General features: G+C 42.5%; 6 protein-coding genes and 1 long non-coding RNA gene across 13 annotated transcripts; 2 read left to right on the forward strand and 5 right to left on the reverse strand.

The window, feature by feature from the left end:
* Nucleotides 1–12,122: 12,122 nt before the first annotated feature.
* LOC123849398 (acyl-coenzyme A amino acid N-acyltransferase 2) lies at nt 12,123–17,406 on the reverse strand. Its single transcript, XM_045881993.1, has 3 exons — nt 15,993–17,406; nt 15,551–15,753; nt 12,123–12,716 (listed from the first exon to the last, which is right to left on the reverse strand). The coding sequence occupies exons 1-3, from the start codon at nt 16,453–16,455 to the stop codon at nt 12,123–12,125; spliced, it is 1,260 nt and encodes a 419-aa protein (XP_045737949.1). The 5' UTR covers nt 16,456–17,406.
* Nucleotides 17,407–28,510: 11,104 nt separating this feature from the next.
* On the reverse strand, nt 28,511–36,741 carry LOC123849399 (bile acid-CoA:amino acid N-acyltransferase-like). The gene is given in 3 exon segments (XM_045881994.2): nt 28,511–30,935; nt 33,432–33,634; nt 36,232–36,741. Coding segments are annotated over 3 exon segments (1,266 nt in total). The 5' UTR covers nt 36,698–36,741; the 3' UTR covers nt 28,511–30,338.
* Nucleotides 36,742–42,626: 5,885 nt separating this feature from the next.
* On the reverse strand, nt 42,627–51,053 carry MRPL50 (mitochondrial ribosomal protein L50). The gene is made up of 2 exons (XM_045882793.3): nt 50,857–51,053; nt 42,627–48,184 (listed from the first exon to the last, which is right to left on the reverse strand). Exons 1-2 carry the CDS (start codon nt 50,946–50,948, stop codon nt 47,797–47,799), a joined length of 480 nt encoding a protein of 159 aa, XP_045738749.2. The 5' UTR covers nt 50,949–51,053; the 3' UTR covers nt 42,627–47,796.
* A 59-nt stretch (nt 51,054–51,112) lies between these two features.
* Nucleotides 51,113–63,849, forward strand: ZNF189 (zinc finger protein 189). Of its 4 annotated transcripts, none has more exons than XM_045882794.2 (3): nt 51,113–51,551; nt 52,249–52,375; nt 61,108–63,849. In XM_045882794.2, exons 1-3 carry the CDS (start codon nt 51,519–51,521, stop codon nt 62,826–62,828), a joined length of 1,881 nt encoding a protein of 626 aa, XP_045738750.1. In that variant the 5' UTR covers nt 51,113–51,518; the 3' UTR covers nt 62,829–63,849. The 4 variants fall into 4 exon arrangements, with proteins under 4 accessions (XP_045738750.1, XP_045738751.1, XP_045738752.1 ...); XM_045882795.2 differs by having other exon boundaries at nt 52,291–52,375; XM_045882796.2 differs by having other exon boundaries at nt 52,294–52,375.
* Nucleotides 63,850–73,151: 9,302 nt separating this feature from the next.
* ALDOB (aldolase, fructose-bisphosphate B) lies at nt 73,152–82,660 on the reverse strand. The gene is made up of 8 exons (XM_045882799.1): nt 81,770–82,660; nt 80,738–80,949; nt 79,638–79,692; nt 78,607–78,767; nt 77,626–77,709; nt 76,625–76,799; nt 76,014–76,213; nt 73,152–73,280 (listed from the first exon to the last, which is right to left on the reverse strand). The coding sequence occupies exons 1-8, from the start codon at nt 81,879–81,881 to the stop codon at nt 73,185–73,187; spliced, it is 1,095 nt and encodes a 364-aa protein (XP_045738755.1). The 5' UTR covers nt 81,882–82,660; the 3' UTR covers nt 73,152–73,184.
* LOC123849852 (uncharacterized) lies at nt 76,052–115,291 on the forward strand. Its single transcript, XR_006792181.3, has 7 exons — nt 76,052–76,754; nt 79,072–80,990; nt 81,095–81,260; nt 81,776–81,855; nt 91,299–91,470; nt 100,896–100,980; nt 115,156–115,291. It is a non-coding gene; the product is annotated as an uncharacterized LOC123849852 (long non-coding RNA).
* Nucleotides 112,027–134,598, reverse strand: PGAP4 (post-GPI attachment to proteins GalNAc transferase 4). Of its 4 annotated transcripts, none has more exons than XM_045882800.3 (3): nt 134,384–134,598; nt 126,518–126,713; nt 112,027–118,146 (listed from the first exon to the last, which is right to left on the reverse strand). In XM_045882800.3, the coding sequence occupies exon 3, from the start codon at nt 118,067–118,069 to the stop codon at nt 116,858–116,860; it is 1,212 nt and encodes a 403-aa protein (XP_045738756.1). In that variant the 5' UTR covers nt 118,070–118,146; nt 126,518–126,713; nt 134,384–134,598; the 3' UTR covers nt 112,027–116,857. The 4 variants fall into 4 exon arrangements, with proteins under 4 accessions (XP_045738756.1, XP_045738757.1, XP_064435680.1 ...); XM_045882801.3 differs by lacking the exon at nt 134,384–134,598 and adding an exon at nt 134,016–134,350; XM_064579610.1 differs by lacking the exon at nt 134,384–134,598 and adding an exon at nt 133,697–133,959.
* Between the last annotated feature and the right edge of the window lie 1,160 nt (nt 134,599–135,758).

The following is a 135,758-nucleotide window of genomic DNA, read 5'->3' on the forward strand; positions in this document are numbered from 1 at the left end:
TGCAGGAAGAAATATTCCTTTCAAAAAGAACTTTGTGTCCTTGTCTCTTAACCTGTTTTGTATTCTAAGTTAATCTATTAATGAAGTCACTTACTTACATAAACAAGTGGCAGAGACTCTTGGATTTGAAGGGTGTTGGGGCTATATGGTTCTCTCTTCGATAATGGCTTCTCCCATCTCAGAAACTCAAGGTCTTTCTGGAATCATGTCCTTGGGCTGGCAGATGACACTGCAGACTTCTTTCCAAAAAGCAATCTGTACCAGTCTCCCCTGTCAACTCAACAGTTTTATATATTATATTGTATGGACTTTATATGAAAATGAATATTTTACACTTTGCACAGTATTATTTTACGGAAAGGGTATCTCCAAACTAGAGCATCTCCAACCTAGAGCCCCAGGGCATCTCCAATCTAGAGCCCCAGAGCAACAGCTTGACTTTGTGGCTTTTAATTATTCTAGAATTTTAACTGCATCTCATGTTTCTAGCATGGTAATAACTAACGTGTAACTCCTTTGAGAGAAGGAGCTCCCTTGTCTGTACCTATCAGAATGTTTTCTTGACACCTTCCATGTTGGCTCATCTTAGCTTTTTTTTGTACATATTTTTTTTTCTAAAGAGAAGAAAAAAAAATTATCACAAAATGTATTCTGGCTCATGTCGTTTGTTTTACACTTCATCCACTGGGCAAAGGTATTTGAAGAGTCACAATGAAGTGAACTCAATAAATGTTTATACTTTTTAGTTCCATGCCTGCTGAGATAAGTCCTTCTAGAGGCATGACTGGTAGGTCTTTTCAAGGGGGAGTATGTGAGTGAGTGAGTGAGTGAGTGAGTGTGAGGAGGGGGTGTGTGGGTGTGTGTAGGCAAAATTTAAAAATTCTTGAAATTGTTAGGACACTTGGAAACACAGTCTAGATGCCTAACAAGCTACCTTGGTTTTCAGCCTGCCCATATTGAGTTGTCAATAAAAAGTTAGTCATTTTTAGGAACAAAACTTACCTCTGCTAAATAAAACTTTGCCTGATCTCTCATCTCATTCTGACCTAAAGTTATTTACGTTTCCATGCACACACCTTTGCATACATCTTCTCAGTGCTGTCTGGCTGACGAAGTTGGGTAGGCAGGCAAGGAAGGAAAGAGTACTGAAAGCTCTGTTCATCCCAGAGGCCATGCCACATGTCTTCACGGACATAATCTGGTTGTTCTTGGGAGGCAGCCCAGGGAAGCTGGGACGACCCCAAGGCGGCGATCTTTCAGCAGTGGTATTAGAATCCCGGTCTTCCTGATGCCATCATAGAAGATGCCTTTGAACCAAGGCTGCGTCTTTTCAAAGGTTTTTCAACCTGATCTACTTGCTTGGATGGCTCAGGGGATTGTGTCTGTAAGAAAAGCACATAATGAGAAAGATGCATTCTGCTCATTAGAAGGAATAATTTGCAGGCTTGGAGCTCTCCACTTTGTATAAGCTACCTAAGCATAATGTTCCCCAATTTCTGAGTGATTCATTTTCTAAACAGATTTTAGGATTTTTTTTTTTAGTAACAGCAGTGAGGACTTCGTTTTATTTTCTTGTTCATGGTAAGACATTCTGAAAAATGCTGGCAGGCTTTATTGATTTTACATTACCCGTTTCTCATCACAGTGAGAGGCCATTTAAACGTGTGACTACCAGATGGTATTTCCAAGAACATAAGTCAAGTTGACTTCTGAGTGAGTGTTATCCTTCTACTTTCCTTTCTGGTTTCCATCTGGAAGGACCTCTCAGGTGTTACAAGAGCTCTAGCCACAGACTCTAGTTTCCTAGTCTTGGGCTTGGGGGGTATGTGTACATGACTGAGTCAAGCTCAGAGGACACCACACTGTGACGCTTGGAAATAAGAGGCATCTTTGGGCTAGCATCCCTGGGTCCACTGAGCTAGTCTGATTCCTTCCATTATGCTATGGCAACCTTAGTATTGCCCCTAGTTAGCCCCAAGTCACTTCACAGACCTCAAGTTGATCTTTCAAGTCTGCCCCTTGAGATTTATTTCTTAGGGTTAGGGACCTCTCCACGTGGGCCTTCTACCAAAGACAAAGCCCTCTGTCTAAATAGGATGGGTGGTCACTCTAGCCTCAGAATGAATCCTGTAATGAGCTTTTCCTCTTTTTAAGGAAAGCCCAGAGGAGCCTGTGAAGTCTGACCCCCTGTGAAAGGGAAGAGGGAAAGAACAAAAGAAAGGCTAAGGAAGCCTGTGGACCTGAACAACTTCACAGAGCAAATAACTAGTTTGCCAAACAGATGGATTCCAAACATCCTCCTAATTTGGCTCAAGGAGACAATGACTCATTTGGAAATAAAGAGAATTTGAATGGAGCCTGCAGATAGTTGAATGATAAGTATATTTAGATAAAGGAATGATAAGGATGAGGAAAGGCACTCATGAATGTGCGGCTGCCTCTTCTGGCAAATTCTAAAGATCTCCCTGTCAAGCTGTGATAGAAGGGCTGTATGCTGCTCTTCTGAATCAGAGAATGCAAACAGGCATGATACCACACTCCGAAAGAGAGGGAGTGCATAAAATGGGATGATTTAAAGAGCAGAAGAGCCAGGAGGAGCCTTTTTGTTTCAATATATTGCCTTGCTTTCCTTATTTTATGCAGCTACACTCTCAAGGGTACTAAATATCTTGGAGGCGAACATGTGAAATACCAGATTGCCCTAGTTTGTTTTAAGGAGTAGGGTTGCAGTAAGGCTGTTATGCTACGCCTGCCCTGCCCAATTCAAGATGTGTACCAGATCTAGTGTGTCATTTATTGTCATCCTCTGTACTGACTACCATGAGAACTGTGTAGTGAGCACCAAGCCCCTGGCTTGCATTCTAGTTCTTGATCCAGATGTCCCAGGATCAGTTAACACATTCATGGATATCCCGGGATCAATTGACATATTGATACTCTACTCTCCAGCCCATTGACCCCTGTGGAGCCCAGTTAACTGCACACACAATTCTAAAATTAGAAATTACCTCTGCCTGGGAAAGCAACATTTATACCATTCGAGGCTGGTGCCTCTGTCCTCAGCCGGGCTTGTGCATTTTGGTATCCTGTGTGTGTCAGCATCCATAAAAGGTTACAATATAGAGCCTTCCCATGAAACCAAGTAAACCTTCGCGCAGGGTGAAGAATGAGGTGAATGTGAAGCTCTTTTCCTTAAAGACAGTCTCTTTAAAAAAAGAGATGTGCTTACTTTGCACATAGCCCTACTCTCATGGCCAAGATGATTTTTTTCTATAGTTGACTGAACTAGATTTTTTTTCTATTAGTGCGCTTTCTTCTTTGTCCCAGTTTTTCTCATTCAGGGCAATGCTGGACAACATTCACTGAACCTTTCTTACTGAGGCCAGAACACACCTCTGCTTGGTCTGCTCTTCTTTGCTGTATGTAATCTCAATTAAAATATTTTGGGCCCTGTGTCTCTGGACCAGGAGAAAGTCTATCTTTACTACTGTGTGTTGAGCTAATCAAACTGAAGAATTATAAGGACGCTTACCACATCTGACCTCAATTATAGTGCAAGCTATAATATAACAGGTAAGAAAGGATTGAATTATTTCATCCCTAGCTACAGCAACTTGCATAGCTACTGTTGTCAGGTGTCAAGTCTAGTTGTCAATAATAGCTACATGAGTTTTGAAGGAAGACTGTAAATTCATCTGTATTGTAAAGTCATCTCTACTTGTGTGACTTGAGATAAGTTAACCTCTCCAAGGCTTAGTATACTCATCTACAAGATGGAAATAATTTAGAGACTACCTATGCTGTGATAGTTAATTTTATGTGCCAACTTGACTGAACTACCGGGTGCCCAGACATTTGGTCAAACATTATTCTGGATATGTCTATGAGGGAGTTTTTGGATGACATGAACATTTGAATCAGTAGACTAAGAAGATTGCCCGCCCTAGGGTGGGTGGCCCTCATCAAATCAACTGAAAGCTGAATGGAACCAAAAGGGTAATCTTCCCTCAAGTGAGAGGGAACTCCTCTCACCTGACTTTGTGAACTAAGACATTGGTCTTTGCCTGCCTTTAGATTCATATTGAAACATCAGTTCTTCTTGGATCTCAAGCCTGTTAGCTTTCAGACTAGAACTTACACTATTATTGGCTCTCGTGGTGCTCAAGCCTTTCAGACTCAGGTTAGAATTACACCATCAGCTCTCTTGAGTTTCCAGTTTGCTGATTGCAGATCCTAGGCCTTCTCAGCCTCCATAATTGCATGAGCCAATTCCTCATAATAAATTTCTTTATATGCATTATGTTGGTTCTGTTTCTCTAATACAGATTTTGGTCCTGAGAACATTCTAAAGAAACATAATTTTAAGGATGAGTTTTCTGCTTGGGTTTTGGGGTTTCTGGAATTGGCTCTTTATTCTGATTAGATTCAAAGATGCTAATGACTCTATTTCAAGTAGTAAAGAGAACACTAATAGTCCATGGCATAATCTGGCAATAGGGATATGCAAAATATCACTATGGAATACTCGTAATCAACCCACTAATAAGAAGCAAGGGACTGAGCGGCATTGTATATGATACTTCTGAACACTTTTGGTAAACTAATGAATATAACAAGAGTGGCTAGCTGTTCCTGATGTCACTGGACAAAGTAGGAGGAAAATGTTGAACTTAGGGATTTAAATTCCCAATGTATGTGCCCCATAAATGATCTGAAAGCTTCTATGTGCTCTCTGAAGAAGATCCTCATCTTCTGTAGCCATAGGGCTGAGACTGTTAAAAATCAAACCCAGAATCTTATCTGGTAACTAGCTGAATCACAATGTAAGTCAAACTCCCAGCCTCATAGTTTTCTACGATTAAAGTGAAGGCATTAATGGGGAAAGTATGCCATAAAGATTGTGAGGATTCAATTAAATGACTCATGAAAAGTTTTTAGCATCATTTCTACACAGTAAACATTCAATAAGCATTTTTGTGTCTGTGTTTCTGCAAAATAGGTGGCTTACTTTCAGCCCATTTCCACTCAGGAGGTGACTCTACTTACTACAGGAGGTTTCTTCTTTCCACTATCCCATCACCACAAATGAAATATAATACAATCACTTCTAGCAACAATACATGGTCCTCAGGTAATGCATATTATGTGAGTTTATGAAACTTTAAAAGTCTAAGAAATGTCTCATGAAATTCCAGATGGATATTAATTTTTTTCACTTTTTTATTGTTATGTTAATCACCATACATTACATCATTAGTTTTTGATGTAGGATTCCATGACTCATTGTTTGTGTATAACACCCAGTGCTCCATGCAGAACGTGCCCTCCTTAATACCCATCACCAGGCTAACCCATCCCCCCACCCCTCCCCTCTAAAACACTCAGTTTGTTTCTCAGAGTCCATACTCTCTCATGGTTCTTCTCCCCTTCCAATTTCCCCCCCTTCATTCTTCCCCTCCTGCTATCTTCTTCTTCTTCTTCTTTTTTTTTTAACATATAATGTATTATTTGTTTCAGAGGTACAGGTCTGAGATTCAACAGTCTTACACAATTCACAGTGCTCACCATAGTACATACCCTCCCCAATGTCTATCACCCAGGCACCCCATCCCTCCCACCCCCCACCACTCCAGCAACCCTCAGTTTGTTTCCTGAGATTAAGAATTCCTCATATCAGTGAGGTCATATGACACATGTCTTTCTCTGATTGACTTATTTTGCTCAGCATAATACCCTCCAGTTCCATCCATGTTGTTGCAAATGGCAAGATTTCATTCCTTTTGATGGCTGCATAATATTCCATTGTATATATATACCACATCTTCTTTTTTTTTTTAAGGTTTTTTTTTTTTTAAGATTTTATTTATGTATTTGACAGAGAGAGAACACACAAGCAGGCTGAGTGGGAGAGGGAGAAGCAGGCTTCCCACAGAGCAGGGAGCCCGATGCGGGGCTCGATCCCACGACCCTGGGATCATGACCTGAGCCGGAGGCAGACGCTTAACAACTGAGCCACCCAGGCGCCCCTATATACCACATCTTCTTTATCCATTCATCTTGCCCACCTTTCTTTTAAAGAATTAGGTTGTGCGGGGCGCCTGGGTGGCTCAGTTGGTTAAGCGACTGCCTTCGGCTCAGGTCATGATCCTGGAGTCCCGGGATCGAGTCCCGCATCGGGCTCCCTGCTCGGCAGGGAGTCTGCTTCTCCCTCTGACCCTCCCCCCTCTCATGTGCTCTCTCTCTCATTCTCTCTGTCAAATAAAATAAATAAAATCTTTAAAAAAAAAAAATTAGGTTGTGCAATTTGTCCTTCTACACTGCCTCAGGCCAAATCCAAAAGAGGGTGGGCTGCTGTGATGAGGGAAGTGCCTGTGATCATGATAGTGTTCAGTAGCAAAGAACAGAATTCCCAATGTAAATGGCTTCAACAAATAAGGAAATTTATTTAATCCAATAAAAAGAAATCCAAAGGTTGAGCATCCATGAAAACAACATAATTAGAGCCTCGGTTCCATTTCTCTGCAACTCATTTGGCTCAGACCTTGTGTGTTGGTTTTGTCCTCAGACTGGCCTCAGTGTATCGTCAGCATTAAGATAAAACAACATCCAAAGGGAGAGTCGCCTTTCTTTGCTTTTTTTTTTTTTTTAAGATTTTATTTATTTGACAGAGAGAGACACAGTGAGAGAGGGAACACAAGCAGGGGGAGTGGGAGAGGGAGAAGCAGGCTTCCCGCCAAGCAGGGAGCCTGATGTGGAGCTCGATCCCAGCACCCAGGGATTATGACCTGAGCCGAAGGCAGGCACTTAACGACTGAGCCACCCAGGTGCCCTGCATTTCTTTGCTTTTTTAAGATGAGAAAGACTTCCCACAAATTCCCAGAATGTCTCTTTCAGACAATCTTCGTTTTCTTCAGATGTCTCTGACATCCTATTGACAAGAATTATGTCTCATGTTGGTGTCTACACTACTTACTAGATGAAGGAAAAAAACCACCATGATTGGTCTATACCACTTAGCACTCACCTATGGGGGCTGGACTAAGTCTAGAATCACTGAAGCACAAGGACACATTTGGGTACTATTAGAAGGGAGGAATTTTAGGCTACCAAGAGTACATGCCACAGAGTTTTGAAACCAATATAACTTTCTACCAGAAGCAACAGTAATCTGTGAAGAGCACATAAAAAGGATGAGACAAGAATGTTCAGTCATGGTGTAATAAAGAGTGGCAAGCCTTAGGAATAAAGAAATCCAGAGATTGAGGCACTGCCAGATCCTGTATTGCAAATTATACATATTCAAAGGCACATAAATCTTTGCCTTTGAGGTAGACTGTCTAACCACCCTAGAAAGGGAATATTATAGAGTGAAAGTATTGGGACTCCTAATTACACATAAATAGGAAGATACGTTGTATCCTACGTATTTATTTAAACCAGAGGGACAGCTGCAGTGTGCCAAAGGACACAAGGAAGGAGAGCATAGCTCAGAGAATCAAAATGCCTGGACAGGTCAATTCAAGAGTAATCTTGGTCCACACGTTCAAGAAAACATTTGGAATGCGTGGGGAACCAGAAACGCCCCTCCCCCCACTCACAATTTTCATTTGTTATGAAAACAGTAGAGGGAATAGGAAACACACGTGGGGCAAACTGTGCTGATTGGCAACTCAGTAGCCCTTGCCAATAATGAATTTCATTTTTGTTCACCATCTGCCAAGTGGACATGTTCTTCAGCGATGCTGGGCCCATAACATTAAGTCTCGATTGTCTAAGCTGTTGTGGTGATCTCCCTTCCCTTGCTTGCGATTGCTTTAGGCATACACATGTGACCCAGTTTTGGCCACTGAGACATGGGGAAATCTAAGAGATCTTCTTCATGAGATACCAGGGCTGGTGGTCAACATCTTAGAACAACATCTTAGAACATCTTAGAACAGGGGGGCTAGCCTAAGAGAATATGTTAACCTGTTAAGGATGGCAGAGCAGAAAGATAGAAGGAATTCAGTTCATCATGACATTGCTGAACTGGTGAGTAAACCAAAGCCATCCTTCCTTTGGATTTCTTTATATAAGAGACAATAATTAGCCCATTGTGTAAACCACTTTTAGTCAGATTTTTCTAACCAAATAACAGGGGGAAACTAAATAATGGAGATGGAAGCTGAGATCCTAGAAAGCCTTGATAGAAGACCATAAAGAAGATAGGTTTCATTTTGCTGAAATCAGATCCCTAAAAAGTAATATCCATGTGGTGCTGGGATAAGTGGGTTTTCTTAATCCCAATGGCTTATACTGCTTTTTAAATACAATGACAGTAACCTGCACAGAATGTGGGTGTGTTCATGAAGGCCACAGGTGAAAGCAGGAATAAGAAAGGATGATCTAATGATCTATCTGTAAAATGAGAACAGGATATGTACAACATGGTGACTATAGTTACTAACATTGTACTATATACCTGAAATTTGCTAAGAGAATAGATGCTCTCACCACACAGACACACACACACACAGATTGATAACTATGCGAGGTGATGGATGTGTTAACTAACCTAATCGTGTAATAATTTCATAATATATATGTATATCAAATCATCAAGTTGTACACCTTAAAATTTATACAGTGTTATTTGTCAATCATATCTCAATAAAGCTGAGAGGAAAAATGAGAACAGGCTTTAAGGGAAAATTAAAAATAATGATCAACAAAGTAATACCCAAGAGATGAGCTAAACAGCAAATTGGACACAGCTGAAACACAAATTAGGTGAAAATTCAACTGTGAAGTTCTCCAAGAATACAGGGAGCTGGGGATGGCAGGGAGAGGTACAAAAAAAGTATGAAAGAAATTTAATATTCATGGAGGGTACATTCAGAAACTCCAAAATTCTCTGGAGTGGAGTTCCAGAAGGTGAGAGTAGAAAAAATGTAAAGGTTAAAGTGATCATAAAATTAATAGAAGCAAATATCTAAAACAGGGCACCTGGGTGGCTCAGTTGGTTAAGCTTCTGCCTTCAGCTCAGGTCATGATCCCAGGGTCCTGGGATTGAGTTCCACATAGGGCTCCCTGCTCAGTGGGGAGCCTGCTTCTCCTTCTACCTTTCCTCCCTGCTCATGATCTCTCTCTGTCAAATAAATAAATGAAATCTTTAAAAAAATAAATAAAGCTGAAAATAGCCGTCTTGAGTTTGGAATGGCCCATACAGGACAAAGCAAAATTAATTAACATAGTAATGATAAACCCACCCCTACTCATTTCTTGAAGAATTTTCAGAACACTAAGAACAAAGAGAAAATTGTAAAAAGCTTGCAGATACAGAGTAAAAGAAAAATAAAATAGAATTGGGAAAATCTGAACTAAAGGAGAAAAAAAATCCCACAAAGAAGACTCAGACTTCTCACTGACAACAATGGATGCCAAAATAAAAAGATCAAAGTCTGTTAACATCAAATTCTACAAGTATAAAATTCATTATTGCAAAGTGAACAAAATAGAGACATTTTTAAATTTGCTAAGATTCAGGTGAATAGGAATCTTTTAAGATAATTACTTGAGTTTATCCTTTAGGAAATGGCCAAGTGGAAGATAAAGCCAAGAATTTAAAAGACAGGCTGTAAAAGCAGGAAAGACACATTAAAGCATAGTTATGTTAAATATGTATTTATTGTGAAACCAAACAGTAATCTGAAATTAATGGGGCTGCCATGGAGAAAAAGATTTAGTATATGCTAAAGTTCTTGCCTTTGGGAGAAGAAAGGTAAATATATTGATTGTATCTTTTATTTTTTTAGCTTTTTATATGAAAAATTAAAGCCACACATAAAAAAATATTATAACAAACTTCACTATAGCCATAATCTAGAAGTAATAATTATTCACATTTTGCCATATTCCTGCAGTATTTTAAAACAATTCCCAGATATCTCAACCCTCCACCTTTAAATATATCAGTATGCATCTTTATCTAAAAGTGACTTTTTACATAACCACAATACCATTATAACACCTAACAAGATAATAACAATTTCACAGTATCATTTAGTATCCATTCCATATTCAGATTTTTCTAATTGTCCCCAAAATACCTTTTTACAGTTATTTTGTTCAAACGAAGCCCACAAATAGCATTTGGTTGATATGTCTCTTAAGTCTCTTAATGTTTGATAGTCCCACAGCTCACTCCAACTCAAAAAAAGCGGGGGGGTGGGGAGCAGAATCCCACAAAGAAAAAAAATCCCAAATTTTTTCATGCAACCAGCTTCTGAAAAAAACAGGTCAGTTGCTAATTAACTTATGGTGAGACCAAGTTATAGAATGACCTACAACCTGGATTTGTCTGTCTCTGTATAGTATTGTTTAACTGGTCTCTAGCCACTGTATCAATAAGAAGTTTGATCTAAAAGTTTGACAAGGTGCAAGTTTAATCGCGTCGTTAGAAGTAATCTAAGTAGTGCTAGGCACTCCACATTACATCTCATCAAGAAGCACATTAAGTAAAAATGACTATTTTAAGAGATGCTAAGTTTGATCAGTGGGTTCAGGTGGTAACAATCTCATCCTCCACTGCAAAATTCCTCACGCCTTCCCCTTATGATCAGTAAGTATCTATAGTCTGATACCTTGTGCTTTGGTAAAGTTACTCTTGGATTCAAAGTGTGGGGGAGTAAATCGGAAACTATCTAGAAATTAACAAAATGAGAACACTGCCAGAAAAATAAACCCAAAAATGGAAGAAGGAATGAATTTATTTTAAAACAACAGAAATCAAGGAATCAGGAGGAAAAGACTTGACCAAAAAAACAAACCAAAAACTGTTCTTGGAAAAGATCAATAAAAATAGAAAAATATTTGGTAAGTCAGACTGAGAGGAAAAAAGAGAAAGCATGCAAATACATAATAGGGGATATGTGCAAAATTATAAGTGAAAAAACTGTTCTAGAAAATATGGGTGAAATTCTGAGAAAATAGGAATGACCAGGTTGGCTCCAAAAGAAATTTTAAAACCCATATTAGTCAGTATGAATAAATCATCTAGTAAAATTAGATGCAAAAGCAACATGAGTCCATTAATGAATGTAATTCACCACATTAACAGATTGAAGGAAGAAAGCATTATGAACAACAACAACAAAAAAAAAACACACAAAAGAACCAAAAAAACCCCAAAAAACAAAAAAACAAAAACAAAAACAAAAAAAGCATTATGAAAATAATTATGGCCAATTCTGATACACTGATCGCTGCATACCTGGACTGTTGTAATTGCTTTAACTATATTAACTAACTTCAATAACTAATTTCAATAAATGCTATAAAGGCATGTGATTAAATTCAATCCCATTCCTGATTAAATTATATATATATATTTTTAAATCTTTTTTCTTTTTAAGATTTTATTTATTTATATTATTTGAGAGAGAGAGAATGAGAGAGAGAGAACACCTGAGAGGGGATGGGGTCTGAGGACGAAGCAGACTCCCCGCCGAGCAGGAAGCCCGATGCGGGACTCGATCCAGGGACTCCAGGATCATGACCTGAGCCGAAGGCAGTCGCTTAACCAACTGAGCCACCCAGGCGCCCCCATTCCTGATTAAATTATAAAAAGAAATATATTTTAGGGATAAAAAGAAACATCACTATTCTGAGAAAAAAATAAAGCATCTATCGGAAATCTGTAATGAGCGTTACATTTGTTGGTGGCCTTAGAACTTTTCATATCAAATGTCAGAAACTCAATTTTAAACAGAAGTTACTTGTTTTTCCACAAGTAACTTGGAAGTTCCAGAGAATTCATCTAGATTGGAAATACCTGGGTCCAAGGGATCCCTACCTGGGAAACAAAAGATTATTCAATTTGCGAGGGTATCACAATTTTGAGATAGCAATGTACCCTGGTGCATATAAACTAAGACTCAGTTTACAAAAAATTCAAATCACATACAAATTTGTCAGATATTGAACCTGTGCCCTTGGCCCTTGATTTTTGCCCTATCTCCTTCCAACTGATTCAAGATAACAGTGAATCTAGAGAAGTCAGAAGAACCCCCTCTTCCCATCATCTCCTTGCCTTATTCTCATTTTTTATGTCTCCCCACTCCATCATCACACTGAGCCCTGGCTCAGAGTTTCCTACTGGTTTGAATAAGGTGTTGCCTGAAGAATTTCAGCATCTCTCCCCAGGAGTGCTCCTGGGCTGCAGCGTGGGCAATGCGGTCCCCTCCCCAGAGCAGGGAACAAAAAGAGTTCTTGTTTGGGGAGGCATAACACAGTGGTGTATAGGGCGGCTCTATGAGATGGCCCGCCCCAGGGTACGCCAGCATCCTTCCATTGTTTCTCCCGTGGCTCCAGAGCTGGTGCAGGGCCTGCTCAGCATGCTCCTTGCTATTCAAGCATTCATCATTCTCTCCCACCACGAAGAGGATTGGACCCTGGGCCTTCTCAATAGGAAGCACGCTCTGCTGATTCAGTTCATCCCGGGGATCCCCCCTGTAGTGACGGAGTCGCATAGACCCTGAGATGTCATACTGCATGCGCTCCATAAACGAGGGGATGGGTGTTATAACCAGATCTTTGTACCTGAGCGGAAATTCATAGATGGCATTGGGCCCATTGATGCAGATGGTGGCTACCACCTGCTTCAGGAAGCAGGCCATGGCCAGTCCGATCTCTGCACCTTTGCTCACAGAGATCACTCCGATTCCTGGCATTTGGACCTGCAGCACAAAATAAAGGGAACCCATCAGATGCCACACTCGAAGGAGCTGCCCTGCAGGCCAGCAAGCTAGTGTCATGGAAACGGTCAGACAATATGGGATGGGAGTCCTAGCGCTGGGGTTTACCAGCTTCTGTGACTGAAAGCATTGCCTCCTTGCCTTCTGGAAGCCTTATTGTCTTATGGGAGTGATAATACTCCCTACCCTGCAGGATCGTTAGAAGGATTTAGTGAAACAATAGAAATAAAAACTCTTCATCAAAGGCAGAGTTCCATAAAAGCAAAAAGAGTTTAAATGCACCAGCAACATTCAACATCACCTGTAGAAGCAGGTAAACTTAGGAATCAAATTCTTCTTTCCAGCTAGGAAAAGAGGTTTCCCGGGTTCTTTTGAATACTATGTAGGTGTTATTCATGTTTAAATAGCAGTTTATGGCTGCACAGGTTTTGCACATCCATTAATCCAAGAGCTAATCATGGAAGCATTGGGAGGGTAAAGATAAAAGACTCGGATTTTAGAAACAATTGAATTCCAGCGCCCCGTCTAATAGGAAAAGTAGTAGGTCGTAGGAAGGGGTCCTTAATTCTGTGGAAGGCTGAGGGAGCAGAGGGAAGGAAGAAGTTTGGAAGATGAGTAGGGAAAGGAAGGGCATTTTGGACAGAGAGAAGCAAATACATAGCAGCCTGATATGTTTACTTTGCTTACAGTTGTATGCCCAGCACCTGTCATCAGATCACCTAAAAAAAAAAGTTGTTTTTTTTTTAATTAGAGTTTCTGAGATCCAGTTTTCAAGTTTCTACTTCAATAGGTCTGAGTGGGCCCAAGAAACTCATACTAGCACATATCCCCCAGGAAATCCCGTGTGCTTCTACGTTTGAGAACCATCCATAAGAAGAACGGACTTGGGAGCGAGGGAGGAGACTATCATCACTGGAGAGGGGAAACTACACAATGGCTATACCACAAAGGGGCAGTGATGAGGGAGCAAACTAAAACAGTGGCAGGGAGCGTGAAGAGGGTGTGACGTATTGAGAAAGATTGGGGAACAGACCCTAAAGCACTTTGGGACTGGTTGAGGATGCAGGGAAGGGAGAGAGGGGAAAAACAGATGGGCAAGGATGACAAGGTGAATTTATCAAGAGTTTACTGTATGCTGGGTCCTCAGCTAAGTGCTTTACACATAAATTGTCTCAGCTTGTCCTTCCAATAAGAACCCAGAGATTCAGGAAGTCTACGAGTCTTGCTTAAATTAAGGTTATAAAAGTATCAAGGGGCCGAGGTAGGAATTGACTCTCTTCTGATGATACCAAATCTAAATTGAATTTTGCCAATTGTACTTCCTCCTCAGATAATGTCACAAATAGGGGCATTTGAAATGAAAAAAAAATTTTTTTTTAACTTGAAAATTTTATCTGGGATTTAATTCCTTCCAAACAATCCTTTAAAAGAGAGCCAAATATGCTTAGAAAATTCACACATATATTTGATGCCGATGATAGCATAACACTGAAGATGAAGATACTAATAATACTCTGATAGGAGACAGGGCCTCATGCCTCCTAGAGAAGAGTCAAGGCTCTCCAGAGAGAGAATGATCCAAGTCACAGAGTCAGGATAACCTAATGGTCTGTAGCAAAGACATTGCCACAAGGGCTGTCTAGTTCTGACACGTGACTTAATCTGAGTGTGCCTTCTCATCTGAAAAATGAGGATGTCCACAGTACTCACATCACAAGGTAACTGTGAGTGTTAAATACGAGTGCTTTTAGAGTATTTAGCAGAGAGTCAAACAGAGTCGTTTAATAAATGTTGGCCGGTATGATTGTTTTACCATGACAGGTTGAGCCATAAAACATAGCTGATATTTGAACATTTTCAAACTGGAAAACCAGAATTATATGTTTCAGCTTAACAGAATGTCAACCCAGACACCTGACCATGTGATATTTACTCCTATGTGTCTGTTTTTAGTCACTAACACAAACATCAGTACTTCGAGACCTCTTCAAGAGGTCTAGATTATAATTCATCTAATATTTAATTCCTAGAAAAAAAGCTGGATTAAGAGATGTACTAGTTCAGTCCTTCTCAAACGTGAATGTGCATCCAAATCACCTGGGGATCTTGTTAAAATGCTGACCGGGCTGCAGCCTGAGAGTCTGCATTCAAATAGCTCTCTGGTCATACCAAGGCCTCTGGACAGTGGACCACATTTTCAATGGTACAACAATACTTGACAGAGTACTAAAATGATCCTTCCTTTCTAGATTCCTTTCCCAGCTTGGGGCCTTGGATACTTACTTGGGGCTTAGTTCTGCCCCGAGATCTGATACTAACTGAAGCGCTAATTCAGCTAATCTGATGGTGCAGCCACCTCCATTCTGCTGATAATTCTGCTCTGATCCTGTGGCCCAGCTCTAAAACTGAACTTCTGCATGTTCTCAGTCTCAGGAGCATTACCCCATGCAGAGACAATCATTGAAGTTTAAAACCACGTCAAGCCAGAGAATTCATCATTTGAGATCAGTGGCTGATAAAAATAGAAGAGCCACTGATGAATAAGTCACATGCACTTCAAACGTAAGGAGTCTTGGCTTTTTTTTTTTCCCCGCTGAAAATAACCATAATCTATCCACCATTTATTGTCTTTTGTGCCAGGAAGCTGATCGGCAACCCAACAATACTAGAAGGTCGACATTATCATCCCCATTTTAAGGGTAAACTGTGCTATGCCCAAGTCTAAACAGATTGGTAAAATAGGCAAAACAGCCATTTCTGATTTTTTTTTTTTTGCTATAATGTTGCAAGGTAGAATGAAAAGTATTCTAAATTACCTTGGGATGAGCTAGTAGCAAGTTAGCAGCTTCCTCAAAATATTCCAGGTCGATCTCCTCCAGTAAATTGGGCAGATCTTCGTAGGCAAAGTAGGCCAAGGCCAGCACCGCAAATCCGTGCGCAGCCAAAAGACTGGCCCGAAACTCAATCAGACCCCCTCCGCCCCCAAACAAATCAATGACTCCTGGGAAAGGACCTTCCCCTGAAAGCAACAAAAAGAAAAGAGAATGGGATCAGAAAGAGTGGAAAGAGGGTCAAGTGGCTAAGAGGGTAAGTACAAGGTGAACAAACTGAATTCCACCTTCACACACACACACACACAATGGCATGTTGGTTTTAAACTATTGTGAGAAATACTAGTTCTCCAATAATGTGATGCCATTTGTTTTTGTTTTCATATTCATCAACAACATTTCCTTTATCACCAACAATTAGTCTCACCTGGAGGCAGGAAAAGGGCTCCTCGCACCCGACCTTTTCGGATCTGAATACGCTGTACCCCAGGGGCTGAGAACCAGCGCTGGACCACCTGGCTGGCCATGGGCTCACCTATGATGGAATCTTGGAAACAAACTGAGTCATACAGGTTCAGAGTGACCCAAAAGGGGCTGTTCATCACATCCTTCTTAAGCAGCCTCCTGAAACCCTTCTGGGGCTTCAGAGACCAGAAGAGGCCCATCGGGTGGACCCCCACATAGTCGCCTCCACATGCAGGAGCCTGCATTAGGTCCAGCTCACCAACCTCGTTCGCCTTGTAGAAGGCTTTGGACTGGAACACATTCCCCTTCTCATCCTTCAGAGACGCCGTTAGGGTCACCAACTGCATCGGGGACAGGCCTGTCACTTGGATGTGCACTGACTCATCTACGAGGGCGCTTGCTGGGGTGGCTGTCAGCTGGAACATTGGCAAGTCACAAAGGGACCAAGCGGTATTCCCTGCCCTGGAGGGGGAGAGGAGACTTGGAGCTGGAGACCGAAATCCCAGGAGAAAGATTGAGACAAGGCTTGCGTTAGGTCTGGCCAAGCTCTACTTCTAGAGACCTCACGCAAAATATATAGAACATTCAGAGGAGGGAAAAGAAGACGTGCAAGAGGACTCATTATTCTCATTTTACGTATGAGGAAACGGGTTGAATGACATGCTCAAAACCTCATAAATAATTAACAGTAAAACTGGAAATTCAAGCTAAGGCTGATACCCACAGCCCCCTCTCTTATCCATTATAACACTGTAGTAAACCTTCATTTTATGGTTTGGGGTAAATTGAGCTTTAATTCCTCAGTTGAGATAATACCCGTGTGACCTACTTCACAGGGTGTTTGTTAGGATCTAAGGAGGTAATGCATGGAAAAGCCATTATAGGAAGGATCAGTGCTACTTTTCAAGCCACATACCTACCTGGGTAGAGTTACATAAACAAGAAATATACTATGGTGTTGTGTATTTTTTGTTTTAGCCTCTAAATAAGACCAACTTGCAGCTTTTTTTTGTGTGTTCCCATTATTTATTCCTTTTAAGGGAAAATAAACCTCCATGATCTTGTCTCTGCTTTTATGCCTTTCTGATGGACTGATAAACGTCAAAATGTCGTTTGTGGTAAAGAGACTGTAAAAGACATTGGGTCAGCTATTTCGTACTCTGCTCCATTAATGAGCAAAATTTGGGGTATTTCCTCCTTCTTTACATCCTTTCTCCTTTCCTTTCTTTTCTCTCTCCTCACTTTTCTCCTTTCTTTCATACCTCATACTCAACAAAAAAAAGTTGAACCTATTTACCGACAACAGATGCAGAGTAAAATAAGAATAAAATAGAATTGGGGAAGTATGAACCAAAATCGGGCATTGGTCAAAGAAAACCTAGAGCATGAAAAGTAAAGCTTTTTGCGGGCTGTAAGTTTGGCACCGAATTAGTGACAGCCAAAGGAGAAAAGGTAACTTGGTCAGTTCCATTGTTCTAATTATTATCATAGAAAAAGTTACCAGGTCCTCAAGGGAAAGGAAAAAGAGAGGTCTTTCCAATGTTTAGCTCTATAAGAAATTTCTTATATGAAACTTTGACATAGGTATGTGCCATTTTTTTTGACAAAGTCTTGATACAAATTGTAATGATAGAAAAGCCTCCTAAAGCCCAGGGATGGAGACTCAGCAGCTATGTTGAACCATGTGACTTCAACCTATGGCCACTGTGCATTGGATCAGGGCTGAATACCTGATTCAAGATGTGCCAGGGGTGTTTTCCCCTTGCCTATTTAGAATGGGGACCCAGAGATCACCAGTCACTCTGATTTGTCAGAAATTCCCCATAATGGTCACTCTCACTCTATGTGTACATTTTTGCTATTTCCACCAAAGTGTGTGCCAGAGATTAGATGAGAGTGACATTCCTATAAGAAGCAGTTCTCTCAAGAAAATGATATGGATTTCACAAAAAAGGAACCATGAAACAAATAAACGAGAGAGAGAAAGACCACTTGTCAGGCCAACGGTGTGTGCTTGTGAATGCTATCTCAGGTTTCCCTACCAAAGACAAAGAAGGGACCAGATGATCAGTAACCCCATAGTCATCGACCCTTGCAATATGGGCTAAATAAAGTCAGTGTCTTTCACACCTTGTATCTTGTGATGGGTGTACCTTTGTGAGGATTTTGTAAGGATCCAAGGCAAAGTTTGACAGATTGCCTTCCCAGAAGTTGGCTGTGAATCTAACAGACCTCAGACTTATCAAGCCTCTGTGCCATCATTCCCTTATATTCAAGAAACAAGAAGAGCCAGAATTAAAATACACACATACACAACACACATGTGAAAGAAGACTTGGTACCTATACACCTGGGGTTCTAAGGAACCCTGAGGTTTTGTGAAATGTTACTAGGGGTTTCCACTAGAGTTCTTAATTGAGAAAAAAAGAAACTGTTTTGAACTTCAAATGTCATGTGATTATAGTGCACATAATGATGGATAGTGATTGAGTGGTCCTATTAGTGATTTCTTTACAAGTTTTTCATCCCATGAGGGCAGTGTGAAAAAGGATCATGTTCATTTTCGGTTTTGGATCCAAGAGAGAGGAGGCCCTTAATGGTTAGTGAGCACTCTATTGCACGGGGAGGAGGATGATAGGCTGATGATGTTTGCTTCTCCTTCCTCAATCACGTACTCCAAACTCCCTTTCCACTTTGTGAAATGAGTTAAGGTAGTAAACAAACCCTGCTGCTGTAAAGGAAAATTGGAGGGAAATTTGCATTCCAAAAAATGAACTCTTACACACTGCAACTCCTCTGAGCTCTGACACTTTGCTATTATTTGTAAGCATTGCAAAGTGTGGACCGAGTAAGAAAGGCATTGTAAAGTAGGGGCAGGATCAGAAGAGCATTGTAATAAGGAATTGTTTTTTTCAAGAATTTTTCTCAGGGCACCTAGGTAGTTCAGTCGGTTAAGCGTCTGCCTTCGGCTCAGGTCATGATCCCAGGGTCCTGGGATCCAGCCCCACATCGGGCTGCCGGCTCAGTGCGGAGCCGGCTTCTCCCTCTGCCTGCCCCTTGAAAATAAATAAAATTTTTAAAAATCTTTGAAAAAAAAAAGAATTTTCCTCCCTTTGTTATTTATTATGCCACTCTTTTATATTTTAGTAAGCATTTGCCTTTTATAAACATGTCTGATGGTCCAATAGGCTGATTTTTGAAGATAAATTTAAAGTGGAGGAAGAGGATTAAAGGACCAGATGCATGTCTCATGAGATCCGAAATGGGGAATTACCATCTTCTGAGTCATTTCACAAGAGTCGACATGCCAAAAAGTCTGTCTTTACAATGAAGCTACTAACCGATGGGATTTACACTAGCTGGTAATATAAGTTGTCCTGTCCCATGTGCATTGTCTTTAACAAATAATTTTAAAATGCAGCGACAGCTCCAGGAAAACTGAAAGGGCAATCATATACCACAATCATTTGACAAGTAAAGGGCCTGGTTCTTTTAAATGGCTACTGGAATTCTACTCTCCCCTTGGTTCCCTTTTTTTCTCTAACAGCAAACATTTATTGGGCACTTACTAAACGCTAGCCGCGGGTGATATTAATTCCCATAATAAAGCTTTTCCAATTTCCAAGGTCCTTTCGTGGTCATTATAAGTTAGGAGATCGAACTCAGCAAGTGACTTACCCAAGTTTGCCTGTGTTAACGGTGCAACAAGATTTTTAACCCAGGCCATCTAACCCTTCTTTTAAATCTTATTTATTTTCCCCAAATGACAGTAGAAATGTGAATGTGCATTTTTTTTCCTGGCCTCTCCTACCCTTGTTTCTTTTTTACTACTTTCTTGTCTTTGGTTTCATCTTTTCCTTTCCCTGACTCTGAAGCTTTTAGTGACAGATACAGCCTGATGCACAGTATGGCAGGACTGATGATGGAAATGTAGGATTGAATTTTAGTCCACAAACTCACATGTGCACAAAATGCGGTTTTCCTACTATTCGAGATTCAACATAATTTCTCTTTTGAATCCTTGTTCTTCCAGGTGGCAGAGATGTACTCACAGAATTTAAAAGACCTGCTTTTCCTTGCAGTCCAAGTAAGTCCCAGTGACTTGTATGGTGCCAAAAGACTTGGCCGGAACGCCCTGCTCCTACGTTTTTATGCCTTCTTCCAAACCCATTTTACAATGAATGCCAGGGGGTCCAAATTCAGATACCTGGAGGGGCCGAGCAGGTCATACCAGTTTGCAGATAACGGTGAGAAGGAATGCAATATAAGACTGTAGTGAACTGAAGAAGATCTGCCCAATCTAAAGGCATTCAGATGTGTTCTCCTGAAAACAACACAACACAAAACAGCACATACACACAAAAACAACAAAAACCCCAAGGTGGGTACCAAACAAAACACACCTATTTGTGACTTTTGGAATTCACATCATCCTATTAGGCTTTTTTGTAACCCAAAGGCCAGGAAAGCATTTTTCTGTTTTTCCCTTTGTGTTGTGCCACCGTTTCCTGAGGCACTGAGGGGAACCGATCTCCCTCAGCTAGGACAAGGTAAAATGGAAATACCAAAATACAGTGGTGGGAAGTGGGAGGTAAGGACTCGTACAATATTATTTCCAGTGGTGTATGGCAAGTTAGCCCTGCCCCTAATATCCAAAGCCCTCCAACGTTCTCCTTATTACCTCTCGCCACACTTAATATTTGTGACTTTTTCCTGCTTTCCCTGTATTCTACTTCTATTGTCTTATTCTCGATTGGATCCCAACTAATCCACATACTGTGATAGGAATTAATACCTTTGTTAGTTAATAAGGCTTATTGCCTCTCAGAAGCAGACCCTCACAGATTTTCTAGAATAAGTCGTAAGAAGCCTGAAAGCTTATCCTGTCCAACGCTGTATTGTCATCATCATCAATAAAGAACCTACTGTATACAGGGACACCCAGCTGAAGATGACTCTATCCTCTGGGCTCTCTGCCATGCCACTCGGAGCACTTAATATGTTACTGAAACTTATCCTAGAGCCATTTTTTTTTATTCTTATGTTAATCCCCATACATTACATCATTAGTTTTAGATGTAGTGTTCCATGATTCATTGTTTGTGCATAACACCCAGTGTTCCATGCAGAATGTGCCCTCCTCAATACCCACCACCAGGCTAACCCATCCTCTCACCCCCCTCCCCTCCAGAACCCTGTTTGTTTTTCAGAGTCCATCGTCTCTCATGGTTCGTCTACCCCTCCGATTTCCCCCCCTTCATTCTTCCCCTCCCGCTACCTTCTTCTTCTTCTTCTTCTTTTTTTTTTCTTAACATATATTGCATTATTTGTTTCAGAGGTACAGATCTGAGATTCAGCAGTCTTGCACAATTCACAGTGCTTACCAGAGCACATACCCTCCCCAGTGTCTATCACCCAGTCACCCCATCCCTCCCACCCCACCCCCCACTCCAACAACCCTCAGTTTGTTTCCTGTGATTAAGAATTCCTCATATCAGTGAGATCATATGATACATGTCTTTCTCTGTTTGACTTATTTCGCTCAACATAATACCCTCCAGTTCCATCCACGTCGTTGCAAATGGCAAGATCTCATTCCTTTTGATGGCTGCATAATATTCCATTGTATATATACACCACCTCTTCTTTATCCATTCATCTGTCGATGGACATCTTGGCTCTTTCCACAGTTTGGCTATTGTGGACATTGCTGCTATAAACATCGGGGTGCACGTACCCTTTCAGATCCCTACTTTTGTATCTTTGGGGTAAATACCCAGTAGTGCAATTGCTGGATCATATGGTAGCTCTATTTTCAACTTTTTGAGGAACCTCCATACAGTTTTCCAGAGTGGCTGCACCAGCTTGCATTCCCACCGACAGTGTAGGAGGGTTCCCCTTTCTCCGCATCTCCACCAACATGTCGTTTCCTGACTTGTTAATTTTAGCCATTCTGACTGGTGTGAGGTGGTATCTCATTGAGGTTTTGATTTGGATTTCCCTGATGCTGAGCAATATTGAGCACTTTTTCATGTGTCTGTTGGCCATTTGGATGTCTTCTTATCCTAGAGCCATTTATGCTGTGTTTTTGCTTTCCTGTGAATCTGTAAATTTCTTGAGGGCAGGATCCTGTCTGATTTGTCTTTGTCACATTCACTGCACATGGAGCCCTTCACTTCCTGGTATTCAACTGATTATTCAGAATGCTTATTGATTGGGGCGCCTGGGTGGCTTAGTCGTTAAGCGTCTGCCTTCGGCTCCGGTCATGATCCCAGGGTCCTGGGATCGAGAACCGCATCAGGCTCCCCGCTCGGTGGGAATCCTGCTTCTCCCTCTCCCACTCCCCCTGCTTGTGTTCCCTCTCTCGCTCTTTCTCTCTCTGTCAAAAAATAAATAAAATCTTTAAAAAAAAATGCTTATTGATTGTGCTCCACTTCATTCCCATAAACTCTCATCCATTTACCTAATTCTTCTTCCCTGTTTACAGGCTTTTTCACTTCCCAGTCTAATCTCTGCAATATTGTCAGACAGATCTCAACACAAAAATAATCGAATCTCTCTCCTGCTTTAAACTTCCAATGGCTGAAGGGTGATGGGGGAGGTCTAAATCCTCTGGCCTAGCATTAAGACCCTTTGCAGGGGAATGGTTCCACCACAGCACCCTGGAGGGTTTCCCTGTGTCTACAGGCAAAACTTGCACCACCAGGACCTAAATCTGGATGGGATGCCTTGCAATCGCAAGAACGTGGCAAGACAGGCAATCTTTCGAGGGGGCTTCACAAGATTGTTTTCTCACCTCTCTTATCCTTTTTTTTCTTTTTAAAGATTTTATTTATTTATTTGAGAGAGAGAATGAGAGAGAGAGAGAGAGAGAGCACATGAGAGGGGGGAAGGTCAGAGGGAGAAGCAGACTCCCTGCTGAGCAGGGACCGCCCCCCCCCCCGCCCCCCCCACACAGCCTGCCCGCTGCAGGACTCGATCCTAGGACTCCAGGATCATGACCTGAGCCGAAGGCAGTCGCTTAACCAACTGAGCCACCCAGGTGCCCCTCTTATCCTTTTTTTTTTAAATTGTTATAGAATGGACATATGATATTAGTTTCAGGTGTACAACATTGGACAACTGTACATTACCAAATGATCAGCGTGAAAGGTTTAGTTACCATGTGTCATCATACAAAGTTATTACAATGTTATTGGCTGTATATTCCCTATGCTGTACCTGATGACTTATTTATTTTATACATGGAAGTTTGTAGCTCTTAATTGTCTCTCCCTATCTTACGGGAGGCTGCTATGAGACAGCTTTTCCCCCCACCTCCCTGGTTCCAGAGAGGCATAGAGGACTTCGGGGCACGGCTACAGGCTCTGGGACAGTTTTGCTGCAGTCTGGAGTTGGATCCTCAGCAACGGGGTACCTGCAACTGTGTCGAGGTCACGGGGCCCCTTTTGTTTCAGTGCCATCATTCAGGACTCAGACAGCTGGTGCCTTTGGCTTCTCTTGCCTTCATTATCTATGTAAATAATAAACTGTCTGAATCTAACAGGGGCTACTATTTCTTTACCAGCTGAATCTGTCAGTCTTGGAGTTGGACTTCCCTTTGTGTTTGGTGCCCGTTATAACAATCTGATTCAATCAAAGCTTTTACAAGTCACCCCAACCTACTTACTAGTCCAACCGTCTCATTATAACACTTAGCATATTGTAAGTGATATTGTAAAAATCTGCTTCTTTCTCTCCCTCCCTTTTTGCTCTATCCAGTGTAGTGGCCTCCAGCCACATATAGCTAATTAAATTTCAGTGTATTAAAAACAAACAAAATTTTAATTCCTCAGTCACAGTAACCACATTTTAATTGCTCAATAGCCACACGTAACTAGTGGCTACTACACTGGGCAATTCAGATAGAGACTATTTCCATCAGCCTAGAATACTCCACTGAACAGCACTAGTCCAGATTGTTAATTATTCCTCAAGGGCGAGAATTACCCCTTGCTCAACATTCTATTCCTCAGTTTCTAGAATAGTGCCAGGCACATAATCTGCTTCAAACAGGATAAGCCTCCCAGTGGTTGCAGAGAGAGCCCTCGGCAATGTGGAAGCAACCTCTTGGGCTGAAAGCTGAAAGCCATTTTGTGAAGCAGGTTCCAGACTCCCATGGGGAAGGGTATGGTTACACCCCTGGGAGAACTTGACCTATCTTGGAGAAAAGGCAGCCAGGAACTGGTAGGACGCTAACACAATAGATGGCAGGAAACAAAGAAAGAAAGAGAGCAGAAGGTCACCCACCGGAGTTAAACCTACTAATCAAGAAACAAAAGTCCTTTCCCTTTAGGGGCTTTTCTTCTTCATCACAGGTACTTCCTTCCCTACCACCCCCCTCAACCTTCCAAGCAGTAAGTCTCAGAGACAAATTTCCCAAGTCAAGAAACAATCTCTCCATAAGTTCACACGAGTAAGAGGACCCTGACTTTGCAGCTGAGTGTGCACTTTGCCCCCAAAACAATCTCTAAAGGATCTCTTGTTAGGTGGATGCTTCTAAAACATAGATCCGCGTGGCCGAGCAATCGGCCACCCATGAGGGAGGCGTCGGTCCTCGCAGGTCCCCCAGTGAGCTGCGCTAGCCGCCCAGCTGAGAGGAATGCACACAGCTGAATGAAAGCCACCTTCCCGGGTGCCCTGCCGAATACTGCGCAGCCCTCAGCCAGGCCAGGCCGTGACAGCCCGACTCCCCCGCACTCACCCTGAGTTCAGCTGCCGGGAGCAGTCTGGAGTAGGGCGGCTTGCTGAGCCAACTAGCTTCCCCAGTCTATTCTTCCAACTGAGCCAGCCAGGCACCCGCTAGCCTGCTCTCCCTCACCAAACTGTCAGCTGCTCCTTCCTCTTATGTCCCCAGGGACAGGACTATGGGCCCTGCTGTCACGGGGTCAGGGCAGGGTCTCAGTGCAGCTGGGGCACCTCTCAGTCCAGGTGTTTCACAATGGATCTCGGGTTTCATCACATAGCTCTGGTTTCTAAGCACTTCCCTGACTCCTCTCCACTCCCAGTTCTGGTCTCCTTTCCTGCAAACCCTTCTCCATTGCCTCCTTGGAGTCGGTGCTCTCTTAGGCAACTGCCTTTTTTGATCGTGTTTAACAAGGAAAGTCCCAGATATCTAGCCTCCAAGCAGTGTGGGCTGAAGACTCACCCGAGGGGCCTGTTAAGTCAAGGTTCCTGGGCCCCTGCACCTGGAGATTCCAACTGGAGTAAGGTCCTGGGATTTGTATGTTTAGCAGGGGATTGCTAAGGCATAGCTGGGTCTGTCAACCACTCTTCCAAGGGACAACAGAAGCCCTCCCAATGCAAAAATGCTTCCCTGGGGCCAGAACCTCTGAAGTCTGCCCCACTGTTAATCTCCTCAGCCGATGTCCATTGTCAAAATGTACAAATGATCAAGTTTACAGATTGTAGACTGTGCCTCCAGGTGGTGACTTGCTTGAGGGAGGGCACTGTGACTTTTCATTTTTGCACCTTTTGCAGCCAGTGAGGTGTAGCTGGGAGACCACCGGTCTCTGGAACCAGAGAGACCTAGACTGGAACCCGGACTCCTCAACTATCCGTGGGACTGACCTCAGGCAGATTGCTTAACTTTCCTTGTGCTTCTGACTTCTTAAATGGGAGTGATATGTAAATGTATTGAAGGTGAAATATAAGCCTTGAGGGAAGAGGGCTGATCTTGGAAGTCAAGGGAAGTCATGGGCAGGTTGGAGGTACTAAGGAAAGAGAATGGTGCCTCCGCACACAGCTCTCCCAGTGGATGAGAGGTACCTTGGCAGGATAGCAAGTCTCCCAGTTGAGGGACTAATTCCCAAGATCAGGTCCCAGGGTGGGATCAGTGTCATTTTCATGAAGATTCTTTTTTTTTTTAAGTTTTTTTTTTTAAGATTTTATTTATTTATTTAATTGACAGAGAGAGAGACAGCGAGAGAGGGAACACAAGCAGGGGGAGTGGGAGAGGGAGAAGCAGGCTTCCCGCTGAGCAGAGAGCCCAATGAGGGGCTCGATCCCAGGACCCTGGGATCATGACCTGAGTTGAAGGCAGTCACTTAACCGACTGAGCCCCCTAGGTGCCCCTTCATGAAGATTCTAAGAGCAGTGCAGGAAAGGGTGGGCAAGTCAGGAGGTTCCAGCACCCAGGTAATCAAGGGGGAGCAGGTCAGGCTGGCACAGAGCCAGGTCTTCTCCACTCTGCTGCCCAGAATGGAAAACACTGGGGAACCTAGCAGTCCATGGGCCCCTAAGGGCTACAGCAAACGAGGAGTAGGGACACTGGGCAGTGAAGTGATGACTGTGTAGGGAAGAGACCTTAGCAGTTATCACTAGCAGGTGTGAACCTTGCAGGAAGGACTGAGGTCCTCTAGGGTAGAAGGATATCTACCTGCAGTCTGCCCTCAGACCCACGTCTGCAACATCAACTCTTACCTGGGACCCCAAAGCCTGCTGACCTGCCCTGAAGATTTGAGCCCCTGCAATCACACAAGCCAATTCCTTAAAATCCATCAATCTCTCTCCCTTTCTCTATGCACACCTTCTTTAGGTATATTTACAGGGCCTGAGAATGTAACTGACATAAGACAGATTAAGAGGTGAAAAGCACACAAAAGTATTTAATATAAGTTTTATGTGGCACAGGAGCCCTCATAAGGAATGAGACCCAAAGAAAAGCAAATACTTGCTTTTATATTAGCTTGAACAAAGACAGAGACAATTGTGGAAAAGTAACTGAACTATGTGGGCAGTTTACTTTCCTTCTGGTATAAGGAGGACACCTTCCATCTGGGAGTTTTATCTCCTGCTTTCAGGAGGGAAAAAGGAAGGGTCAGAGGGCCCTTCTTGTATCTGCTGTTTTTTTTTTTAACTGCTGATTTTTGTTAAAGAGGTATATTTTGGGGTGACATATTCTGGTTTCCTTCAAAGGAGAGAGAAGAAGAGCGTGAAAATTAGTGACTATGGAATGAAGACTATTCTACTGGGGTAAAGTTACAGGTGTACTTTCATTGAGCTTCCACATAGCTGCAACAATCAGTGGAAAACTGACTTCTTCTCAATGGTAGACCCAACAGTGTCCCTAGTCATCATTAGAACATAAAAAATTTCTCCATAATCAGAGTAAATATAGAACTTGAAGTGTCTCTAGCCCTCCTAAGCTAAAAACAACCAAAACAATGTGTTAATGTATAGACTCAAATTTATTTCAAATTTCCAGAGAATAGAGTTTAACAGGCCATGGGGGAAAATCTCAACACAGAGTAACAGAGAAAATTCAGGTCTAAGTCCCTGGGTTCTGATTCCAGCCCTGCTATCAATTCATCGTGAAAATTTCTCTGCACCTCTATTACTCAGCTATGAGAAGGCTGACATAAATCAGTACTCCAAAAAATGCTTGTCATTAAGTAGCACCTTCATGAGTTTAGCTATATCTGTGTACTCTGACCTATTTATTTTTTAAGACTTTATTTACTTATTTGACAGAGAGAGACAGTGAGAGAGGGAACACAAGCGGGGGGGAGTGGGAGAGGGAGAGGCAGGCTTCCCGCTGAGCAGGGAGCCTGATGTGGGGCTCGATCCCAGGACCCTGGGATCATGACCTGAGCCAAAGGCAGACATTTAATAACTGAGCCACCCAGGCGCCCCTGACCTATTTCTTATAAGGCAAGGATGATCTTTATTAATGCCTCCCCCACAGCAGTGATGTTCTCGGTAATTGCTTTATTCTTCCTTGGAAGCTTTATTACATTAAGTCTAGGTCCTGGGGCTTGTCCTTCGGAAAAAGGCAACCCCGCCTAGAGAGAAGGTCTGAACCTTGACCAAGGTGGGAATGGATTATGAGAAATTGAAATCCGCAGAAGCTTTTTTCCTGCTTCCTGTTTGGAGTTTTGAAAAGCACAGTGTTAACAGGACATTGTGTTTAGGCAGAAGGAGATAGCACATGCAAGTCTCCCTTTGCACTGCTGATGTGTGAAAGAGTTCAGCAAGCTCCCAGATTCTCAAGGTGATGGGCATGGAAGGCAGCTGAGAGCTGAAGGTCAGCAAGTCTGCCCTGGGATTGTTGTGGCCGTGTGTGAGCTGACCCTTTAACAGAGGAGATGGGGTATATGCATCTACCAGGGACCTGATAGAAGACACAAATCACACTTAGAGAATTTGCAAGGACAATAAAAGCCAGGTGGGCCAAAAGCAGAGGGTGAGAGTGGTTTTGCCAGCTGGCCTGGACCACGCTGAGAGGACACACTATTAGCTAACCACGTGCAGATACTTTATCGGTGCACCCAAGAGGTCAATGCCTGGGGTGCCTGGGTGGCTCAGTCATTAAGCGTCTGCCTTCGGCTCAGGTCATGATCCCAGGGTCCTGGGATCGAGCCCCACATCGGGCTCCCCGCTCGGCGGGAGGCCTACTTCTCCCTCTCCCACTCCCCCTGCTGTGTTCCCTCTCTTGCTGTGTCTCTCTCTGTCAAATAAATAAATAAAATCTTTAAAAAAAAAAAGAGGTCAGTGCCTGGAGATCAGACCAGTTATATTTAGAGAAGCTGGCCAAGAATGGTTATTTGATCTGCATTCCTGCCAACCTCTATAGTAGTAGTGGTGGGGAAAAGAATATATGAAAAAAAAATTCAAAACCTTCTTGGTTCTGAAAATCCACAAAATGTAAACCAAGGGATATATATCAGACCAAACACAAACATCATATCTCATAAACATAGGCATTCTTCCTAAAGTCCAAAACAGGAAACAAAAATAATTTTACCCATTAAACTCACTATAACTATTATATAGCATATGGCGTATATAACTAATGATATGGCATCTAACCTACACAGTTACTATGTAGCATAAAGCATAGGTAGTATTAGCCATTGCAGTTACATGATTATTAGTGTCAAAGGAGTGACGTGGTCTGATTGACTAGGTCTGGAAAATGTGAAAACTTGTCTGAGTGAGAAAGGAGGGAGGCTAGTAGCCTCACTCATCCTGAATGGAATGATTTTACTCTAAACAGAGGGAGCATCAGAAAGCAGATGAAAGGAAAAAGTTTAGGCAGATACCATGAAGTGTCTTCCTATTACTTCTATCACTCTCATTCCTCACTGGCTTCCCCACCACACCTACGAAATCATTCAAAACCCTTTTTTACTGGTTCACCTTCACTTATCTCCCACTCACCTTCCACTTCCATCCACTGCAATTCAGTAGCTCAGGAATATGTGGGCTGTGACGTGCCCCTTAGAGAAAATGCGTCATATCTGACCTTGGACAAGGTAATTTGGATTGTTTACACCCAGGGTCATCAAACTATGCCCTGTGAGCTAAATCCAGCCAACAACCTGTTTTTCTGCTGCCCATAAGCTGAGAATGGCTTTTACATTGGTCAATGCTTAGAAAAAAATTAAAAGAAAATTACTATTCTGTGACATGTAAAAATTATATGAAATGCAAATATCAGTGTCCATAAATAAAGTTTAATTGGAACAAAGCCACGATCGTTCATTATGGCCTATCTATACTGCTTTTGTGCTGGAATGGCAGAACTCAACAACAGTGACAGAGACTTCATGGCCCACAAAGCTGAAAATATTTGCTATGTAGAACTTTACAGAAACAGTCTGCCAGCCCGAAGGCACACAAACCACACCAGCAGGGCTCCTCCCCAAAGTGCAATTCTGTGAATCTCAGATTGTTTTTCTCAAAATGCTGTATGTTTCAACACAAATATTACTTTATTTTCTTTTATTAGCATTTGTTGAATTATCGATTGTAGGCTGACTCAGTCACGTTACCTCCGTATCCATTTCCATATTGCCTTAAAGTAATAAATTCGTTTACCCAGCTCTAGTTTTTCAATGAAAATGAAGTAACCATGAACCATGAGCATATTTTCAAATATGAGAAATCTAAACATATTTCATTTGAGTTTTAAGAAGTCAACAAATATCAGCACCTGATTCTACTCATGTCTGTTTTATAAACCAGGAGATTCTGTCATTCATTTTGGTCGTTTTTTTTTCCCACCAAACAATTGCTATAATAATAAACCAGAATATTTTAGGGCAGGTAGAGCCCTAAACTTAATTTTTAAAAATATAAAACTCTCCATGTATGATATTGATTAAATGGAAACCATTTTCCCTTTCCAGAGTCAAGACATGACCACTGTCACCCTCCTGCTTTCTCTTAGTATAACCTCCCACAGTAAGAAATCAAAGATGTTGTTCATGAAAATCAAGTGAAGGTCTGGTATTGCTTCTCTGTTTCTCAGGAATATCTTTTCTTCTCAGAGTTGACTGGTCACAACTGGAACAAGGTGCTTCCTGAGAAACTTCTGTATCTCCTTCCAAGAATGCTCCTGGGCAGCGACGTGTGGGGTCACCTCTCCACCCCAGTGCATAAATAGGTGGAGATTGGAGATCTTTGAGGCACAGCATCTTGGGGAATAGGGAGGCTCTAACAGGTGGCCCGCCCCAGGGTAAGATAGCAGGGTCCAGCTGTTCTTCCCATATCTTCTCAACTGTTCTGTGGCTTGCTTAGCATATGCTTTGCTGTTGATATTCTTATCATCTTCTCCCACAATGAAAAGGAAATGTCCCTGGGCCTTTTCAATCGGGAGAAGAGAAGTCTCACTAGCTTCACTTCTAGCTTCCTCAAAGCTGTGCTGGAACTCTGCTAACCCTAAGGCGTTGATGGATAGCAATTGTGGAGAGAAGGGCAAGGGCTGACTTATCTGACCACGATATACCTGTGGAATGCTAAATGCGAAGTTGGGCCCATTAATAAGCACGGTGGCTTTGACTTGTTTTAGGTGAGTAGCCATGGAGAGTCCAATCTCTGCGCCTTTGCTTATGGAAACTATCCCAATGCCTGGATCGAGGACCTGAAAATAATGGAAATGAGATGTTGACTCTGTCCACCATATAGCAAAACCCTACCATCTCAAACAACCAAAGAACTTGAATGACCAGTGGGAGCCAAGCAAGGACTAATCCCACCCACATGCCCAGTTCTAGAGTTCTGGAATACATAATGAATGTTCAAAGAAAATACTCCTTCAAGAACATGTCAGGCCTTCCAAATTAAATACTATGGATTCAGCCTGGTGTTAGGTGCTGAGTTTAAAATGCCCTAAAGAAATACCAATGTAGTAGGAAGAATAAGAAAGAGCCACGTAACTCTTGTGAATAATATGAGTCAGGGTACAGTTGATCAGTAAACTCTGTTGTACCAATTCTGGGGTCTCTAGAAGTTCAGAGGAAAGGGTACTCTGTAGGAAAAGACTGAGAAAAAGAATGAGTTTAGTAGAACAGAGCATGGAAATGTGAGCAGAAACCTCTGCTGTGGTTTCCCTGGAAGGTTTCTCCTTTAGAGAAGGTTTCATAAAGGAGGCTTGGCTCTGCTTCCTCTTCCACCGTCAGTCATCAAGCAAGCATTTTTTTTTTAAGATTTTATTTATTTATTTGACAGAGAGAGAGAGAGAGAGCACACAAGCAGGCAGAGAAGCAGGTAGAGGGAGAGGGAGAAGCAGACTCCCCTGCTGAGCAGAGAGCCTGATGCGGGGCTCAATCCCAGGACCCTGGGATCCCAGGACCCTGGCAGACACTTAACCAACTGAGCCACCCAGGCGCCCCAAGCAAGCACTTTTAGATCATCCACACTGTACTAACCACTGGGGGACACAGAGGAAGAAAAGGGGTAAATCATCTCTTATCATCAAGGAACTCACGGCCAGATGGAGAGACAGGAGGGAAAAAACCAGACAATTAGAGTAGCTTACAAATTCTGCAATATAAGAATGCACATAGGCCAGGCTGCCACTCCAGATTAGCAGGGAATAAAGGCAGGATCAGAGAAAGATTCTCAGAGGAAATAGGCTACGATTTGGATCTTTATACCAAGACAATGGGAGCAAACAAGAAGGAAAGGCATTGATTGTATGCTGTATAGTGTAGAATGATAGAGGCCATTCTCATTTTATGGGGCATGTATCCAGTCCCAGGGAATAAATTCTGATGGATCTGAACCTATTCCCCTTTGCTACATATTTTTTCAGCCTCTTTGTAAGGCCAATACATTCTACCTGAGGTCCTATCCTGTATATTAAGAGGGGTGACTGCAATCATCTCCTTTTGAATTAAAAAGACCTTTCAAGCTCTGAAGTTCTATGTCCTAATATAAAAGATATAGAGTCATAGTTTCGGCAATGAGAGGTGAGAACTCAGAATGGATTTGGCCAGGGAAGATAAAGTAAAAGGAAGTATAACATGGATGAACAACAACAAAAAAAGTGACTCAGTTATGTGCAGGCTTTTGGCAGAACACTAACTCTTGTTATAATTTCTGCCACCAAATTTGGGATCAGGGAATTTAGAATGCTTAGAAGACACTTAAAATCAACAGATGGAGAAGTAAGACCTACAAGGAATTGAAATATGGGTGGTCTCTCCTCTCACAGAAGAGAGAGCATGAAGCAGGCTTAGTGCAAGTACTAAGAGCCTAGGAAAGAAAACTCGTTTCCAGGTCTCATTAGGCATTGACTAACTATCTAAGTGACACTGGTAAGAACACTGATGGAAAAGTCATGCAACAAGTACAAGGGCAACCAGGCTAAGAAAGCGAACAGCAGAATCACGTAACCTCCTCATTTCTCATCTAAGCCAAGCAGAAAACTCAACACCGTAACATCACCTATGTGATAGTTCAAAGACAACTCCAACATATGCATCAAAAATAGCTGTTTAAGGGGCTCCTGGGTGGCTCAGTTAGGCATCTGCCTTCAGCTCAGGTCATGATCCCAGGGTTCTGGGATCGAGCCCCACATCGGGCTCCCTGCTTGGCGGGAAGCCTGCTTCTCTCTCTCCTACTCCCCCTGCTTGTGCTCTCTCCCTCTGACAAATAAAGAAGTAAAATCTTTAAAATAAATAAATAAAGCCATTGTGTTTTGATTCCATCATGGACACAGGCTAACTTCCTGTTTTGTCTTTCTGAGCAAAAGACATTGGGTGTGAAATAAATCATGTGAATAATATGGATATGTCATAGAATTTCAAGTTCATTGAGGAGAATCATACCTGGAAGTTAAGGGAAGCCACAGGGTGTTATGGTTATTTAAAAACAGGGACTAAAAGAAAAGGCAGGGCCGCCTGGGTGGCTTAGTCATTAAGCATCTGCCTTCGGCTCGGGTCATGATCCCAGGGTCCTGGGATCGAGCCCCGCGTCAGACTCCCTCCTCAGCAGGAAGCCTGCTTCTCCCTCTCCTGCTCCCCCTGCTTGTGTTCCTGCTCTCGCTGTCTCTGTGTGTCAAATAAATAAAATCTTTAAAAAAAGATAAAAATAAAAATAAATTTAAAAAAATAAAATAAAAGGCAAAAATTACCTTAGGATGTCTCAGGAGAAAGTTGACAGCTTCCTCAAAATATTCTAATTATGTCTTTTCTGGTTGGGAAGGCAGATCTTCATAGTTAAAGTAATCCAAGGCCAAGGCAACAAAGGCATGACTGGCCAGGAGACTGGCCCAGAATTCAATCAGTCCACCAATACCACCAAACAAGTCAATTACCCCTGGGAAACAGCCCTCTCCTGAGAAAGAACAAAACAACACAGAACTGGGTATGAAGGGAAAGGAAGGAAAAGAGAAGAAAAATACGACAACACGAAGAAATGCATCACAAATTCTGGAATTGAAGCATAAATTTTCAGTAGAATCCCCAAGTTTTCAGCCTTGTATCTGGGGCAGAATTAAAGCTGATTGGATACATTCATGGAACATAGTATCAGGAAGGTTGTTTGGGAACCATGTTCACCGAACACGTTTAATCTCTGTAGCCAAGGGGTCCTGCGGACTCACAGTAGTTCATTTCTATAGTATTGGTGTAAAGAAAGCCATTGAAATTACGCAAGGGCTTTTTAAACTATGAAAAGGTACACAATTAGGCTTTAGGAAATCAATGAAGGCCCTGAAATTGTATGCAAAGTATAGGTTTATATGTCCTTTTTTTTTTTAGGAGAGAGAGCGTGCAACCTGGGCTGGGGCTGGCACGGGGATGGCCGGAGGGAAAGGGAGAGAATCTTAAGCAGGCTCCACGTGCAGCATGGAGCATGACACGGGGCTCAATCTTACGACCCTGAGATCATGACCTGAGCCAAAACCAAGAGTAGGACACTTAACCAACTGAGCCACTCAAGTGCCCCTATGTGTGCATTTTACTAATGAAAGCTTCTATAGATTTAACTAAGTTCTCAAAGTATATATAACTCAAAAAAAAAAAAAAAGCCTTCAAAAGTATATGACTTCAAAAAAAGCTATTGAGATAAATATTTTAGCTAAAATCCCAACTTAACTCTGCTCTGTTCCATTCATCTGACTATACAGTGATGAAATCTTGCAGCCAAGCAGATGTAAATGATGAGTTCTTCCATGCAATAACAATGTTTATTACTGCAGCTTAACACATGGTAAAAAGTAGGGATGGTCAGAGTATCATTCTATACTCACGCTCTGTGTAGGCAGCTAATTTCTTAAATAAAGTAGAAAAAAATTTATGATGCACTTACTGGGGGCACCCTATTCTCAGGTAGGTGATTTTAACTAAGGAAGACTGGTCCCATCCATGGGGGCACCTGGCTGGCTCAGTCAGTAGAGCATGCGACTCTTAATCTTGGGGTTGTGAGTTGAAGCCCTATGTTGGTTACTTAAGGAGATAAGTAAGTAAGAGGTTACTTAAAAATAAAAAAATAAATAAAAATAAAAAAGAAAGAAGAGTGATTTGATTTAAAGGAGTATTGGGAATTTTCAAAACAAAACATTGCTATGTTTTCTCACCTTGAGAGGAGAAATAAAATGGTACTAAATATATCTTGGTTTAAAAGACCACTTCAATAAATGAATAAAGATGCTTTTCATCTCCTGATTGACAGGAAGAGGGAGGACTTAAGAGTAGTGAGCCTTTTATCATGGAAGAATGTTGTAGTTGAGAACTATTTTGAGAACTGACTCAGCCTCTTTTGGCCCCACACAGCTCAAAGCTCTTTTGTATCCCCCTCAGAACAAGCAGGACACACAGCATGTGCAGTGTCCAAGAAGATTCACAGATAGCACCCTCTAAGGCAGCACATGATCCCAAGGTGGGAGGCCTGCACCGATAGATTTCTAACGAGGTGGACAGACATTTGTGCTACTTAGCTCCTGATACTACACACAATGATGTTGTCTGTATGCTAGGGGTATAAAAACATTGAGATTTATCCAAACGACTGCATGGGTCATGACGATTTTGGAAAGGGAAGCTTTTATTCCTTCTACATCGTCTATAACTCTTGCTGTCAGGAACCACCTCTAACACTTCAGGCTGCCTTTACCCATCTCACTTCTACACAGTGATTGTGTTTCTGAAAGCAGAGAGAGGTGCAGTATGTCCTGATGATATGATGGCTGTGTCCTGGATCAAAGCTCATGCCTGAAGAAGGGGATCTCGGACATACCTGAGACCCGGACCTGTCGAGGGCTACTTCTGGGAAATTAACTTTGCTTCATTCAGGCCCACAATAAATCCTGAGAAATGTACCAGTAGATGTTTTGAACCACTTATTGATATGTGGAGATCACTATGGGAAACTGACTTTTCTGGTAGGTTTTATAGCCGTTAGGGAGCAGGTTGTATGATCTGTGGATTTATGGAATATTCTATAAATATGCAATATTTATGGAACTAGAGGATATAGAGTCTCTTTGTATCCTCTATATTTGTTGCAGTATTTCAGTCCATTGTATCATCAGCTTATTGCATGCGATGACCTATATCTAAGTTGAAACTCAGGCAAGACAGAACTCCCAAAAGAAGCTGGGACACAGTTCCATGATATCAGGATGTGGGTCTTCAGATAGGCTTCACTACAGATGGATTTCATATAAATCCAAAGCTATGAAACCCCATAATGCAGGGACTTCATAAACTACATGTTAGTCATATCCTTAGACAAGCTCCAGAATTGTTGAGATCAAACTTGAGTTGGAATGGGCATCACCATATTCTTGTTCTGACCCAGAATTAGCCCTGATTCTAAGGCTGGAAAGGACTACACTATGTACTGTCCACATCCAAGTTAAACCTGTAGAAGGATTAGGCACTCAAAAGAGGGAACACAGGGATGAAAGTAACCAAGTTAATTCTACTCACCAGGAGGGAGAAAGAGGGCTCCCCGAAGGTGGCCTTCTCGAACTTGGATCCGTTTGACACCAAGTGCTATGTACCACCTCTCCAAAGTCAGGCTGACTTTTGGAGCAGTGGTAGCGATGTCGGTTAATAGTAAATTTGAATCATAAAGTTTTATTTGGACCAGGAAGGGGCTATTCATCACATCTCTTTTCAACAATTTCGTTAAAAATTTTTCAGGTTTCAGCGACCAGAAGAGACCCATAGGGTGGACTCCTATGTAGTCACCTCCCAGTGAGGGGGCATGCTCCAGGTCTACCTCACTAACTTCATTGGCCTTATAGTAGGCTTGAGAATGAAACCGGTTCCCCTTTTCATCTTTCAGTGATGCCTGAAGAATCATTATCTGAAAGGGAGACAGGCCGGTAGCTCGGATATGCACTGGCTCATCAATAAGTGCACTTGAAGGGGTAGCTGTCAGATGAATCATTGTTACAATGTGGCACCTTAGAGGATCCTCAGTAATGTTTGCAGTAAAACCTGGATATAAAAAATATATATATAGGAAAATAAAATAAGGCAGTGATGATCAGGTTAATGAAAGGTAAACTGGACCAGAAACCAGGCTGCTTGGGATTCAGCTCTAACTCTCCAGTTATTTAGCAAATATCCTGATATAATCTTCAAGTGCAAGATACCTGAGAGCTTTTGGCAAATTTGTAGAAGACATAAAACAAGTAGATATGTTTTGTAGTAATTATGAAGCAGGGTGGAGGAAGCAGCAGCTAAATATGCATGAATGGTATCAACACATCCAAGGAAGGTATCACAATTGGCTGTCCAGAGCCCTTGAAAAATTAGATGCAGTGGAGGATACGAATGAGATGTGCAGCTGAAAATGGGATTTGTTGGGGTGCCGGGGTGGCTCAGTTGGTTAAAGTGTCCGATTCTTGATTTTGGCTCAGGTCATGATCTTAGGGTCCTGGGATCGAGCCCCACATTGGGCTCCCTGCTCAGCACGGAGTCTGCTTGTCCCTCTCCCTCTGCTCCTCACCCCGCTCGCGGTCACTTTCACACTCTCGCAAATAAATAAATAAATAAATAAATAAATAAATAAATAAATAAAATCTAAAAAAAAGAAAACGGGATTTGTTAAACATCTACATATATGGAACTGGGGACTCCGTTACTAATCCCTTCCCCAAGTCCTACAAACAGAATGCCTGGCATCTAAGAATTCACCTCTAACAGAGCATAAAAAACTGACAAGTCTTCTCAAAAGAATGAGGGCAAAATCTTTGGGGAGAACAAGGAGGCTGACATATGTATTACTCCCTAAAGAAAAAATACTCACAGCTTCATAGTTAGGCTTACCCAGTCCTAAGCAAAACCAGATGCTGGCAAGCCCTTCAGGTATACAAAAATTTGCTAAGCTTTTCACAATCTCCCTCTTGAAGATTAAGGAATGCCTTTCTCCTTTGGGTTAGTGTGAAGAAAGCCACAAAAATGACCATTGTTCCCATTCTAATAACCTTACCTTATTTGAATAAATACAAAATAAAATTTTTTTGTTTTCTTAAACTCACTAGATTGCCAGGAATCTAAATGAATTAAACTCCAGTGAGTGATAGGTTCCTCCTAGGAGAGAGGAAACTTTCTCTTCTACAAAGATAAAACAGCAAAAAAAGAATCCCCCATAAAGAAAAATAAGGAGAAATCAACAGAAAATTTAATGCAATTTTAATGGATGTGTGCGGGCTGGTTTGATAGATTAGAATTCCGAGAAACTCCAGCCAGAGTCCTTCTCCAAGTGCCAACTCTTAAGGATTTGGCCATGTGCTCTAGGATAATACATCAAAAAATGAGAGCAGAGACAGGAGCTGAGAGAAATCTGTCTGAGGCATTGCAGGTCTTTGTATAAAGCAAAGCAGCTAACTTCCAAAGGATGGGGAGAACAGTCAAATAGAGAGATTTCCCCAGGCTCAGAAAGCCAGGAGTGGGACTTCAGAGCAAAGAAATTTCCTTAGTGACCCTCTTTCTAGAAGAATTATAAATCAGAGAGGAATATCCTACAGTGAGAAAAGCTAGCAACATGGCCATAAAAAACCAAAAATATCTCCGGAAGTTCAGCAATGCTTAGACCCAGTTTCTTCTGATGAGAAGGGCCTAATCCCATACCCAAAAATATTTGAAGGCAGGGGTGCACTGAATCAGACAAAGCTGCAACAAAGCTCAGACCCAGCTCAACCACAGGTCAGATTGGTTTAGCCCTTAATTCTAACTTTCTGACAGATTAGGGCTTTGCTCTTTTCTTGAGGTAAATATTACTTATTCTAGTCATTTCTTTTATATGAAATATCTGGAGTATGATTTTAAAAATTACAAGACACAACAGAATGAAGAAAATTGACCCCTAATCATGATGAGAGCAAACAGTCCATAGGAAGACGCATAAACATAGCCAAGAGGGTGGAATGATCAGACAAGAACTTGGTTGTTGTGGGTTTTTTTGTTTTTGTTTTTGTTTTTTTTAGAAGACATAGAGAGCACCCCTTCCCCTGCTTATGCTCTCTCTCTCAAATAAATAAATCTTTAAAAAAATCTTTAATATGCATACACACATATATGTGTATTTAAATGCAATTAAAAGACTTTAAAATAAAAATAATGTCTTGTGGGGTTTAGAAATATAATGACAAAAAGGTGGGTATGGAGTAAATAGAATTATACTGTTGTAAGATTATCATCTTACTATTTTTCAAGCAACACAAGCTTATTTGCAGGCAGACCGTAACAACTTAAAGGTACTATTAGGAGCTCAGCTGAGCCCAGGGAGACAGAGAAAGCCGAGCAGCTTGGGTGTCAGAGTACTGATGAAAGCAGCAAGCCAAAAACAAGAGTCAAGCCTTTAATCACTGTGAGGGAGAAAGTGCCTGGTCAGGACAAGGATTGAGGGTCTGAAGTCGGCAGGTCAGCCAGATGGGGGGGCGGGTTCACTGTTGAGGGAGCCCCAAAACAAGCGTCCAGCAGTTCTGAGGTCAGGGCAGAGCGAGGGGAAAGGCTAGAAGTAGAAAATAACTGGCTGCTGAGTCAGTGAAAGTGTCTTCAAGCATCCCCTCAGCACACATACCGAGAAGACTTCGGACCTTGAGCAAAGGCCTGATAGAGCTATAATGAGGGCTCCTGGGCAGGGAGGGCAAATATGAGAATATGATGGGCCTGTGTGACTAATGACTAGGGAGACCAGTAACTACGGAGTGGCCTGAGTCTTTGCTTCCAACTTTTTCCAGAGATTGCCATGCACTGGCTGTACCCCAAGTCTGGTGCTGGAAGGGCAGCATTCCACCATGATGCTTGCCAACTAAAGCCTTTGTAATTGCCTATAGTCAGTTCTGGAAAATCACACGTAAGTTTTTAACCAAGAGCTAGACTTCTCAGGTACCTATTATATTCTCTAGAATAACACACACACACACACACACACACAAATATTTAAGTAACCCCAAAAGAAACAGGTGTTCCAGTTACTATGGCTATGTAATAGACCACTCAAAAACTTAAAAGTGTTCAACAGCTATTTATTATGCTCATATGTTCTGTGGGTTGGACATCAGGACAGGGCTCAGTGAGATCAGCCTCAGTTGCAAAGAAAATAACTTTTTGGAGACTACTAAACCAGCTCTCACAACTGTGTAAGATCAAATCCTTAATAGTTATAGATCAGGGGGGTGAAGGAGGCTAATGGAAAGACAATCATCAATTGATAATTTAAGCAAGTTCAGATCTGAAACTGCTATTCGCTATACCATGTGCAAATCCTTGTGCATTTTTAGAGAGAGGAGACTGCCTGGTAAGAATGGGGATGAGGAATGAACGTGACAGCTTAATTATTCCAGAATAAGAAGCGAAATAGCGTGGTAGTTGAAGGATGGGTCAAGAGTTCGCTTCGTGTCCTACCTTGCATTCCTCAAGAAGCCTGCCTTGAGATAAGAACTGGTAAGCAAGTAGTGTACTTTGAGGGGTTTCCAGGGAACATGAGTGCAGATGAGCCACGGAAGTGTCCAATAAATGGTTGGTTGAGGGCTGAGTGGTGCGGGGAGGAAGGAGCCTTAATTTCCCACCACTTCCAGCTTGCCATGCTGAGAGGTAAAGTGGACTCTGGAGGCCCAAAAAAACTATCAGGCACAGGAATCCAAGGTCTGATATTGTGAGTCAGGCCTGCGCACTAATGCCACTAGGGGAAGTATATACAGGCAAGGTATTGACGGTATCTGCTAACACTGTACTCTGTTTTTAATTTGTGTGTGTTCAGAGGGAGAGAGAGAGAGAGATGGGATAGACACAGGCATGAATACATGCTGATGAGAATGAGCCTACAGAGAGACAAGTAGTGAAAATGAGAATTTGATGGTGAATAAGACATTTTTCCCTGAAAAGCTTAAAAACAAGTGATTTTATAGCCCAAAAGTACCCTATTTCCCTTGTAAAAATATTCAAGAAATTGAGTATACGTAAGGCACACAGAAATACATGGCAGATGGGGCGCCTGGGTGGCTTAGTCATTAAGCGTCTGCCTTCGGCTCAGGTCATGATCCTGGGGTCCAGGGATCGAGTCCCACATCGGGCTCCCTGCTCGGTGGGAAGCCTACTTCCCTCTCTCCTACTCCCCCTGCTTATGTTCCTGCGTTCACTCTCTCTCTCTGTCAAATAAATAAATAAAATCTTAAAAAAAACAAAAACACATGGCAGAGTCAGGAATGGAATTTATATCTCCAACTCTTAGTCAAATTCATTAGTAGTTCAATAAGACTTTATCAAGGGTCTGCACTGTGATAATCACAGGGAGATTAGACACAGTCCCTACACTAAGTAAGCCTAAAGGTGTAGTCTTCCTTCCATACATTATCCATTAAGTTTCTACTTAAATATCACATGGATCAAGGAGTGTTCCCAAACAGAAAAAAGTAAATGAAAAGTCATTAGCTTTAGTTCAACTTTTACTTCTTTTCAAACATCATCACTTTTTCCTTCATATCCCTGTTTATTACATTTCACTACCAGAAAGCATTTCTGAATTGCATAAATACATATGACCTTTAAGAAATATTTTCACATAATGTAATTCTAACAAGCCATTCATCTGCCATTAAAAGAAAAATCATCCTTCAAACAATATAAAAATAGGACCACAATTCAAAATCCCAGACTAAGAGTTTCTTCTGTAATATTCTAGGAAACAGTTTTTAGAAAGAGAAATATTAATGGAGATGGGGGAAGATAGAATAAAGAAAAGTCAACAAATAGTTTGAGTCATTCTCCCTCGTAAATATAAATTCTGGCTTGATATCTTCATAATCACAAGTCCCTATTGATATCTTTTCTAAACAAACTCCAACAGAGCACTTTTTTCAACTCCATCGCTGAGGTTATAAATGAACAAAAAGACTATTTGTCTGCATGAACTGCTAAATTCCAAACACTGAAATTAAGAATCTATTTTTACTTCTCATTCAAGACCTGAGACTTTAACCCTTCTACAACCAGCCCAAAAGAGATAGCCCTGATTACAAGCTAAAAAGTACCGGGATTTTTCCTCTTGAACCTTCCTTTCCCCTCAGTAAAGAATGGCACTATCTAGAGTCGTCTTATCGGTCAAAACCTCAAATAGGTCTTTGCAGTCTAACCAAACTAATGAAGCACTCTCTCCCTCTCTAAAAAAATAAATAAATAAAAATTAAAATTAAAAATGCAAATTTAAATCATGGGGTATACTTATACCTGTAAGATTGGCAAAAATTGTAAATTCTGAAAAGAAGAAGAGTTGGTTAAGAAGTGGATCACCAAGACTCAAACCCTGCTAGAGGAATGAATGTAAATGGGTGCAATCACTTTAGAAATTTGGCTATCTATTAAATGTGACAATATGAATGACCTTTGATCCAGCGATTTCATTTCTAGAGATATACCCAACAGAAATGTGTGCACAGATGCATCAGGAATTGTAGACAAATATTCACAGCAGCATTTTCCAAGATATTAAAAACTAGAAACAACCAAATGTCCATTAACAATAAAATAAATGAATAGATTTTGGTATATTTATACAGTAGAATACTACAAGCCCAGCATTAAAAATAAATGAATCAAAGCAATAAAAATAAAAGAATCGTAACTACATTCAATAACCCTGGGTGAATTTCACAAACCTAATATTGAGTGTTAGATGCCAGTCATAAATTTATAAATGAATCATAAATTTATATATGCCAAAAAAACTACAGAACATACTTGTAAATTTTTAAACAAAAGCAAGGAAGAGATTACCAAAAGTCAGGATTGTAGTGAAAAATTATCAATGTACTTCACATTGATAGACTGCAAGTAAATGGATGAAAAATAATATAGCATACAACACTAAGCATAAGGAACCCAAAGTGGCTTTATTAATATCAGATGAATTACATTTCAATATCAAGAGTATTAACAGAAATAAAAAAATAATGACAAGTTCATAAAAATCATAAATCCTAATAATGGATTTCAAAATATATGGAGCAAAATTTGACAGAATTAAAGAGAGAAATAAATAATTCCATAGTCATGGTTAAGATTTTAACATTCCTGTCTCAGCAACTGATAGAATAACTTGCCGAAAACAGTAAAGACATAAATTTAAACAACACTATCAATGACCTTCACCTAATTGCTATTTATAGAACATTAAACCCAACAACTTCAAGCACACATGGTATATTCAACAAGATAAGCCATAAACTGCGACATAAAGTTAATCTTAATAATGCAAAAATGCTGAAATCAGAGTATGTTCTCTGACCATAATGGAATTAAATTAGAATTGAATAAAATATGTAGAATATCTTATTCCTTATTTATGCCCAAATATTTAAAATCAAACACACTTCTAATAATCCATGGATCAAGGAAGAAATCACATCAGAAATTAGAAAATATTTTAAACTGAGTGATAATGGAAGTACAAAATGAAAATATTTGTAGGATGAAGCTAAAGCTAAAAAAGGGAAATTTATAATTTTAGTGACTTATATTGGAAAAGCATCTAAAATCAATGGCCCAAGTCTTTACCTTAAGAAGCTAGGAAAAAAAAAAAAAAAAGAGGAAAGTAAACCCAAAGTAAGTAGAAGGAAGGAAATAAGAAAAATATATTATCCATGAAATAGAAAATAAACAATAGAAAGAAATTAACAAAGACAAATTTGGTTCTTTGAGAAGACCGGCAAAATTGATAAACTACAAGCCAGACTGATCAAATAAAAAGAATAAAATAACAAATACCCAAAATGAAACAGGGATTATCATTGCAGATCCAATAGACATTAAAAGAAAAATAAAAGATTATGAACAATTGTATGCCAACTAATTCATCAACTTAGATGAAATGAATAAATTCCTTGTAAAATACAATTTAATGAAGAACTGTTTCAAAGTAAAGGAGATTAAGTAAAGGTGAGAACAAAAATGCAAAGCATGAACCAAGATTCCATCCTGCATCAGGGGGTGAAATTACTATGAAGGTCATTTCTCGGACATCAGTGAAATTTGAATATGAACAATGTATGATTAGTGTTACATCAGTGTTAAATATTTTGAATTTAATAATTTCCTGAGTTTGCTACTGTACAACCAACATTGGAATTCTGCTGACTCAGAAGTTGAGACTACTTTTGAACTTAGAAATCATTCACGTAAAAATTTTAGGACTTTTGCACTGTGAAATAACCTAGCAAAAATAAGATAGAAAAATAACTGCAGATAAGATTAAGTTCATGTGTGCAGGTATGACTGAGTTCAAGCTACCTGTCATTTAATCCTCTAGGATACACAGAACACATGCTAGTGGGATTACAAATCAAAGAAGTAGGACAGGGGTGTCTGGCTGCCTCAGTCAGGAGAGCATATGAATCTTAATCTTAGGGTCATGAGTTCAAGCCCCACCTTGGGTGTAGAGCTTGCTTAAAAAAAATATTGCCAAAAGTCTGACTTGAGATTAGTATTTACAAAACGAAAAAACAAAGAAGCAGGACCAAGTTGCCCATTCCTAGGTTCAAGGTCAAGAAATTTACAGTGGAACGACTTCCACTTCTGATGAGTTTTATGGCAGACCAATACTCAAAGAACTAAAAAAGCCAGATTTTAACAAATAAAAGGAAAAAACTGGCAATAACTTAAATATCCAATTTTAGTATATGTGCTGCCGAAGCGAGTAATAGCATATTGGTTGAAAAATTACAGTGGTCCTCCCCACCCTTAATTTCACTTTCCAGTTTGAGTTACCTGTGGTCAACCCCCATTAGGAAGCAGACAACCCTCCTTCTGATGTAAATCAGGTCAACAGCAGCCTAATTCTACATCACGTTATTCACCGCACTTCATCTCATCACAAATAGGCATTTTATCATCTCACATCATCATAAGAAGGGTGAATATAATACAATATTTTGAAAGATCACCTTCACATAACTTTCATTACAGCATATTGTTAAAATGGTTCTATTTACTATTAGTTATTGTTAATTTCTTACTGTGCCTAAACTATCATAGGTCTGAATGTATAGGAAAAAATATAGCATATATAGGGTTCAATACTATCCAGGGTTTCAGGCATCCACTGGGGACCTTGAAATGTATCCCCCCCCATGGTTAAGAAGGGACTACTGTACCTAACATCCAGTTATGGAGTATGTTATTAGTCAAATTTGTTACTCTTAAGACTATCTTAAAGATTTTATTTATTTGACAGAGAGAGACACACAGCGAGAAAGGGAACACAAGCAGGGCGAGTGGGAGAGGGAGAGGCAGGCTACCCACTGAGCAGGGAGCCCGATGCGGAGCTCGATCCCAGGACTCTGGGATCACGACCTGAGCTGGCAGACGCTTAACAACTGAGCCACCCAGGTGCCCCAAGACTACCTTAAAATAAGTAGAAACACTCACAGAGTGAAGGGAACAGGACAATATGACAGTAAATTTTAAAATACAGGAAAAAAGTTTCTTTTCATTTGGAAATACGCCAGTCTGTTTAGTGATTATCTGAGTAGTAAGACAAAAATGGTATTTGTTGTCTTTCCCAAATTTTTAAAAATGTGCTTTTATAATCAGAAAAATGATGTTAAAATAAAAAAGAAGTCTATTTATGTGGCTTAAAATACATACTGTCTCTGCAAATCTATTTCTATTAACCCTGAATATTTTATTTTTATTTAAAGATTTTATTTATTTATTTGACAGAGAGAGACACAGCGAGAGAGGGAACACAAGCAGGGGGAGTGGGAGAGGGAGAAGCAGGCTCCCCGCAGAGCAGGGAACCCGATGCGGGACTCGATCCCAGGACCCTGGGATCATGACCTGAGCTGAAGGCAGTCGCTTACTGAGCCACCCAGGCGCCCCAACCCTGAATATTTTATTACCAGGTTTTATGTAAGTATATTTACTGAGTTCAAAGGCCCAGCTAACAATAATTGAGAACTCTTTTATACAGCAATCACTAATTTTTTTAAATGTAAACCATTTATAATTACACCATGCTTGGTTACCTCAGTAAACAAGTTAGCAAACCCAATGTAACCTTTTCAGGAAAACTAAAGCTCATTATTCTGATAGATTTATTGTATTGGACTGTCAAACAGTGACACCTTCTAGTTATTGATGGATGTGCAGTTTATCTTGTCCACTAGCTCAACTTTCCAGGACCGCTGCTTCAGGGATGGTACTTTCCCACTTTAATACTAGGGTCTAGGGCCCTGTTACTCAAAACATGAACAGCATTGCCTAGGAGCTTTTTCGACATACAGAAGTTCAGGACCCACTCTTGACCTATGTAATCAGAATCTGCATTTTAAAAAGATCTCCAAGTAATTCATATGTGCATTAAATTTTGAGAAACACTGCTCCAGGTTACAAAGAAGTAATTTCTTCTGCCTTTACACCCATATGAAGCCTGGTTTTGCAGTTCTCCAGGTGAAACCAAGTGTTTTTCCACATTCCCTTTAGCATCTATTACTTCCATCATGCCCTTTGCACATTTTTCTGTGTTTCCAGATCAGAAGTAAAAGTTGTGTGGGAAATGAGATAATCAAATCCTGTAAGTTAAATTCAACTATTTCCATACTGAAACCTTCTCACATAGAAGGAATGTATCAGCCCTGATATTTAAGCTCCAGGACTTCAGAAACTTAAGATCTTTAATGTACAGATTATTAAAAATCTGATTGTCTGCTGATGACATTTATAGGGTACAACTACAATGTAACCGATTTTATTAATATGCCAGAATTTATACACCCACCTGATTTTTGCCCTCTTCAAAGTAGTCACCCTGGAAAAGAGAATACATGCAATTTCCTTTGTATAAAAACTATCACTTTTCTTCCAGAACTATTAAATAGTCAGGATAATATACACGAAATTCCTTCTCTGTCTTACTACTCTCTAGCCATATCTAAAGTCTAAACAAAAATAATTCCTAATTTAATCACTTCTTCATTTAACATCTGTAGTTCAGAACTATCTGGTAACTAGCTATTTGAGTAATTCCCACAAATTGAGTATCTACACCAAAGTCTACAAATACCACCCTAGTGGACATCCATAGGTATTCAAAACCACTTTTAAAGTTACAGAAAAGGGGGTGCCTGAGTTACTCAGTTAAGTGGCCAACTCCTGATTTCAGCTCAGATCATGAGATTGAGCCCTGCATCATGGCTCCACGCTGAGTGTGAAGCCTGCTTAAGATTTTCTCTCTCTCTTCCTCTGCACCCCGTCCCCTGCCCCACTCGAGTGCATGCTCCCTCTCTCTCTCTCAAAAAAAAGTGACAGAAAAGATAAAAGGTTGAAATAATCATCTCCTTTAAAGAGAGTATTCACTTAGACATAGAATCTGGCATATCTCTTATTTAAAGAAAGTCACAGCACTTCACAGTTGGCATATACTCTAATTTTTTTCATTTATAATACTTAAGGAAATGACAGGGCAGAGAAGCAAATTTCACCTTTAAAAACATCAAGAACACACAACACTCTTCAAAAAATGTACTTTAATTCCAAAAGATATTAATCTAGAATGAACACTATCATTTTCTACTATTTCTACTTGTGTAGAAAAGCAGTGAAAGAAACAACTTGCTATAATAAACAACATAGATTTTTACATTTCTTTTATCCAAGTTTCCTATTTGTATTTGTACTATACATAATACCACCTTAGATTTAAGAGCCCTAACAGGATTAAAACATGTTTTCACATCTATTATTTTATGCCTATGAAGAATAAAGGTCACGTCTGAACATATAATAGCCTCATATCTAAAGAACAAGTTTAATTACTGTGTCCTCCAGAGAAGGAAATTTTCATACATGATTAATGATCTGATTCCATTAAAAAAACAACAAAATTTCAACAAATGTGAAAAAAGAAAATCCTGCTGTTAATTCTTCCACAGAAAAAGTGGGTTTAGAGAACAGTTCTGATCATTTTACATGGTAAAGTATCAAATCTAATAACCAACCCCTTGCTCAGGACAAATGATTTCAACATTTCCTCTTCTGAACTGCTCAGTAACCCCAAGTGATTTTTAAATTGGGAGGCAGATTACTGGCAATAAGTTCATCAAATTTAGATCTATCATAGATAGGCACATTATAGAAATCAAGAACATCTCTGACCCTACACATCTGGTGAAGCCTGGAGTTGGGCACTGCATGGCCCAAGTCATCAGCTAAACGTGCCAACAAACCAAATTTCAGATGACCATCTTCCAGGGACACATCCTGCCAATTGCTAGGAACAGATGAGCCAAAAACTTCTTTGACACAAGATTCCACACGACTCTGGAGATCTTCAGGTGGTATGTATGTTCGGCTTCGTAAGGGTGGACACACCATAACAGGCTCTTTCTTCACCTCTTCTACTGTCTCAGCCACCACTGGCTTTTTCTCTTTTCTGGAATGATCAAAAACAAATATGTGAATCTTTGGTTAACTGCACTAATGTAGCTGACAAGCTGACGAACACCAGACCCAATCTTACCTATCTATCTAAATCAATAAATAGTATGCACACTTATTACTTTTCCAGGCACTGTGGAGAGAATAAGATAGGTATCTGCCTTTGGAAGCTTATAACTGAATGGGGCTGGTACACACAGAAAAGAAAATTACAGATTTTACATGCTCTAAGAATTCTAAGAACAGGAAGAGGTAAATCATTTGCCTGGAATTCCCAGTTTCTAAACCCAATCCTACCTCTCTAACCTCATCTCCTACTAATCTCCTATATACACTCTATGCCCTACCCAAACTAAACTACTACACTCTGTTTCCCTCTTTCCTGGTGTCATGTGTTACCTCAAGTTATACCCTATTGGAAATGCCTAGCTTTCATCTTTACCTATAGAATATTTTCTTTTTAAAGATTTTATTTATTTGACAGAGAAACAGCGAGAGAGGGAACACAAGAAGTGGGAGTGGGTGGGAGAGAGAGAAGCAGGCTCCCCGCTGAGCAGGGAGCCCGATGTGGGGCTCAGTCCCAGGACCCCGGGATCATGACCTGAGCCGAAGGCAGATGCTTAACGACTGAGCCACCCAGGCGCCCCTTAACCTATAGAATCTTACTTTAAATCCTAGAACAGAACTTTTCTCTTCCAAGAAGCTTTACTTGATTTCCCCAAATATAACTGTAAATTCCTCTGATCTACTATAGCACTTTATATTGCTTTAACAGCATATCACATCCTACCTGAGTTTTAATTTTTTTACATTCTACTTCTCTTACCAGATCAGGGTTTCTGAGCCCAAACACTGACATTTTGGACCAGATAATTCTTTGTTGTAGGGGACTATGATGTTCATTGTAAGATGCCCAGCAGCATCCCTGGCCTCTATCCAGGGTAGGGTAAATGCCATAGCATTCCTGTCCTCAAGTCATAACCAAATGTCATTGCCAAATGTCCAGATGGGCAAAATTATCCCTGGTTAAGAACCACTGTACCAAATTATAAACTCCTGTTTTATTTATTATAAAGACCTGTTTTATTGATTTGGGGTCCTTTGAAAACTGCTTGAATAACTACTACTGAGTACATGGGCCAATGTTAGGAAATCTACCTGATAACACTACTTCAGGGCTTACTGAAATATCAGTTCATGACCTGACTCTTGTTTTCCATGGAGTTGATATCGGACTGGGATTGGTCATCCTTACAGAAATTGGAGGCAATGGAATAAAAAAAGAAAGAAAAGAAAAGATGTCTGGCCATGAATATGGTTTGTAGCACTATTTCCCTTTGCCTACTCAAAGACTCTTCCAGCAATTGAGCCCTCATTCTGCATCAGTTGTTTTTCAATTTCTCTCTACCTACTAGTATTCCCAGGGCACACAATATGCTGCTGTAAAAATCTCCCATCTTCAAAGAAAAACAAAAATACCCCCTAGACTCCATGTTCCTATCCAGTTTCCCAAAGAGTTGTCTACATTTATAATGTCTACTTCATCACCTCCCATTTTCTCCTCAAACTACTCCAGTCACATTTCATCAGAATGAAATGTATCCATTGCTTCCATCTCAGTCATCTCGTACACTGCTCTAGTTTTCTACATAATTTACCACTTGCTGAAATCATATCCTACGTTTTTTTGCCTCCATCAGAACATACGCTCTATGAAGACAAATATTTGGTCTGACTTATTAACAACTGTATCCCTAACACCCAAACAGCTGACATTTAGCAGACACTCTATAAATTTGTGATGAATGAGTGAATGAAACAAACCTGAAGAAGATCTGAGATAATACTACTAACCAAAAAAGAGGGGAAGCTAATAAATCCATGAACAGATGACAAAAATCCTTCCGGATGGAGAGAGTTTTTGCTTGAAACCTGAGGGCATAAATTGCTCCCTGAGGTTCCCACAAGTTTTGATGTCCTAACACTGAGTCAAACAGATTTACCTTCAAAATGTTCCACATGGTGCTGTGGGAAAAGCGTCAAAGACCTGGGTTCTGGTTCCAGCTCTGCCACTGACCTGCTTTTGGCAAAATACTTCCTCTCCACGGAGCTTCAGGTTCCCCGTATGTCAGAGCTCTGAGAAGGGACTTTGTTTCGCTACTGTAAACTACTTAGGGAAATGCTGGCCCAGTCCTGGCGTTTAGTAACTATCTGCTGAGTGAATCAACGAATGAACACATGAACAGAATGAGGCCACACTTCGTTTCTGAATCTTCCGTGTGAAGAAATATACCGCGCGAATGAACTTAGTTTACCGAGCGCTTTCACGTTCATGTTCTACGTTGCTCGTTCCAAACGAGTCATTTGTTTCCAGACACCGCACTTGATGCCTGGAACACGTGGTCAGTACTGTTTGCTTAATAAATTAATGAGTGAAATGGGAGGGAAAGAGAGCGGTATCTCCGTGACGAGAAAACTGAGGCCTAAACTGGGCCCCACCACTCCAGGAGACCCGCGCTTACACTTCTGAACTCCGAACCGTAATCCAAGCGCAGGACCCGGGTCCCGTCTTAATAGCACGACGCTTTTGAATGCGTCCTTTCATCCTCCTCAGTTTCTCTCCTTACTTTCCCTGAACGAGACCCACCATCCAACCTTCCGCTTTACCTGAATCGAGACCAAAATGCTCTGCGGGGTGCCCCTAAGACGATCCACGTGAGACCTCTTCTGGTAACGCCACACACTGACAGTGCCGCCATCTCGGAGGAGAGCTGCGGGATAGAGCTCTGCCCTCAGCTGGCAGTGACGCGCCAAGACCAGCCAGTCAGGTGTAAGCTTAGGGGTAGGTGTTCCCTTTTTCCTGTTAAGCGTCCCCGGCTTCTCCCTCCCCCTTTGCATGCCGGGAAATGTAGTCCGGTGGCCATCGCCGGCGGAGGCTGGACCGAGGCGTTCTCTCAGAGCATGACGGGAGTCGTAGTTGGGGGGCGTCCCGGGAAGGTTCCGGGTGACGCCTTCTGGTCCGGGGGCGGGCGGTCATAGCGCTCTTTGGCTGAAAGGAGGAGGAACTGGCAACCGGGAGGAGGCTCTAGCGAGGCCTTGAAGGCTGCGCAGATAGGCGGGGTGGGAATTTGGGGTTGGGGGACGGCCAAGTAGCGCGTCTGATATGCTGCTGGGGTCGTGACCGCTCGAGGACCGAGGCAGGACCTGGCCGGACCCAGGCTGGAGGCCTCGTCTTCGTCGGGCCTAATTTCTAAAGGCTGGGTAGGCCTCACGAAAGGCTCCTATTCGTGCGACCGCGCGGGTTCCTGCCCTGATTTTCTGTCCGGGAGATGGCCTCCCCGAGCCCCCCGCCGGAGCCAAAGGTAAGTCGCCCTTCTGGGTACTCCGTTCTCTCGCCACTACCGGAGCTAGGCCGCGCCACCGCCCCCCCCCCCCCTCCCTGACCGTGGTCTTTTGGGCCAGCGATGTGCAAGGAAGTACCCCGTAGCGCTCTGGATTGTGATTCGCGACCAGATCGCCCACTTGGCTTTTTTTTTTTTTTTTTTTTTTCCCAAGAGCGACTTGGTAATCAGTTGAAGAAAATTAGTAATGCTCCAGACAAGCGCTCTCATTTGTGAGTTCTCCCAGATGAGGCACCATTTTTTACCTTCCCCCGTGTCTTGTGCTCCTGTCACGATGCGTGGACCCAAGGTAGACGCTTAGAGAACTTCATGGAATTGAACAGGGTTCCAAGCCAGTGCGGACAGAGTTGGAGCCGGGCAATGAGGTTCAGGAAACTTGGGGAGTTTGGGGGCAGCTTACTAGAATAAAAATGTTAGGGTATAATTATTAAACCAGAAAAGCTCTATCGTTAGGACCATCACTACTGACAAGATCCAGTTCAGTTATCCTCTAGTTTGAGGTGCCTGTTTGTTACAGAATTGGGCCCCATTTGGAACTCTTGGTTATCATGTTCCTTCTAGCCTACCCGGCCCTGATAAGTGATTGCTTCTGCTACTTTCAGTGGTAGAATTGTCCTTGAGACAACAAGAACTGACTACAGAAATCGTACTATTTCAGGGGTTGCTGACATTTGAGGATGTGGCTGTGTTTTTTACCCAGGAGGAGTGGGATTATCTGGATCCAGCTCAGAGAAGCCTGTATAAAGATGTCATGATGGAGAATTATGGAAACCTGGTCTCACTGGGTAAGAATCTTTCGTTTCTCTGATTAAAATATCTAAGAGGCTGTAAGAAATCAGACTCTGAGAACACTTGGACCACGACCAGTACCAAAACTGCTTTATTCCAAAGTTCTGATTCAAATCTTTCAGCCATTAGTTGTGTCCATGACTGTCATCCCTAGCATCCTTGCAATAACCAAATACATGCCTTTCTGGCTTCTTATCTTCATAATCTCATTCCCATATTGCTCTGTACTTTCCCTCCTGGCTCATCCTCCCACTGCTTTCCTCCCACCCCTTTTCGCTCTGCCTTCTGGAGCCCCTGTTCTTCTTCACATAATGTTCCTTACCCCTCTTGGCCTTAACTGAAAACTGGCACTTTCCCAAGGACACCATTTCTTTGGCAGAGGCTGCTTTTTCTCCCACATCCTCTTTTTTCCCCCTGTCCTTTCTCTCAAGGCTAGAAGGGAGAAGTTACTGTTCTCCTACCTTTTCAGTGCTATTCCCGAAGTATTAGTTTAACCCTTTAAGGAAAATCTCTCTCCTGGGAGGCCTCAGCAGTCTTGCTCTACCCACTCAATTCCTTTTCACTATCATCTGTCAACATGTCTTGGGCACTCACCATGGATTTTGTCACATTTCAGAATCTTCTCTATGCTCACCTATGCCATGAGTGATGTAGTCATTGCTTAAGCCTCACTATATTCCCGGACCATATTCTCTTCAGGGACCTGGCTTTCCTTTTTTGTTCAACTCACATCAGTGATCAAACCCTCAATTTTGTCAAAGCAGGCAAATCTTTAACCCCAATATCTTACTCTTTGAAAATTATTCAGGCATTATTAATTATTATTTTAGATTAACTGAACAGGGGTGACCAAAACAGACATGATCTCTGCCCATGTGGAGCTTACTCTAACTTCTTACCTTTCTACCTCTCCTGCTCCTTTCCTCCTACAATTACTTATTCTTAATCATGTTTCCTGTTCCTTGACTTCTCCTTTTCTCCCCCTAGATTATCAATCCTCTCCTAACTTCAACCTCCTCATCTAATCCATGGACCTGCATGTGAATTATCACCAGCATGCTCTCTTGCCACTTTGTCACTGTGCTCTACGCATTCTTTTTTTTTTTTTTTTTAAGATTTTATTTATTTATTTGACAGAGAGAGGCAGTGAAAGAGGGAACACAAGCAGGGGGAGTAGGAGAGGGAGAAGCAGGCCTCCCGTGGAGCAGGGAGCCCGATGCGGGGCTCGATCCCAGGACCCCGGGATCATGACCTGAGCCGAAGGCAGACGCTTAACGACTGAGCCACCCAGGTGCCCCGTGCTCTACGCATTCTGCAAATTTCAAATTCTGTATTGGTTATAAAATCTGCCTTTTCTCCTACCAGAGTTGCTAAACACAGCAGGAGAAATTCTTTAACTGAAAGGATTGATGCTCTGTATATATGTATGCATGGCTTTTCTTATAGTCTGCAGTGGGTTTTTACATCTCAGCCTATTTTTTATCATTGATTTGCTCATTCCCTTCTTCCTTTAATGACTAGTCCAAAAACTAAAAAAGTTTTCCTTGGGTCCATCACTCAGTAGTGGACCTTACTTTCTGTTTCACAGAGAAGATAGAGGCTACTAAACGTGAACTCTCAACTTTTCTGCCCTTCACGGGCATGCTTAAGACTGCTCCCGTTTCCTCACTTCTCCAAGAACTTATCCATCTGTAATCTTTTTTTTTCCCCCTTACAACTTTAGTCTCTATTCCTTCTGCCCTGGTACCTTTATTTTGATAATAGGTATGTTTATGACTCTTCAAGTTGGGGAAAGGAGAGAGGTGGGTGGTGATCCTTTGAGCCACAGTCTCCTTGCTGCTCCCTGTAACCTGCTCCTCATTCACCTAATAGCCAAGTTTTTGTAAGAGTAGTTAATGAGAGTTTTGTACTTTACCTTCCATCATCTCTAAGCCCCTTTTCTTGCCTCTGCCATTACCCTTAAATTGTTTAACATTGGTCTGTAATAACCCAGTTGTCAAATGCAATAGACCCTTTTTTGGACCTTATTTTATTTCACCTCTCTATAGATATTTGAAACTCTTTATTGCTTCCTTCTATTGCCTTGCATTCTCACACTTCCTCTCAGTTTATATCCTTTCTTTGGCAAAGCTTATCTACACTCAGATCATCACCTACCTCTATGTGATAAGTCCCAAATCTTTACTTTCACCTAAGAGAAGCAATTGGAGCTTAACTGCCTAAGTAAAAATCCTGGTTCAACCACTTACAAGCCTTGTGACTATGGGTGAATTACATAACCTTTCCATGCCTGTTTCTTTTTTACAAAATGGCAATAATAATAGCACTTACCTCTTTGGGTTACTGAGTTAATATGTGTAAAGTACTTAGGACACTGATTAGCATGTAGTAAGTGTAATACAAATGTTGATTGCTGTCATTGTATTCGTTATCTTCTCTAAGAGCTCTAAAATCTTTGTCATCTTCTTTTGAAGACCACATAAATAACTCACACCTGGCAAATTTCAAATAATCCATTCAGATCTCAGGAGCCTCCTCTTTGGAATTAAGTACTCCTTTTTCTGTGCTACTGTATACACTTCTGTTGAATTTACCACACTGTACTCTAATCATTCTTTATGTTATTTCTCTAACCAGACTGGTTTCCATGAGGACAGTAACTATATTTTTTTCATTTGATTTCTCCAGCACTTAGCACAGAGCCATGTATATTATATGCTTAGGACAGAAGCATATATATTATATGCTTCTAAATATTTGTGTAACGGAATGAATGAATATACTCAAGATTCATACCTCTTGACTAGATTATTGCATTAATCCATAAACTAGCCCCTTGCCTCCAATCTCCCTTTCTTTTAATACATTCTATTTACTACCACCAAAGTGATTCTGTTAATTAACTGCTTACAATTTACAATTCCTGATAGCCTAAAGGATAAAAATCTTAATTTCTTGTTGTACCTACTAGGGCCTCTCTAAATAGCCCCTGCCTGGCTTTCTAGCATCATCTATTATTTTTGCACACCACTTCAATCTCCAGCCATATCAGCTGCTGATTTTTTTCCCCAATATGCCATGGTGTCTCTGAGTCATTGTCAGCTTTATCCACACATATGGTATCCTGGCTGATAGAACCAGGCAAATGCCCAGCCTTGCCTGCCCCTACTACTATAAAATGTGAGTGCCATATGGACGAAGGCATGGCAGTGAGCCCATCTGTGATCTCCTTTCAGGCTCTCATTTTAGCTGAACTACAACTTTTTATCAGTTATTATTTCTCCCTCCACAATCTATTCATCTGTAGACTCTGTCTCTACTCCTTTGATTAGAGCCCCTTGGTGAAAGATCACTATTACTTGATTTTTTCTAATGTAGTGTTTTCCTGCACGTCATCTTGCTGCTTTACTTAGTACAACTCTCTTTCAAATTTAATTTTGGTCCTTTATTCATACCTTTCCTTTCTATGATGATTTTTCTTTAAACACTTTAGTAACTGTTGATAATACAGCTGACAGCTTAATCTTAGTTCTCAGTCTTTCAGTTCTTTCAAATGAAATGGACTTCTTCAGTTTGAATGACTTCTTTCTAGTCTACTTGAGCCATATTGGACCTTGACAGCATTGGGAATTGCTGCTTCTGTAAGATGTTAAACTCATTGTTTCTTTTCTTATAGTCTTTTCTCAATTATTCAACTACTCATACATTCAATAAATAGTTAATCAAGCACTGTGCTAGCGCTAGGAATGCAGATTCTTCCCCATTCTCTCATTCTTTTACCAAAAAACTGTTCTTTCTGTACTCTTTTGGATACTGGGGTTGGCAGCTATGGTCAGTCCACAGGCCAAATCTGGCACACTGTTTTTATAAATAAAGTTTTATTGGAATGTAGACATGCTCACTTTTATGTATTATCTATTACTACTTTCATGCTGTATTGGCAGAGTTGAATAATTGCGGTAGAGACCATATGGCTGACAAAGCCAAAAATATTTATTGTCTGGCCCTTTTTAGAAAATGTGTGGTAACTCTTGTTCTGTCCTAAAGTTTAGCCAATTCCACTTTACCACTTCCTTGCCTTTTCTATCTCTCTGCAGCTACCATATTATTAAAACTGACTAAAGAGTATAGAAATCAACTCAAACTAGCTTAAGCCAACACGAGAACTTATTGTAGGGACAGACGTGGCACACAGAATATATGAGCATGACTGCAACTGGATGTCAGAAAAGGATTAAACCCAGGGGCATCTGGGTGGCTCAGTTGGTTAAGCATCTGACTCTTGATCTTGGCTCAGGTCTTGATCCCAAGGTCATGAGTTCAAGCTCCACACCTGCCATGGAGCCTACTTAAAAAACAAAAACAAAAACAAAACTACACCCAGAAATTGGATCGCTCAGGAAGTCAGAAATGAACTCTGTCTTTGCGTTCTGTTTCTTTCTTTTTGGTAGAGTAGTCTTTCCTCCTCATATCCACATGCTTCTGTCCCTATAGCTTCTGAGTTGATAGATTACAATTCTAGTCATGTTGGAATAACTGCCTATTTCAGTTTTAATTCCAAATTCCTGGGAGAGATGCACTTTTGAGTCAACTCTCTACTCTAGACAAATTAGCTGTATGATCACAGGATGGGAACATAGAATACAAGCATGGCAGAGACCGCAGGAGGTGATTTTACCTACCAAGCCCAGATCTAATGGATAGTCCTTTCTATGCTGCTCTGTGTGGAAGCCTAAACTCACTTGTTTTCTTTACCTGTCTATCTCTTTGACCTATTTATTTTCATTCCATTGCCTCTCTGTTTAATTTACTTAAGCAGTGTATTACATTTTATGCCTGGTATAATAAATCATTCTTTTATATTCTTTTTTAGGATATACTTCCAGTTGAAATTTAGATTCATTGGGGTTTTTTTATTCATTCATAGGCTTTTGATTGGAATACAATTGGGTTCATAAATAGGTTTAGGAAGAATTAAGATCCTTATAACATTGAATCTCTTTAGCAGTTGGCTTGACTCTATCTGTCTTATGTCCTTCAGAAAATTTTTATGGCTCATTTTCATGGCTCTCATATAATTCTTGTAAGATTTATTTCTTGTTTTATGGTTTTTATTATCATACAAGGCATATTTTATTTTTCTATAATATTTACTAATTGGTTACTCTTGGTAGTAAGTACTTTCCACTACTTATTTTATATCTTAGTTTTCTTGTTGCTATTATATTTCACTTAATTTTTTTAGAAATTTTACATAGACATTTATGTTGTTTGCAAATAACAATAATTTTGTCTTACTCCTTTGAGTAAAACCCCTGGAACAACAATACTGGGTAAACATTATAAGGAGACTTGCCCTTCTCATAAGGAATTTACAGACCCATAGAAGAGATAAATACATTGCATTCACAGTGCATATAATAGCTATAATGCAGTTATGGATGAGGGCTGGTGATAAAAAACAGAACACCTAGGTCTGCCTAGTGGACTTAGTGAAGGCTTTGTAGAGGAGCTGTTGCTTTGAATTGAATCTTAAAGAGAAACCAAGAGTTTGCCAGGTAAACAATGTTGGGGGACATTTAGTAAAATGAGATATGCAAAGAAATGGCATAAAAGAGTAACATAAGCAATTTGCCCACTTCCACTGTGAGAGAGTGGGTAGGAGGGTGGTGACTTGAGGTTTAGAGAACCTTTCGTGAAGTGCTGAGTATCATGGTGTAAAGAGCTTTGATTTGCTCTCACAGGTGTTGGAGTACTAGTGAATCTACAGGTGGTGATGTGACCGGAATTCCATTTCATGTACATCTCTCTGGATGCAGTGAAGTAGATATAGTGTGGGGACAGTCTTAAAGGCTAGAGTGAAGGATTATTAGATGGCTTTTGCATAATCCAGGGAAAACATGGAAAGAGAGTTGAATCTTTGATTTTGGTGATTTTTTACCAATAAGAAAAATGGAGAAATCTAGGATGATTTTCTGCTTTGGATAATGGATGAGGATGCCTCTCAAGAGAAGATAATTAGAGGTGGAGACATACATGACAGCAAATGATGATGATCCTGTTAATTGTAAGCCCTTTTTGAGACAGGTAAATGGCAATATCCAGAGTATATGTAGAGAGCAAGGTAAGAATGTAAATATGGGTAACAGTAACCTTCAACAGTTAACGAAGGAAGAGAAATACACGAAGGAAATTTATTAGAAAAGGCCAAAGAAGAAGTAGGGAGGGAACTAGAAGAATATAATGGCATAGAAATAAAAAACAGATAGTGTCAAAATGGTCAACAGTGTCAGCTGCTGGATAAAGACTGAAAATGTTCATTGTATTTGTTATTCAGGAGTCATTGCTGATTTCGTAGAAGCTTTTCTAGATGCTGGAAACAGAAGCCAGATTTCACAGTAGGTTATAGGGGAAGAGGTGGGCATGGGAAACATACCTGGGAAATGGAAACCTACAGTGTTAAGATTTTATTTCAAAACTTAGATTTCAGGGGCGCCTGGGTGGCTCAGTCGTTGGGCGTCTGCCATCAGCTCGGGTCATGATCTCAGGGTCCTGGGATTGAGCCCCGCATTGGGGTCCCAGCTCTGCGGGAGGCCTGCTTCTCCCTCTCCCACTCCCCCTGCTTGTGTTCCCTCTATCGCTGTGTCTGTCTCTGTCAAATAGATAAATAAAATCTTAAAAAACAAACAAACTTAGATTTCATTAAGAGAAGGATTTCAGGTTCGAGATAAAATTGGGCATATTTATATGCTGAGTGTATTTGTATGTATGTTGGCAATGGAGAACAGATGGAAGAAAGAGGAAGCAATGGTAGTCATTAAACAAGTGCTCAAGAGACACATGGGATCAAGAGAAGGTAGATGAATTAGCTTTGGATAGGAATGGGATATATCTTCATGTACCATTGCAGATAATTTTATAGGCAGGGGGGCAGAAAGTTGAAGGAGGGCGCCTGGGTGGCTCAGTTGTTAAGCGTCTGCCTTCGGCTCAGGTCATGATCCCAGGATCCTGGGATCAAGTCCCACATCGGGCTCCCTCCTCTGCAGGAAGCCTGCTTCTCCCTCTCCCACTCCCCCTGCTTGTGTTCCTGCTCTCGCTATGTCTCTGTCAAAAAATAAATAAATAAAATCTTAAAAAAAAAAAAAAAGTTGAGGGAGTTCTCTCATCCTTTTTCATTGTGTGAAAGAAAGCAGTCCACTGAAGTGAATTTAACAAACAATACTGTTAGGAGCGTAAGCAGAAATAAAGTTTCTACTAATTTCTTAGGGAATAAGAGAAGTTTTTTTGGAATAAAATAACTTAATGACTGATTTGAGGTAAGTGAAAAGAAAATTCAGAAATGACTCCAAAGGTAGAAGATTAGAAAATTGAGAGAAAAGAGGAAGTCTAAAAAAGAAAATTGTTTAGGGCCAAATAGATATATTTGGTACTGATCAGCTCTTGTAGTGAAATTATCCAGCAGACAGTAAGAGGTAGAAAATCAGGAAAACAGAGTCAGAGGCAGACTTGAGGGTTCTGTATGCCACTCTGTTTCATCAGAGACCATTATGTTATCTTTTCTTCAACGCATGCAAGATTTTCATTTCTCAGATGTCTTAGAGACTCTCAGTTGGAACTAAATGGTTCCAACTTGGGCTCTTGTATCTTTAGAAGAGTGAGAATCATATATACTTGAAGAACATGGTAGGATTTGTGGTAGGTGAGGGCATAAATTACCACAGACTGCTTTTTCTCTTTTCTTTCATTACCCCGACCGTGTTCCTTTGTATTTATTTTATTATGTCTTTCTATATCATAGACTCCATGTCACTCCAACCCATTATTTTATTTTTAAAAGCCATTTTGTCTCACTATAGGAACTGCTTTACCTAAATATTTTATCATATTATTTTCTCTCCCTAGTATACCTGTCATTCATTTTATTTGGTAGGGAACTTCATGTCTTATCTTTGAATCCTGAATCATTACACGATGCCTGGAGTGCTTTTGTCTGCAATCAGTAAATTCTTGTTAATGAATGAATTGTTGCTTCCCCTGCTTTGTTTTTGTTTTTTGTTTTTGTCTTTTATCCTTCTCAGCATCATTTTGTGTTCATGTCTGTCAGTTATTTGGCCTACTCATAGTCCAGTAATGCTGTCTTACCTCGCATTTTCCTGAACCTGCTGTTTTCTTTCTGCATCATCCTTTCTTCCTTGATAGAATACTTCATCACACCACTACTTGTTTTATTTCATTGTTTGCCCATCTTACCTTGCAGAATTGTCTGTTGATTTACCTGCCCTTCCTCCCAACTCTGCTTGCCCCTACTAACTCATCATTTGCCTCATAAGAACACTCTTTTAGTGTGCCTGGCAGGCTCAGTCAGAGGAGCATGCGACTCTTGATCTTGGGGCTGTCAGTTCAAGCCTCATGTTGGGTGTAGAGATTACTAAAAAAATAAAAACTTAAAAGCTTGCTCCTTTGAAACACACACACATTCTTTTCATACCTCTTCTCCAAGAAAAATATTTCATCAGATAACTAATAATAATTATATAGCTTGTATTCTTTACCAGGTACTGTCCTAAATGCTTTATGTATATAAACTAATTTAATCTTCACTATACTGTGGAGTAGTCATCTGCATTTTATAGATGTAGTGGATTAATTTATATTAATCTTATTTTCCTAAGCATTTCTCCTTGCTAGCAAAGAGCCTGGCTGATCTATTTTCTGTTTATTATTCCAGATGTTTTGAACAGAGATAAGGATGAGGAGCCAACTGTGAAACAAGAAATTGAGGAGATTGAGGAAGAAGTGGAACCACAGGGTGTAATAGTTACAAGAATCAAAAGTGAAATTGACCAAGATCCCATAGGTAAAGAAACCTTTGAACTTGTTGGTAGGTTAGATAAACAGAGAGGAATCTTCTTATGGGAAATACCAAGGGAATCTTTGGCCCAGGAACAGAGAATGTTCAGAGGAAACACTAACATTATTCGTAAGAGACCAAACTCAGAAGAGAAATGCCATAAATGTGAAGAATGTGGAAAAGGTTTTGTCCGCAAGGCCCATTTCATTCAACATCAAAGGGTCCATACTGGTGAGAAGCCTTTTCAATGCAACGAATGTGGGAAAAGCTTTAGTCGCAGTTCATTTGTTATTGAACATCAGAGAATTCACACTGGGGAAAGGCCCTATGAGTGTAATTATTGTGGAAAAACCTTTAGTGTGAGCTCAACCCTTATTAGACATCAGAGAATCCACACTGGAGAGAGACCCTATCAGTGTAATCAGTGTAAACAGAGCTTCAGCCAGAGAAGGAGCCTTGTTAAACATCAAAGGATTCACACAGGTGAGAAACCCCATAAATGTAGTGACTGTGGGAAAGCCTTCAGTTGGAAGTCACACCTTATTGAACATCAGAGAACTCACACTGGTGAGAAACCCTATCACTGTACCAAATGTAAGAAAAGCTTTAGTCGAAATTCATTACTTGTTGAACATCAGAGAATTCACACTGGGGAAAGACCCCATAAATGTGGTGAATGTGGGAAAGCTTTTAGATTAAGTACATACCTTATACAACACCAAAAAATCCACACTGGTGAGAAGCCTTTTCTTTGTATCGAATGTGGAAAAAGCTTCAGTCGGAGCTCATTCCTCATTGAACATCAGAGGATCCATACAGGTGAAAGACCTTATCAGTGCAAAGAGTGCGGGAAAAGCTTCAGTCAGCTGTGCAACCTTACTCGTCATCAGAGAATTCACACAGGAGACAAACCCCATAAATGTGAGGAATGTGGAAAAGCCTTTAGTAGAAGCTCAGGTCTTATTCAGCATCAGAGAATCCATACCAGAGAGAAGACTTATTCATACAATGAAACCAAGGAAAGTTTTGATCCGAACTGCAGTCTTGTTATACAGCAGGAAGTCTACCCCAAGGAAAAATCTTATAAATGTGATGAATGTGGGAAAACTTTCAGTGTCAGTGCTCATCTTGTACAACATCAAAGAATCCACACTGGTGAAAAGCCCTATCTATGTACTGTATGTGGGAAAAGCTTCAGTCGGAGCTCATTTCTTATCGAACATCAGAGAATCCACACTGGTGAGAGACCTTATCTGTGCAGACAGTGCGGCAAAAGCTTTAGTCAGCTTTGTAATCTTATTCGACATCAGGGTGTTCACACAGGTAATAAACCCCATAAATGTGATGAATGTGGGAAGGCCTTTAGCCGGAACTCGGGCCTTATTCAGCATCAGAGAATACACACAGGAGAGAAACCTTACAAGTGTGAGAAGTGTGACAAAAGTTTTAGTCAACAGCGCAGCCTTGTCAACCATCAGAAGATTCACGCAGAGGCGCAAACCCAAGAAACCCATGAATGTGATGCTTGTGGCGAAGCCTTCAATTGCCACGTATCTCTCATTCAGCATCAAAAATTGCACACTACATGGATGCAGTAAATGTAGAGAAATATTCAAGCTCAGTTTGACTTGAGACTAGCTACCCAAGTGCAGTTTCAGTATGGTTCACCATGAGTCAGGTTTAGTGACAAAGCAAATTCTTGGCCTCAGGCAAATGGTTTCTAAAGGTTCTGTGAAAGGTGGACAACTGCCCACAGGCAGCTGAAGACTTCCATTACTCTTTGTTTTGATGATCATAAAGACTCAGTAATTTATTGAACCATCTTTTTGTCACACATCTTTCAGCAGAGAGGCCAAACCCAGGTTCAGAGCACTCGGTATTATAATTAATAAAGGGACAAGGACAAAGTTGCATTGGTACAAGGGAGCTGAAGTTAGAAAACTAGAATAATTATTCAAGAGAGTCCCCTGCCACTATCATATGGTGGTTCATTCAGTTCCATAACATGTTTGGCAGTGCATGCCAAAGCCTAGTAATTAAGCATACGATTAAGTTTTCGAGGAAACAGAGCCCCAGTTTTTTTTCAAATTGATATCCAAAGATTTTTTTGGTCATTGCTTAAGAAAGCCAGTTGTTTGGCATGTGATTTAAAGAAGCAGTTCCAATGCCTTCTGGTTCCCAGATCTGTGAAATGAGTGGACCATTAGTCTTACATATAAAGATTATGTGAGTAATTAACAAATGTAGCAAAGGTGTTACCAAGGAACCTTTGGGAGTGCCTTTTTCTCAAGATGGGCCCAAAAAAGTGGAGGAAGACACTTCTTTCTGTGCCCTCCCATCTGTGAAACATAATTGTAGTCCTATACAAATAACCTTATTCCTCCACTACCAGTAGCATGCGAAAGTGTACATATTTTGATTACCAAGAGTTGGAAATAAAAAGACCTGGAGTCTATACTAGGAAGCTGAGATATTTTGGTATTGCTTTGGTTTTTATGGTAACTAGACTTTGCATGCGATTTTAAAATCCTTATTTCTGGTTCTAGGGCTTCCCTTAGTTGATGGTTATATAAACCTGTTAATTCATCTGTTTTAATCATTAAACCTGTTTTGTTTTTTGCTTTGTGTAAGAGTTCTTCGTTATTTTCATGCAAAATCTATCCTGTCAAATAAATACTACACTTAAAAATTAGAATCAAGGATTTTAAAGAAATTGCTCTCACTTGTACTTGTGACTACAGGCATACCTTGGAGATACTGTGTTTGGATCAGACCACTGCAATGAAGCAAATACTGCAATAAAGCAAGTCAGGTTAATTTTTTTATTTCTTACTGCATATAAAAGTTATGTTTACACTTTTCAGTAGTCTAATAAGTGTGCAATAGTATTACATCTACAAAAGCAATGTACATGCCTTAATTTTAAAATACCTAAGTACCTATTGCTAAAAAGTGCTGATGATCATTCTGAGCTTTCAGTGAGTCATAGTCATAATCACTAATCAGATTAGTGTAACAAATATAATAGTAATGAAAATGTTTGAAATATTGCAAGAATTACCAAATGTGACACACAGACACAAAGTGAGCAAATGCTGTTAGAGAAATGGAATCGAGATTTGCCTGATGGAGGTTTGCCACAAGCCTTCAATCTGTGAAAACATGCAGTATCTGCAGAGCACAGTAAAGCAAACCACAATAGATCAAGGTGTGCCTGTAGTGACCTTTTCTGGGATAGTTCAGTTAGGGTTAAATCCAGATTCTTTAGTTTCTGAGTGTAGAATTCCCAATCACCGGAGCTCTGTAATTCTAACTACCTAATAGTTTGAGCGAAACACCTCCCTTTCGTCTATATTACAGACATTCTGAACGTCTCCTCCACACTTTTATCTTCCCCTGGGAATATTTGTGTGTGCATATGGGAATGTGAAGGTATATGTGTAGAAATTGTGCTCCCTCCTATTCAAATTAGGTACTCGTAGTCAGCATACGGTTAACTTGTCAAAACAGAGTTTGTAGCCCAATGAAAAGTACAAAAAATAACTGAAAATGTGCTTGATGCCTCAATTATCCTCCTGCCTGAAATGTCCCGTTTTACTTACAGTCTACGAGTCATTCTCAGGCCAGCATCTCAACTAATAATGAGGTTCTTAGACCTGTTTTCAGTATTTTGAAAAGCCTAATGTGAAGTATGTTTTCCATACGTGATAGTTGCACGCACACTTAAGCATTGTGCTTTTTGCCGGAGTTGCATCTGTTTCATGTATGGTTGTCTTGCTTAGCAGGAGCTCTGGCTCTTGACCTCATCATAATGTGGGGACATGGTCATGTGAGATATTCCTACTAAAATAACATAATTTTTAACATCCTTGGTTGTGAATGTGGAATGATAGCTCAAAACTCCAGTTGCAGCGAAACAATTCTTGATTATATATACAATTCATTGCTTATGTAAAGCATAGGCAAAAAGATTAACTTTTTTAAAGCAAGGTTATTGCAGTGTTCATGGTAGTTTTCTAAGAGGGTGGTAAAAGAACAGGGAGGCACATGAAGAAGAGGAGAGACGGAGAAAGTTAAATCTTTCAAGAGGAAATGATGCTTAAGATGAGACTAAAAGATGAGTACCAGGAAAAAACTGAAGACAATTATCAGAGGACCTACTAGCTACAGAGCGAGCCTCTCATTGGTGTGGTAATGGGCAAGTGGCAGATGAGAGTTGCCTGCTAAAGAGAGAAGACTTTATGCTGCCAAAAATTGTGTGATAACATTTTGCTTGTATTTAAATTGTGTGTGTGCACAAGAGAAAGGGGCACATAGTTCAAGTGTGCAGCTCAATTTCACAACTAAACCTATGTAACTAGCACTCAGCTTAAGAAATATTACTGGTACCCCTGATACTCACCTGGGTACCTTTCCAAAAACTACACACACAGCACATCTTGTGGTGCCTCCGTTCTGGTTTAAGAGACAATGTGGAAGTGAATATGAGGAGAAAGTTATGAGTTCGTGTACTTACGAAGGCCAAGAAGTCTCATGCCAGCTATAAACAAGAACCATGAAAGCCAGTGGTATAGTTCAGTCCCAGCCCAAAGACCCAAGAACCAGGAGCACTGATATCCAAGGACAGGAGAAGATGGATGCCCCAGCTTCCCCAGGTGGAGAGTGAATTTGCCTTTCCTCTGCCTTTTTGTTCAGTTCACGCCCTCAATGAATTGGATGATACCCACCACCATTGGTGAAGTCCATCTTGACTCGGTCTACAGATATAAATGCACATGTCTTCCAGAAACCCTCACAAACACAAGAGATAGTATTTTACTGGCATCCCTTAGCCCAGTCAAATTTAAACAAGTTAACCATCACAGTAGACAACATTTTATTTTTATTTATTTATTTTTAAAGATTTTATTTATTTATTTGACAGAGACACAGAGAAAAAGCAGGCTTCCCACAGAGCAGGGAGCCTGATGCGGGGCTCAATCCCAGGACCCTGGGATCATGACCTGAGCTGAAGGCAGATGCCTAACAACTGAGCCACCCAGGTGCCCCCACAGTAGACAACATTTTAAAACTAGGAGGTAAAAGGAGTCTTTGGTGGCAGCAAAAAAAAAAAATTGAGAATCACTACAATGCTCCATTTCTCTAATTCTGGTAAGTGAGGCATTTCATTTTCATCTGTCTTCCAAAAGAAGGATGTCATCAGCAAATCTAGGGGCATACACAGCATACCCAATTGAGCATAATATTTAATTTCAACTTTTAAAAAAAATCTAGACCAAATATTACAAGCATTTTTTTGAAAGTCATTGTTCCTAATCAGTATTTTTTTTTATTTTTTTATTCTTATGTTAATCCCCATACATTACATCATTAGTTTTAGATGTAGTGTTCCATGATTCATTGTTTGTGCATAACACCCAGTGCTCCATGCAGAACGTGCCCTCTTTAATACCCATCACCAGGCTAACCCATCCTCCCACCCCCCTCCCCTCTAGAACCCTCAGTTTGTTTTTCAGAGTCCATCGTCTCTCATGGTTCGTCTACCCCTCCGATTTCCCCCGCTTCATTCTTCCCCTCTCACTACCTTCTTCTTTTCTTTTTTTCTTAACATATATTGTATTATTTGCTTCAGAGGTGCAGATCTGAGATTCAACAGTCTTGCACAATTCACAGTGCTTACCAGAGCACATACCCTCCCCAGTGTCTATCACCCAGTCACCCCATCCCTCCCACCCCACCCCCCACTCCAGCAACCCTCAGTTTGTTTCCTGCGCCTAATCAGTATTTAATACCTTTCACCTTCCTTCTCTCCTTCAAATGTGTTCTGTGGCCTTGGGTGGTTGGCAGGAGTGGGTTGATTGATTTCTTTTTAATTAAGACCATCTCTATAACCATAATGCATGGAAAATAGAAGGATAGATACATTTACTTTACTGCACAAATAGTACAAGTTCCATTAACATGTATTTTTAAATACCTGTCGGGTGCTATGTTAATACTGTATTAGTTGCATAGTTGCTTCAAGGAGTCCTTTATCCTCAAGGAGACTTTGAGAAGTGAATAGTAAGCCATATGTACTCCACAGTGTAAAGAATGGGGGAAAATCATGTAACTTTACAAAATGCTGAGTCTTGATATATTTTGCAGAAATAAAAAAAGAGTATATCTCTACCTGTGCTATTTCCTGTCCAGGAGCCATGTTCTCAAGAACATGCCTCTCATGTTCAATGACTAAGGTAGCCCACATCACATGATAGTCATTGCATCCCTGGGACCAGGAAATGCATTCTGACTTCTTTAGCCTATAAAATGCCCCAGGGAAAACCAGGGGCAGGACAAGGGAAAGTTGGAAGTGGCCACAGAAAGATGTTTGACCTTGAATTTTTTAAGACGGCAGGATAGATTTCTCTGACATCTGAGACCTCAGGCTACAGCCTAGTCCTGGTTGTTCTGAACTGCCAGAGTTAGTGCTTAGAAGATGCTTTATATTTTGTTTAGAAGATGCTTTATATTTCACTATGCTGCCACCATACTCGAAGGGCTGAGTCTGTGCATGTATGTAAGTAAGCCTCTTTTTGAGAAGTAGATGTAGAAGAATTGTGAATTATTTATCCCAGTACTTCCCTGTTGAGTTGCAATAAAACAGAGACTTGTTGGGTCTATTAGGGTGGTAAATAGCAACATAACATGAGTTTTTGTTGTTACTTTCCCCAATCTAAAGATCTCATGTCCACTCACCCACCACCACCAAGAGGCTAGGCCCTATGCTGGATTTGCCATTCTACACACTTAGCTACTCCCAGCGTCCCAATCTCTTCCGAGTCCCCTACCTTCCAAAAAAATAATTTTAAGCACCATTCTTTTATCACATTATTTTCTGCTCAAGAATTATTCACAGGTACCTATTTCTCCTTACTTCAAGGCAAGACTTTCCATAATATCCCTGCCCAATCTCCCCTTCCCCTTCACTGTGCTGCTCCACTTGGCCTCACCCTATAATTTCCAACGGTGTCCTCAACATACACGATCTGTACTCGAGTCATAAATTTAATTCATCTTACACAGCCACTCAAGTGCCTTCACCATTCTCCAAGAGCCAACTGGCAAGGAAAAAACATAATATTTATTCACAACTTATGTATCTGGCACTCAACATAAAATATTTCTAACCTCACAGCAACCTTATTTTACAGATAAGGAAACTGAGGCTTGGATCCCAAGGTCATATAACTAGCAATAAACTGTAACTCATCCCATGGTCTTTATAAAGCCCCTTTGATCCCAGCACCTCGCCTATGCTACTAATTTGGCACATTATTGTGTACCATTTTGTTTCCTAACTGTATCCTTGTCTTCCTCATCTCAGTATCTTCACATCGCTGAGCATACTGCAGGTGATAAATGAATACGTTGACTGATTTTACAAATGTTTATAGAGACTGATACCCAGCATTGAGTGACCATTTCAGGAGGCTTAGGACAGACTGTGTTACAACCTGGAAAACATACTTATTTGAGTAATGAAAAAAGAGCTATGACTGGCTGTGTTGAGCTTTGCCATTACTCCTGTCTCTTCATTCATCCTCTCTAGAAAATGGCCTTAGGGAATTGGTAGCACTACATGAGCCCTCTGGGCTCTCTTGAGCATAGATAATGCATTTTTACCCTACATGTGAGGTAGATACTGTTCTAAGGACAGGTCCACAATTCTTTGATAGCTTTGAGGGTGTATGTGTTTGAGAAATCAGCATTTTTCAGATTTTAGAGATTAAATATAGAGCTTATGCTATATATTGTATAACTCTCTCTGCAGGGTCTGAGTCAGCACCTAAAATCAGACACAGTAGCTCCGCATCCCATCGAGTGGAATAAAGATTACAGCCTCAAGTAAGGTTCTGCCGTCAAATAATTTGCGGTAAACTTAGGAGAGAACTTGGTTTTCAGAGCTTTTTGGATTTCAGGATTGTGAAAATCACGATAAGGGATGTGAACCTGTTATTGAGATGTATTGACTCATTTAATCTCTCAGTAATTTGCAATGCTGTCCTTTTTTTTTTTTTTCTTGGAGATGAAGAAACACAGAAAGGTTGTACAGTCTGCCCAAGGTCACATGGCTAGTAAGTGGCAGAGCCAGCATTTGAATTTAGATTGTCTGACTCCAGAACCGCTGCTTTTTACGACCCCAAATACTGCCTTCCCAGAGGACTTTGCAAGTCTCACCGACTGGTGATGTGACCTTGGACAACTGCCTTGGTGCCCTGGACCCCGGGTCCTCTGCTGTTGCTGCAAGGAAATGTAGATGTCAGCTGGAGGCTTTCACCCCAGGAGGGCTAAATCAGATGGACCAGAAGTCCCTTCCTGTATTGCGTAAAGCCTGCTCCAACATTTCTGCAAAGTTCTAGAGGCTTATATTCTCATTGTCACAGTTGGCTTCAGCTTCTGCTAAATTAATTCACATTATGAATCATCTCAGGATCTTGTTTTTGAATAGCAGGATGGAAACTCATGTGAAACTCAGCTCTTCCTCTCAAGCAGACAAATGTCTTTAGATTGCTTGAGATTTCTCCACCTTCTGAAAAGTGCTTTATTTAGTCACCTCTCCCAGTTCCATATTGCCTTGGCTTCTCCCTGCCTACACCCTTTCCCCTCCTTTCTCATTTCATCCTTTATCCTGGCTCATTTCCCTGCCCCTTCTCTCCCTACTCTCCTCCTTCCTCTTCAGAGCAAAACCAAATTCCTCTTTTATTCCTTCCAGAATTTAATAATTTTTTGTGACCTTGGCTTTTGATACTTTTGCCTTCGAGTTATCATCTTCTCCCAGTAAATTTTCTTACACAAAGACAGTTCTGGGCGCCTGGGTGGCTCAGTTGGTTAAAGCGACTGCCTTCGGCTCAGGTCATGATCCTGGAGTCCCGGGATCGAGTCCTGCATCAGGCTCCCTGCTCGGCAGGGAGTCTGCTTCTTCCTCTGACCCTCCTCCCTCTCATGCTCTCTGTCTCTCATTCTCTCTCTCTCAAATAAATAAATAAAATCTTTAAAAAAAAAAAAAAGACAGTTCTAAGAGTTCCTTGCCTTTTGCCCTCCCTTGATGCCCACCCTAAATGCTATCTCCTCCCACTTCTCAACCTCCAGTCAGTGGTATCTGTGTTTCTTGCTTAGCTACTTAAGCTTCATTGTGTGGTATGCAAATGTCATGCCTACCCTAAAGCTGAAACTTCTCTTAATTACCTTCAGTTCCTAGTACCAAATTTTATTTTTAGTAGGTGTTCAATAACTACTAGAATAAATCTGACGGGTGTACCAAAAGGTAGGAAGCCACTAATATATTCACTCAGTGATTAAACAGTTAATAGAAATTCAAGTCTATAGACTTATAACACTTGTCTTCATATTACCCTCAGTGGAGTAAAGTACTGGGGTTGAGATTTCCAAGACAACTGTAGTGCCTTAGTTGGGAAAATATATCAGATGATAGCCAGGACAATGCATTATGTTAATCCTCATCCCCAGCGAAATGTAATTTGGCCGGGATCAAAATACTTAAATAACTCAACCTTGGTTATAGATTCTCGCTAAAACCATAAATGAGAATCTAGGAGGTTTCTTTTTCTTTTTTTTTTTTTATAGATTTTATTTATTTATTTGAGAGAGAGAATGAGATAGAGCATGAGGGGGGGAGGGCCAGAGGGAGAAGCAGACTCCCTGCCGAGCAGGGAGCCCAATGTGGGACTCGATCCCGGGACTCCAGGATCACGACCTGAGCCAAAGGTAGTTGCTTAACCAACTGAGCCACCCAGGCACCCAAGAATCTAGGAGGTTTCTTTACAACATAGGCTCAGTGATGCTAAAGTAAGCTCTAGAAAAAATTTTCTGGCAGCAGTGTTTTGTCACACCAGATATTACCAGTTTTAGGACAATTTAACCCATGGTAGGAGCTCCCCTGTTTGCTGATTGAATGAATGAATGAATGAATGCAGTAAAAAATGTAGAAGACCAGGGCACCTGGGTGTCTCAGTTGGTTAAGCATCTGAGTCTTGATTTTGGTTCAGGTCATGATCTCGGTGTTGTGGGATGGAGCCCCACATTGGGCTCTGAGCTCAGTGCGGCATCTGCTTGTCCCTCTCTCTCTGCTCCTTCCCCCCCACTCGCACAACACACACACTCTCTCAAATAAATAAATAAAATCTTTAAAAAAAGAAGAAGAAGAAGAAGAAAGGAGATGTAGAAGACCTACAACACTGGTGGCAGAGGTTTTGAACACTGCCTGTTGCCCTGTCCCTACCTTCCTCCCTGGTCATGTGCCCATTATAGGAGGAGACCTGAATTCTAATTTCTCAGCTCTCAACCCCTAAACCCCTGTATGTGTGACCATCGGCAAGTAATTTAACTGCTCTCAGCTTGGTTATATCATCCTAGTAAAAGTGAAAGCCTCGGGCCAAATGAATACAGTTGTCTTTACAGAACTAATACAGGTATATGGAAACAAATACTCAAATTGTAGTAGAGACACATGAGTAAAAATCTTCCCCGTGCCTCATTCCCAAGTCTCTCTCCTCAGACAAAGTGCCTTTGGACTAATTCTGTCTTATTCCTCTAAATGCTATGTGTATGCCTCTAGTTCTTAATTTATCTACTCTAAGCAATATCATTTATCTTTGCACTCTTCAAGATAAAGAATTTAGTTTACTACTTTTCTCCTATATTTAATTATACGTAGGAATATTTTAATGATTTATATCCATTCCCTTTAATAGACTTAAAGCACTATTTCTTTTTTTAAGCACTGTTTCTTAATCCATCAATTTTAAGTAGTATCCTGACTCCCCACTAAGTAAATGAATGTTCCCTTCACTTCTCTCTACATCTCCTCTTCCTTTAATTTCCTAGCTTGTCAGTAAAGTCATTACTTTTTTTTTCCACCAAAATCATAATTTTTATATCGTGCAAAATTATATTTAAATTCTCTTTTGTAACTATGGTTATCTTTAATGCTTTTTCTCTCGGTTAATTCTGAACATTGAAAGCCGCAATAAAGTATAATTATGTGAATTGTATTTCCTGCAAACCGAGGTAGTGTGCTCAGATGTACATAGGGAGTGGGTGTGTGTCACCAAATGTGGGTCACTTCACAAGGAACGCTGCGAGCATCATAGCCACACTGATTCTCCCATTACACTCTGCATGTTGCTTGAAATCATTTTACAGTGTAGCTTGCTTCCTATTATGAAGGGCTTTCATTTTAAAATGTCCTCAGACTTGAAATTTAGCATGGTAGTTCTCAAATGTGGCTATACTTTGGAATCACCAAAGAAGCTGTTAAGAAACCCTGATATTTAGAGGATCCCACATCCAGAGTTTCTGATTTAACTGGGCTGGAGTGTGGTCTGAACATCTGGTGTTTACGTTTTTGGCAGATGATTTCAATGAGTAGCCCTAGTTGAGGACCCTGACCATTAATGCCAGTCATGTCTAGTAGAGTCAAAGGTCATGAACTATACTGAGCCCTTTGGAAGCAGGAGCGGAAAGTAAAACCTGATACCAGCTGAAGGCTTCTAGAACATTTTATTTCTTTTTTGGTTGCAGTTGCCTCCTTCATAACCTACCACTGCTACGATTGTTGAATAAGACACACTTCTCCACACTCAGCTTCTGAGGTGGTCATTATTCCAACGGAGAGCTGGTTTTGTTTTCAAGTCTACTCTACTCTGGGGCATGGGGAGCTGGAGCTGTTGCAAGGAAATTGCATGAAATTTCGTCAGATCCTTGATATTCACGACTACGTTTCAAGAACTGATTTTTTTTTCGTTGTGTCTAAGAATTTAACATGCATTGTGTTTCCAGTAGTTCCAATCTGATTTTGTCTAACTTCCAGGGTCAGTAGAAAAGTCGTTCTCTTTCAGCCCTCCTACCAAGACACCCAGAAGAGCTGGAGGCAGGCTGGTGGGCCTGGGGTTCTAGTAGGTGTAGGAGGCTGTGAAGAGGGACTGAGTAGAAGTAGCAGCAGAAGAGCCCATGTGAACATACTGTCCTTTGGCTGCCTGGCAGTTAGCCTAAAAAACAAGCGTGAAAAAGGACATGGGGTCAGAGCAAACGCAACCCTGTATTTGACCCTCTGGCTCTCATTTGAAACCAGCTCCACCTGCATCTGGATTTCTCTCTCCTTACAGGGGTTTTGCTAAATATTAGTGCTGATAGCATTCCTTGCCTTCTGTAATACATTATCTCCTTTTTTATCCCAGTTTCCTGAGCATCTCTCAGGCAAGCTGAAGTTTGTGTCAGTTACTGAGAAAGTTTCTTTTTAGTACCAACAATATTGCAACAACAGTATTAGAAACTGAAGTTGATACAGTGGTAAGGGAGTGGATGTTTCTGGTGGAGAAGATTGCAGGGGCTGCTGCAGCTGTTTGCTAGAAAATGGACCAGACATTATGCCGAAGGATCAGGCAAGGTGCAGCCAGAGGTACAAGAGCAAATTTTAAAAACTCTTTTTTAAAAATTTCCATTTTCCATCTATACTTGACCACAAGAATATATCATTTTTTGTAGTTGTAATCATACTATCATTTGGTTCCTTGTGTAAATTCCAATTAAAGGGGAGTTCAGAATTACAAAACCTGCAATAATAGAATTTGAGCACCACTCCATGGTACCATGTCTTCAAGTCCCTGTTGCTATTATCTCGCTCTCTCTGGGACTTGTTTCTACATCCACAGTGATTTTCAAAGCATGTTGCATGGACCTCAGCACTTCTTAGAAATGGAAATTCTCTGGTTTGACCCCAGACATCTCAATTAGAAACTCAGTGGCTGGGGCCCAGAATCTGTTTTCACATGCCGTCCAGGTGATTCGGATACATACTCAAGCTTGAGAACCACCATCCTAAATGAGCTCAGCTTCCCTTCTTTTGTGTGGATGGCTCTTCCGACCCTTACTTCCACAATCCCTCCTTCATATTAGCCACATCTCCCTGCCCCTCATCAGCCACACCCCAGCATAGCCACACCTAGGCTCTCCATCCTAACAAAGTAAGGAACTACCTCTAACATCTTACACCTCTCTTATGCCCCTGAGATGTCTTCTAAGCTTCTCTCGGGTCTGCCTTCCCTTTAAAAGTGCCTCATTGCCAAACTCCTCCTACGCTTGATTCCTCACCCAGCCTCCTCTGTGATCAGCAAGCCGCTGAATACGGCTATTGCTCAAATTCAGCACTCCTCTCTATTAAACTTTTACTCTTCTATCCTATTTCCCATTTAGATTGCTCTAGATCTTCCTGCATGATTAAGAGAGCTATTAGGAAAATTTCAGATCTAAGTTAATGCACTGCAAACTCACTCTCATTTCAGCCGCACCTTGCCTGATGCTTGGCCATTCTGTCTGGTGACTTTCCTAGCGGACTACTTCAACAGCTATCCCAGGCTTCCCTGCTGTGAAGAGGGAAGTCTTCATTCCCTTATCCCCCTCAACAGATGCCCTCGACAGTAATCAACCGCTACATCCCTTCACGTCTACAGACCTGATTCCAAACCCATTTTTTTTTCTTCTTTGCTGTCTCTTCCCTGCTCTCTGAGACCAACTCGGCCACCTGCATTTAATAGTCTCACGCAATCCTGTTTCTTCTAACTCCGTGTCCTCTCAATTATCCCCACTGTCCTCATCTTTAATCTCTCCTCTGGCTCCTTTTGCTTTACATTTAATTTCTTTATTTTTTTATAATGTTCAATTAGCCAACATATACATCATTAGTTTTTGATGTGGTGTTCAACGATTCATGAGTTGCTCACTCATCAGTGCTCATCACCGCACATGCCCTCCTTAATACCCATCACCCTTGTGCTTTACATTTAAACATGCCCGGCTGTCTCCTATTTGGCTAAACTCTAAGCTCCCTGAGGCCAGTATCTGTGTCTCCTTTGTTCACCCCAGTCCTTGGCTCACAGTAGATATTCAAAAAGGAATGGTTCCTGACTGAATAAAATCCTTTTCTGTCCTCATTTCTCCTGGTCCTTCTTCTGGCCCTTTTCCTGACAATCTTCTTGAATGGGCACTTTTCCTCTTCTCTCTCTATTGAAACTGTTGTGTTGAGGGTCACCGGTAGGCTCCCACATGCCAATCTCAGCTTTTTTTCTCAGCCTTTATTCTGAATCTCTCTATAGTGTGTTATGACCGACCCCCTTGAAACTTGTTTCTATTGGTTCCCAGGATCCTCGGCACCTCCTATGTTATTACTGCTGCTTGTCCTAGTGGCTTTCTTCTATTTTTTCCTAAAATGAAAGGTGCTCTGGTTCAGTCCTTGGCCCTCTTCTCTTCCCTCTCAAGTGTCTCTGTGGAGATTATCTACTGTCCACTGTCATCAACTATACTCCCAGTACAAATCATCCACAACTCTCCACAACCCCACCTTCCTACTGAGCTCTAATGCCACCTTTTCAACTATCTAGTAGACACTCTCTGGATTTACCATCACGTTCTGAAGAAAACAATGCTTCTCCAGGTAAGAGAGCCAGGCTCCTAGTATCCACTCGATCAAGTAGATAAGAAGTAGAAGCATCTTAGGGCGCTTGGGTAGCTCAGTCGTTTGAGTGTCTGACTCTTGATTTCTGCTCAGATCGTGATTTCAGTGTCGTGGGATCCAGCCCAGCACTGGGCTCTGTGCTCAGCAGGGAGTCTGCTTGAGATTCTCTCTCTCTCCCTCTCCCACTGCCCCTCTCCCTGCTCGCTCGCTCTCTCTAAAGTAAATATATAAATTCTAAAAACAACAACAACAAAAAGGAATAGCATCTTACCAGGGCCCGCTTCATGAAAGCCTCCTGGGTGGCCTTCTTGTTGGCAGCCTTGCCACCCCAGGCAGCCAGTGCACTGGCCTGCAGGGCCCGTCCGTAGGAGAAACTGAGTTTCCAGGGCTTTGGTAGAGGGCAAAGGTTGATAGCATTGAGGTTGAGAGTAGCATCCTCTTCGCTCATGCCCCCGGACAAGAAGCAGATGCCTGGAAGGAGAGAAGCCATTGCACTCTACTCTTCCCAGCTTCTTTACCCAGCTGGAGAGAGCAAGCCAGGAGCCTAAAAGAAATGGAATGCCTCCATCCTTTCTCTACTTGATTTGCATGGAACTGGGTTGGAAAAATTAGTTTGCTTCTCCCGAGGCTAGCGGGGCTAAGGAGAGAAGGGCTTTAATAAATAAGGAGGGTGGTGACCTATTGAGGAAATCAATGGATTGTGTGCATTTGGACAGATGCAAGCTTGTGCTATCATGGAGTGTGAGGGGACATGCTGGCCGCCTGTGAGACACAGAGGTCCGTTTCCTGGATACAAGACTCCTGGGCAAGCACAAATGCTGGTGGAGCTCCTTCACGGGATAAGGGCTTAGACCTCAAGTCAGAGAAGAAGGAAAGCCTTACCGGGAACAGCTGCGGGAACAGTCCGGTGGAGAGCAGTGACGGTGGCCATAGCCACTTGCTCTGGAGTATACTTTTTGGTGCAGGCATGTCCGGCAGTCACCATGTTGGGCTTCAGCAGGGTGCCCTCCAGGTAAACGTGATGGTCATTCAGGGCCTTGTAGACAGCCGCCAGGACCTGAGGGACAAGACGTCCAAAAGCTGAAACCCAGCGCCAGCCTGACAGTCCCCTGACCTTGACACTTTCAGGTTGCAGGGCTGAGAGACAAAGGAATCCTCGTATGGGGCCTGGCCCAAGTTTCCTCATCAGAGCAATGCACAGGCAACTGCAAGCCGTGGCCACTGAGCACAGCCAAGCTGGCCTAGCCCCACCTCCCCTACTCTGACTGCAGGCAGGTGGCATGGCTCTGCTTCCTGGAGCCCCTTCACTCCTTCCTTCCCATCACTGCCTTTGGCCAGTTGAGCCTGCCTTGATTTAGCTAGTTGGGGGACATCTAAATTGGCCTCCATTCTCCATCCCCATAGAAGCTGAGGAGTCACAGAAACATACATTTTAGAGACAGAAGCACTTTCAGACCTCATCTCAGTCCACCAACTTTTGCAAGTGGAGAACGTGAAATCAGGTTGCATTGCAGATATGAACAAAGTACCTTCTAATTACATTTTGTCATGTGAGTCTCATCTTATTTTTAAATTTCTTTGTTTACATATAATGTAACTGATCCCAAAAGATAATAGGATTTGCTCATGGGCCCACAACTGGGAACATGGATTGTCATATCCAAGTCTTGGTACTGCAAATCCTATCCTTTTTCCATGTGGAGAATACCATTGTACCAAAAGAGTAGAAGGTTTGATAAGTACCCCCTTATCTTCTCAATGCTACATAATGATTCCAACTGAAGAATATTTCATATATAACAGCTGATCTATATTAAGTAACAGGTCTTACTTAAAAATAAGATATTTCAACTGGAATTGGGACCTTTATATTCAAGACTTACCTTCTCAGTAACATACTGGCAGTGTTCCAAGTCATGGTCTCCATCAGGAATGACCTCTGGTTCAACAATGGGTACCAGCCCATTCTAAAAAGGAAAAAGGGGGAGACAAAGTGCAGCTCTGCTCACTGTGATCCTTTCCTTAAGAAGATATTTGACAGTTGCAATTGGGATAAAATGAAGCCCTTATAGAGAAGTGCCATTCACTGACTTAAAGGCAGTATCAGGAAATTTAATGGGATTTCTAGTGAGCATTTGTGGCTTAGCCAAAAAAGAACAATGAGGTTAAAAAAAAAAAGAAAGTTCTCCTAGGAATGGGTAAAATAATGCAAATCCTTAATTTCTATAGCTAGAGATTCTTCTAGAGACTATTCTAGCTACCTCAGAACCTAGCTGTCACCCCTTTAGGGCAGTCAAACTTCAATCACTAATAAAGATGCCCCTTGTGTGGGTTAATTAAGGAATTAAACACTGTGTGTAGCTCTAATTGGGACTCTTTAGGTGCCCACAACTCAGGTAACCTCAACATAGCACCCACACAAGCAAATCAGACTTAACTGGGATCGATCCCAGAGACACTATGTTGGAAAGTAGTGTCAGGTCACCATCCTCCAAGATATTATTTGGACTGGGGCTAAATCAGAGCTATCACTCTCGAGCTAGGGATCTAAGAGGATCATGTTTTAGATGTGATGGAGCATAGGTAAGCAAGTGCCCTGGCCATAGGGGCTGGATCACGCTTAAGACTCAGCCTATAGAACTTTGGCAGAGGGCAGCCATTGATGGCATTGGCCTTTTGGGCTCATAGCCGACTTGTGGGACCAAATCTTTCCCTACCACACTTGGCTATAGCAGAAGTGGTGGAAAATGCCACCAGGATATAGTGGTGAGATAAGGTTCATGTACTTGTAGTAAAATTGGAAAGAGAGGTTCTGAAGAAAGCTCTTTCTGACTGCTTTTTAGCCCAAGGGGAAGGCAGAGCACCTGCTGGCAGATGCTGGCGTAGCGGGCCAGGGTGTTGGCATTTTCCTGGATGGCAAGGTTGGATGGACACTGGTTGTCAATCCTCAGCACAGCACGCCATTTCCCAAAGTCAGCACCGTCTTTCTTGTACTGAGCACAGCGCTCAGAAAGGCCATCAAGACCTGCAAGTCACAAAAGAGAGAAAGGCTTCTTTGCACCCATGCCCCTGATCCATGGGGCCACTGATAAAGTGAAGGAGTTCTTCCTTGCCTTACCTTTCTTTCGGTCAGCAGAGCTTAAGGCCTGAAAACATTAATCCCAATACTTAGCCCAAACTGGGGCTTTATACTTAATAAGAAGAACAGAGGGAACTAATATTTGTTTAGTATTTACTATGTTCCAGGCATGATTCTAGGCATTTTGCATACGTACTCTCATTTAATTATGATAACAATTCTAATAGTTAATATTATACTTGTTTTACAGATGCGAAACCTGAGGGTCCAAGAGGTTATGTGACTTTACCAAGTTTGCAGAGCTAATGAGTGACAGAGTTGGCATTCAAATTCTGCTTAACTAACCTAATGCTATGGCTTGTACTTGTCCACTTGGGCAGTGAAGCACCTTGCAAAATTGTCTAATTAGTAAATGATAAAACTAGGAGTCAAACCCTGGTGGGTCTGATCCCAAAGCTTGGGACCCTTCCTCTCTTCTGCTGCTGGATTTTTCTCTAAAAATTACATTCTCAGGTAAGAATATCTTCTCTGTGCAAAGCACCGTGGTAAGCACTTTTTATGTACATTGTCTAATTAATCCCCATGACTACTCTGCAAAGTAGATATTGTCATCCTATTTTAACTGACTCAGGACATGTATATGACCAGCCTAAGGTCACATAGTTATCGAATAGAGGAGCTAGGGTTGAAAAGCAGATGTGTGTGGCTCTAAAACCAGGGTGAGATTCATATTTTGTTTTCCCTTGCTCACCTCTTTGCTTGCCTTCCTTTCTAGCATATATTAGCATGATTCATATCAGCAGGTGATATCCTTACCTTGAATGGTGGTTTCTTTGTTTGTTCCTGCAAGGGGAGCACCTCCCTGGTCTAACTGTGAATATAAATAATTAACAAGTAATTAGCAGGTGTCAGGGGTCCCAGGAAAACAAAAGCAGAGCCCCTGATACTAATAGTTCTCATCTTTCACAAGCTAAGGAGTTGAATTAGGAAGGTGTATTAGTCATGGGGGTGTGGGGGGGGGAGACAATTAAATCCATAGTGGAAGGGAAGTACCTGGAAGAAAAAAATGCAAGTGTCAACACTAGGAGGATGGAAAATATGGAAAGCACAGGCCTGGAGCTTGGGAAGTAAGAAGTAATCTGACAGTACCTGGGATGCAGAGGGGCCATATAAGAGCAGTTTCTCTTAACTTATTTGTTCAAGGGACATTTAGGGAGCATCTACACATACCGAGCACGACATTATTCCAGGAAATCGAAAGAATAAAGATGCAGCCCCTACTCTCGGCATAGCAGAGGCTGAGATCATGAGCCTGAGAGGTAGACAGGCTGGGTTTGAACTGGCTCTGGTTTTGTCTTGCTGTGGGCAAGTTATGCTATGCCTTGTAAGTCCATTTTCTCCCCTCATCTCTAAAATGAGGATAAGAACTGAATTGACCTCCAGGGGTTACGAGAAGGATTAAATGAGCGCTTGGAGTTGTAAGCACTCAACAGATACAAGTTTTCACTTGTGAGAAGTTCTTGCAGTTTTGGAAGACTGAATTGTACCCGAATAGTAAGTGGTTTAATCATTAATAGTGACCATGAACTAAATAATAATTACGTGACAGGAACTGTTTTACAAACTCCTTTCATCCTTATAAGAGCTTTATGAGGCAGGCACTACTATTCCCATTTCAGAAATGAGAAAATTGGGACACCAGGAGATTGAGTACCCTGCATAAAACTTGGTTGAAAGAAGAAGACACCGGCCGAAAAATCTAGAAGAGGACCTGTTTCTCAGGGGGGAGGCTGATGATGGGAAGGGCAGAGGGAACGGCAACTAGATGAAGAGGGTGTTCAGAGCGTCAGCCCGGAGACTGGGCTGGGCATTTGGCTGGAATGAGGCAGAAGGGAAATGGGAATGGAAGTGTTCACCTTAATTCCCACCACAATCCCCTTTTCCTTGAGGATGTTTCTGAACAGCTTTCCCTGGCTGTCCTTCTGGTAGAGGGTCTCATGGAACAGGATCACGCCCCCGATGCTCTGGTTGATGGAGTTGTCCACAGTGAAGAGGATTTCTCGGAACTGCCGGCGGTTCTCCTCGGTGTTCTCCACCTTGATCCTCTGCAGGCGGTTTCCCATGGTGCCTAGGGTGGGCGAGACAAAGGCAGCTTGAGGAGCCAACCAGGTCTGTACCGCCGCCTCCTCCCCTCTAGTGACCCTCAGCAGGATGGAGGGCAAGACTCTTTTATTCAGATCTTTAAAACTCCTGTCTCCTTTTTTGGCTCCCAGGGGAAAGACCTTGACTGCTGCCAGGATGTTGGATAGGAAGCGTATGGACTGGATATGTCAGGGTCACGATGGAAGCCACCAGTGGGTCCAAGTGTGTATATTAGGCCCTCAGGCCTCTCCAGCCATCACCACCCCGACCCAGGTCCAGGCCTCAATCTAACTAGATGTATGTACAATAAAAGGAGGGGTGGGGCGGGCTCTTGACTTCCCTGGTTTCTATCATTTTATGGTGGGCCAGACAGGCCTGCCACAACCCTCCCTTGTGTCATTCTGGGCTTCTGTCAGCCACAAGCCCTTCCCTGTTCCAGATGAGGACACTTCCCTGCCCTCCCTGCCCTTCCTTAGCTGACCTTACACTGACTTCTCATTAGCAGCAGAGGTCTATGTATCTGATCTCATTCTGGTTCCTGAGTTCTTGGCCTTGCTACAGTCTAGATTCAATGATCCCTGGCAAGGGGCCTTGAAATGGGGGGCTTGAACCTCTTCCCTTGGTTTTCAGAAATCTGACTACTGGAACTACAGGACTCAAAATGTCTGTCTATGCTTGCTGGGTCTTCTGCTCCCACTCCTGTGTACCTTTACTCCTCTGAGAGGAAAAAGAATATAATTGTTGCTTGCCTTGGCTAAGTTGTAGAAATAAGAACACACTTGTTGTATGACGTTACTTGCACTCACCTACAGACTCATCTGCAGCCAGGATCCCCTTCCCACTGGCAACAATGCGCTGTGCAATTTCGGAGAGCTCCTTCTTCTGTTCTGAGGTGAGGGCTGGAAATCGGTGGGCCATGGTGACAGGTCTGGAAAAGAGTGCAGGAGTGTCCTGAACAGAACTGCAGGTGGCTCAGACAGATTCGTGACCAAGGCAGGGAAGGTGTACAAACAAACCCTCTGGGCTCCTCTTACACTTTTGGCCCACTTCCATAACTGGATGAACAAATGAGGTCTGGGTTTTTCCCCCTTTAGCTTAAGTAGTTGCAATTAGCCATAGTGGATGTAAGTGGGATGCCAAATTTCCTGGTCATCCTAAATAGAATATCTTCCAGGAGGCCGTTGGGTTCACTGATCCGGAGACTGAACCAGCTCATTAGTGACCCACTCAAATCTGATAAATAGATGGCACTGTGGTACTTGACTATCTCTCTGTGGATTGCTGGTAGCTTTGTGTGCTCTGGATGACTTGAGGCCAGGACAGTGAGGCTTTTAGCCTCTATGGCCATCTCCCATTTTGTTCTGTTAGCCTGTGTTATTCTCTGGATAGCAAGCTTGAGAGGCTTTGGCCTTGCAATTAACCTCCCTTAGCTTTGGGACATAGAGAGTATGGTGTGTAAGGCTCTTTTTTCTTATATTCAATGACCTATGACAGCATTTGGGATAGATGGGGAAGATTTTCCCTAAGTGCCTCTGGGCTGGAGGCTCCCATGGACTCTAAGGATGCCAAAGTCATCTGGTGATCCTTGCCCCAGTAATTCTCAGTTTCACTGCTCTAGCAAGGAAGGACTCTGGTTTGAAGATCCCCTATCCAAGCGCCCTTCTCAGCAGTGGTCCTCTGAAGGGGATCATTGCTTTTGTTGGGCTGCCACTTTGGGCCAGTCTTGAAAATGCAAGTTCACAGGGCTCTCATCTTGGATGTTAGAAAGAGTAATTTTGCATGTGTTGGACTATCAAAGAAAAAAAAAATGGTAGTAAAGATCATCTTTAGTGGTTTCCTATCCAATCTTATGACCTTCTCCTTTCCCCGGTCTCCTTCCTCTCATACACTCATCCATAGGGTAGATGCCCCATGCCTGCTTTCTACTTCCTGCAAGCCCAGGGACACCTCAGTATTCATTTGATCCACTCAGCAACCAGGTAACCAGGGCAACTAGTATCTTTGTTAATTAATGAGCAAGCTAAGACTCAGAGAAGTTAACTGATTTGTCCAAGGTCTCAGCTAGGGGGAGGCAGAGCTCCCCACCCGGTCCTGCCCCTCCTGGTAAATCAATTTCTTCACATTTTGTGCATCCCTTCAAGGCAGGCTTGATATAAGAAGTAGGTGGCTACTGAACTGATTCTTGAAAAAGTATCATTGGTATCACTGATGCTACTCTCACTTCAAGAGTCCTCGTCTTAACCCCAAAGGGTGGAACCACGGTGCTGTCACTGGGGACAGGACAGGCTAGTGGGCAATGATCTCTAGAGAAGATATTCTTCCAAGGCTGCTCCTATCCCAGCCACCTAACGATCATGTTTCCCCTTGTTTACACATGAGTTCCTAATATTGTAGTCAGGGATTACTAGCTGTAAATCTGGTCACTAGATCTTTATGTGGAAAAAGCCAACCTGAAGTTGGCAAATTTCAGGCCAAAGTACAAATTCTCTCTCTCAGTTTAGGTAACTGCATAAAGGAATTCACAATTAAGAAATAAAGATGTTTCCTTAATGAAGCAAAAGGAAAACATAGCCCAATAATAGCCAATCACCATTAATGCCAAGCACTCCGCTAATTGCTTTACAAGCACTGTATAATTCATTCCTTATTATAACCTCCAAAGGCAGCTGGGCTTCCCCCACCACTGCCACATAATAGATAAGGAAAGAACATAAGGGAGTTTAATTATTTATCCAAGGACATTTAACTAATAAGGCGCAAAGTTGGGATAAGGGGCAGTACTCCCCTCCTTCCAGGAAAGAGTGAGCCTGGTGAAAGGAATCAGCCTTTGGGTGACTCTAAGGTGACTCTTGATAACACCCCCAGAGTTCTTGTTGAGGACACCCCCAGAGTACTCAAAATCCGTGGGCTGTGGCTCATCATCCATACACCATGGACCTCGTCAATTCATAAACATCTCACACATTCACACAGGTTCTAGCTACTAGATCAGACAGACCTGGGTTCAAGGACCAGTTCTGCTTCCTCCTCACTGGGACCACGGGCTCTGAGTCTTAGTTTACTGTGGAATAAATGGTGCTAATGTCTGCGCTGGGTGTCTCATTGCCAAGTGGATCTCCTGTGACCTGTGAGCACCCTACTCATCATAGTTGCTCAAAATATATTTGTTGGGTTAATTGTATGATAAATATGAAGTTGTTTTATAATATATTATGAAAATGTTGGGTATTACTATTTCTCTCTTTTTAAATTTTTAAAAAAATTAAAAAAAAAATAATTGCCTGTGATTCCATGTTTCTATTTACTACCAAGCTATTTTTTCAGTCTGAATGTGCTGACTCGACCAGAAAAAAAAACAGAAAAGGTCAAATTGAACCAATACTGTTTATGGAAGTTAAACTTCTACAGAGGGATTAAAGATCTATATCACCTCAGCACAAATGTTGCCCCTCTGTTAATCATAAAACAGGGTCACAGACCAATGTTTATCCCTGGGAGATAGGAGGCCAGGTGGGAGTGGGTAACCATAGAGAGTGATCTTGGTCTCCTAAGCCTCTGCTCATTGAGGTCTCAAGCCAATTTGATTTTAAAGTGTGATGGGAAGTGGTTCACATTATATTATTAAGTAAAAAGAAAAACAAAGCAAGTTTCAGAGAAGTATGTGATATAAAATATCATTCCTGTTTAATTAAAAAAATGGTATAACACATACGGTACATACGGTTTGTAGATCTATATAAGCAGAGAATAACCACCCTGGTGTTATCTGTGGGGATTGGGATGGGATGGACTAACTCTCACATTTTACTTTATAAATTTTTTGTAATGTTTGATTTCTCAAATAGGTCTATATATGACATTATGTATTATACATAATATATTAACAGGTGATACATATACAAATCTGGGAAGAGGAATATGAAAATATAAGAATAGAGGGCAATCACAGGAAAACAGCTGCAAATGACCTCAGGGATATCTATATCAACCCTGCCAACTTTAAAGATGGGGAAACTGAGGCTCAGAAAGAATATGTCTGATGCCCCTTCTAAACTGTGATGCTCTAGGATTATAAACCACATCCTACTGGCTTATGATTTGGAATCCCTTTTCCAATCCTTTTCAGCAAAATAGCACATAAAACCTACAGTATGGTTCTTTCTGCCTTCCTTCAAGAGGTTCTGTGAAAAGAGAATGATTTGTAAAATATGAATATTTAACTCCTGGAGAAATGTCAGGGAGTAGAGAGTCCATTCACTTCTCCAGTGTACAAGGCAGATGGGTTTTCAAGAGGACATGAGGGGCTTATTTGTTGAAAGTCTATGATCTCCAGGCACTGTGAGCAAGAATTTTATATACAGATGTGTGAAGATGCCCACAGCTTCATTACCCACCCCCATGTCACAGCGACAAAAGCAGTGAGATGCCTTATGACAGCCTGGTGCCTTTGAACACAGGTGAGGTAGCTCGGAAAGAGAGCTGAGCGTTGCTCTTTCTTCTAGGATTACAGCATCTACACTGCATTCAGCACCTCGGGCTCTAGCGTCAGCCTGGGGGGTGCCCAGATGTGCCTTGGCTTAACGGCAGCAGAGCTAAGCCCCCGCTGGATCCAAACTGGCAAATGGAGCCCTAGGTAACTATTTAGGAGAAGTTTATTTTAGAAGGCAACCTATCCTCACAACATGTCTATTTTTCAGATAGTAGAGCAAACGTCCCAAAGGACATCAGCCGCTTTTGATTCCAAATAACTTAAGCTGTAGGATCTTTAAAGTAGGAAATGTTATAGGAACGATCAAATGAGTAGAAGTTTGATAATTCATAATCAAATGACGGTGGTGCTCTGTGGCGATTCCAAGCCTGTTCCGTGTTCTCATTTGAGCCGTGGGGGAAGGCAAGGAGTTCATTTGTGTGACCAAAAAACTTCAGTGCCAACACTAGTGGGTATAGGAAGAGAATAAAGAAAATGACGTAGGACGACAGGTCTGTAAAGAAATCATGGAAATAAGCAGTTGTTATGGGGAGAGTAGAAATGAGCAGGAATCTCGAGAAGTGATTAGAACCTAGCCAAATAAGTGTATTCAAGTTGTTTCTCCCAGGCCAGAGACAGAAGCGCCTTCATATGGGTAACACTGGGAATGGTCTTGAACATTTGCCTCCACTCAGAGAGTCAGCAAAGCTGTGGATGAGCATTTACGCTTAGGGAGAAAAACAACCATTTCAGCACACCAGCACGTTTTTGGCCACCACCAAGTTTCTCCTGAAAATAAAAGCAAACGGACTTTCTCGGCTACATGTGTAGCACCATCAGTAACCCTCACTCCCTGGTGCAGTCCAGGTAGACAAAGGAAGTTCTGTTACTTACAGTTTGGGAGAAGAAAGTCCTCTTAGCGATCAGAAGCTGTGGAGGAGTCAGCAGCTGCCAAATAGGACGAACCTTTGGGAACACGCAGTTTTTATAGACCTCCTGTCAAAGTTTGTTGTTGTTGTTGTTGTTGTTTTAACTTTCACCCTCCCCTTCCCACTGTTTATCCAGTGCCTGATTGGCTCATAAACAGCCAGTCCTGATCATGCTCACACACTCATTGGACTCAGGGAATGTTAAAGCTACAGGGGCTATCTGGAGACCCTGTAGTTCTTCATCCAGTCGGTTCATTTTTCAGGTGAGGAAACTGAAAAACAGAGGACTAGGGGATTCCCCTAAGTTACACAACTAGTAAATGACAGAGCTCTAGAGCCACCAACAGAACCTGTGAAGAATGTCACCTTAGCTCTAGCACTTACTAAACACACGACCTTGGCCAAGGTTTCTTTTCCTTTTCTTTCCTTCTTTCCTTCTTTCTTTCTTTCTTTCTTTCTTTCTTTCTTTCTTTCTTTCTTTCTTTCTTTCTTTCTTTCTTTCCTTCTTTCTTTCTTCCTTCCTTTCTTTCTTTCTTCCTTCCTTCCTTCCTTCCTTTCTTTCTTTCTTTCCTCCCTCCCTCCCTTCCTTGCTTCCTTCCCTTCCTCCCTCCCTCCCTCCCTCCCTCCCTCCCTCCCTCCCTCCCTCCCTCCCTCCCTCCCTCCCTCCCTCCCTCCCTCCCTCCCTTCCTTCCTTCCTTCCTTCCTTCCTTCCTTCCTTCCTTCCTTCCTTCCTTCCTTCCTTCCTTCCTATGTCTCCAGGCCTTAATATCCTCCTCTGTAAAGTGGGATCTCAACTTCACAAGAGCATTAAATGAGTTTGTAGAGTGCCTGCACACAGTAGGCATGAGATCCCTCCTTGTCCTCCAAAACCAAGCTAGGCCCCCTGAGGTTGATAATACCAGAACACACTGTATCCACCCCATTCTCACTCTTTCTCACCCTTTATGCATTTGTCTTTAACGTGGTAAAAAAAAACAAAAAAAAAACAAAAAAAAACTAAACTAAAACTCAAAGTGATTGCTGTAAGCTACCAGCTTCCCTAGTTATGGCACTGTCTGGGTAAGGGTTAGTTTTACAGGGATTTTTTTTTTTTTCCCCTGAGCACTAAACCAAAATCTAGGTCAAGAGAAGGCAAATAAAATTTTCTTCCTGAGGCAAATAAAGGTTCTGGGGAAATCTAAAAGTAATGAATGACCATGATCATAGGAAAGCATAAAATTCTCAGGACTATATTCCTTTGGGATAACTCATAAAATGGAAGGGAAAAAAACACCCTAAAAATCAAAGTGCTTGATGGCATAGGGTGTGATGCTCTAATAAGTGAACTGTCAATGGAATGAAGGAAAAAGAAGCAGAAAACTAAGTTGTCTTAATAGAGTTTAGGCTCAGACAGCTTCTAAAAGTGGGGGAGCATTAGACATAGAACATGATTATTAAAGGAAATTGAAATGTTTGAAACACAAAACTGAGGCCCATTTGGCAACGGAAGTTTTGGCCAAGACCTGTCCTAAGGAGAGCAAAGGGCCAGGCCAGGTAAAGGTCATCAGCATGCTTGACTCCATGTGCCCCCTGAAGGCACACTTTCTGGTTTCCCCATCTCCACCTGATGCTCATGCAAACCCCTGATCAGACCAAGATGGCCTGATCTGGGGGATATGTGAGTTTCATCAGATTTGATTTTTGTCAAAGGAGAATGGAGGAAGAATATGGAGGATAGTGATGATACAATGGAGAGCAGGGCTAGCAACAGCTGTCGGGAGTCAAGGTTGGAGTGTCAGAATCGTGACTAAAACATGCCACCTGCCAAGAGATGCATGGTAGAAACAGTTTTACTTATGCTAGCAGCACGAATTATTCTTGTTATAACAATGACAGCAATAACAATAATAGTAGCTATTTTTTTTGAGGTGTTAGGATGCCTCTGGTTCTTTTTACACGTGATCTGCCATCTCAGCACCCCTCTGAGGAGAGGTTTATTACTCCTGTTTTCTGGATGGGGAAACTCTCGTTCGGGGGTGGGGGGCAAGTAACTTGCCTGGAGTCACAGGACGGGTACACGGGGACTCCTGTTTCCTCCAAGCCAATGGTCTAAAGCAGGGCTGCTTACCTTTTGGCTTCCACCAAAAGGTAAGATTAGCCCTCTCCCTCTCCCCCTCCCAGCAGTTTATAACCTTGGACATTAAACCTGCATTCATCAGGGAAGAATGCCTTGCGTCGGCAGACCTGGGTGGCCCTGCTCTTGCTGGGGTATCATTTCACGTGGACAGCAGCCTGGCCAGTGTGTCAGAGGAGCGTGAGCACATTCGCCTCTGGTGCCACGTGCCGTGGCTCCCGTAGCATCAGCATTTGGCCACCTCCGGGCTTGGATGTGCTGATGAAACTCAAAGTGCAGGAAAGCAAGGGCAAGGCTTCCTGGAGCTTAGAGAAACAGCAACCCCAGAGCAACATAGACTGCTTGCAGGGTTGGGTGGTTTTTTTTAAAGTCTCTTAACTTAGCAATATGTTCAAAACTGAGATATGATATGATATGTGGAAAGAGCATGGGACCCGGGGGCTGTGAAACACTGGGGAATCCTCCAACCTCTCTGACCCTCAGTGTTGCCATTGGTCAAATGGGCTGGTCATGCCTCCATCCAAAACTGATTATGAAGCAGGAATGAAACGACATATGGTGAGGGGTGTAGCACAGAGTACATTTTTATTAAATGGCCCAATCTGAATGCATAGTTCTGGTTTAGAGGTCTCCAACTGCAGACTCTCCTAACAGGCAAAAATAAGATGATGTCATTTGTGAGCATTAGGGTCAATACCTCCAACAACTGCCATGTTTATTTTCCACTCCCCACCCCACTCTAGACAGTTCTGATTTGAATATGACGGGCCACGATTCAATGTATTCGTGAGCACTATGACGTCTGAGTTCACAAACAAACTTGTACATGCCAGTAAATCTCCTGGATCATAGAGTTACAATCAGTAGAGGCTTAGTAATATTATAGGGGAAGACCTTTCGTAAAAAGGGGCCACATCTACACGATGCAAGGAAGATCCATGGTTGGGTCAATATGGCATTTTAAAATCTCTTTTCTAATCTGTGGTGCAGATGTTTCCTTATTGTCTTGAAATCTGCTGTGGGGGTCGGGCTAGTTCCAGCACCCTGAAACCAGCAGTCATTATTTTGGTCATAGGGATGGAGCTAGTGTTATTTCAGCATGGTTCACAAAATTTTTATTGAGGTTCTATGTATAAGGCATTTGGTTAGCTCCAGAGGCATTTCGCAGAGAGTATAGTTTTGTAGAGAATACACGATGAATAAGACTGGCCTGTTGTCAAGAGGCTTCTAATCTAAGAAGTGGGAAGAGAAAGTTGAGGGGAGAATCAAATCAAATCAAACCAAATAACAGAATGCATATTAAAAAAGTACCAAGTTGTGGTGGTGGTGGTGGTGGTGTCCAATGAAGACTCCATGAAGTAACATGAAAGAAAAGTCTAGATATTCCAGACTGCTCCATGGCTAAATCGTGCTCCATAGCATCTGATCGAGTTCGTGAGACTGTAAGACCTATGCACAGAGGGACAGTGAGAACTTAAGATGATCTAAATTCTAGGGCTTAGAAATACCACCCCCTTGAGACTAGAGACAACTAAAGCCTGAATGTGATAAAGAACAAGGTTTGCCTTGTCTGAGGAAACATGTATGTGCAGTTAGGACGCTGCAGAGGCAGAGGCAGAAAGGACGGGGCTGCAGACTTTCAGGATGAGTGACCAGTAGTTATCTGACAGGAAAGAGTTACACTGGGGTCAGCAGTGACCACCAGCCCCCATTGTCCCATATTCCCTCCTAGCGAGTTGTTTACTGCCTTGTCAGTGTTTTCTCTTTGCCTTTTGCTTAATCATATCAAAGTCCAGTTTTTCCCTCACTATCTAATCAGGATTGTCAGTTACTTATGTCATTTATGACCCCCAGCCTGTATTTTTTTCACTATTCCTTATCTCTTTGGTGGAACTGTTTGGCCTTTAGGTGGGTAGGCATTGTGCACCAGTGGAAAGAGGTACAGAGAGGGAGGCACAAGATCTAGGTGGTGGTCTAGTTCTGCCCCTGGCTAGCTAGGGGACTAAAGGAAACCACGTTCTCTCAGCCTCCCATACGTGATGTGCAAAGTGGGCCTAGGAATCCCACCCCTGTATAACTTTTCCATGTGGTCCCACTGAGTGAGCGATAGCATCTAAGTGAGTGCTTTGGAATACATAGAATACATCATTCAGCTGGCTAGGCATTGTTTTGGAGGGGAAGGAGTTGGTCCTATCTCTGGCTCAAGGTCACACCATTAGTAAGTAACAGGGCAAGGACTTCAATATCAATCTGTGATTTTAAAGCCATCCTAGGGCCTTGAACTCATCATCTCTGCAGTGAAGGAGGGATCCCTTCTAGCGAAGGCCATGTTCTATAGTCTTCTCCTCTGAAATTCCATGTTTTTTTTAACATACATGGTTGTCCTAAAACAAAGTAAATGGTTTTAAACAATAATATAAGAAACTCAGACCATAAAAATGTTTTCTTTTGGGAATTATTGTTAAAATAGATTATTTTTTGACTAGACATCTTCAAAATACTGGGGCACCTGGGTGGCCCAGTTGGTTATGCATCTGACTCTTGATTTCAGCTCAAGTCATGGTCTCAGGGTCCTGGGATCAAGCTGGGCATCAGGGCATTAGGCTCCGTGCTCAGCAGGGAGTCTGCTTGAAGGACTCTCTCTCCCTCTGCCCCTCCCTCCTGCTCGAGCTCCTGCTCTCATTCTCTCTCTCTCTCTCAAATAAATTAATAAATCTTCAAAAGAAAAGAAAAATCTTCAAAATACTGGTGTGTATGAAAGAACCTGGGTAGTTCTAACTACCTGTCTCCTATTCCCCTACCCCTTGGGTTGCTTCATCCCATAGGAATGAAGAGTGCCAGGCTGACCAGATCTTGGAAAGCTGGACAAAAGGCTCAGACTCTGAGGGGCAGGCAACCAGCCAGCATCTGCAAAGAGTGGACCAGTCCATTGCTTTGTGACCACCTCAGCCATCTACTCCCCGACAAAATGAAGAACAGGGTCACTCAGCCTCCCAGGTAATTAATCCAGTTACCTACAAACTCAACCTTGTGCCTTTCTGAACATCCAGACATAAAATTTTGTGGCAAGTCAATATTTTTTCATCATTAAGAATCTGGACTCTGAAGTTAAATAGAACTTCCTCTTAAATTCTGGCTCAGGACTTCCTCACTGTGTTACTTTGGCCAAGTCCTCTAAGCTCTTTGAGCCTCAGTTTCCTCAGCAGTGAAAGGAAAATAATAAAACGTAAACTACAACATTGTTGGAGGATTGGATTGAATGATGGTGAACAAAAAGGGTTATGCATAATGCCTGGCAAAAATTAATTACTGGATAAATAACAGTTGCTATCATCCCTTTCTCCTACATTCTCCAAATTCCCTTTTCCTTCTCAGTCACCAAAGAAGAGTCACTCTAAAACTTTTGCTCCCACAATACCCAACGTCAAAAGCTTTCCTCATTTAATAGGCAGAAAAATTAAGCTGGATCCTGAGTTCATCTCAAAAGTGGCGTACCCACACCCAAGAAGAGTAACACTCCCCCCCAGAAAGTAGTGGGGAGCTTTAGATGAGGAAAGATTTTTTTCACCCCGTATGGTATCCAAAGTTTGAAAGTGTGACTTATCCCTTGAAAGAGATGAAGAGAGAGGTAGAAACAGGCCTGAGGAGATGGAAGAAAATGGCAATATGATTTGTGGAAAGCATAAAGGGGCATGAAGGAGGAGAGTTGAATAAAGAGATGGCCATGCATTAAAGACTTAAATATGAGACAGAAAACCATTAAAATCCTAGAGGAGAACACAGACGGTAACCCTTTTGACATCGGCCATAGCAACTTCTTACTGGACACCTCTCCTGAGGCAAGGGAGCCAAAAGCAAAAATAAACTATTGGGACTTCATCAAAATAAGGAGCTTCTGCACAGTGAAGGAAACAATCAACAAAATTCAAAGGCAGCCTGTGGAATGGGAGAAGCTATTTGCAAATGACATTTCTGATAAAGGGCTGGTATCCAAAATCTATAAAGAACTTATAAAACTCAATACCCAAAAAACCAATAACCCAGTTAAAAAATGGGCATAAGACATGAATAGACATTTTTCCAAAGAAGACATACAATTTAAAATTGAACATTAGTCATCCCTGTTCCTAAAAGTCCTTTGAGGGGTGCCTGGGTGGTTCAGTCATTGAGCGTCTGCCTTCAGCTCAGGTCATGATCCCAGAGTCCTGGGATCGAGCCCCACGTCAGGCTCCTTGCTCAGCGGGGAGCCTGCTTCTCCTTCTCCCACTCCACTGCTTGGGTTCTCTTTCTTGCTGTGTCTCTCTCTGTCAAATAAATAAATAAAATCTTTAAAAATAAATAAAGATAAATAAAAGTCCTTTGAAACACCCCCACACCCAGGCGGGCTGTTCCATTCACTGCTGGAGGCTCTACTTCTCTCCTCTGCCATGTCCCCTGCTCATTTCCTCCCTCTCAGGTTGTCCTTAGAAGTCTGACTTGTTTTTACTCAACCAGTAGGTTGAGGCAGTACCCCACCATGCACCTCCAGACCTTTGTATCTCCAAAAAATCAATGTTCTGGGCTGTCAGACAGAGCCCTATGCTCTGCTGGGACAAGCCACTCAGAAACCCTGAAACTTCTCCAACCCGCTCCACCTTCCTTCAGGGGTGTTTGGCATTACATCACAATTTTGGTTTCTCTTGTAAGCATATTCCAAGGTTGTGGTGAGGGCCACAAGAGAGGCAAGCCCCCTTGTGAGTTCAGAGGAGGGTCATCTCTTTCTCTGAGGTGGTCAGGGAAGAATCCAAACGCAGACCTGCTGACCAGAAGTGAGAGGGTTGAGGTTTTCCAGCTCTGAGATCGAACTTCAGGTATGTGTTTTGGATGGAGGTGGGTGCCAGGCTGCAAGGAGGAGCAATCCCCCCATGGGCCTGTTTTCCCTGTGCCCTACTGCTCTGAATGTGGGAGTGGAACAGAACCAGAAAACACCAGAGAAGAGTGAACAAAGGACAAGTATTCCTTTGTACCCAGATGATGTAATTTCATTTTCTTGAGCTAGACATGACAAGGACAGACTGTGACCCTGTTAGTTAATCATGGCCTGGAAGAAAGGCAAGGGAAGATCTGCACGATTCTGACTTTAAATTATTTGTTCATAGACCCCCTTTAAAGGGGGTCTTAAAAATCAAGCCCACACTAGTGTGGTTTTTACATGTTTGCTTATAAAGTCAGGAACAGCATTGTTTTCATTAGGTATATATCAATGGTTTTTTATCTTGGCCAAGGAGGGCATCTAGCCAAACCTAGAACTACTTGGCTATTAACATAAAGACTATAAGTTTTGGGAATATAACTTTAACCAGGACCAACACCAGAAGACCAGGAAGATCTGAGCTTCACATTCAAGAAAGGCCTCAAATTCAGTTTTGACGTTATCACCAAATGAGTTATACACAAAATTATTGTTATATGTGTGTATCCAAAGCATTAACATGCTAAACATATGCATGCAAATTAACTCTGGTTTTGCCATTTCTTCATTTTTAATATACTTACTGGAAGCTGAAAAATAGGGAAGTAGCTTGGATCTCCCATGGCCTCTGAGAGGCCCTGCCCCATGACTATCTTGATTATGTAGAGAGAGAGAGAGAGAGATCTTTATTCTACAGCAAAGGAGTATAAACTTGGGCTTAAGTCCCTTAATTATTGGAAAGATCGCCTGAAAGAAACATCAGGAGAGGATCCCTGGAAGAATATGCAGTCCATCCAGTTTGATAATGTCAGAGGTATAGAGAATGGGCACATTGCATACCCAGGCAATTGCATACCTTTCCTGCTGGAACTGTTTTGGGTGAATAGCGCTAATGTGCTTTTGGTGTGTTATGCTCTGACTTGCCTGGGGGCCATCACCAGAAATCAGTCCGTGCTACTCACTCTCAGGCCATTGTCCAATAATCCCCTCACAGCCTGTGCTCGGTATGAAGTGCACAGACAAAAATTCTTGCCTGACCTGAGAACTAAGAAGAGTTGTGCTTCTCCTGGACAGTCAGTTAATTTTATCTTCTAATGTTGTGAAACCACTTAACTGACCACATTTCCATCTCTCATTGCCTGCTAGTTCATTCATATTTTTGATCTACTCATATCAAGTGTTGAACCATAGTGGTTAGTTAGTTCACTGTTATTAGTTTGGCTAGTTCTGTTTAGGTTTATCTTTGTTTTTTGGTGTTTTAATGTATGTTTGGTTTTATGTGTATGTATGGGTGTGTGTTTTTACATTTTATTCATTAATCCAGATGTATTTTATTTTTGTGAATAGTTTGAAGCAGGAATTTAAATGTATTTTTCCCTAAATAGTGAAGCAGGAATTTAAATGTATTTTTCCCCCAAATAGTAAAGTGTATGAGCCATGCATGTTCTTTTTTTTTTTTTAAGGATTTTATTTATTTATTTGTCAGAGAGAGAGAGAGCACAAGCAGGGGGAGGAACAGAGGGAGAGGGAGAAGCGGGCTCCCTGCTGAGCAGGGAGCCCAACGTGGGACTCGATCCCAGGACCCCGGGGTCATGACCTGAGCTGAAGGCAGAAGCTTTCCCCACTAAGCCACCCAGGGGTTCCAACCATGCATCTTCTTAACGTTCTTCATGCATGTTCTTAAATGCAAATAACAGACTCAACTTGTCTTTGCTTGGGCTGCTATACCCAAATATGATAGACTGGGTGGTTTACACAACAAACATTTATTTTCTCACAGTTCTGGAGACTGGGAAGTCCAAGATCAAGGTGCTGGCAGATCCAGGGTGTGGTGAGGACATGTCTCCTGGTTTGCAGATGGCTGTCTTCTCATTGTATCCTCCCTCACCTGGAAGAGAGCAGAGAGAAAGGAAGCAAGCTCTCCCCTGTCTCTTCTTGTAAGGGCACTAATCTCATCCATGAAGGCTCCACCTTCCCAAAGGCCCCACCTCCTAATACCATTACGCTGGGGGTTAGGAATATGGATTTTGCGAGGACACAAACGTTCAGCCCATGACACTACTCCAACTTAAGCAGAGAGGGATTTGTTAAAGGATATTTGGTATCTCACAGACCTCTGTGAGGGCCAGAGAACTAGACTTGTAGGCTACAATACACAGCCAAGAACAAGACAGGCATGGTCAGCACATCTGACCACACCGCGGGATGGTTCTAACAAAAAAACCCCCAAAACTTAAAAAAAAAAAACCTGACTCATTGAGACACCTGCAGCTCTGACGTGGTTGCTCCAGAAGAGCAAACGATCTTGACACCACACGTCCCAGAAGAACAGTCTCTCCTGGAACATGCCTCCTCACGTGGCCCTTTTCCACATTGGGTGTCTTGGGGCAGGGTAGGGGGAATGTAGACCTAAGTCATATGCCCGATTTATGGATTTTTCTGGGAAAGCAGGACTTGTTTACAAAGTGAGAAAGGTCAGAGGGTGTTTAAAAATGTTGGACTGCCATGATGAAGTTCTGTTACCTTAATCTGGATACTATTTCTAAAAAAATTCAGCATTCTTTTGAGGTACTGTTCATAATATACTTGATTAACACATATATGTAGGGGCACCTGGGTGGCTCAGTCAGTTAAGTGTCTGCCTTCAGCTAGGGTCATGATCCCTGGGTCTTGGGATCGAGCCCCGCATCAAGCCCCACATCGAGCGCGTTGGGCTCCCTGCTCAGGGGAGAGTCTGCTTCTCCCTTTTTCTCTCCCTCTGCCATTCCCCCTGCTCATGCTTGCTTTTTGTCTCTCAAATAAAGAAATAAAATCTTAAAAAAAAAAAACATATATGTATATGCATGCACAGCACACACATATTATGCTTTCTATTTTTCTATGAATGCATTTTACTTTTTCCTTGTAGTACTCAGCGCTGTTTAATTACTTTATTATACATGTAAATATCTAGATGACCTCCCCTACAATCTTCTTCAAAGATTTCTTGGTTCTTCTTATCTTCTAATTCTCCAAGTGAACTTTAGCAAGGTTTTGTGAAATTTTCAATTTGACATTCTGATCGAAATTATAGGAAATAATTGATGTGTTGTTAGAACTTAGCATCAACAAAGATGAAATGGCACCTCTATTTATTTTGTATTCACAAAATTATCATAGTTCTTGTGATAACTGGCTCTATGCATTTCTTGTTAAGTTTATGCTATGTTGCTGTGTTAAGTGAGATATTTTTCCTTTATATTTTTAACTTAACGATTGCTCTTAGAAAATCCATTTCTTTCATTATAGAAAAGCTCTTTAGTAACTTACCTTCTTTTTGACATTCATAACTAGTTCTAATAGTTTTTCAGTTGACGTTCTTCCATTTTAAATATCCTACTCTAAGAGAAATGATATCTGGTACAAATAATAAAATACTGCCATAGTCCTTTTCAATAGCCTCTTATACATTGGTTAGAACTTACAGACCAAGGCTAAAATTTTGTGCTAATAGTGGCCTTCTTTATTTCTAAATTATTTTTCATGGCAATCTACCAGCGTTTTATTGTTAAGCGTGATACTGCTTTTTGGTGTGAGATACTCGTTTTTAGGAAATGGTCTGGCTTCACACCAGAAGGAACGCTGAAGCACTAGCTTCCGTTGGGGCAAGGCAGCCGCGCGGGGCGCCTGTAGGAGCGGAGGGCGGGCCGGGTGCGAGGAGGGGACCCTGCCTGAGCCGGGCAGCAGGTGCGGGCTCGGGCTGCAGGACCTGTGGGACCCAGTAGGGAAGGTGGGGCCGAGGTGGGTGTGGCGGGGGGGTCTCTGTCCCGGCAGGTCGCGCCTGGGGGGAGGGGCTGTCGCCGTGCCGGGGGGGCGGGGGGCGCGCCGCAGCAGGGAAGGGGGAGCGAACGGCAGAGCCCAGGCCTTCTGCAGGGAGCGCGCTGCCCCTCTGCGCGTCCCCGATGTCTGCGGGAAGCAGGCCGGACGACCTGCAGGGGGCGCACGAGGAGGCGGTGGCCCCGGCGGAAGCAGAGCCTGCAGAGTTGGATGCCAGGGGCAGCCGCGCCAACACTTGCGGGGGCCGCAGTAAGCGGAGCCGCCTGACGACTTAGTCTTGGCGTCAAGCCCGTAGGACCGTCCCCGAGCAGGCGGTATCTATGTGAGCGAATCGCGCACATCCGTGCGCGAGCAGAGGAAGGGCAACCATATAAACCGTGCGTCGGCAGGCAGATAGAAATGTAGGTGAAGATACAGATCTACATCATCCTCTCTGACTTCCAAAACAGATTGAATGTATGCTTCAAGAATAAAGGAGAGAAGACGTATTCCACCCCCCAAAAGGGAACAAAGGAGAAAGAGGGAAACAAAAATGGAAGAAGAGATAGTGCAAAATAAGGTGGTAGAAATAAATACAAAAACTCAATTGTGATAATTGTGAATAGATTAAGGTCTCCAATTAATAAATTTCCTATGCTGGATTTTTAAAAAAATCAGGATATGCTGTTTATAAGAGACACAGTTGAAATGTAGAGTCAGAAAGTTTAAAGTAGGGGCGCCTGGGTGGCTCAGTTGGTTAAGCAACTGCCTTCGGCTCAGGTCATGATCCTGGAGTCCCGGGATCGAGTCCCGCATCGAGTCCCGCATCGGGCTCCCTGCTCGGCGGGGAGTCTGCTTCTCCCTCTGACCCTCCCCCCTCTCATGTACTCTCTCTCATTCTCACTCTCTCAAATGAATAAATAAATCTTTATTAAAAAAAAAAGTTTAAAGTAAAAGACATTTTTTTTTGTTCTAAATGTTTATATCACAATAGCAAAGAGACTGAAAATTGAGCTAAGCTACTCAAGTTGAAAGACAAAATAAACCCAAAGAAAAGATAAGAGTAGAAACAAATGAAACAAAATAGAGGTAGAAGTTGATTCTTTGAGAAGATGAATAAAATGGCAAACCCTTTGCCAAGACTGTTTACTCGTCTTCTTTTTTCCTTTATCAATGTTAAGAATGAAAGGAAGGGTATTAAAAAGGCAAGAAGGATCTCAAGAAACTTGTTACTGGGGTGCGTGGGTGGCTCAGTTGGTTAAGCATCTGCCTTCGGCTGGGGTCATGATCCAGCCTCAAGCCCGGCTCTCTCCTTAGTGAGAGCCTGCTTCTCCCTCTCCCTCTGCCTGCTGCTCTGTCTGCTTGTGTTCTCTCTCTCTGTGTGTGTAAAATAAATAAAATCGTAAAAAAAAAAAAGAAAGAAAGAAACTTGTTACCTACGTATCTGAAAACCTAGCTAAAATGAGCAATTACTGGAATAATGTAACTAACAAAAATGACTCAAGAAGAAAATAAAATAATCATTAAAGAAATAGAAACCGAAGTTGATCTTACCGCAAGGATAATTCTAAGGTCACACAATTTTATTGGTTTGTATGAACCATGGAACAAATGCTTCTGATTTGAGTCAGTACCATTCTGGAGTACAGAAAGAGGGGACACTACCCAACTTATTTATGAGACTTCCATAAACCTGCAGCCAAAACCTGACAAGATAGGATGAAAGAGAACAATTACAGCCAATCTCTTTAGTGAACATAGATGGGAAAGTTCTGAAGAAAATCTTAGCCAGTTGAATACAATAACTTGAACAAGTACCATGACATGGGTTTATCTCAGGACTGCAAACTTAGTTTATCATGAGAAGATCAAATAATGTAAGTGGCTACATTATCAAATTAAACGGGGAAAATAATCATCTCTTAGAGGACGTTGTCAGACAAAACTCATGATTCAAGACTTATGGACAAAAGGAACTGCCCTTTAATAAAAGTATCTATGAAAAACCAATAGCAAGCATCATCGTTATTGGTGAAATACTGGAAAAATTTTATTTAGGATAAGAAGTAAGACAAAGGTCCCTGGTATCACCACTTCTGTTCAGTATTGTCCTAGCCAGTGAATTAAGACAAGAAAGAATAAAAAGTATAAAGTTTAGAAATGAAGAAACAAAACTGTTCATTATTTGTAGATGATAAGTTTGTCTGCTTGGATGGAATAATTATTAGAATTAATCATAGTTTAGGGGGCCCTGGGTGGCTCAGTCATTAGGCGTCTGCCTTCGGCTCAGGTCATGATCCCGGGGTCCTGGGATCGAGCGCCACGTTGCGCGGGCTCCCTGCTCAGCGGGGAGTCTGCTTCTCCCTCGCACTCTCCCTCGGTGCTCTCTCTCTGTCTCTCAAATAAATAAAATCTTTTTTAAAAAGGCAGCAGCTATGTGATGAGGATGAATAAATGAATATTAAAGTATTTTTAGAAATTTCTCATGATGCCAAATGTCAGCCAGATAACCTCCTATTTCCTCATCTCCTCATTTAAATATTTTGGCATTTCATAGATACCATTTAATTATACTCATGTACTTTTTCTTCATGTCTGATCCATGTCTATAGTAGCACTTCCTGAAGGTTCTTATAAAAACGTGTTACTGTTTATAAAATAGAATCTATCTTAAAAAAAAAAGACCCCAAAACATACTTCCAGATTGCATAACCCAGAGAGTATATCTGGTTAATCCCCTCCGTAAGCTACTTGTGACTGCACGCACTTCACTCTGCTCTTGGTCCGTCTCCATTTTAATGTTCCACCACCTCAAACTTAAAGGGCCCCGAAGTGAACTCACGTCCCCTCCACTATCATCCACGGACACAAGAACCACTAGCATTTATTTAGCCTTTAACACGAACCAAGCACGTTACATACCTCCTTCAATTACTAGGTATTTTCCTCATCCTCACCATTTTCCAGATGAGGAAGTGGAGAGCTTATGTAACTTGCCCAAGGTCATACTGAGCTGAGACATGACCCCAGCAGATATGACTCCCACGCCCTGGTGCTTAACCACTTCTTTCTATTCACGCTTTCTATGATGACAAGATAATTCCTAAAACAACAGCTGTTGGAATGATTGGCAAAAGAACTGTTTTCCTTTACATCTTGGGCAAATCAATGTCTACAATCAATCCAGAACTCTGGTATCCTCTCAGATCACTCAGTCCCTATGATTCCTGCCATTGCTAACAAACACCCTAAAAATTAGTGTGTTCAGCCAGATAGATTCTGCTCAGAGAAACTGTGGTCTTTTATCCCCTAGTGACCTCTTGTGGTTTGTGGACTGCCTGCTGGGGCATCCACTTCGGAGTATCCCTGTCTTGCTGCCTCCTGAATGCTCGTCCTGGGGCTACAGAGAAAAGGCCGTAGGCGAACTGCCTGGCTCTGGGACCTTCGACTACTCAGTTCACCAGTATGAATGTCAGTTTTCTCATCTAGTAAAGGCAGGCACAGATATATGCCCCCAACAGAACTGTAAGAATTCCATGAAATATGGCATATGCAAGGGCCGTATAAAATGCTAATTATAGTATGTGACAGAGATAAAAGAACAGAAGAGAAAGTAGAAAAAATAACTGAACATTGCAAGATAGGAATGTGGTTAAACAGTTTTTGTTTCTTACAGATGCTTCCATTCCTCCAAGTACCATCGCTGAGGGCCGACTGTATTCCAGACACTGTTACAAAGGATGGAGAAGACCTCAGGACAGGTGCTTCCCTCAAGGGCTGTAGGGGAGGTGAAACTTGACCTCTCCCCTCGTAGGGTCTCCTCAGCTGGGCCTGAGAATTGAATCAACATAAAACAGGTTAAAAGGAGAAAAGCAAACAGATTTTCACATGCAGATGGGAGGCCCCACAGGAAAATGAAGACCCAGAGAAGCAGTTAGAGATGAACGTCCATACACTAAATTGAGCAAAAGTAGTAAATTGTGGAAACATGAAAAGACAAAGCGTTGGGACAGTCAATGGTGGAGAAGTGACTGAGATGGAAGGGTTAGTTTAACAAGGTTGGTTTGTACAGATTTCTCTCAGCCTAGTCTTCCATCTCTGGTGATAAGAATTTTTCTTTCCTTCTGTTATAGGGGAGGCATCTTTCACACAGGACTTTCATCTCCTGCTTTCAGGAATAAAAAGGAAGGTCAGAGTGTCCTTTTTGCATCTGCTGTCTTTTAGGTTGGCTTAACGCAAAATAATCTTGATGTCAAAGTGACATTTTTGGAGATGACATCTTCTGGTTTCCTTCGGGGCTCACACCTGCAGGGGAGAGATGGGCTGTAACAAATAATGCCCTGTGATAAGTATTGTAAGAGAGGTATGCTCATAGCAGTAAGGGAGTCTCCCACGCCTTTTCTGGAGAAGGGAAGTAAAATCCCAGGTAAGCGTATGGGGAGCACCTAGTGGGGAAGGCAGGATTGTGCTCTGTCCTCTAGAGGGAGCTCGTGCTCTTTCTCTGAGATCTGAGATGCTGGTTAGTTCTAGTCAGGATAGAGATCGCTTCAATAGAACTGGGTTAAGATAAATGCTCGGGTGCCTCTTGGTCTTTTTAGATGTTTCCTATTGAATCGCTTCCCTCCTTGCTCGTCTTCAAGCTGGTACCGTAGGAGGAGTCTGAGTCCTCCTCCCACTCGAAAAATTTGCTTCCTTCTCTTCAAAGATAAAGCAAGAACCAGAGTGAAGTCCCACCAGGCAGGAGGATGACTCATCTAGGCACAAGTCATATTTCCTAGCCCAACGTACGAGGATAGACGACATCAGGATTTGGGGATGATTTTCCCATAATAGTCGCTTGTGCACATGTACTCTAAGGGGGTGGCCTTTGCCAAGGTATTGAAAAGGAGGTGTCAAGACAGGGTTCAAAAATTTGGGACCCCGACATACTTACCACTCACCACAACTAACAGATAATTTTGGATATTTCCATTTTATTATTTATTAATGTTTTCATTATCATTTCATGACTACATGATTTGTTGAGTCAGGTTCTCTTGAGAATTTGGCAAAAACGTGAATCAGAAATTTTCTAGAATGTATTTAATTGCAGCAACTATATTTTATAGGAAAATACGTCTCTAATTCCTAGATGGATTTCCTTCTTTTCATCATGTATATTTTTATAATCTGTCAATGTTTCCATTTGCATACTCTTACATAAGGAAGTCTAAAATAGTCTCTGATGGTCTCAATGGAAAGTTAAGATGGAGTCTCTCAGTTTGTATGATATCCAAATGAAGGGAGATACGGACAATTTTTCTCACTTAATGTAAATTTGGTTTATTTCTTTTTTGACATATAAAAGCTGTACTTATTTAATGTATACCACTTGATGAGTTTAGAGATAAGTATACATTCATGAAACCACCACAATATATACCAGACATATTTATCACCTCCAAAAGTTTCCTCCCACCCTCTTTAATTATTATTACTTTTTGTATGTGATAACATTTAACATAAGATCTTAGCAAAGGTTTAACAGAAGATTTTCTTTTTTCTTTTTTTTTTAAAGATTTTATTTATTTGACAGAGAGAGAGAGAGAGAGAGAGAGCACAAGCAGGGGGAGCAGTGGAGGGAGAGGGAGAAGCAGGCTCCCCGCTGAGCAGGGAGCCCAATGCGGGACTCGATCTTGGGACTCCAGGATCATGACCTGAGCCGAAGGCAGCTGCTTAACCAGCTGAGCCACCCAGGCACCCCAAGGTTTAACAGAAGATTTAACCTAAGATCTTATCAAGTTTTAAAGTGTACCATTGGTATAAGCTCACTGCTAACTGAAACTTTACCATTTGATTAATACTTTTCTGCTTCCCCCTCCACCAACCCCCAGATGCTAGAAGTCACCATTCTACTCGCTGTTCAACGAGTTTGACTATTTTAGATTCCTTATATAAATGGTATCATGTAGTGTTTGTCTGTGTTTAGCTTATTTTACTTCCTCTCCGTTCATCCATGTTTTCAAAATTGGCAAAACTTCCTTCTTTTTTTAAGGCTGACTAATATTCCATCGTATGTGTACAACACATTTTCTGTATCCATTCATCTGTTGATGGACATTTAGATTGCTTCCATGACTTGGCTATTGTAAAGAATGCTGCAATGGCTACAGGAGTGCAGATATTTCTTTTAGATTCTGATCTCAATTCTTTGGATGTATACCCAGAAATGAAATTGCTGCATCATATGGTGGTTCTATTTTTAATTTTTTGATGAACCTCCGTACTGTTTTCCATAGTGGCTGCACCAATTTACATTCCCACCAACAGTGCATGAGGGTTCCCTTTTCTCCACATCCTTGCCACCATTTGTGATCTCTTGTCTTTTTTTTTTTTTAAGATTTTATTTATTTATTCATGAGAGACACACAGAGAGAGAGGCAGAGGCAGAGGGAGAAGCAGGCTTCCTGCAGAGCAGGGAGCCTGATGCGGGACTCGATCCCAGGACCCCGGGACCATGACCTGAGCCAAAGGCAGACGCCTAACCATCTGAGCCACCCAGGCGCCCCTCTTGTCTTTTTGATAATAGCCATTTAATAGGTGTGAGGTGATATCCTATTGTGGTTTTGATTTGCATTTCCATGATGATTTGTGACCCAATTTGCATAAATGAAACCAATTCACATTTTTAAAAGATAAATAAGATGGGTTCTGGGTACAACCCTAGCGTCAGGGCTTCTACAGATTCCAGGCAAAGAGGAAACTTATACTAAGTATGAAGTTTGGGGTTTTAATGTGCTGCTTCTTCATTGAGAGACTGTGCCGGAGACTAGGCACAGTGCTGAGACCACACAGGGGCACCTTGAGCTTACAAAGGCGGGCCCTATGCATCCTTTCCGACAGCCTTGGGACTACTTGCTACAAAGACTATCGTACTTTCTAATATTTTTGAAGTTGGAGTGAATCTTATAAGAAGTGTAATTTTATTGCTTTTGCTTTTATCCTCCATAAAAAGCTGTTAAAAGCTTGAGATATGGCATGTCTTTTATACTTGAGGGCATCTTCAAATCAAAGGGATAGTATATGTAATTCATTTATAGAACTTTAGATTCATAAAATGTTATAACTAAGGGGGCGTTAAAGATCAGATGATCCAGCAAATTTTAAAGGCTTTTCCCATTGTTTCTTAAATCTGGGCTTTTTTGAAATAAGTCTTTAGAGAAGTTCTAAAGAAACCAACAGATCAAAGCACAGTGAGGTGATAGATAACCCAGCACATTCGCCCTCCTCTCTGCTGACCTACACTTTTGAAAAGAGCTTTTCAAGAGCAGTTTGAAACTTAATGAAAAGATGCAAGCCACCTCTTCATCTTTGTCTGGTGCAAAAACCACTATGTGAGTCTTTTCTAAGTAATAATTTTATGGAGATAAATAAACTGCACATTAGTAAAGTGTAACATCTGATGTTTTGACACGTATACACCCATGAAACCATCACTGCAATCAAGATATTGAATCAAGATATTGAATATTCAATATCAAGATATTGAATATTCTTCATGTACCTTTATAAACCCTTCCTCCCTACCTCATCCCATCTCATCTTCAAGCTTCCTGTCCCTATAGGGATTAGTTTTTATCTTCCAGAGTTTTACACAAATGACATCATACAATACATGCTTTTGTGTGTGTGTTTGCTCTGGCTTCTTTCACTCAGCGTAATTATTTTGAGATTCACCCATATTCAAGCTTTTTGTTGCTGACTAGTATTCCATTAGACAGATGTCCTTCTGTGTTTACCTGCTTGCTGCGGATAGACATTTGAGTGGTTTTCAGTTTTTAACTGAAATTATAAATAAAGCTCTATAAATATCCATGTACAAGTCTTCATGGAGACATATGTTTTCATTGTTCTTGGGATAAATACCTAGGAGTGGAATGGCCGGAGCTGATCAAATGGTAGGTGTATGTTGAACTTTTCAAGAAACCACCTACTGGTTTCTCAACGTGGCTGTCCCATCCTACGTTCCCACCAGCTGTGGATGAGAGTCTAGCTGCTCCACATCCTCACCCACGCTTGGTATGGTCATTAAAAAAAAATTTTTTTTTAGCCATGTAGTGCATGTGTGGGGGTATCTCATTGTGGTTTTAATTTGTATTTGCCTAATGACTAATAACTTTGAGCATCTTTCCATGTGCTTATTTGCCATCTTCTGGGTGGAGTGTCTGTACATTACTTGTCTTTTAGCTTCTTCAGTTTTTTTTTTCCTTGTAAAGTTTCTGCAGTTATGAGAATGCTTTGAGAAGCATTTTGCTCTCTATTTTTCTATTCTAAAATTTTGTTGACAGAACTATTAGATAAACAGCACAATTAGTTGGAAACCAAAGAAGATCAATGTTAACCAACAGCTATCTAAATAGGTTGGTACTTATGGCATAAACAAAGACTCTTCACACTTACTCAGGCTAGCAGAAATGAAGGTGAATGGGGGAAATAATGGCATATAATTGGGAGAGAGTGGGAGGGGATGAGAGAAAGAAACCAGGCAGGGAAATATTAACTCTGCCCCGTCCAAAGTCTTTCCTCTCACAGTGCCTCTATCATGGTCAAACTTTCAGTCTTTTTTCCCCAAGTTACTTTTTTTTTTTTATTATGATTATGGAAGAACTTTTTGTTATTTTCATAGCAAACATGTAAAGGAGATGGGGACCTTAGTTCAGCGGCAGAATCTAGCTGCAGGCTATTCCTTGTGGTAAGGCTCCCAAGAACGTTCATAGTGGGCCACTTGATCAGAAATCCATGTATAGGCAAAAGAAAGCATATCCATGGGATGCCTGGGTGGCTCAGTCAGTTAAGCATCTGCCTTCAACTCAGGTCATGATCTCAGGGTCCTGGGATCGAGTCCTGCATCGGGCTCCCTGCTCAGCGGGGAACCTGCTTCTCCCTCTGCTTGCTGCTCCCCCTGCTTGTGCACTTTCTCTCTCTGACAAATAAATAAAATCTTAAAAAAATTAGAAAGTGTATCCACATACCAGTGTTAATGTGTAGTAAGTTTTGTATTTTTTTTAAAAAAAGGACTTTGTACAAAAATGCAGTAATAAGCCTACAGTTTGCACTTGTCTCTAACAAACAGGTGTAGTAGAGCGAGGACACTGGCCTAGACTGGAGTTCTGGAGACAGTCTGTCATGGAGTGGAATGGGTGTGACCCCGTGTAAAGGACCGAAGGGTTTGGGCAAAGAGGAGAAAGAAGATGGCATTCAAGAGGGAGAAGGGTAAAGAGCTAGGCATGGAAGAAGGGAAGAGGAGATGGAGAATCCCCAGCCAGCTCTCCTCCCTTTTCCACATTGGCCTGTAGGGGAGGGGAGAGAGCGTCTCTGCTCCCTCTGCTGCTCCCACACCTTCTGTCCATCCTTCCTACCAGCTGCTTCTGGAGGGAGGAGGGATTGCTCACACTCTGAAAGCACAGGGACGTTACCCAACACCGTTCTATGAGAGGGTGGACTGTCCGAGCTGAAATTCCCTCTTTTGCAAACAGTCCCTTTACTACAGTGCACTGGGTTGGGGCCTGGCCATTCACAATTCTACCTAAGTGCCTCAGCATCAATTGCATCTGGTCTGTTCCAGACCTTTCCATCACCCCTGAGTGACAGGCCTAAACAGCATAATCTAATTTGGCTTAACCAAGATGTCTGCCCTGGCAGACAATTGGGTGCTTACTTATCAGTTAATAAAAAGGTATTTCATTTTCCATGTAGTTATTGTTCTCACGTGCACATCCCTTAATTAGGAATCCCTGAAGTTGTCTGAGTGCTAGGATTTCAGCCACTAAACTGAAACGCTCACTCTCCCATAGTTAATCTTAAACAAGGTCCCAGTCCAAAGGGAGCCCCCAAAAAAGAGGTAAAAATGGTGTCCAAGATAGAAGGACCGCAGCTAGGGTCAAAGTGCCAGAGGTTCCAAAGGTAAATAGAAAGTGGTAACAGGCCTCCTTTGAGCTTCCTCTCTGGGTGGAGACAAAACTATGATTCATCGATCCGCCCCCCTCTTCCATCCCTCCAGCCATCCACTCATTAACACACTTTGGAGTTCCAGGTACTGGGCTGTGACTTAATGATACAGTAGTGAACACGTCAGACACTGTCTGAAGGAGGATTAGAAACAAAGGGGTGTATGCCGATTTGTCATGAAAAAGAGAGAGAGAGATGGTGCAGCATTGTGTCCCCATTCTTGGACTATGTCAAAACTCCTGGGGCGCCTGGGTGGCTCGGTCGTTAAACGTCTGCCTCTGGCTCAGGTCATGATCCCAGGGTCCTGGGATGGAGCCCCACATTGGGCTCCCTGCTCAGTGAGGAGTCTGCTTCTCCCTCTCCCTCTGCTTGCTGCTCTCCCTGCTTGTGCTCTTTCTCTCTCTGCCAAATAAATAAATAAAATCTTAAAAAAAGAAAGAAAGAAACTCCTAACAGAAAAAATGATGGATTAAACACTGACAATGGAGCTTACTCATGAGAAAGTTTCTGGAACTCTGGACATAAGCAGTACTGATTTGAGGATCAGGTGACAAAACAGAGCACAGAACTGGAGAGAGAGGGGCGCCTGGGTAGCTCAGTCGGTTAAAAGTTCGACTCTCGATTTCGGCTCAGGTTGTGATCTCAGGTCCTGAGATTGAGCCCCACATAGGGCTCCGTGCTCAGTGCGGAGTCTGCTTGAGATCCTCTCTTCCTCTGCCTCTGCCCCTCCCCCTGCTTGCACTCTCTCTCTCTCCCTTTCTCTAAATAAATACATAAATACACTTAAAAAATCTTAAAAAACAAAAACGGAGAGGGTCATTGTTTCCACTTTTTCCCAGAACCCAGCACTGACCTGTAAACTAGGTATTACTATTATTTACCAAATACTGTTTCACTACTGTTCTTCTCCTCTTTCATATATATGGAGGACCTCTCTGTACTTTTCAGCCGTCTTGCAGTTCAATGAGGCCATGGCTCTGGCCATTTGCAGTCTGACGCAAAGAGCTGCTGAGTAACAAGCAAGTCTTTTCTTTATCTTTCTTTAAGCCTGCTTGGTTGACCAAGGAGGTTTCCTGCTCCTGATGGGGCAGCTACATGATGGTGAAACCTCTCTCAGCCTCAATTCTTGAGTTCCTACATGGAAAATAGTTGTCCTAAAGGGTTGCCCAGATCTTTATTGGATTTTATGGCAGTGAGAAATAAACCTTTGTTGCTGAGACTTTAGCATTTGTTCTTGTTGTGCCAAAGTCTGGCTTAGCCTCCAGGACTGATAGTTCGGTAAGCATTAAAAAATAGTAACCCGGGCACAGACTACCATAGCAGGGGAAAGGGAGAGGCCCTTTAGAGTTACTTTGCAGGCAGTGTGGGGCAGAATAGGAGAGGAAAGACAAGATAGATGCTGTGTGGTAATTGTGGATAGCAAATTGCTATGTGACACATACATGTAAGGTACCTTTTTGGAGGTTCTCAAGAAATATTCGAGTGAGGATTTTAGGGGCTGGTGAAGAGTGTGTCAACAAAGGAAGCTGCATTATTTAATGTTAACATGACTTCATTTGCACTCACAGGCTGGTGAGACTAGGTGTCACTAGTATTAATTGACTGAATTGGGGGGATATCTTTTGTTGGGGAGAGTTTGCAATTCTAGAACAGATTGTGGTTCTTATCTTCATCTTTATTCCTTTCTTAAAGAGTGAACTGCCAAACACTGCTCAAGAGATTGCTAGAAATTTCAGGATCTCCCTAGAGTTCCTGTCAGACCTACCTCTGAACTTCCAAGGATGCTGAGTTTTCTTGTTGAACATAATTTCACTGATTTCAATTGAAACATGATTTCAATTTCATAGTTTTCTGATGAAACTGAGTACAGACAGGAAAATACTTTCTAATGTAGACATATTAATGTTCGCCTGTTTCAGAAATTTATAGCACAGTTCATACTACATATCGACATTTATGTGACCACTTTCTAAAACTGTGAATTTGGAAAAAAATAAAAAGCTCTTGGTGTGCCCCAAGTCAGTAATTCAGAACAGTTCAACACTAAGTAGAAAGCATGATCTTCAGGTGTCAACTGGTCCACCCCCTTGTCCAGTTTGAGTTTGAATATCTATACCTCCTTGAAACTAGCAACAATGGTCTTATTGTCCCATGATGTTTCCCGTTCAGCAGCTCAGATAGATGTCCTATCCTACTGGGAAGAAAAGGAAGTCTTATGGGCTTCTAGGAATTTGACAAGTTAAGCCTCTCACAGCTTTTGACACTCCAAAACGATCTTGTAGCAGTATCTTTCTTAAAGGCTCCTATGATATAACTCTGTGACTATATGGTTAAATAAATCTAATCTAAATAAAATAAATCTCCATGTTGCTTCAATCTCTAAATATCATACAAAGCGGCAAGAGCAGGAAAAATATTAAGTCTTGCCTACTTCCTCCAGAAACAGGTCCGTCACTGTTCACATTTTGACCATGAGCAATCCACATCCATCCTTCTGGCTAACAAAAGCCCCATTCTGTTTGGGTGATGGGTAGAGAGCCCTTGAGGTCAAGAAAGATAAGCCCCCACCTAAGCTAAAATGGAGGGATTTGGGATTGGGTTTATCCAAATTCCTTTTGCCTGGGACTGGTCAAAGAGAGGGCCTGGCCCGTATCTGGCCAATGAAACTAAAGGAGAGGTCTCAGGGAGACGTCCTGAAATTGTTCTTCCTGGAAAAGAAACATAGAGCTTCACAAGGAGAAAGTTTTTTTCCTACCCCAGTCTCTTCCATCTTTGAAGGTAGCCCTGTGAGGATGTAGTATTTGAGGCTACAGTAGCCAATGAGCAAAAGATGGAGGACAAGAAGGAGAGACAGAATCTGGGTCCTGAATGACACCATTGCATTACTGAGCCTGCCTTCTCCAGACTGCTTTTTAGGTGATACAGTCAAACATCATTATTGCCTGAGGCCCTGGGAGACTGGATTCTGTTATTTGCAGCTAAATGCATCCTTAGGCTACAACTATTTCCTGCACTGAAACCAGCCTGCAAAATTTCCAACACACCTTCCTGATGTACGAGATGTAATTCTGAATTTTAATGTGTGTCTCTGCCTTAGTGTGAGGATTCATATTTAAGCGTGACGGTAGGGGTTAATTTGGCTAAAACAGTTTTCTTCCTCCGGTGTTAACTGATAAAACGAAAGAAAATGTGATTCTGATCTCTTCAAAGCTTTTTCTGTTTCAAATAAGGGAGTGTGTTTCTGCAGAGTGGGGCGTTTCAGCTAATAGTTCAGTGAAATTAAAAAAAATCATGACAAGGAAAAAATAGTTTTTTTCTTTTTATTGTACCTATATGACAAGATGGATGTTAGCTGAACCTATCATGGTAATCATTTCATAATATATGTAAATCAAACCAGCATGCTGTATGCCTTAAACTTATACAGTGATATATGTCGATTATTTCTCAGTAAAACTGGGAAAACATTTTAAAATGAGAAAACAACTTGAGTCATCTGAATGAATATTGCTAATGTGATTTAGGCATTTTTAAGATGGAGATAAAACACTATATTTAGATTTACATATGATTACTTTGCTTGATGTAATTCCTTGCAGAATAATACATGAACTATGATTATGAATGTGATAGACACCATTATTTTTTTTAATAACTTTTAAAATTTAGATGATTTTTCCTCTTCTTGTTCAAAAGGAGAGCACTCCACGTGTAGATTCCAGGGACCCTGCTTCCTTTATCATAAACTCCATTACAGGAGGAGCTAGATGGAAGCCAACCTTCATTTGGTGAACCCTAGCTGGCTATGGATTCTGGATATATTAGGGCTGGCAAAGTATGGTTGAGAAGGACAAGAGGAATTGCTCAAACATGGTGCTAGAAAGAAATCTACACAGACTAGTTGACTTGTGTTTCTGAAGTATGGGCCTCTAGGGGTGCCTGGGTGGCTCAGTCGGTTAAGCGTCTGCCTTCAGCTCAGGTCATGATCCCAGGATCCTGGGATTGAGCCCTGCATCGGGATCCCTGCTCGGCGGGGAGCCTGCTTCTCCCTCTCCCACTCCCCCTGCTTGTGTTCCCACTCTCGCTGTCAAATAAATAAAATCTTAAAAAAAAAAAATAAACAAAGCCATGCTAACAGAACATAAAATAACCCAAAAGTCATGTATCAGAAAAACGATCCTCTAAGAGTGGCCTGTTCCTCACGTCTCGTCTCTGGGAAGCTTTACGTCTCTATTCTTGGTTTGTGTTAAATCATATAATGTTTTGCCAAAGACCACTGCTACCACCCAGAGCCACTCACCCCTATAATCTGAGTTCACCGGTACAGTGTGGGGATTGTTCTGTCACTCTCTTTCCAGCCTCTTGGCCTAAAAGTCCTAGAAGAGGCCGTGGACCCACCGTGCGTGGTGTTCATATCTAGATGATTCCCACTGGCAGCACCAGGAAGATTGCAGCCCGAAGGGAAAATCCCAGCCTTCGCCTGACAGTAACACACAGGACCCTCCCCGCCCCCACAACTCCCAATGCACACACTAGAAATAAAACCATAACAACCCAAAAAAGCAGCTGTGTGGTTGGTGTCAAAAGTTCCTTTTTGTGCTTGTCATTCCCTCTGCCTGGAATGCATGTAAAAAGCTTTTCAGTGGAGTCAGAATTGTACATCATAACCAACCCTCACTACCTGGACTCTACTCTGTCTCTCCTACTAAATTTTCCTCCCTAGTCCCTTTTCTCTTCTACTAGTATTTCTCTTTTCCATAGGCAGTTCCACTGTGGACCCCTCTACCCTTTCTACCCTTCTTTTTCTTTTCTTCCCTTCCTTCCTGCTTGCCTTTCTTTCCTTCCTTCCTTCCTCTTTCATTCATTCATTTCCTACTATGTGTCAGGTATTGTTCCAGGGTATACAGCGTAAATGAAAAAGAAGAGTCCAGATATTGGGAAGTTTATATCCTTTGGGGAGAGGAGGGGGAAATATCCCAAGATAATAAGGGAATTTCGGTCATGACAAGAGCTTTGAAGAGAATCAAACTGGGTAAGTGATAGATGGGCCTGGGGATCGGGAAGGGGGACGACTGCTTTAGAGAGGATGGGAAGTCTATTGGGAAGGATTAAAATTAAGTTGAGGCCTAGATTATAGGAAAGATTCAGCCAAAGGAAAAGTGTTCCAGATAGAGAGGATGGCCATGCAAAGGCCTTGCAGTAAGAATCAGTGCAGCAAGTCTAAGCAAGTGAACGCAAGCTGGCATGGTTAGAGCCTGGAGAACAAGGATGGGAGTGGTAATAAGACATAAGTCAGACAATTTGCAGGGGCAAGATTCCACCTGGCCTGGAAGGGAATGTAGGGGGGCTGAACTTTATTCTAAATGCAGTAGGAAGCCAGGTCCTAGCAAAGTAATGAACTATTTATCTAGAACACTGACTATTCATTATTTAGTTCCTATGCATTCTCCATAGGCTGGTCCTATAAAGATTTCATGACAGTGGGACACACAGGAAGAATTTATTACAGGGGCGCCTGGCTGGCTCAGTGGACCATACGACTCTTGATCTTGGGGTTGTGAGTTTGAGCCCCATGTTGGGTGTAGAGAGTACTTAAAAATAAAATCTTAAAAAAAAAAAGAATTGATTACATACGGAGTTTGGGACACACAGAAACGTGACAAATGTGAGATCCTCTGCTTCACTCTACATCTTTGTCTTCCTCTTCCATCTCTCGGACATCTTAAAGCTACCCCATTCCTACATACTAACACCATCTGTTCCGTGTTTCTTTTGGATAAATTCATCATTTGGCTTTGGATTTTCATCTGCTTTTACCCCAGATTATTAGTAGAGCTGCCTCTTTTGAATCAGTTCATTCACTCACATTTCTGTGTAGGGCATTAGGGAAAAAAATCAAGAAAATCTGTTAAGTTCTAAGCCAAAAATACCCATTCTTAAGAGTGATGACTCATGACAATGCTACAACCCAAGTCCTGGAGAGAGCTGGAAGCCACAGTACATTTCCACTGCAGTTCTAATACATTAAGTACTTTTTAATTACATTATCGATCATCTTTGACATAGCCCCCAAAGGTTTTCCAAATAAAATCCAACCTAAAAACAAACCCCGTGCCAGTTAATGAGCATTTCTCAGCAAATTCACTGTAGTTGGGATAAAAATATCCAGGTGGTTCATGTGACTTAAAATCAGCCAACTTCAGGGGCGCCTGGGTGGCTCAGTTGGTTAAGCGGCTGCCTTCGGCTCAGGTCGTGATCCTGGAGTCCCTGGATCGAGTCCCGCATCAGGCTCCCTGCTCGGCAGGGAGTCTGCTTCTCCCTCTGACCCTCCCCCCTCTCATGTGCTCTCTGTCTCTCTCATTCTCTCTGTCTCAAATAAATAAATAAAATCTTAAAAAAAAAAAAATTAGCCAACTTCATATTGTGTACTACTATAGCTCACAATGTTTCGTAGTGTATATAAAAATCCCACAGCAATCAACTCCAATTAGAATGCCTCTCTACCCAAATTTAAGTTACCAAATAAATAAGTTCTACCAAATAAGGAGTGTATCCAAGGTAAATTAGATTAATCCTATCATCATATTAATCCGATTTGTATTCTTCAGTTGCACAGTTGCATTGTCACCCTTTTTTCTTTAAACAACAATAAAAAGGAATGCACAATTCAAATGTTTCCACTTAAGAAATACAACAAAATCAGTTATGAATTTTTAAGCCAACAGCCCATAATTGTGAATGGCTACCTTGGGACTCCAAAATGGGGTGTGTGTGTGTGTGTAGTTTTGATACTATTCACATCAGAAAAGTCCATCCACAGAAATGAGAGAGAGGGACGCCTGGGTGGCTCAGTCGTTGAGCGTCTGCCTTCAGCTCAGGTCGTGGTCCCAGGGTCCTGGGATCGAGCCCCACATCGGGCTCCCTGCTCGGTGGGAAGCCTGCTTCTCCCTCTCCCACTCCCTCTGCTTGTGTTCCCTCTCTCACTGTGTCTCCCTCTGTCAAATAAATAAATAAAATCTTAAAAAAAAAAAAAAAGGAATGAGAGAGAATGACAAAAGTCTTCTCAGGATGCCTCAGTGGAACAGGTGTTCTAATTTGAACTGATATGTCTATGCACATATACCCAGTCGCAATAGGGAACTTCTTAGGCCTGACAATTATTTAAACCCAGAAGGGTGAGCAGGTTCTGTTAGAGACCTTCACCCTCCTGGTGACCTATGTCCTTTAGTTCTCCTCTAGCCCCCTTGCTTAGGATTAAACGAGACTTCAGCTTTGGTGTAAAGCTGCCAGCTGTCTTAACCAAGGACAGCACAAAAAACTGGACTCTAGGAATGAGGGACAAAAGGGACGGAGATCTAGAAGAGGGTGAGGATAAGACAGCAGAACTGAGCCTGCCTCTGCAGAAAATGTCCAAAGACAGTAGGCTCTAGTTAAGATCGACGGGGGAAGGCATCTTAGTGGATACATAAGAAATTAGACAAGGCAAAGATGGCTTTAGCCATCCAGAATGAAGGAGTCAAGGGAGGAGATATCTGCATGCGGTAGACAACTGAATCCGAAAGAGCAGAAATATAAACCAGCAATGATTCCCTATCTTCTGCTTAGCTATCTTAGATGTAACTTTCTGTTGCTGGGCAAAAAACATTCCCGAGGAGATCCAATCGTTAATGCAACAGACTCTAATTTAGAGTTGCAGGCGGTGCAGGCAGTAGAGGTGCTTCTGTTCCCGAACATGGGATGAGCCAGGGATGGGGAGGGGATGAATGAAGCAGTGGAATCTGAACATCCTGACAAGTCATCCAGAAGCTCCGCTCACTCCGGACATTCCTGAGCGACACATGACGTCTCACGAGAACAACACAACACACACGTAGACCTGTTGGTTCCCCAAGACTTACAGGACAATGAGTTTCTACCATGGGAGCTTACAGAGACATTGTTCCACCCAGGTTACAATCAGGTTCTACAAAAGAGATGCTGACGGCATGGATATTTAGAAAATGAATGTGCTTAAGAGAAAAGTGCTGGAGCTGGAAGTCCGCTGCTGTCCAGCTGAGCGACCCCGGGGAAGCGGTTTCACCTCCCTTGGCCTCAGTTTGTCCATCTGCAAAGCATGGTGTGGAACTCCCAGGTTCTCAGTGCTCTCCAGGGGATCTCCGGATGGAAGCTCACTGGAAATTTCAAAAGCAAATGAAACGACCCGTCAACGCTTGAACTCCGATGTCAACATCCATCTTCACGAGGGGACTTACTGGCCTCTGGCTTGGTAAGTATCGTCAGGGGACATTTAAGTGTAACTTCGGAGGAGAGTAGTTTTCAGACGCAGGTCTTGGAATAAGCTCAAGACCAGTCTCAGATCATTTCCGGTTCGAACGAACCATTATTTTTGTCTTGGCTGGAGGCAGCACCAGGTGAAAGCTGAGCTACATCTCCTTCAACACAACAACAAGCCAGCCTTTATTCTAGGAGCTTGGTCCAGAATGGCTACCCCCCCGGGTAGGAGCCCTAGGGCCCTACTACACACTTGAAACAGTATCTCTAATATCTTTATCCAAAATACACTTGAGTGTTATATGCACTTGCTGGGTGTTTTACATACGTTCTGTCACTTGATCCTCAAGGCAACTTTCAAAGGTAGGTATGGCCATCCCCATTTTACACGTGAAAAAACAGAGACTCAGAGTGGTCATGACTTGCCCAAGTGCACATCACTAGGACATGGCAGAGATCTGAAATAAAAACTCAGGCCCTTCCGACTTCACAGTCTACGCTTTTGCTTCTCTAACATCATGATACCCAGAAGGAAAAAAAAATGAGGTTGAACGGTTAGCCAGCAAAGTTAAGGAAAAGGATATGCTATTCGTAAAGAGCTCACCCAGTTTACATCATTCTTCAATGTCCAATTTTCAAAGAATCAGAATATGATAGAAACGTTCAATATGAAATCACTACTGAACATAAGCAGTCTGACCTTGATGATCCAGAAGGTGCTTCCAGATCTTACTGTGCCTTAAAGTTCTCACAACAATACTGACCATCAGTATGCTACAGATGCATGGGAAAGAAACACCACGTAACAGAAGCAAGATCACCTGCCGCCAAGTCGTCAGGCACTGCCAACGGCTTTTACCGGCTTTCACTACACCAGGTCAAAGAAACAAATGGAACCTGCCAATATGGTCCTGCCTCTTTGGACATATGTTCTAGACATACATCCATTCTCATGCCCAGTGAGAAAGAAATCCCTTGGAAAGGATCTCGCCTTTCACCAAATCCTACCCTTAAAATCCTAAAACGGTCATTGTCTTTGTGCACAATATTTCTGGCAGTCACAAGCTCGATCACAAAGCAGAGCTGACGACAACTGCAGAATACAACTGGTATTTAAATGCCCCCTGGGCGAGCGGGTCAGACTCCATGAGGCAGTGTGGCTGTGTGGAGGGAGAGGGGTCCCGCCTCGGGGCGAACATCCACTCCTGCCAGAGTTACGAAAGCCAAGGTTCTTGACGTGTACGTTCTCAGCTGTCTCAGTGCCTAGATCCCTAACAACATGAAACAATGAAATAACTGCAAGCAACCATGTCGAAATAAAGAACTCGGTATCGGAATCACCGAGAAGCGGCCAAGTTCAGAAAGGCATTTCTTGGCACTCTAGAGCAGACTGGGATGAAAGTTGTACCGGAGGCTGGAGAAGAGCCCGATGTGCTTCACGAGGTTGGGCTCCACCACGTAGGCCCGCTCCCCCTTGGCCCTCAACAGTGAGTAGAGTGCCATGTCCTTGCCGAAGCCCTTGTGGCAGTACACCTGAGACAGGTAGGTGAGGGTCCGGCGGGCCGCAGGGGCAGGGAAGAGCATGGCGGGGGTGCAACACTGAGAGGCAGGGACCACGCTGTACAGGGAAGGACTCAGCCGCCGCAGTTCCAGGAAATAGTGCCGGCCCACCAGTTCCACCAGACCCATGCTATACAGGGAGAAGAAGAGCATGACGGGCCAGCTGAACCCTGGACGGCTGGCAAACCGCATGTATAGCCAGGTTAGCAAGGGCCCCAGCAACATGCCCACGCCGACCCACTCCAGGATCCGCATGGGCTCTGGGTTGATGTAGTGCTGGAGCCTCTCGGGATGATAGAGCTTCAGATAAAGGGCATCTCTGAGGTGCGGCTCGGAGAAGCGAGCCCGCAGAAGGTGCTCCAGGACTGGGAAGATCTGCTCTTCCGGGACGGCGTCGTCTTCCACCATCAGGACATAGTCTGGGTTGTAGGTCTGCAGGGAGGACTCCAGGCAATAGACATAGTCCTGCTTCTCTTTCTCAAACGAGTTGGTCGAAGGGTCATCACCATAATCATCCTCAGTGCCCTCATAGCGGTTGGCCACCGGGACATACTTTGACAGCAGCTTGGCATCGAAGTGGCTCACGCTACGTTCCACATTGCATAGGAAGAGCTGGTGCCCCTCGCACTGGGGGCCGCATTGTTGCAGAAGCCGGTGAAACTGGGACACCACCTGCAAGACGTAGTGGAAGCCAGGTTGCCTGTCGACAGTGATGATGGTGATGACCAGCCAGGGGCGGGGGGTGGCCTGCCAGACGATGGGCACCGAGCCATTGGCAGACGGCAGCTCCTCAAAGTAGTGGAGGGCAGCTTCGCCCTCTTTCAAACTTTGCTGCAGGAATTCTTGACTCATTTGGTTCAGGTGCCAATGGCGCAGATAGAAGTAAGAGTGCAGGAGGCGGTGACAGGCTAGGGGGGCCAGCAAGCCGAACGTCACCACCGTTAAGATCAAGAGCTGGACAGCGGTGCTGCCCCAGGAGAGCCGCCTCAGCCTCCGGAGGAGCATGGCAGCGGGAGGGGCTGATGTGCTCATGAGGTCAACTTCTGGTCAGGTCTGGTCCCAAGAACAAACCATCCTGGAATGCAGGCCCGAATCTGCACAAGTCAAACCTAGAGAGAGACAAGTACAGAATGGTAAGAGGCCTTAAAGAACAAAGAAACAAAAAAACAATCCAGAGACAGAATGCAGCACACATCAACCCAGAAATTCTAAGTTGTAGCTACTAGAGACTTCCAAGTATTTTCTCAAGTACACTATTTTCGGTTGTGTAGGTTAATGATCTCCGGGATTTTCATTATTTCTATGAGTAAGGAAATCTTGGTGTATCCAAGCAAGTTGCCACACCCTCAGATGGTTAGCTGGGTTTACAATGTGCCAGAAAGTCACACAAGTCCTTATTTCAATGCAGCAGCTACATAGACCTGTGTTCTTAAAACAGATGAAAAAGCAAGACTTGACACAAAGCAAATACACATTTAAAGTAAATTCCAAAGCAAGTGTGTATTGACTGACTACGCACAGCAGTTTCTGAAAACTGTCTTTTCTGCACATCCCGAACAAGAAAAGGACTCTTTAGGATTCTCTGAGATGTCTTTGTCAAGATCTTCCATTCTTATTTCTCTAATCTCATGAAACTATACTTAAAACTGCATCTTAGTTTAATTCTGGTTGTTCTCCCGTTTTATTTTTTATAGCACTACCATAGGAATCAGTATCTCCCATATGCAAGTGAACTCCAGAGCCCCAGACGTGGGAGGGGAGGAAATATCTGAAGAAAGGTCCATGAGCAGCTTGCAATGAAGGAGGGAGGGATACACAGAAATGAAGATAGAAGAGACAGTTACCCCCAGCCTGGTCCAGAAAGGATGTTGCATGACGTGACGGCTCAGAGTGCAGGCTGGAGGTCAGGCACACGTGTGACTCCCAACTCGGCCACCCAGTGGATGGAAAGTCCCATCATTTCCCCACAGCTTTGGGGCGCCTGGCTGGCTCAGTTGGAAAAGCCTGTGACTCTTGACCTCGGGGTCCTGACTTGGAGCCCCATGTTGGGTGCTCAGATTACTCAAATAAAACTTTTAAAAAATGTATCCATATGGGGGCACCTGAGTGGCTCAGCTGGCTTAGCGTCTGACTCTTGGTTTCAGCTCAGGTCGTGGTCTCGGGGTTGTAGGATCGAACCCAGTGTTGGGCTCCGTGCTCAACACGATGTCTGCCCGAGATTCAATCTCCCTCTCCCTTTGCCCCTCCCCCCACTCATGCCTGTGCTCTGTCTCTCCCTCTCAAATAAAATAAACAAATAAAATCTTTTAAAAAAATGTATCTGTACAGGGGCGCCTGGGTGGCTCAGTCCCTTAAGCGTCTGCCTTAGGCTCTGCCTTAGGCTCGGGTCGTGATCCCCGCGTCGGGCTCTCTGCTCAGCGGGGAGTCTGCTTCTCCCTCTCCCCCTGCTTGTGCTCTCTCTCTCTGTCTCAAATAAATAAATAAAATCTTTAAAAATAAAAAAATAAAAATGTATTCATACATACAAACTCAAGCAATACCTTGGGAGTAAGGAGGCCTAATGATCGGAGGGAAAATAGACTCATACTGAGAAACAGAATTAAAAGGACAAAACCAGTATAGCACTAGTAATGTCAATGCAAAACTAAGCGGTGTCTAAAGAACAGAAGGTAGACCTAAACCTCTTATGTCAGAAGCATAATACAGTGCGTACACATTTGGAGGAAACCGCCTCGCTTGTGAGTTATCTTGAAGGAAGGGCTTCCCAGGGACCATATGAGGTTGTGGTGCTGCGTTCAGGGCCGTCACTTCCGTGTCCTCCCTTTCTCGGGCACACAGAAAGACCATATTCCCTAGCTCATCTTCTTCCAGGTGGGGTCCAGTGAGTAGGATTTGCCAGGAAAATATAAGCAAAGTGACAGGTGTGGCTCCTGGGCCAAGGTGGTTGAGAGCATTTGTGCTTTCCTGACTTTCCCATTCTCCATTCGCCAACTGAGTGGCTCTGGAGGAGGGTGGAGCCAGCAGATGGCAGGAGCCATCTGATATTTCAATGCAGCAGCAGACTCCCCGCTGAGCAGGGAGCCCAACGCGGGGGATCACGACCCGAGCCTAAGGCAGAGCCTAAGGCAGACGCTTAACTGACTGAGCCACCCAGGCGCCCCTGTACGGATACATTTTTTTAAAAGATTTTATTTGTTTATTTTATTTGAGAGGGAGAGACAGAGCACAGGCATGAGTGGGGGGAGGGGCAAAGGGAGAGGGAGATTGAATCTCGGGCAGACATCGTGTTGAGCACGGAGCCCAACACTGGGTTCAATCCTACGTCGTCTTGAATGACGCAGAGAAGAGAGGTCCCTCCCACTGCTCACCTCCCAGGAGCCTTCCAATCTAGAGTGGGCTGTGTGGGGAATAATACATAATCCACTGTGTCTAGTCACTAATGATTTTTGGACTTGTTTATTACAGCAGTAACCTGTCCAGCCCCCTAGAACCATGTACAATACCACACCTCTCTCTATAAGATAATGACATAATAATTCAATGAAGGCTCATTTCAGCATCAGAAGCACATTACACTGTGGGACCCAGAGGTGAGACAGACTACCCCAGTACTAGTAAGAGATCTGGGTAGTACCTGAAGAGGGAAATAGCAGGGAGAGGTTTGAACAGCAGGCAATCCCAGGCCTGCTGGTTTGTGAACGTTCAGAGTACGATAGACGGGATGCTTCTCCCTGTGAGCTACTCAGGCCAATGGAGTTAATTTAAATCACGTGGATGCACATCACTCCTCGTGGAAGCCAAGGACTGAAACTGCATTGAGCTTACACTCCTGGTAAGGAATGGGGTCATTCAGGTGTCTTTCTGCTCACCTTGTTCTCCTTGCACTTGCTATTACCCAAGAGAGCCGTACCCACTTAGAAGGAGGAACAAAATACAGTCACCAAGATAAGGCCTGCAGCTTGGAGAATGCCAGGCCCATGGACAGCGCAGACATGATAATGTGACAATATGACAATGCAGAGCTGTTTGGTGCAAAATCCCCATCCACACTCCTTCGACACATTTGTGGTGACAGTTTCTGGTAAAGCAAGAATGTGACGCTCTTTAGTCCAGATCAGTCCCAGGGGTGGGCTGTTTAAGGATTGTGTGTATGTGTGTATGTGTGTGTGTGTGCGCATCATTTGAACACATAAATCTGCTCATACCACTCTCCTGCTTAAAGCCCTTCTTTAGCTTCCCATTGCTCTGGTAATAAAATCCGCATTTCTTATTATGGTCCACGAGACCCTTTATGATCTGGACTATGCGCTAGTTACTCAAAATTAGAGGTTGGCAATATTTTTCTGTAAAGGGCTAGATAGTAAATATTTTAGATTTTGCAGGCCACATACTGTCTCTGTTGCATATTCTTCCTAGACTTTTTCTTTTGTAAAACTCTTTAAAAATATAAAAACTATTTTTAGTGCTCCAGCCACATAAAAACAAGCTGCAAGCCAAATTTGGCCAGCAGCCCATAGTTCACCAGTCCCTGTTCTAGACTAGCACTCTCCAATAGAAATATATGCAAGAGCCACTTGGGTATTTAAAATTTTCCAGCAGCCACAGTAAAAAAGTAAAAAGAAACAGATGAAATTAATTTTAATAATGTTTTAAATACATCAGAACTGTTATTTCAACATGAAAGCAATATGAAAAATTATTAATGAGGTATTTTATGTTTTTTTTTTATACTAAGTCTTTGAAATCCAGTGTATATTTTACATTTGCAGCATATCTCAATGCAGACTGGTCACATTTCAAGTAATCAATAGCCACATGTCACCAATTAGTAGCTCTAGACACACTGATCTTTCAGAACACTGACTATGCTACACTCTTACCCAACTCCTGGCCTTTGCTTACACAACTCCCATAACCTGGAACAGTTTATTCCCCTACCCTCCCTGCTTCTTTATGTAGATAGCTTCTTCTCATCCTTTAATACACTCTCCCTGACCCATGCAAAGTAGGGCCTACCAAATTGTCATTCACATATTTTGCTAATGGGAGTATAAATCAGCACAACCTCTGTAGAATTAATTTGGGAATATCTAGGAAAACCACTAATGACTGCAAATTCCATTTCTAACATTCCTTCCAAGATAAATATTCTCAACTGTGGGAAATGACTTGCAGCATTATTTGTAATAGCAAAATACTGCCAAGTGCTCATCAATTGAGAGTGAGTCAAATAAATTACGATACATCCAAAGAACGGAATACAAAGTACCCATTAAAAGCAAGCACACTTGGAAGAGACCAAGATGGCAACATGGCTCCTGAACTTCTCTCCTCCCACTGGATGCATTAAATGTACAGCTACATTATGAGAAATTCCCTGAGAGAAATCCAGAAACTAGCTGAGGAACCCCTACACCTAGGGAAAATGAGGTAATACCCACGTTGAAACAGGTAGGAAAGAAAGGCTGAGACACACTCCAACCATAACCCCACCCCCAATACAGGGCCCTATAATGGGGAGGGAACTTCCCATTCCCAGCTTCTCCCTGAGGAGTAAAGGGTTTGGGCCACATATCTAGCACCCCAAATTTTAAGACTCCCACCTGAAAACATCTAGCTCTGAATGCCAGTGGGGCTTGCATCCATGAGACCAACAGGACCATAGCAAACAAAGAAACAGTTCTTTGTGGGAACGTGAGCACTTGCCAGTTCTATCCCCTCCAGGGCTCAGCATGCAGGGAGCAGGCAGAAATGACCATCCCCTAATTTTTCCCTGGAAGGGTTTTGAGTGCATACTTTACAAGTTCCTGCCACAGGGTCCAGCTCCTAACTTAGCACATATCTAGGAGTTGGCTGAGATTCTCCCCAGAACCCAGGGGAACTGATAGGCACTTCTCCCACCTTCTCCCATGGGCTCACTCCAATGATAAAACCAGATCCCCAGCATCTCTCTGGAAGGAGCTCATACAAAGGCCTGGTGTCCCAGCTTTTGCAGCAACACCTGAGGGATGGGCCCCTGGATCACCTGGCTCTAACTGCCAATGGTATATGACTCAAAAAACCAAGAACCAACAGATGAATTTAATAAAGTTGCAGGATATGAGCTCAACATACAAAAACCAGTTGCATATTTATACACTAATAAGGAGAAATTAAGAAAACAATCCCATTTACAATAGCATCAAAAAGAATAAAATACTTAGGAATAAATTTAACCAAGGAGGTGAAATATCTGTATACTGAAAACTGTAAGACATTGTTGAAAGAACTGAAAATGACACAAATAAATGGAAAGATATTCTGTGGTCATGGATTAGAAGAATTAATATTGTTAAAATGTCCATATTACCCAAAATGATCTACAGATGATCTACAAAGGATCTACAGGTTCAATGCAATCTCTATTAAAATTCCAGGAAAAACAATCCTAAAATTAGTATGTAACTACAAAAGACCTTGGAGAGCCAGGGCAATTTAGAAAACATAGGAGGTAAGCGTCTTGACATTGGTTTTGGCAATGATTTTTTTTTTTTATTTTATTTTACACAAAATAAAGCAACAAAAGCAAACATAACTAAGTGCACCTACATCAAGCTAAAGGGCTTCCACACAGCAAAGGGAAACCATCAATAAAATAAAAAGGCAACCTATAAAATGGAAGAAAATATTTGTAATCCACATATTAGACAAGGAGTTCATATCCAAAAATATATAAAGAATTCATACAACTCAATAGCAATAATAATAACAATAACCAACTTATTTAAAAGCAGGCAAAGAAGGATCTGAATAGACATTTTTCCAAAGACATATAAACAGCCAACAGGCACTTGAAAAGGTGTTGAACATCACTAATCATCATGGAAACACAGATCAAAACCACAATAAAATATCACCTCACACCTATTAAGATGTCTGTTATCAACAAGGCAAGAGATAAGAAATGCTAGCACAGATGTGGAAAAAGGAAACACTTGTTTACTATTGGCTGAAACATAAACTGGTACAGCCACTCTGGAGATATGGAGGGAAAACAGTATGGAGCTTCCTCAAGAAATTAAAAGTACAACTACCAAATGATCCAGCAATCCCTCATCTGGGTATATGTCCAAAGGAAAAAAAAAAAAACACTATCTCAAAGAGGTATCTGGCATTGCAGCATTATTCACAATAGCCAAGATACAGAAACAACCCAAATGTCCACTAATGGATGGATGAATGGATGAAGAATATGTGGTGTATCTATGCAATGGAATATTAATCAGCCTTAGAAAAAAGAAGGAAATCCTGCCATTTGTGACAGCATGGATGAATCCAGAAAGCATTATGCTAAGTGAAATAAGACAGAGAGAGAGAAATACTGCATAGTATCATCTGTATGTGGAATCTAAAAAAAAGTCAAACTCACAGAAGCAGAATAGACCGTTGGTTACCAGGTGCTAAGGGGAGGGCTGTGGGAGTAGGGAGAGGTTGGTCAAAGAGTATAAACTTTTAGTTATAGGATGAATAAGGTCTGAGGATCTAATGCATAACTTGGTGACTACAGCTGACAATACTGTGCTTGCTAAGATACAATATTGAAATTTGCTAAGACAGTAGAACTTAAGTGTTCTCAACAACAACAAAAAAGGTTCAAAAAAGCAAATTCTGGGGATGCCTGGGTGGCTCAGTCGGTTAAGCATCTGCCTTCGGCTCAGGTCGTGATCCCAGGGTCCTGGGATCGAGCCCCGCATCAGGCTCCCTGCTTGGCCAGGAGCCTGCTTCTCCCTCTCCCACTCCCCCTGCTTGTGTTCCCTCTCTAGCTGTCTCTCTCAACCTCTGTCAAATAAATAAAATAAAATCTTAAAAAAAAAGCAGCAAACTCTTCATATACAGATATGGAAAAATTTTAAGATGTATTTTCAGTGAAAGAAGACCTAGAAAAGTCTGTCTAGCATGCTACTATTTGTGTAGCAAAAGGGGGAAAATGTACTCAAAGGGCACACTCTTAAATCCAGGTATGACTAGAGGGACCCTAAAAGCACCCAGCCTTCCCAGGCCCATGGCTTCCTGCTCTATTTTCTAGGATCTTGCTAAGGGGCCTGGTGTGCGTGCAGGGCTGGCTTCAGATTTTCTGCACAAAAGAGGCTCGTAACAAGCTCCAGGTGGGTACAAGGGGAGAAGATTTTCTTGAAGTTGTTCATCAAGCAAGCATGATGATCTTCCTTCACTTTCATTGTGTGGGGCAGGAGAAGTTAAGATGTCAGTTCTCTCCAAGCCCCCCTGTGTTGCTGCCCTCAGGTCATATTATCCTGCCCCTTGACACCCCAGGCTCCTGATTCTCTCTCCCCTCTGGCAGGTGGGTCAGGAACTGGAGCACCTGGTACTGACATCAAGAGGACCTTTAATCCCAGGCAATTTCTCCACTGGGGGCAATAAAATCATTAACATCTCAGGAATAGCTTGCTTTAAAAATACAGTGCCAGGGCGCCTGGGTGGCTCAGTTGGTTAAGCGACTGCGTTCGGCTCAGGTCATGATCCTGGAGTCCCGGGATCGAGTCCCGCATCGGGCTCCCTGCTCGGCAGGGAGCCTGCTTCTGCCTCTGACCCTCCCCCCTCTCATGCTCTCTCTCTCTCATTCTCTCTGTCTCAAAAAAAAAAAAAAAATACAGTGCCAGAGTGCTGTTCTCCTGATGAAGGTTCAATGGAAAGCAAAAGCAGCAGGCCACTTTCTTTAAGCCTGTGGGAAAAAAGAAAGGTTCTAGCAATCTGCTCAGAGTCTGGGACATTTCTAAAATGCTCACAAGGCATCTGGCCCCCATATCACTATACACAGTATGAGTCAGGACAGACTAGAGTAATGACCCTTAAATCTCAGGGGTTTATAAGAAAAGAGGTTTAATTCTTGCTCATGTTACTTGTCCATTATGGATCAGTGAAGACTCTGCTCCCTGTCATTCACACTCCAGGACCAAGATAGATGGAACTGCCTCTTTTCTAGAAATTGCTGGTTTTGTGGCAGAGGAGAAAGAGACACAGCTCAAAGTCACAGCTCAAAAATGACACACGTTACATCCACCTACCTTTCATTGACCAGTGCAAGTTACATAACAACCCTTGAGTTCAAGAGAACAGAGTTTTGTAATCTTCCTGCAAGAAGGGGTACTGAAAGACATACGGCCAAGCCTGAAGCTAATGGTTAGGGAAATACATGTCTCTCCAGGGAGAGGCAGAAAATATCTTGGACAATAATGCAATCTAGCACACCCATTTTGGGCCATGGGAGGTGGGATCAGATCCTTCAATGATCAGATGACTGGTCTGCCTAAAATTCAGCCACATGGAGTTCGGTAGATATTCAAGACTGTGTTCTGGTTTGCTTTTTAAAACATCTTCTTAAAGGATTTAACCAATTGCTGCACTGTGGGGTGTGGCGTTCCAGGCCTCCTACAATTATTTCACTTTATTTCACTTTACTGATTTGGTTTTAAGATAACTTACCTGAAAGCAGGGTTTTGCAGTGGTAGTTTGAGGGAAGGAGGTCTCTACTCCCAGCCCAGTACGGGGGTGGGACAGAAGTAGGACCATGTGTGCATTACCACTCGTCTTTTCCCAGAATTCCATAGTCACCCAGGGCATCACCAGCTCAGGACCACACTCCACAATGTTGTGGGCTGACTGGCATTCGTGAGGCGGCCTGAAAACGACACCAACGGCGTAATGATTACTGAGTTCTTATCTATGCCTTCCTGGTACACTTTGAAACACAACCATTTTGTAAATTGGATTATGTCTGTTACTGTGTCTCGGATGGAGGGCTCAGAAAAGACAGTAGAAGACAAAGACACCAAGAAATGAACAGGAAATAGGGCTAGAATGAATAAATGGAGTGACAGTGATAGTTACACTTTCCTGCAGCTTCTAAAAATTAAGCTGGGGCCGCCTGGGTGGCTCAGTCGGTTAAGCGGCTGACTCTTGATTTCGGCTCGGGTCATGCATGATCTCAGGGTCATGGGATCGAGCCCCGCATCGGGCTCCGTGCTCAGCAGGGAATCTGCTGGAGAGTCTCTCTCTCTCTCTCCTTCTCCCCCTGCACTCTCTCTATCTCAAATAAATAAATCTTTTTAAAAAATAAAATAAAATAAATAAAAATTAAGCTGAAGGGGTCACAGGGGCATGTGAGGGAGTACCCCAGGCTGAGTGCCAGGAGATCAGCAATCAAGAAGACTGCTTCCCACTGCTGCCCTCCTACGTGAATGGCACCACCACTCTCCCAGGAATCTTGGGTCCAAAAGACCAGTACGTTCTGACTTCTCAGCCCTATCCAGTCACTTCCCAAGTCCCAGCAATGCCACCCATATGGCCTCTTTGGCGCCTCTCTCCTCTCCTCTCCCCGCCACAGCCATACCCTTCTGCACTGCCTCCCTTGTTACTCCTCATCACCTCCAGGCCAGCTGATAGCAACAGGCTCCTAACTAGGCCTCCGACTTCCAGAAGGAGCAATGGATTGGAAGCCACAAGATCTTGGTCCGTGTCTGGTCCCAGCACTCACTCATTAGGTCCATTTGTAAAGAAATCATTCATCTGAGACTATTCTGCCTCTGCCAAATAGGAAAATGAAAAATACTTCGTTTATGGAGGCACTGTGGGGATGAAATGAGACAGCGGCTATGAAAGCCCTTTTTCAAACAGAAGACACTGCAAATGATGGTAACGTTTTACATTATCAGCATCCCTCTGATGCTCTGAACCACAGGTCTGAACACGATGCTCTTTTCTGTGTAACTGTTCATGATTCCCCAATGACTACAGAATGAAGTCCAAATTCTTCACCAAGATTCTTCACAATCCAGTTTCAACTATCTCTCCAGTCTTATTTCTTCTCCTCACACAGGCTACTCAACCATCAAGAATCAGCTCAAAAGGGACCTCTTAAAAGCCAACCCTCATCACCCCAAACAGAAATAAACTCTTGTTTCTCAAGTGTTTGGCCCCTTTACATAAATTTCCCTCCCAGAACATTCATTTATCACTTGCTACTTCAAACTGTATCTATGTATAGCTACCACTTATTAAGCTCCTACTACATACCCAAGTTCTGTAATAGACTCTTTTTTTTTTTTTTTAAGATTTTATTTATTTAAGAGAGAGAGAGCATGAGAAGGGGGAGGGTCAGAGGGAGAAGCAGACTCCCTGCCGAGCAGGGAGCCTGATGCGGGACTCGATCCCGGGTCTCCAGGATCATGACCTGAGCCGAAGGCAGTCGCTTAACCAACTGAGCCACCCAGGCGCCCTCTGTAATAGACTCTTACATCTATTTCATTTAGCCAAAATAGCAACTCTTGAATAGCAATGGAACTAATCCCATTTAGAGGAAAAAAAAAAATGCTACCAAGTTGAGAGCAGGAAATTAAAACAGAGGAGAAATTCCAAACCCATATTTTGTCCACAATACCTGCTGCCCTCCATGGCTTTATTCATGACCCCTGACTTATGCCCCAATTGGACTTACAAATCTGTTGTTAGTGGATTTCAGTATGATTTATCTTTGATATCCCTTGCAGACTCATCACAGTACCCTATGCATAGGAGAGGCTCAATGTTTGTTAAGCAAATAAACGCTCACAGTCAAGTCATTTAACCTCGGTGGGTCTCAATTCCTTCAGCTATAAAATTGGGAGTATCAGGGGCGCCTGGGTGGCTCAGTCATTAAGCGTCTGCCTTCGGCTCAGGTCATGATCCCAGGGTCCTGGGATCGAGCCCCACATCAGGCTCCCTGCTCGGCAGGAAGCCTGCTTCTCCCTCTCCCACTCCCCCTGCTTGTGTTCCCTCTCTCACTGTGCCTCTCTCTGTCAAATAAATAAATAAAATCTTAAAAAAAAAAAATGGGGAGTATCAGAGAGCATGGCCTTATAGTGTGCAGAGATCAACTTATTTGTACAGGTCTACTGAGCACGTATTATGTGCTAGGCAATGTTCTAAGCATCTCATCAATCCTCATAAGAAGCCTATGAGAAATACTATTATTCAGCCCATTTTATACCTGAAAAACCTAAAGACAGAATTAAATTGTATCAAAGGTTAACAAAGCTTTTAAGTGTGTGGGAAAACTTGAACCTAGGCAGACAGGCTCCAGAACCCATGTTCCCAACCAATATGCAATACTGTCTCTGCAGAGACTGGAAACCCAAAAAAAATCAGCTGAAAAATCATTAGAAATGGTAACAGAGTTTCAGAATGTAAATGTAAATATTAATATGTAAAAATATTTTAAAATAATATATAGTATTACACACACACATACACACACACAAACTGCTTCACCTAATCAGACAATAACCAAATGAATTAATGGGATAAAAGATCCCCGTGAAAATGGGGTAAAAACCTAGGAATAAATTTTTTAAATATGCAGAATATACACACATACCATAAAATTCTACTGAAAGATATTTAAAAAGTCCTTAGTAAGTGGAGAAACATAAGATTTTCCCCACTGGAAAGCCTCACTAATGAAAGAGGATAGAGATCTCTTTCTCTAGAATTAATCTCTATATTTAATATAATGTCAGTTCAATTTACTTCAGGAGGGAGTGGCCCAGTTCAACAAATGGGCACTTGATATAAATTGGTGCAACCTTTGGGAGGAAAGTTGAACCAATATCTATAAAAATTTTATATGTGCATCCCCCTTGACATAGAAATTCTTTCTAGATATCTATCCTGCAGAAATGCCAACACTTGCTACCAAAGATGGACAAGGAATGTTCATGGCAGTTTTGTTTGTAATAGTAAGAAAGAGAAAGATAAAGAGGGGGAAGGGAGGAGGGACAGGGGAAGAGAGGGGAGAAAAGGAGAGGAAGAAGGAAAGAGGAAGGAACTGGAGGGAAAGAAAATACCCAGGAACAGGAAACACATTTTTAGATAATTATACAAAGGGATTATAAGGAGCCATTAAAGCTTTAAATATACTAACATTTAAAAAGTCTTATCTAGGTCTCTGCTATGGACTGAATGCGCTCCCCCCAAATTCGTGTATTGAAACGCTAATCTTCAACGTGATGGTATTTGGATAGGGGGTCTCTGGGAGATAATTAGGTCTTGCTGGTGGAACTCTCATGTTGGGATTAGTGCCCTTATACGAAGAGGTGGGAGAGTGCTGGCTTGCTCACTCTGCTCTCTGCCAGTGAGAATACAGTGAGAAGGTAGCATCCATACACCAGGAAGAGGGCCCTCAGCAGAACCCAGCTATGAGGGCAGCCTGATCTCAGACTTTCAGCCTCCAGAAAGAAATGTTTTGCTGTTTATACCACTCAATCTATGGTAATCCGTTACAATTTGAGCAGATTTGAAGTCTCTACGGGAAAAATAATGCCAACTATGTCAGTGCAATTGTAGAAAAATGTACATAGTATGGTCATTCTATTTTTAATATGGAGTATAATTTAGGGAAAGAGAGATGAAGGTATGGAGGAATAGATGCTTCCTGTTTTGCTTTTGCTTTTTTTAAGATTTTATTTATTTCAGAGAGAGAGAGAGAGAGAGTGCACGCACAAGCATGAGCAGGGAGAGGGGAAGGGCAGAGGGAGTAGCAGACTCCCCCGCTGAGCTGGGAGCCTACATGGGGCTGGATCCTAGGACCTTGAGATCATGACCTGAGCGGAAGGCAGACGCTTAACCGACTGAGCCACCCAGGCGTCCCCTTTCAACACTTTTGTAAAGAGTATATATTACTTTTGTGATAATTATTAAACATTCATTCAACAAATACTGAGTCTTGTGCCGGGCACTGGGATGGTGAACATGACATCCAGGGCCCCTATACTCTGAGGACCCTTGTTATCAAAATCCAATAGAAATCCAGACAAGAGGGGCGCCTGGGTGGCTCAGTCGGTTAAGCGTCTGCCTTCAGCTCAGGTCATGATCCCAGGGTCCTGGGATCGAGCCCCACATCGGGCTCCCTGCTCAGCAGAGAGCCTGCTTCTCCCTCTCCCTCGGCCTGCCTCTCTGCCTACCTGTCCTCTCTCTCTATCTCTCTGTCAAATAAAAAATAAAATATTAAAAAAAAAATTCAGACAAGATTTTGTTTGTTTCCTTTGGTTGCGCAGGGAGGGAGAGGTTAGTTAACTTGACCAAAGCATTCAAAAGATTTTCTGGAATTAGTACTAATAAAAAATGCTAGGAAATGCTCGCTTTGCTGGCACATATACTAAAATTGGGAGGATGTATCAAAGATTAGCAGGGCCCCTGTACAATAATAACATCAATTTTATGTAGCACTTCATAATTTTTTATTGTGATGGTAGTTACCTTTGATAAAATTCATCAAAATATACATTTAAATGGTGTATTTTATTGCATGTAAACCGTACTTCAATAAAATTGATTTTTCTAAGAGCCAGGAAAATGGGGGCGCCTGGGTGGCTCAGTCGTTAAGCGTCTACCTTCGGCTCAGGTCATGATCCCAGGATCCTGGGATCAAGTCCCGCGTCGGGCTCCCTGCTCTGCGGGAAGCCTGCTTCTCCCTCTCCCACTCCCCCTGCTTGTGTTCCTGCTCTCACTCTGTCTCTCTCTGTCAAAAAAATAAATAAAATCTTAAAAAAAAAAAAAAAGAGCCAGGAAAATGATAATACAGAGTAGTAAGAGCGAATCTGCCTAACCAGATCTTACACCTACTATAAAACTTCAGTAATTAAAATAACATGGCTCCAGCACCAAAATATACTGATAAATAGAGGCGAAAATCCACACAGATACAAACATGTAATAATTTAATCTACCATAACTGAAGCAATTTAAATCGGGGTGAAAAGTGGACTTCATAGCTAACTCTTCAGGAAAAGTAAATTAGCTCTCCACTTTATAACTTAAGCTAGGATAAATTTCACATTAAAATTTTCAAACAAAAGCTTAAAGGTGCCTGAAGGAAATACAGAAGAAAAGTTCTATATTTTAGGAAAAGCCTAAAGGTTTAGGAAAGCCCCTTCTCATCAAGGTCTGCAAGTAGAAACCACTTAAAAAAAAAAACAAAACACGACTAAATGAAAAAGTTAAATTTGTATGCGGTCAGAGATGAAAAACTGACAAAACCGACAAGCAGATTGGGAAAGACTATGCAACATAAATGACAGAATTACTTCTTTAGGGCGCCTGGGTGGCTCAGTTGGTTAAGCGACTGCCTTCGGCTCAGGTCATGATCCTGGAGTCCCGGGATCGAGTCTCGCATCGGGCTCCCTGCTCAGCCAGGGAGTCTGCTTCTCCCTCTGACCCTCCTCCCTCTCATGCTCTCTGTCTCTCATTCTCTCTGTCTCACATAAATAAATAAAATCTTTAAAAAAATAAAAATAAAAATATATTACTTATGGGGCGCCTGGATGGCTCAGTCGTTGGGCGTCTGCCTTCGGCTCAGGTCATGATCCCAGAGTCCTGGGATCGAGTCCCACATCCGGCTCCCTGCTCCGCGGGAAGCCTGCTGCTCCCTCTCCCACTCCCCCTGCTTGTGTTCCTGTTCTCTCTATGTCTCTTTCAAATAAATAAATAAAATCTTAAAAAAAAAAAAAAAAAAAAGCGGGCGCCTGGGTGGCTCAGTTGGTTAAGTGACTGCCTTCGGCTCAGGTCATGGTCCCGGAGTCCCTGGATCGAGTCCCGCATCGGGCTCCCTGCTCGGCAGGGAGTCTGCTTCTCCCTCTGACCCTCCCCCCCCTCATGTGCTTTCTCTCTCTCTCAAATAAATAAAAAATCTTTAAAAAAAAAAAAAGAATTACTTCTTTAATGCGTAATATATAAAGAATGCTTAATAAAAAAAATAAAAGGAAAAAAAAAGAATGCTTAAAAATCAGGAACAGAAAGACACTCCAATTGAAAAGGGGGCAAAGGAGGGGCTGGCTCAGACGGTGGAGTGTGCAACTGGTGATCTCGGGGTTGTGAGTTCGAGCCCCAGGTTGGGCATAGAAATTACTTTTAAAAGAGGGGGGCGGGACAAAAGAATTAAGACGTTCACCCCTGTAAATGCAAAACGCAAGTACACAGAGGAAAAGGTATTAGCTCCCCCTGGGTAATCAGACGTGCAAATTAAAACAAGATGCTATTTTTGTCTACCTTATTGGTTTAGATGTTTGTATGCAGAGAAAACTTTAAGTCGATATCCAAAAAGTCTCAACAATCTAGATGAAGTTTTAAGTTATCTTTATTTTCTCCTCTACATTTTTGTTTCCTGAATGCTTTGTAATACGCTAATCCTTCAAAAAATTCTAATAATTTTAATAAGGCTAGGTGTTAGACACACGTAGTTTTCTCTTGTCACCTCCCAAAGTACCTGGTACAGTGCACTCTAGAAATGCACCCCTAAAAAAAGCTATGCCCCTTACCAGTTCAGTTCTCCAGTTCGCACACGCACACACACCTGCAGGTTTTGCTAATGGGCCGCATAGAGAGATCATCAATGGAGCCGCCCTGCGCCTCTCCCGGGGGCAGCCCCGGACCAGCAGGGGATGCCAGGGTCACACCCACCCTGCGGGAGCTCTCGCCCCTGGGCACTTCGGGCGCAGTGCGGCACCGACAACGCCCGCGCCCAGAGGCCAGGAGGAGGATGTGACTAGCGGGGGGTGGTCCCCTCCAGTCCTCGCGGAAAGAGAATAGGAGCGGAAGACCACAGTCCCGGATCTAGCGTCAGCTGCTGACCTTGGGCAGTCCCCATCGCGCTCGGGCCTCAGTTTCCCCACCCGTAGGTCGAGGCTAACGGTTCCACTCGCCGCGCTGGCTCCCTTCGGCTGGTCTTTCCGGGAGCTGGGAGGGACGCCTTCCTCTGCCGGGTCGCCCTTCCTCGGTCCCCGGGCTGCGAGGTCGCGCGCAGAAACCCCACGCCGCAGCAGCGCTTTGGCGAGCCCGGCTGGCCGGAGGGGCGGACGCGCGAGGGACCCTCGCCGCGGGCGGGCGGCCATTAGGCAATGCACCCTTTGGCTGTGCGGCCCGGCCAGGCGGGCCAGGCGCAGGGTCTTACCTGGGCTCGCACGCGCCCGGCTCGCGCCTTCCTGTCGGCCTCGCGGCGCAGCCGAAGCGAGCGAGGGGTGGAGAGACGCCCTCGCCGCGACACTCGTTCATCCCTGCCCTGACACCGGCCCGGGCCGCGCGGGGGACGCCTTTCTGGGGTCCCCGCGGTCCTCCGGCAGGAAGCGGCCGGCACCCCGGGCCGGGCCTCAGCGAAGCTCGCCTGCCCAGAGCGCACGGCCGGGGGCGCAGGCCCTCCGGAGCTACGCCAGCACCCGCTGCGGCTCTCCCCGCGCCAGCGGCGGCCCGGGGAATCCTCGTCCCCGCGCTCCGGCTGCGATGCCAGAGAGGCTGGGCAGATCGCACGCAGCGAAAACCTACCCGGTGGGGGCGGTCAGCTCCGTCCTCCGCGCACGCCGAGGGCCGCCTCTGGTGTCGCCTAGGCGGGCTGGCTCAGCGCCACAGAGGGGCCATCGCCCAACCCCGAGGCCCGGGAGGAGCGGGCGCCGCGCGGTTCGGGTGCGCGCCGGAGCCTCACCTCCTCCCGCGGCGCAGCTCCCGCGCCGGGTCCCCTTGCTCCGGCAGGCCATGTGACCTGCGAGCTGCGGAGCGACCGCAGCCCCCAAAACCAGCTTGAGAGAAAAAAAGGACGGCAAAAGGCGCCAACTGATGGGCAGAAAGGGAAAAGCAGGCTCCGGGCTAAGGAAATTGAAATGCTGGAAGGATGAGGTCTCTGCGCTTTTCACAGCCCCAGCCGGCCTGCAAGCGTGTTCTCCGCTGGAGGGAATTGGTTTTGCCCATAATAAAAATAACAGCCGACACCACTTCCGCCCCAAATCCCTACCGCACCCAACCTATACCAGGCGCCTTATGAACGTCACTTCACTCCTGGACGTGACAGATTATCATCCCCAATTTGCAAATGGCGAAAGATTTGAGAAGATAATTGCCAAGTGCAAACCCTTCCTATTCCAAAAGCCAGAAATGTAAACATTTATTTAAAAAATCAGAAAGGTTTGGTTTAACCAGGTCACCTAGCCAGGCATGGGAGTTAGGTCTGTGGCTCTTTCCACTTACCTGTCAGTCTCCTGGGAGTGGCTTCCGTGGTTCAGTACCCATCCCCAACCCTTCATTTTGGCAGATATTTATTGAAGAATTGTTCTGACGTCGTGCCAACACCACAGATGAGAATGAGGTAAGAATGAGACCGCCTACTTCCAGATTTCTTGTACATGAGAAGGTTAAAAATTTTGCACAGAACGTCTAGGAGAGAGAGCTGAGCAAAGGGAGAAGAGACTCATGAGACAGATGTCTGAAAAGTGGCTCTCATTACTAATGAAGGGCTTTCATGCATTGAGAGAGGTCATTTCTGAGCTTCGTCTCTCAGAAGTCATTTAGTTAACAGGCCACAGAGGTTTAATAAGAGATCCAAAAATAACTGGGTGAGGGGCGCCTGGGTGGCTCAGTTGGTTAAGCAGCTGTCTTCGGCTCAGGTCGTGATCCTGGAGTCCCGGGATCGAGTCCCACATCAGGCTCCCTGCTCAGCAGGGAGTCTGCTTCTCCCTCTGACCCTCCTCCCTCTCATGCTCTCTGTCTCTCATTCTCTCTCTCGCAAAACAACAACAACAACAAAAAAAACAAAAAACAAAAAAACAAAACAAAAATAACTGGGTGAGAGCTGAAGGAGATAACTTAGTGCTCATTGTCAAAGTGCCAAGTATTCACTAAGTATATAATAAATGCTCATTTAAGTGAT

This window comes from Mirounga angustirostris, unplaced genomic scaffold (genome assembly GCF_029215605.1).
Source record: "Mirounga angustirostris isolate CCGP_5_RB_7025 unplaced genomic scaffold, mMirAng1.0.hap1 SCAF_15, whole genome shotgun sequence".
NCBI lineage: Eukaryota > Metazoa > Chordata > Mammalia > Carnivora > Phocidae > Mirounga > Mirounga angustirostris.

Bases quoted from the DNA above. Each gene is read 5' to 3' on its own strand.
- LOC123849398 (XM_045881993.1), bottom strand. From the start codon at position 16,455: ATGTTCCAGCTGACAGCCACCCCAGCAAGCGCCCTCGTAGATGAGTCA. The intron at 15,754-15,992 runs GTGAGACTAATT...TGTTGCTTTCAG, and splicing joins AGCCCTTTTCCTGCCTCCAG to GGGAAGGTCCTTTCCCAGGA. The intron at 12,717-15,550 runs GTAATTTAGAAT...TTTGTGCTGCAG, and splicing joins TGCTACTAGCTCATCCCAAG to GTCCAAATGCCAGGAATCGG.
- MRPL50 (XM_045882793.3), bottom strand. From the start codon at position 50,948: ATGGCGGCACTGTCAGTGTGTGGCGTTACCAGAAGAGGTCTCACGTGG. The intron at 48,185-50,856 runs GTAAAGCGGAAG...TGATCATTCCAG, and splicing joins GCATTTTGGTCTCGATTCAG to AAAAGAGAAAAAGCCAGTGG.
- PGAP4 (XM_045882800.3), bottom strand. From the start codon at position 118,069: ATGAGCACATCAGCCCCTCCCGCTGCCATGCTCCTCCGGAGGCTGAGG.
- ALDOB (XM_045882799.1), bottom strand. From the start codon at position 81,881: ATGGCCCACCGATTTCCAGCCCTCACCTCAGAACAGAAGAAGGAGCTC. The intron at 79,693-80,737 runs GTGAACACTTCC...TTATATTCACAG, and splicing joins GGATTGTGGTGGGAATTAAG to TTAGACCAGGGAGGTGCTCC. The intron at 73,281-76,013 runs GTAAGATGCTAT...CTTGTTTTTTAG, and splicing joins CTTTCATGAAGCGGGCCCTG to GCTAACTGCCAGGCAGCCAA.
- ZNF189 (XM_045882794.2), top strand. From the start codon at position 51,519: ATGGCCTCCCCGAGCCCCCCGCCGGAGCCAAAG. The intron at 51,552-52,248 runs GTAAGTCGCCCT...GTACTATTTCAG, and splicing joins GCCCCCCGCCGGAGCCAAAG to GGGTTGCTGACATTTGAGGA. The intron at 52,376-61,107 runs GTAAGAATCTTT...TTATTATTCCAG, and splicing joins TGGAAACCTGGTCTCACTGG to ATGTTTTGAACAGAGATAAG.